Below are 120906 nucleotides of genomic sequence, written 5' to 3'. Positions count from 1 at the left end.
GTCGAGTTTTGTTCTATGAAAACTCATTTGCTCACTGGTTAAAGTGAGATGAGAATGAAAACAAAAATATGATCATGATTAGCCGGATAGCTTAGCCGGGTAATATAGGAGCGCCTTGAGCACCTAACAAGGTGGATATGTGCATGCGCAATATAAATACCCTATATTATTATTATTATATTATTATTATCGGGAATGAGGGTGCCATATAAAATGATCATAGGCCATCACAAGCCACAATATAATCTTAAAAAAGTGGTAATATCACAATGACATTGTATATGAAAAAAGGAAAGATTTTGAATAATCTTTAAGATTATATGGAGATGATGCAACATTCGATATTTTGAGCAAAGATTAGTGTTTCGTTAACGGCATTGATGTACGGTGACTCATCGTACACTTAACTTGAAGAATACGGTAGGCCAAATACAACACCCCCGCTTCCACAAAGATACCAGATGACCCACCCCCCCCCCCCCACAGGGGCCGCGGAACGGTTTTCAAAGTGGGGGGGGGGGCTGAGCTAAAAGTGGGGGCTGACCATGCAAAAAATCACAATCATAAAAATTGTAATTTTTACGTTTTTGTACACGATTTTGGAAGAAAGTGGGGGGCTGAAGCCCCCCCCCCCCCGCTTCCGCGGCCCCTGCCCCATATTCACGAGAGTGTATATTTAAAATATATTTTGAATCGTTATGATAAGTTATAATCATATTCAAAGGTAATTGGAATCACATATTCATTAATGGACTTAATATTACAACTAAACTCCCATGATTCATGCGACCGCGCGAGAAATTTTGCAATTTTTTTAAGTAGGCCAATCTAAGCACTTTAAAGATGAATCCACACGTTAACAGAAGTATTAACCATTTGATGATTAAAAAAAATATTTTTTCCATCTTGAAAAGTGGGGGATGATTGTACATGCCACCCCCCCCCCCCTCCGAAAAGTGGGGGATGTATCCCCATCCCCCTGGGATTTACGCCCTTGCTGTTTACTAAATATAGTTAAATCCTAATTTCATTAATATCAAATGATCTTTGATTAAAAACTTATTGTATTATCCGATAATCATCTCATACAATATGACAAAACATTTTTTTTCAATTAATCGGAACAAATCATGAATCATTATCAAATTTAAATTGCATATCTGAAATGACCTTTGACTTTCTCCTATAGTAACCTGGAATTACACTAATAATAATTTCTTATACATGTTGCATTACATTGTCAAGGAGTTTGTAGCTGTTGGTAAAATGAGGCCTATTGTGACAATAACATGAATAATCCGTTTATGCAGTTCTGGGTGTATAATTTAGGCCTAGGCCTATACATCGACCATTAAAACATGACCGATTATTAGGCCCTATAATCATGATAATTTGATTCGCATGTTTCTTCCATATCTATATCATTTTGTACTAAACAAGCTTAGCCTATCTAATGTCATTGACAAGTTTATATTGAGAGGTATACTTTGTAACTTTCATCGCTAGCGCGTATTTATAGTCGTCGTGTACACAGTAAAAACGCTGTTAAAGATTTTATACAACGTTGTTTACTATATGAACCTTACAGTATTTGTTTAACCGTTTAAACAATCATGTTTAATTTATTGAAAATTAGATATTGAAAATTAAACTTTGTTGCTTAAGATTTAAACACTTGTTTATACTGTTTAAACAATTGCTGCAAGGTTCATATAGTAAACAACGTTGTATGATTTTTTTTACCGTGTATAGGCCTATATACTGTAAAAAAACGCTGTTTAAAATTTCAAGCATGTTGTTTAAGCCCGTCACTCTAACAACTATTGTTTAAACTTTATAAACAACTGTACTCAATTCCTCTTCCAGGCTAGTGGGTTATTTGAAATATCTATATACTTATACCTCCACAATATCGTTCAGGAATAGGTTCCTTTATGATGTGGTATCTGTTCTAATATTCTGTACTCAGTTCCACCTTCTCAAAATGTGCACATCCCCATGCCCGACCTCCCTTGAGTATAAAGCCCTACAACCTAATTTGCAGACTTGGCGGGAAAGCAAAACCAGGTCCAAGACCCCCGCAAGACCTGCTGTAGTATGAATCAAATACTTATGAGCTCTGGGAATAAGGGCCAGAAATACGTATAATATAGGGAAAAACTAAGTTCACATCCGTGACTCATTATAGATCCAGGGGCGTAATGGTAGCCCCCCCCCAAAAAAAAAAAAAAAAAAAAAAAAAATCTTGCAAAATGTTTAGAGGAGAATTGCATCCTAATTTTAAGAGGTTTCTTCTCTATTTGCCGAATTTATATGTTGTACTATACCTGAAAACATAAAGATAATTCAATCGCTAATGGATATCTGCCTAGCTGGAATAAATAATACATAAATTGAAATATAAGGAAAGTTAATTAATGAGCAGATGAAATAAAAAAAAATCTTTGGATCATCCATTGAAGCTTGATTTGAATTCGTTTCAAAAGCTTGCGAATTATACCGTGGTTTATGGATCATCGAACGAAAATACATGCAGGCAAGGGCGTGGCGGCGGTGATGATGATGATTATGATGTAATGACGTTGATGATGCGGAGTGGTCAGAATTATATTTCGTGTCGATCATAAAAAAAGTCATGCACATGCTGTAATTGGTCATTTGGGATCATGTGACCATCTGTGCTAATTATGCGCGATCAAAATGAAAAGAATGGCTTCCCATCAGCCAATGATTTGCTTTCGTTATTATCCTCTTTTGTATGGGATTTACCTGCGTTGAGCCTGACCACCCTTTCCCCCTTTTTTCATTGATTTTTTTTTCAATTTCTCTACATGTATAAACTTAATCTAGTCTTCATATTGATTCAGTATATACGCAAAATCTTGGTGATCTATGACCAGCTTCTTCGTTCTCAACTGTTTATATGAAATAAAAAAATTCTCGAACACCTTCATCTGGATACAAAGTAAGCTTAGAAGCCCATACCTATATGGCCATCGTGGATACATTAGCGTGGGTAATTCCACTTTTCATGTCAGTTTTGGGCGTGATTTTGAACCTCCTTTCAATGGGTGCCATATTGAGCTTCAAAACTTTACGCAAAATCAAAAATATTTTCATCTTTCATCTGTCCTTCTGTGATTTCGTCGCATCTATTTGTATTGTGATTACTTATATCAAATATCTTACTCAATTGGTAAGTACACGTACGCACCGCTAATAAGAAAGGAAATATGCATTGTTGAGAGATTGAACGCAGTTTAGTAACTGTTTCATAATTTGAACTGTTGTAATATTCATTTCATATAATATTACAAAATGTATGTCATACATAAATAAATATATTTTATGATACATACACATATATTAAAAAAATGTATATATCAAGGAAAACATCAAACATTGAAGCATATTGGCGTATCCAGGTTTCGGTAAATGGGGGAGGGGTGCGTTTTAGCGTATTGACGGCGCCTTTAAACAAAAAATCGCATAAAAAAGTAAACGTAATTTTTTTATCATGTCGGAAAATCAGAAAACGACAGGCCCTGTGTCAAATTTTATTCAAGCAATGCAATAATTATTTGGTTTAACGGAGGCGAAACGTATGAGGCGCCGAATGTACCAATATTATATAGAACAATTATTTGTTATATAATCATTATTTATTAAATAATAACTATTATTTATATATAATTTACATTTTATTTGTAAATAACTACTATTATATAAAATATCATTTCTAATTATTTATATATAATTCCAAGTAATACTTCATTATTTGTAAATAATAATAGTTCGACATTCCATTATTTATAAATAATGATTATTTGTTTTTCATTATCTATAAATAATGATCATTTGTTTTTCATTATTTATAAATAATGATTATTTGTTTTTCATTATTTATAAATAATGATTATTTGTTTTTCATTATTTATAAATAATGATTATTTGTTTTTCATTATTTACAAATAATGATTATTTGTTTTTCATTATTTATAAATAATGATTATTTGTTTTTCATTATTTATAAATAATTTGTTGAGTTTTCCATTATTTATAAATAATGATTATTTGTTAAATAATGAAAACGTCTACTTCATTATTTATAAATAATTTTTTCGAGTGCACCATTATTCTCATTATTTATAAATAATCATTATTTAATGTTCGAGTTTTCCATTATTTATAAATAAAGATTATTTGTTAAATAATGAAATATCTACTTCATTATTTATAAATAATAATTTTGTTTCAATATCCCATTATTTATAAATAATCATTATTTATAAACAATTTTTACAGTTTGCCATTATATACAAATAATCATTATATATATACAAATAACCATTATTTATTAAATAATGCCATTATTTATTAAATAATGCCATTATTTATTAAATAATGGAAAACTCGCTATAACATGCAAATGTGGGACCGCCCATGATATGAATATTCATGATGCGATTTCCTTTTTCGTGATTTTTCTTCACAAATTTTTGTCCATTTCCTCTTCATAATGACATTTCTTGAAGCAATTTTCTAGGGATATGGTCTGATTGTAATATTCTTCATTTTCTATATAACTTCGTCTTCGTACAAATATCAAAAAGTGTAATTTTATACGATTTTTCCTACAGTTCAAAATCCCCATAGGCGCGCGTGTACGGTAGGGACAACCGGTGAATCGACGGAGTGCTCTTCATCGAAATACTACGTTGGTTGGTCCCCGGAAGTGGCGGGCGGAATTTAGCCCGAATCCTCGATGGAAGTCGATCAAGTGCATATGAGCTGAGAGAGTGAAATATCAGTGTACTTGTACAGGCCCTTCTACTTTTTATAAATATTTCTTGTTGCTTTTTTTGTTAAGTTAATTTTTCCTGGTGTAGAGATAAGTTTCAGTTCTAATAATGCACTTCAAATACATTTTGGAGTGTCTGTTTGAGGCGTTTGGGGCGATTTCACCCTGGCCCCAAAATGCTCGCAACGACAATAAGGGGGCATGATCAATGACCCCTAATTTTTTAAAAACTTATTTTTCTATTGAAAATTATCACAAAATTCACCAAAAGTGTGCACGAAAGCCTTCGTATTTCACTTTTAAAACTCCAAAAAGTGCCCAAATGACAAGCTTGGTCGCTTCGCTGTGTCGCTTTCAACTTGAGAAAGTTTACGCGTCTGCTTCCCCCCCCCCCCCCTCCTCCGAAAGAAATTCTGTATACGGCCATGCTCTAAAGAGCCTGGCACATTGATTTATGTATACTTCATTTTCATTATTTTTATCTCATTATCATGGCCTTACGCAGAATTTTTTCCGGGGGGGGGGGGGGGTGGGGAGAGCAGGACGCGCGTAAACTTTCTCATAAAAATCTTGAGAAAGCGAAGCGACCAAGCTTGTCATTTGAGCTTGGTCGCGTCGCTGTCTCGCTTTCAAGATTTTTTTGAGAAACTTTACGCGCGTCCTAGCTGCTCCCCCCCCCCCCCCCCGGTAAAAATTCTGTGTAAGGCCATGATGATAATGTGATAAAAATAATGAAAATGAAAAGTACATATAAATCAATGTGCCATATGCTCTTTTGAGCATGGCCGTTCACAGAATTTCTTTCGGGGGGTGGGGGCAGACGCGTGTAAACGTTCTCAAGTTGAAAGCGAGACAGCGAAGCGACAAAGCTTGTCATTTGGGCTTGGTCCCGTGGCTGTCTCGCTTTCAAGATTTTTTTGAGAAAGTTTACGCGCGTCATGCTCCGGCCCCGGCCCCCCTGGAAAAAATTATGCGTAAGGCCATGTTGATAATGAGATAAAAATAATGAAAATGAAAGTATACATAAATCAATGTGCCAGGCTCTTTAGAGCATGGCCGTATACAGAATTTCTTTCGGAAGAGGGGGGGGGGGCCGGGAGCAGACGCGTAAACGTTCTCAAGTTGAAAGCGACACAGCGAAGCGACCAAGCTTGTCATTTGGGCACTTTTTGGAGTTTTAAAAGTGAAATACGAAGGCTTTCGTGCACACTTTTGGTGAATTTTGTGATAATTTTCAATAGAAAAATAAGTTTTTTAAAATTTAGGGGTCATCATGCCCCCGTATTGTCGTTGCGAGCATTTTGGGGCCAGGGTGAAATCGCCCCAAACGCCTCAAACAGACACTCCAAAATGTATTTGAAGTGCATTATTAGAACTGAAACTTATCTCTACACCAGGAAAAATTAACTTAACAAAAAAAGCAACAAGAAATATTTATAAAAAGTAGAAGGGCCTGTACAAGTACACTGATATTTCACTCTCTCAGCTCATATGCACTTGATCGACTTCCATCGAGGATTCGGGCTAAATTCCGCCCGCCACTTCCGGGGACCAACCAACGTAGTATTTCGATGAAGAGCACTCCGTCGATTCACCGGTTGTCCCTACCGTACACGCGCGCCTATGGGGATTGTGAACTGTAGGAAAAAATCGTATAAAATTACACTTTTTGATATTTGTACGAAGACGAAGTTATATAGAAAATGAAGAATATTACAATCAGACCATATCCCTAGAAAATTGCTTCAAGAAATGTCATTATGAAGAGGAAATGGACAAAAATTTGTGAAGAAAAATCACGAAAAAGGAAATCGCATCATGAATATTCATATCATGGGCGGTCCCACATTTGCATGTTATAGCGAGTTTTCCATTATTTAATAAATAATGGCATTATTTAATAAATAATGGCATTATTTAATAAATAATGGTTATTTGTATATATATAATGATTATTTGTATATAATGGCAAACTGTAAAAATTGTTTATAAATAATGGGATATTGAAACAAAATTATTATTTATAAATAATGAAGTAGATATTTCATTATTTAACAAATAATCTTTATTTATAAATAATGGAAAACTCGAACATTAAATAATGATTATTTATAAATAATGAGAATAATGGTGCACTCGAAAAAATTATTTATAAATAATGAAGTAGACGTTTTCATTATTTAACAAATAATCATTATTTATAAATAATGGAAAACTCAACAAATTATTTATAAATAATGAAAAACAAATAATCATTATTTATAAATAATGAAAAACAAATAATCATTATTTGTAAATAATGAAAAACAAATAATCATTATTTATAAATAATGAAAAACAAATAATCATTATTTATAAATAATGAAAAACAAATAATCATTATTTATAAATAATGAAAAACAAATGATCATTATTTATAAATAATGAAAAACAAATAATCATTATTTATAAATACCCAGGTAACAAGCCAACGTTGGCTCCACGTTGGAAACTTGAAAGTCGTTGGACGTTGGGAAAACTTGATGGATTAACGTTGAATCGACGTTGGAAACTAGTTTGATGGAAAGATGATGGACAATCAACAATGACACGACGTTGGCAACGTTGGAAACTTGTTAGTCGGAGAGTTGTTGGACAGTCGACAATGTCACAACGTTGGAAACACGTTTGATTGGATAGTTGTTGAACAGCCAGCAAAGGCACAACGTTGGCAACGTTGGAAACTAGTTCGCTGGAAAGTTGTTGAACAACCGACAATGGCACAACGTTGACAAAGTTGGAAACTAGTTTGTTGGAGATTTGTTGGACGGTCGACAATGGCACAACGTTGGAGACTAGTAAGTTGGAGAGTTGTTGGACAGTCGACAATGTCACAACGTTGGAGACACGTTTGATTGGATAGTTGTTGACAGCCAGCAAAGACACAACGTTGGCAACGTTGGAAACTAGTTCGCTGGAAAGTTGTTGAACAATCAACAATGACACGACGTTGGCAACGTTGGAAACTTGTTAGTTGGAGAGTTGTTGGACAGTCGACAATGGCACAACGATGGAAATTAGTAGGTTGGAGATTAGTTGGATAGTCAACGATGACACAAGGTTGGCAACGTTGGAAACTAGTTCGATGGAAAGTTGTTGAACAACCAACTATGGCACAACGTTAATTGTCAAAGCTAGAAACTAGTTCGATGGAGATTTGTTGGATAGTCGACGATGGCACAACGTTGGAAACTGGTAGATTGGAGATTAGTTAGATAGTATACAATGACACAACGTTGATAAAGCTGGAAACTAGTTAGATGGAAAGTTGTTGAACAACTGACACTGGCACAACGTTGGAAACTGGTAGATTGGAGATCAGTAGGATAGTCGACGATGACACAACGTTGGCAACGTTGGAAAGTTGTTGAACAACAGACAATGGCACAACATTGGAAACTAGTGTGTTGGAGATTTGTTGGACAGCCAACAACGTCACAACGTTGGAAACGCGTGTTTGATTGGATAGGTGTTGAACAGCCAACAAAGGCACAGCGTTGACTACGTCGGAAACTAGTTCGATGGAGAGTTGCTGAACAACCGACAAAGGAACAACGTTGGAAACTATTTTCTTGGAGATTTGTTGGACAATCGACAATGGCACAACGTTGACAAAGTTGGAAACTAGTTTGATGGAGAGTTGTTGAACAACGGACAATGGCACAACGTGGACAGCGTAATTGGAATAGTTTATTGGACAGTTAACATTGACACAATGTTGGAAACTATAGTTTGTTGGATATTTGTTTGACAGTCAACATAATATCCCGGCATAATATACACAGTGTTGAGAACGTTAGAAACTGGTTCATTGGAGAATTGATAATATTGATAAAGTTGGCGGAGTACAGCAAGTCTGCATATGCCGACTTAACCCAAGACAAGACAAGACTACTGGCATAATTTCCAATGGGGCCAAGGGGGGGGGGGTCGATCAAGTAAGTTTGCTTGTCTATCCATGTCACCCTTGGTATCCCCCAGCAATAAGGGGAAAAGAAATCGAGAGAGAAGGAAAATAATGGGAAGGGAAAGAGGAACTAAAACTAAGTCTAAGGGGAAAACAAAAATAAAGATGGGGTAGAATAGAGAGGCATGCACCTGGGGATGCAAATGTGTCGATTAATATAGAAAATAAAGAAGAAAAACAAGAAAAAAAATGTAGTTCAAGACCAGAATTTCCAGAAACGCCCTCGTCGATCCTTTGCAGCTGGCAAGGCCTTTCACAGTAAGTACGAGATATGTCATAGGCCTACCGTCACATAACTAGAAGAAATTGAAGAAGGAAATACAAGCATCAAATGTGCCTATTTAAAAATACCATACTATTCTGATGCGCAGAATTAGTCGCGACGTCGGACTCCTTCTGTCATGTCTGTGTAGTCTGCTTCCTTCAATTTTGAACTTGAAGAATCTGGCAGAATTTGGACTGGATAGTGGATATAGATAAGTAAATTCCAGAATATCTAGTGATCTGGAACAGTACTTATAAGCTGTATATTTAGGACCTACAATCTACAGTTGAATTTTCTTTGCACTTGCAGATAATCGGTAACTGCAACCATTGATCCCCTCCGAAAGATCACGGAGTCAGCTTCTGTGTGCGTACAGCGCCAGTAAATAAAGGGAAAACTACAGACGATTTAAGTAGGTGTTGAGACATTTATTGGCCGTGGCAGAGTCATCGCATACATGTATGGTAAGCCACTTGTGGTGGCACAATTAAACAGTAAATCATACTGGCGTGATTATGTTTCTTTCATTTCTCTCTTTTTCTTTAACAGATCCAAAACCAAGCATATTCAATTTGACTGTATGAAATAATATTCAAAACGCAAGAACACCAACAAAAATATTTAAGTAACAGGGTAACATACGTAAGGTAACAACTAAACAATTGGTACACCAAAACTGGCCATAATTATTTCAATCTAAATATGAATGTGCAAATGATAAGGATCAAATCCACACCTCCAATAATAGGCAATATATAAGTAAAGCATGTATGAAGGACATAAAGCATTCCACTATACAAGTCATTAATAACAGACCTCAAATAATAGCCATATACGTATAGCGTGGATGAAGAACATGTAACAATTCCACTATACGAGTCGTTGATAGCAAACCTCAAAATATATTACAACAATGCACTAATCCCAATTACCCTTGCTTACTTTACAAGTAAAATGCAACATGCTTAGAACGATAAAATAAAATTCACTGTCCGTTAAAATTATGTACATAATGTACAACAGCATGCCTACATGCCACTTATATCCAACAAAGCAAAGGTATAAATAATACCACAAGAGCACTCTTTAATCACTACCATATAAACAATTTTTTTAAAAATGTGAACAAATGAGATAAGTCATGTGTAGTTACTACTGAACATAAAAAACTCAGAAAATAAGGCATGTTTCCAAATTTGGTCAGTACACTACTAACAATCTGAAACGGCCGAAATGTATGCACACATGACATCAAAAATATTACTCAAAAACTATAGCATGCATTAATACAAAACGTAACCAATGTTCCGCACCCAATCTGTGTAGTAACACATTTATATTTGTGTTCTGGTAAAACCATAAAAATTTAAATCCAACTGCAACCCAATACTTGTATAAATTTGTAGATAAAAAAGGGGCGTATATTAAGGAAGTACAAAAATAGCCAAATCATACCTGTATCACAAAGCAAAACATGAGTAACAATATAGGAAATGAATAATAAAAAAACATGATACAACAACAGTGGTAAAATGTACACACTCTTTAAACCTAAATGTCACTACTGCAGATATGACCATGGGGGGGGGGGGGGGGGCCACCGTGAATGCCGAAGCGCGCAGAAACTTTAAGCACACAGGGCAGTTATCAGAAAGCAGCAGAAACTGTTGTAGCATGTGATGACATCACTGTATGAGCCTGAAAGAGTCCAGAAGGCCAAGGTCGCATGACAACCACACTGGGACCAGAAAAGTGAGTTCCATCAGGGGGGTAGGGAATCATGCGAGGTCCATCATGGAAATTGAGGATCATGCGAGTTCGATCAGAAAAGGGCGATGGTGGGCGAGGTCCACAAGTCCAGAGAAGCCAATCCTGGTGTTCAATGGTCTCGACGCATCTAGGCCAAGATCCAACGGGGGGTTGGATCCTCAAGGGCTGATCAACAACAGCAGGGGTACGGACTGGGTCGGCCACCGGAAAGACGGCGCGTGACGAACTTCCATGAACATGGAGTAAGGGTGTGCTACTGTGGGCCGCTTTTCTGTCCTCAAAGAGCCGTGAGGGGGGAAGACTAGTCATGACATAATATGCAGAGGACTGGTTACCAGAACTGATGTAGCCACACAGGTAAGATAGCAGCAAAATCACATCAGAATCAGTAGCATGATGGACAACAGGCAATATCAATCGATCAGGAGGATTCCGAAGGAGGGTAGACATCATGGGACTAAGGTAGGGTGCCAAATCCTTGTCTTTTGCACTATAAGCTATACAGACCATGTAGGGTGACCAGATGGTAATAGCTACGGAAGGCATGTGAGCTGTGCATACATAGAATACCTCACAAGGTAAGATACTTGTAAAGAAATGGTAACTGTCGGTGAGAGAGAAACACAGCACAATATCAAGGTAAGCGTCATGCCTGGGCATATCACGTGTACAACAAACAAAGCCGAAATGACGAAAACGATCTGTTTCGCGGACACCACAAACATGCCTGGGCATATCACGTGTACAACGAACGAAGCCGAAATGCCGAAAACGATCTGTGTTGCGGACACTACAAACATGCCTGGGCATATCATGATCACGTGTATAACGAACAAAGCCGAAATGCCGAAAACGATCTGTGTTGCGGACATCACGTACATGCCTGGGCATATCATGATCACGTGTACAAAGAAAGAAACCGAAATGACAACGATCTGTACTACGGGTACTCTCATCGATATCATGATCACGTGTACAAAGAACGAAACCGAAATAACAACGATCTGTACTACGGGTACTCTCATCGATGTACTCTACGTCCGACAGGTAGTCAGCGGTTCGGTTTTCAAGAAGATCGTGGATTTCGCGAATACCGTTCTCCACTGTAGCGAAAGGAGAATAAAGGTCATGTGAAAGCGATCGAATGCCGGCGCAATGCTCTATTGAAGTGAAGTCAGCATTGTGTACATAACCTGCAACAGCAAGGCTAGGTTCAGCTTCCGAAATATGAGTAGCAATGAAAGGAGAGCATACTACCACTAGAGCTATGTTCATTACAAGACACAAGAGAGCTAACGTAAGGCTCATTACCAAGACACTATGGGAAGGCTTAGTATTAGAGCTAGGCTCAGTATCAGGAATGCCAAAGCTAGGCTCATTACCGGGAATGCCAGAGCTATGCTCAGTACCGGGAACACCAGAGCTAGGCTCAGTATCAAGAACACCAGAGCTAGGCTCAGTGTCGGGAACAACAGAGCTAAGCTCAGTATCAGGAATGTCAGAGCTAGGCTCAGTATCAGGAACACCAGAGCTAGGCTCAGTATCAGGAACAGAGCTAAGCTCAGTATCAGGAATGCCAGAGCTAGGCTCAGTACCAGGAACACCAGATGCAGAGCCAGGCTCAGTATCAGGAACACCAGAGCTAGGCTCAGTATCAGGAACAACAGAGCTAGGCTCAGTATCAGGAACACCAGAGCTAGGCTCAGTATCAGGAACAACAGAGCTAAGCTCAGTATCAGGAACACCAGAGCTAGGCTCAGTATCAGAAACACCAGAGCTAGGCTCAGTGTTGGGAACAACAGAGCTAAGCTCAGTATCAGGAACACTATCAAATTGTGTATATTCGTACTTTACCTGATTGTTGTTATGTAGCCTAATTTCACCTACAACCTTTACACACGATAGGTCACTGTCGCAACTAATTTCATGTTCATGTTTTACTTGACAATTGTAATGTGTCCCAACTTCACCTACTGTGCTTATGCATGGCTTAGCACGGTCACAGCTATTATCAGTACTCACAGCAGGCTTACAGCTTTCGGATTGTGTGACTTTCTCAACACTTTCACTCAAGGTCTCATGAATCTCACCATCCATCTTCAACCCACGTAGTGGCAACGCAAATCCCAAGTCTGTGTTACCAACATTATACTCAGTCATAATACGTGTGCTTTCAGTCTCCACACTGGTCATCAATCCGATCTCACTGTGCATGTTATTATTGTCAATGGACTTGTGAATGTGTGGATGGTCAGCTTCAGTCTCATTCACCTCTACACTACACTCAATATCAATGACCTCACTGTGTATGTTATTAATGTCATTGGACTTGTGAATGTGTGGATGCTCAGCTTCAGTCTCATTCAACCAAACATTACACCCAACATCCATGATCTCTCTGTATACTTGAGAACATTCATTTAGTGGGAGTGTGTGTTTACACTCACTGTCAAATCCAGGATTAGTGCGTTTGCACTCATTCTCAGATCCTTGCATTATCATACCCACTGCACAATCCAGCTCATTCATACTAGTGGGACTAGATTGGGGGAATTGATCAGATGGTGACATGTAAGAAAAAGTATGGTAGTCCCCAAACATGATTTGGTGTTTAGAAGGTCGAATGGAAACATCATTCTTCTCCATAAAGGGAGCCCCAGCCATCACGTCAAAGTTCACCACACCATCTTCAACCACGAAACCATCATAATACAACTCACATCCATCATGGAAAAGAGAAAAAGATGTAATGCCAACAATGCCAGATGGTAAGGCAAACGACACTTCGGGGTCAACATAGTCACTGTAACCAAACGAATCGATTACAACTTCAAGGCCAAAGAAATCAGCAGTAGACTCACTTATCAAATTCAAAGGAGAACCACTATGCAATTCCACTGTCAACTGTTCGGAGGTTCCCCGAACACTGGCAGGGAAAAATGGGGTGTCATTCTTAGATTTATTACGAGTCACGATAGACTCATGCTCTACAGCAGGAGGACACCTACGCTGAGGTGCCTCAGCGACGGCTACACATCTCTGTATAGATGCGAGCCCGACGCGGGTGGGCCCCGCCACGACCGTGCATCGCTTCGTCGATGCGGCGCGCATTGCAGTACAGTACATACTATATATGGGACTACGTACGCTTTATAAATACTCAACTCTGTATGCCTACCCAAACTATCACACCAAATTTAGTCCTGGTGAGCGCCTGTCCCCAAGTTTTCGAGCAAGATTCCCCGCAATCCGGATTCTTTGATCCTGGTAGCGAAAGTTAGCCGCGGAATTCTGATCCCACCGCTGCCACCACGCCAGTAAATAAAGGGAAAACTACAGACGATTTAAGTAGGTGTTGAGACATTTATTGGCCGTGGCAGAGTCATCGCATACATGTATGGTAAGCCACTTGTGGTGGCACAATTAAACAGTAAATCATACTGGCGCAGTCCGACGCTAGTATATTCGTGTACCGTAAGTAGTAGTAAAGTAGTACTTAAAGGGGAAGTTCACCCTGAAAAAAACTTTGTTGTAAAAATAGCAGAAAAAATAGTAAAAAATATTGGTGAAGGTTTGAGGAAAATCCGTTAAAGAATAAGAAAGTTATTAGAGTTCAAAGTTTTGGATTTGTGACGTCATAAACGAGCAGCTGCCCCATGTGTTATGTAATATAAAATGCATGAATTTCAAATTTTATATGGTTCATGATGACTTAATTTTGTTTTCTATTCATGATCGGGTGTGAAATGATTTGTCTATTGATATACAAAAGATACAGTAAAAACCATTTCCAATTTTCTGAGAAAATGACATTTCATTGATTTTTTACCATTCGCTATGTAGGAATGCTGCTCGCATATGACGTCACAAATCAAATAATTGAAATTCTAATAACTTTTTAATTATTTGATGAATTTTTCTCAAACCTTCGGCAATATTTTTTATTATTTCTTCTGCTATTTTTACAATAAACTTTTTGTCAGGGTGAACTTCCCCTTTAACACCAGTCACTGCACAGTATAACATACTAACTAACCTCGTAATTAGCTTGTGTGAGTGACTAATACTAACCTCGCAATACGTGTGAGTGGGAACGAGTATGCGATACCAATGGCAAGGCAACAGTCATTGGATGATTTTCAAAATTCAAGTACAGTGTTGAAATCTGGTGTTGGTGTAACCCAGAGAGCTCAGTGTGCAATCGGGCATTCAGACGAGAGTTCCGTGAAGTTTGGTCTAAATCATTTTCATAATAAATAATTAAAACAGAAATTAAGCACTTACCACGATTGTATGGATGATAGTCTAACGAGTGGCAGTTTCCTGACATCGAGGCACAGACTGGAACCTCAAAAAACGATAAGTTCTGTCGCGGTGGCTCTCCTTCTTTCAGAATTCATAGCAAAATGGCCGTTCGAGAGGGTGTAGGGCGCATGCGCGAATTTGACAAAGTATATGCGCTAGTGCTATACTAGCCTCGGTCTCGATCGGCCATTTTGTGTTGAATTCTGAAAGAGGAGAGCTACCGCGACAGAACTTATCGTTTTTTGAGGTTCCAGTCTGTGCCTCGATGTCAGGAAACTGCCACTCGTTAGACTATCATCCATACAATCGTGGTAAGTGCTTAATTTCTGTTTTAATTATTTATTATGAAAATGATTTAGACCAAACTTCACGGAACTCTCGTCTGAATGCCCGATTGCACACTGAGCGTCTGGGCTCCGGCCCGCTACGCGGGCCGGAGCTCTCTGGGTAAGTGTTGGTGTAACCCAGGCACCCAAGGGTTCATTACATGCCGCCGCGCACAGAAAAATCAAGCCATAGAAGTCGTGTGTTGTGGACCCAAGAAGTGAGATCCCAGCACGTGCGACCCACTAGTAAGAAATCCACTGCCAAACGCGGTTCGTGGTGCGAGGTTAGTATACTAATACTAACCTGGCAATACGTGTGAGTGTAACCCAGGGAGCTCCGGCCCGCTGCGCGGGCCGGAGCCCAGGGGCTTACCGTGTAATTCACCATACCCACGGTAGTAGCGTGAAGTATGGTCTAAATAATTATCCGAATAAATAGTTAAAACAGAAATTAAGCACTTACCACGATTATATGGATGAAGGTCTAACGAGTGGCAGCTTCCCGACATCGAGGCACAGACTGGAACCTAAAAAAACGAAAAGTTCTGTCGCGGTAGCTCTCCTCTTTCAGAATTCAAAACAAAATGGCCGATTGAGACCGAGACTAATAGCACTAGTGCATTAGTATACATCTCTATGATATAGACTTTGTCAAATTCGCGCATGCGCCCTACACCCTCGGTACCGGTCTCGAACGGCCATTTTGCTGAGCGGGCCGGAGCTCCCTGGGTTAGTGTTGGTGTTGTGACAACACCGTACTTGAATCAGGCTGGTGTTAAGATTGACCTCGGAAAATATGGTGTATTTCCGGCAGTTTGTGTTGAAGGCTGGTGTTGATTGTCATCTGCTGAACCCAACACTGCACTGTGGCTGCATGGTGTTGATGATCTACAAGCAATTTCCCCATTCAGCAACACCGACGTACCCCAGGGATTGGGAGAATCGTGATTTAAAGTTCAGTGTTGGTGTTGATGAACTGTAGCTTAATTACGAACAGGGGGCGAACACGACGAACCATCTCCGTAAAATTATCTTTTACATTTAAGATGAGAGCAAATCATTAGAGTTTTAATACATTTCAATGAAAAATAATATTACGCTTGGTGTTGGAGCTCAGTTCAGCAGCCCTTTCACGCTCTCAACACCGTACACCGTACTTGAAATCACCCAAATGACTTGCTACCTGGCATTCCTGCCTTATTTATTATACGCTGCCTTGAATTGACTTGGTCGGTCCTGCCTGGCCTAGCCTGGACCGAGTGTTTTCCAACTGCAGTCAAACCTGTAGTTGCTATGTGAGGCATGCTACACTTGACGCTGAAATATCATTTAATAGTTATGGCACGAGCGAGACTAGGCCATGGCCATGCATATTGAGATATCAGTTGACTTCTATCTTAATCAAAAAGAGGCACTCTTTAGTTACAGTAGGCAGTAGCTACGTTACTCTGAGTGAGGCCAAGTTACGCGACCTCCTTTTTTGATTTTGTAAATACTGAGAGACTGCAATTACACATGTGAGTTTTTGTGATGATTACTGACGTTGCAATTGGCATTGCATACCGAGTCATTAAACAATTGTAGACAGAAACAGAGATTGCAACTCGCAAGAAAATGTAATACATCTTAATTTTTATTACATATGCATATGTTTTTTTGGTATTAGTCTTGTTTGAGAAAAAGAGGATGTCAAAAAAGTTTGAATGCTACAAAGGCCTCAATAAATATCACACGTAATTATCTTGATTTCTCTTAATTATGTGAAGAGACTTGTAACAGAAAGAATGAAAAGAAATGAATAGCTGTAATAATAGTTGTAATGTTTTTTGATAGAATCATGAACAGATTACAGATGATGATGGCACAGTGTTGAAAACTGTTTGATGGAGATGGCGCATCGTTGGATTTGTTTAGAATTAGACCAACAAAGAATCAACGTTACAACAACATTTAACCGATATTAGACAAACATTGAATCAACGTTTACGCCAACGTTGGACTAACATTGGACTAAAGTTGAATCAACTTTCCATCAACATTGGACCAACATTATACCAACGTTGGATCAACGTCACCCAACGTTGGACCAACATTGGACCAACGCTGCCATACCTGCCTCATCTGGACAATGATTATGCACTCATGAATATTCATTACATCAGTAAATGACCAAAATTTTAGGTAATATTGCTATAATAATTAGAGTATTTATGTTTATTCAATATTTCCACCATGAAAAGTTTCAGAAAAGTATGTGGCTCCATTACCATATCATATATAATCAAAACATATTATTCTAAGTGAAATATTCAAGGTTAAGTGTGGAAAATGATATTAACTGTATTCTGCCAAGTATAGCAAAGTTGCTCTATATATAGGAGTCAATGACAGGATACAGTGGATAGGTGTAGGATGATAGGAATAGGATATAGGATTAGGATGTAGGATTTTAGGATAGGATAAGACATATGATGATAAAGATTCGAGTGTAGAGTTGTAATGGTGGACTTCACCTTGAAACCAATTAATGTTTTGTTAATTACTGCCATACGTTGGAATAACGTTGGAGCAATGTTGGAGCAACGTTGTGACAACGTTGTAACAATGTTGGAGCAATGTTGCCAGACAACGTTGGAGCATTGTTGCTGGACAGCGTTGAACCAACGTTGTAAACATAGTTGGACTGACGATGTATGCAAGTGCACGTCCATCGCTGCTTCAACGTTGCCCATCAACGTTGCAGCAACGCTGTTATTGATGACTCAGCCGACATTATACCAACGTTGGAGCATTGATGGTGGACAACGTTGAACTGACGTTGGAAATGTTGTTGGTCTGACGATGTATGGACGTGCACTTCTATCGATGATACAACGTTGCTTACCAACGTTGTAGCAATGTTGTATTTGACTATTTAGCCAACATTGGATCAACGTTGCCAGACAACGTTGAAACATTGTTGCTGGACAACGTTGAACTAACGTTGGAAATGTTGTTGGTCTGACGATGTATGCGCGTGCACTTCTATCGATGATGCAACGTTGGCCTGCCAACGTTGAGGCAACGTTGGGAAAAAATTTCCCAACGTTGATCCAACGTTGGTCCAACGCTGTATTGTTACCTGGGTAATGGAATGTCGAACTATTATTATTTACAAATAATGAAGTATTACTTGGAATTATATATAAATAATTAGAAATGATATTTTATATAATAGTAGTTATTTACAAATAAAATGTAAATTATATATAAATAATAGTTATTATTTAATAAATAATGATTATATAACAAATAATTGTTCTATATAATATTGGTACATTCGGCGCCTCATAAAAACGGGCACAAAAAACACAATGGTGCAGAAAGATAATTGCGGAGCGCGAGTCTATTTTGTAAAATTTCCATTCTGACCTGTCGTGAGAATAGAATATAAGTTAAATATTATTATCTGGTATCATGGTGGTCAGTCCATTGCTCGGTTGGAAAATGACCGATGTCGAATATCACTCACCGCGGGGAAAGGGTTTAGAGATTCAAACCTGAAATAAAAACTATATATTTCTCAGCCGTTATAATGCAAAGTAACATTACCTGAAAGGGAGTAATCGGGGACTTTTAACCACTCCGTTTTTCATTTTGCGAGGGAGCGAAGCGAGTGAGCCAAAAATTCAGCTTCACCTACTATGGTTCTTAAAATCAATATAGGCGCCGATCAGTTTTCACTGGATAAGGATGATTCTATTTTGTTTAGTGCTGAATGTGCAGTAGAGGAAAATAGAGGGGGTGCGCCCCAAGCAATTCTCCTAAAAATTTTGAAGGTGCACAATGAAATTATTTTTCCTTGGATTTGGGAGATCTGTATAAAACATATTTTCTGCTTACAAAACAACAGTTACCATAGGAATCGTGCTCATCAGCCAATGGCAGGGGCGTCGATCCATTTTTCAGATTGGGGAGGCAAAATCATGAATCAACTTTCCAAAGGCGCTCGATCACACAAAACAAACAAACTCACCCACACACACACACCCTTATATGCCTATATATATCTATACACACACACACACACACACACACACACACACACACACACACATATATATATATATATATATATATATATATATATATATATATATATATATAAATAAATATGTATATGACTCATGAGATAGAGACACATATCTCACCAACAAATTAATGCGAGCGCGAAGCGCGAGCTGAATTTTTTTTTGTATACTGATCTGATAATAGGAAAAAGGTGTCTGTTTAGGACTGTTTGTCATGAGGATACATATCTCACTACACAGAAAATGCGAGTGCCGAGAGCCGGAGGTGAAATTTCTTTATATTCTGACCTGTAAGCTTGATATTCTATGCATTTTTTGGTACCAATGATTAAGATGGGTATCTAAAAAACAATAGATGCGAGCGCGAAGCGCGAGCTGAAAATTTTGATATTTTGATCAGAAAAAAAATTGAGTTTAATGGACGTTTTTAATTAAGAACAAGATATATAGGCCTATCCAACAAAAGATTATTGCAAATCGAACCGCGAGTTAAAACTGAAAACGGGACATTCTATTCACCTCTTAATCATGAAAAGTATGGGTTTTTGCTACAGAAATGATGCGAGCGCGAAGCGCGAGCTGAAAAATTTTATATTCCAATCTGAATAGCGGACATTTTGAGCATGATTTTAAATAAAGAACGAGTTGTGTATTTCGATCTCGCTTGCTGATTTCTGTGTAACATTACAATCTTATTTTATTTTTTACACATGCGGAATTATTGGGGGGGCAAAACGATATGTTTGCCCCCCACTATTTTAATTGGTGGGGCGATCGCCCCCCTGCCCCTCAGGATCGACGCCTCTGGCCAATGGTAATCCAAGAAAGTTATTTGCATGTCAGATCTTACAGCTTTTTGGACAACACAATCATGGGCGTCAATCCAAACTTGAGCATGGGGGGACACAATAGCAACATGCAAGCATGTCACTTTTATAGGTTTACTTTCCAGATCCATTACACTTTCGTCATACTCCACCGCTACATGTACCGTATGTCACAGGGGCGGATCCAGCCTTTGCCAATAGGGGGGGGGGGCGGAATTTTTTTTCACCCACATTTTCCCCGATCGGCCGCTCGAAGTTAATTTTTGTGTGTTTCTTTGAAGGGGTAATATATTTAAATATATAATATCATAAGCCTTATTTAAAAAGTGTGAGCTTTTTGTTTATTTTATGTATTTTGTTTTAAAATTCAAATATTTTGGGCAATGTTTATGATCCTAAACGAGATGTGTATCTAACTAAATAATTGCTGCGAGCGCGAAGCGCGAGCAGAAATTTTTAATATACGTTTTCATCTGATAAAAAAGGATCTGTTACCGGCAGCTTGTTAGCCATGAAGACGTTACATATTTAAACTATCAAATAATGCGAAGCGCGAGCTGAAAATTTTGACATTTTTACCTGAAGAATGAAAAAGGTTAAGTATATAACTAAATAATTAATGTGAGCGCGAAGCGCGAGCTGAAAAATTCGAGATTCAAACCTAAAAATTGGACACTCTATTCATATTTTGTAAATCATGAAAATGATGAGTAATTGGAAATCGGCTTCCTACATTAATAATGCGAGCGCAAAGCGCGAGCTCAAATTGTTTTATTTATTTTTGATATACGCTTTGATCTGATCTGTTAACGGCTGCGTGTTAGCCATGATGACGTTACATATTTCAACTATCAAATAATGCGAAGCGCGAGCTGAAAGTTTTGACATTTTTACCTGAAGAATGAAAAAGGTTAAGTATTTAACTAAATAATTAATGCGAGCACGAAGCTGCGAGCGCGAAGCGCGAGCTGAAAAATTCGAGATTCAAACCTAAAAATTGGACACTCTATATGATATTTTGTAAATCATGAAAATGATGAGTAATTGGAAATCGGCTTCCTACATTAATAATGTAAGCGCGAGCACAAATTGTTTTATTTATTTTTGATATACGCTTTGATCTGATCTGTTAATGGCTGCGTGTTAGCCATGATGACGTTACATACTACCAAATAATGCGAGCGCGAAGCGCGAGCTGGAAATTTTGACATTTCTACCTCAAAAATGGAAATTCTAAGCACTTTTTGTAATCGTGAAAAGGATAAGTATATAACTAAACAATTGATGCGAGCGCGAAGCGCGAGCGGAAAAATTCTGGACACTCTATTCATGATTTGTAAATCATGAAAATTAGTAATAGGAAATTTTCCTACATTAATAATGCGAGCGCAAAGCGCGAGCAGACAATTTTTTATATTGTTATCTGAAACTGGATAATGATTTAAAATAGAGAACAAGCTGCGTATCTAAATAAACGCGTGTTTCAGATTTCGACCTAGAACATGTAGAATTAGGGTAATTTAAATTCATTTCTTATCATGAAAATCAATAAAGCGAGCGCAAAGCGCGAGCTAAAAATATGTGATATTCCGCTCTGAAATGGGTCAATTTAAGCTCTGTTTTTCAAGCACTTTGTGGGAGAATTGTGAGGTGGATATGGATCACAGTTAAAAAGAGCTGATAAGTTTCATTATTATTACTTAGAGTTTTGACATAGGACCGGGATATTATGTCATCATATGAAAATGATGACTATCTTCCTATTTCTCTTGCTAAGCATGAGAGCGCGAAATCTCTTAATATTATGGCCTGAAAACTGGACATTTAAAGCATTTTTGTAATTATGAATAAGATGCATGAGTTGATATATTTCAACAATCAATGCGAGCCGAAATCGCGAGCCGAAATTTCTAAAAAAACTGAAAGTGATCAAATGGGGATTTTAAGTAGTTTGTTTTAGAATTAATATTGAGATAAACATAACTCACCAATCAAAATGCGAGCATGCAGCGCTAGCTGATACGTTTTCACAATCTGACCTGAATAGGGATATTTTGATAACTTTATGGAATACAGGAAAATAATAGGTACCTTACAAATCAAATTTTGCGAGCGCGCAGCGCAAGCAGAAAATGTTAATATTCAGACCATAAAACAAAATTTTTTACAGAACACTTTAAAAAAAATCAAATTTTCAAATCAAACAAAATAATGAAAGTTAAATTTTCGAGCTGAAATATGTTTTGTATATTGACTTCAAGATTTGATATTTAAGCTCCTTATTGAGCAAGATATGTAAATCACCTAAGAGGCGATGCGAGCGCGAAGCGCGAGCAAAAATTTTATATCCCGGCATGAAAGATTTTTTATTATTACTTTCCAAGTCTTCCCCTTATCTTATTCACTCGTCTTCCTCCTTTTATGTTTCCCTTTCTTTTTTTCTCCTCTCTTTTCACTTCTTCTTCTCTTTTTTTCTTTCTTTCCCCTTTTTTTCTTTTTTTTTGCTCCGCCAATAGGGGGGGGGGGGGCCGGGCCCCCCTGGATCCGCCTATGCTGTCATGCCGTGCTTACCCACATGAAAAAAAACCCACCACGCACGTGCGGGTCTCCATGTGGGTGCTCGCGTGTACCCCGGCGTCGTACGTACAGGAACGGCTCATAGACGGCTAGCTGCGCTGCTTTTGAATGCGAATTTACCCACCGTTAATTGCATCGAAAAGTTACATGACAGTTGTTTTTTTTTTCTTTATATTTTTTAAGGGGAATCAACTCTCATTTCATTGAGAAGATATGCACATATTCCCCCCCCCCTCCCCTGATGGTCACACTTCTTTTGTGAAAAAAACATGGGGGGACATTTGATATTGTGTCCCCCCCTGAAAAAAATCATGGGGGGGGACACGTCCCCCCGTCCCCCACCGATTGACGCCCATGAACACAATGAAACCCTCCCCTGGACACTATATAGGATTATCATGAGTACTAAACTTGATATTTTGTCGTTATTTCATTCCAGGACTTTTCTACGTCATTTATACAACAGACGTTCGGAGTGGCCTTGGTGATGTCACTTCTCAGCACCCTTGCCATCGCCGTAGAACGATTCATCATCTTCTATCTTGATCCTTTTGGAAATCGCAAGATCATCACCCCATGTCGAACGACCCTAGCATTTTTGGTAAGCTGGGCCTGTGTATATGTGATGTTTTATCTGATGGGCTACCTCTTCAGAGAAAGTCTGTACCTGATTTCCAAGGTGATTTTATCATCTTCAATCTGGATTGCCATAACTGGAACTGCAGCCTTTTATAAGATCATCTATCAGAAAATCATTTCGGCGTCGAAAGGAATTGTAGCGTCGGACACCTTTCTCCAGCGGAGGTTCAAGGTACACCAGAAGATCATAGTGACATTCAGTCTTGTCGTTGGAACTACTGGATTGTGTTGGCTCCCGCTAACAGTGACAGAGTTCTTGAAGGCGTTTCCGCAAGTTCATGACAAAGCTTTGTTCATCGCCCTCGACCGAATTTTCTTCAGTATTCTGTGCTTGAACCAGGTCTTTAATCCGATCATCGTCTGGTCCAGAATGACGGAGTTTAGGGATAAGCTGAAGTTCTGTAGGCGAGGAGATCGAGAGGGTGATGGGGGTGAGAATAATGAGCAGACCAACCTAACATCCGTATCAGCCAACGTGCCAGTAAACATTGACTCTAGAGACAATCCCAATTTCACAATGTCACCATGAGCTATTCCAATAATCCTTGTGACGCCGTCAAATTCCAAAACAGGGGTGGCGGGACGGGGGGGGGGTGTGGCAGGCCACTTGCCCCATCATATATTCTCCATAGGAAAAGGGTACCTTTTTCAAAATATAATATTTATTTTATAAATGAAATTTGCTCTTTTCAAAATGAAATACCTTTATGAAGTAAAACATAATACATTTTAGGTTAGAAAATTAAAAAACTTTGCTCGCGCTTCGCGCTCATCGCATCAATGATTGTTTATTAAGGTACTCAACCTGTTCATGGTTACAAAAATTCTTTGAATATCCAGTTTTGCAGGTCGGAATATCACAAATTCTTGGCTCGTGTTTCGCGCTCGCATCGATTATTGTTTAGTGAGGTACTCATTTTGTTCCTGGTTATACAAAAAATGCTGAGAATGTCCAGTTTTCAGGTTGGAATATCACAAAAATTTTCAGCTCAGGCTTCGCGCTCGCATTAGTCGATTGGTGGGATATGTATTCAATTCATGAGTCACTATCCTTTTCTGTTCAGTATATTAAAAATTACAGCTCGCGCTCGCGTTAATTTTTTTTAGTATGTATCTTTTTCATGATGACAAAAACTGCTCGGAATGGTGAAAATATCCGTTTGCACCAAAATGCACATTTTTTTACATATAAATGCCCTTTTTGGCTTTGCCCCTCAAACGAAAATACTTTCCGCCGCCCCTGTTCCAAAATAATTTGTCTACATAACTTTAGAATCTGACCATATATATCAATGAGTCTTGATAACACAACGCACATCGTTGAAAACTGAGGTGGCCGAGCACTGACGCAAGCTAGTTATGTACGCAAAAAAACCCTTTTAAATGGTTGTTTAGTGAGTTTTCATCCCGGGGGGGGGGGGGGGGGGCACTCAGTATATAATGTATAGTGGGTATGTGCCGCGGAGGGGACCCCCATTTTTACACTCAAATTTCCGTTCCAAAGCATAGCATTTTCTTCTTATCGAGAAAAAAGAAGAAAGAAATCCGCTCCAAAGCTTCGCATATTTTCCGTTACGACGTTCCAGCCGTATTGATCTGCTACAATGAGCCGCAATTTTGGTGAAAAGCGGCCGCAGAGCGCTGTCCGACCATCGCATCTGCGCTAGTGCACCCTGCGCCCGTTCCATAGGGATGAATACGCAATCACACGCTGGCGACCCGTTCCAAGGATCGGACCCCCGTTTTCACAAACATTTGTCGTTTCGAAGCCCGTTCCGAGGACCCTCCTTTTTACAATAAGCCCGCTCCAAGGCCCCCGTTTTTTGTCTCGCCCGCGGCACATACCCACTACTTTTTTTGGTCGAGTGCCCCCCCCCCCCGGGGTTTTCATGTTAAGAATAGAGGCAAACATCAATGGACAAAGAGTATAGGAGTTTATTCATCCCATTCGCCACAAATTCTTTGATTTTCTTTAACGCCAAAGTGAACAATATTCAATGAAGGGGAGGGGCAGGCGCGTAGCCGGGGGGGGGGGCGGTGGGGGCGGTCGCCCCCCCCCAAAACGTCCCCAAAAAGAAAAAAAAGAAGGGAAAAAAGAGAGGAGAAAAGGAAAAGGGAAGGGAGGAAAGGGAAGAAAGGTAGCTTTTTTTTTTTTTTTCTTTTTATTCTTTTTTTTTTCTCAAAAGAGAAACTCCTTCACGCTTGCTCTAAATTTATGATTATGAATTTTGCTTCCGCGCTGCGCGCGGTTAAATGAAAATATTGAAGATCTCCATTGTTTCCCCCACCCTTTCTCTAACCCTGTTTTTCTACCTCAGCTATATGTGTTTATTGCCAGTTAAAGTTCAAATGTATACATTAGGGCATGGAATTAGAGTAAGGTTAGGCCGAAGTATATGAAGTTATCTTTTTTTTTTAATGATCGCGCAACTTCTGGTCGGGTCGGCTCCGGGCGGGTAAAATCTTTATATCAATTTCTGCCGTCACCTCCATAAAGTCAACTTCTCCCGCTTTTCAGCTCATTACTAAACAACCATAATTTTTGGGGCAAACAGGTTCCTAATCCAAAAAGAGGAAGGTATAAAATTCGTATCGTATAAGGGTATTAAATAAAAAAGTACAAAATTTTTTATCAAATTCTATTCAACTTCATGTCATTTCCCTGTACATTCATCTCCTGTCCTGTTTTTCGCCCTCAGTTTGAAATTTTGAATGACTCTTAAGTTTCTTTATAATTCAAAATGAAGCGCTTCAGGATAAGTCAAAGAAATTAGGCATCCTTTTTATATAATTTCAATAAATCACAGAAGTTTCAACTTTTTGCGCACTATTTTCCTTTTAATGAAGTTCAATAATTTTAGAAAATTAATTGAATTAGAGCCGATGGGGTATTGGAGATATCTGCATTATTTTGATGAAACATCCGCCCTTTGAAATTTCAGAGTTTCGTTGCTCTGCGCGGGGAGAAATATCTTCCTCCTGGCATATACACTTCTTCTCCTCTGTTTTGCGAGTTAAAGATATGCACTGTCGCTAAATTGTTTGTAATCAAATCTGATCTTTCCAAGGAAGTATTCAATATATGTTTGAGAATATCCTTTTCTCGGGACCCTTTTCATGGCAAAAAATTGATAAAACGCTTTAGCTTCCGCACTTCGCGCGGGGTTATTATCATTTTAATTTCCTCCATTGTATACCTTTTTTGTGCGTTCACAATCTTTTTTGAAAACAAGGTTCATGAAAACCAGGTTCAAAATCACAATATAGTCAACTGAATTGGAGCTGATATAGATACTAAGGACAAGAGAGACGACTCCTTTTCATTTCAATTTATGAAACACCAAAAGCTTCGCGCTTCGCGAAACTCCCCCTCCCTGCACCCACCCCCTAGGGAGCGCGCTTCGCGCGCTCTGTAAGCGTTGGCACGCTTCGCGTGCATTTACCGCCCCCTCCAAAATGAAATCCTGGCTACGCGGTTGGGGAGGGGGTGCATTTTGAATTGAACTTGAAAGAAATACATTAGGGTGGTATGAAAATAAAAGTGTCAGAGCGCGAGTGCACATCGATTTAGGTATTTTGATATATTCCAGTAAAGTTTTTATTGATTTTCTTATATCTTATATTATATATACACTCTTTAAATTGGCAACGCCATTTTACCCACTACACATTAGTTTAACAATTTAATTTGATTATGCATGACTGTAATCACATAATAACACAAGTGAAAGTGATTTTCGTACATGTATTTAGGGATCATTATTAGTTAGTAGCTGCAATCAAACATTTTTGTTTCATTCGGAAATGTTACGGCATATTATATTTGAAATTATATCACGCCTTATTTATCTTCACGTATATATAATTATGTCTGTGTATTGATTAAGAACAGTATATATAGGCATGCACCAGCCAATGAGAAGAACCTCTAGCTCGAATTCTTTTAGGTGATCCCCAGGCCGGGAATTAACTGGTGCCCAAAGTCAAACTGTTATCCACGAAATGTTTCCACGGTGTTTTGTCTTGTTTGTTATCATCCTACCTGAAAATGAAATTAATTGAATTAATAAATAAAATACCGGTTCAATCAACGTACAGATGAGTGACCACGGAGAGTCTTCTTTTTAATTCATGTCCGTTTTGAAAACTTTAAACCTTTTACTTTCTTCTGCCTTCTTCTTCTTGGATGGGTGCGCCGTGGTTTAGTGGTTCTGACTCTCGCCTTTCAAACAGAGGGTCGTGGGTTCGAATCCTAGCCATGGCATGTTTTCCTTCAGCTAGAACTTTATCCACACTATGTTGCACTCGACCCTGGGGGCTGTTTCATAAAGCTGTTCGTAAGTTAAGAGTGACTTTAAGAACGACTGGTAATGCTTTCTTACGCGCTAAATAATCACCAATGAACATTTAATGGTGAATATCATTTACCAGAAGAAAGGATCACCAGTCGTTCTTAAAGTCGCTCTTAACTTACGAACAGCTTTATGAAACACCTACCCTGGTGAGGTAAATGGGTACCGGCAGGAAGTAATTCCTCAAAAAGCTGTGCGCACCAGAATCGGTATATATAGACTAGCTTAGCCGGTGTAATATTTACCGTGTTTACACATATACCGTGTATACACTTAATCGGCATTTGAATCGGCTCGCGGTTCTGAACCGCGAGCCGATTCAGCATCGGCTTTTTCATAGCGTGTAAACGCGAGCAACTTGAATCGGCTCGCGGTTCAGAACCGGCAATTTGCACCACCAAAGTAGTAGGTTCTGAACCGCGAGCCGATGCAGAATCGGCTTTTTTACTACGTGTAAACAGAAAGCCGATTCTGCACCGGCAATTTGTGCGCATTTCAATTATTTTACCATTGTGACGTAATTGTAAGCGCACTGATCCAGCGTTGTCTTTATTATGACGTATATTGTAGGTATGCGTATCATTTCAGGGTTTTGCATCGGCTCGCGGTTCTGAACCACGAGCTGTGCGAACGTGTAAACGCAATCCAAATGCCGATTCTGCATCGGCATTTGGTTCAGAACCAATTGCCGATTAAGTGTAAACACGGTATTAATCGGCATTTGAATCGGCTTTTTCATAGCGTGTAAACGCGAGCAACTTGAATCGGCTCGCGGTTTAGAACCGGCAATTTGCACTACCAAAGTAGTAGGTTCAGAACCGCGCGAGCCGATGCAGAATCGGCTTTTTTACTACGTGTAAACAGAAAGCCGATTCTGCACCGGCAATTTGTGCGCATTTCAATTACTTTACCATTGTGACGTAATTGTAAGCGCACTGATCCAGCGTTGTCTTTATTATGACGTATATTAGGTATGCGTATCATTTCAGGTTTTTGCATCGGCTCGCGGTTCTGAACCGCGAGCTGTAACAACGTGTAAACGCAATCCAAATGCCGATTCTGCATCGGCATTTGGTTCAGAACAAATTGCCGATTAAGTGTAAACACGGTAATAGGGGCGCCTTGAGCGCCTAGCAAGGTGGATACGTGCGCTATGATATACAAGGGCGGAAATCTGTCTCCAAAGGTAGGGGGACCAGGGGCCGGAAAATTTGACAAGCAAAAAAAAAAGAAAAAAAGGTTATTAACCAATAACAATAAGTAAGGTTCATCTCGTCCAAAATACATGTTTTATTTCAATTTCTTTCTTTCCATCATAAAAACCGAAAATAGAAGGGGGACATTTGATGTTGTGTCCCCCTACTATTTTGGTATTTTGGGTAGGGGGGACACGTCCCCCTGTCCCCCTGGGATTTCCGCCCATGGCTATATACAAATCCTATGTTATTATTATTCCTCTTTTCTCTTCTTCTTTTTCTTCTTCTTCTTCCTCCTCTTCTTCTTCTTCTTCTCCTATATCCTAACCAGTGCTGGCTGTAACAATCATACAGTGCGTCCCAGAAAAAGGAAACCGGAAATCAGTGTAATTATAAATCTGCTTCATGAGATGTACATCAATGAAAAGATACACTTCCCCTCTGTCATCTGAAGCCCATCTTAATATTAATAATGCACGCACGACTGAGTTAAAACAATTGAAAGTGGTGCTAGCAAATTTCTATTTGCACGAGCGATTGCGAATTTGAGTGAGTTTTTCTGGCTTTTATTGCTATGTATTCGGAATACAAAGTGCATAACTTTAATATTAATTTGTTCATCTTTCATATGAGATTAACGCATTGTTGAGATAAAGTTGCACGAAAACATGTTTGATTTCCACCTATTGGACGGATCATTGAAAAACGAGTATTTCCAACAAACCGGCAGACTATATATGGGCTACCGGTGAATGCGCGGTGGGAGCGCGGTGAGTTTGATATGATTGGCTTGAATTTTATGTTCGAATTCTTTTTGTAAAACTTGCAAAAAAAGGCTTAAAATTACGAGGCAGGGGCGGTGAAATGTTGAATGTGTGTGTATGGGGGGGGGGGGGGCGACCCATTTAAAGAAAAATAAGAAAATGATGGCTTTCTCCCTTCAATTGTTAAAAGTGATGTACCCCTTTTCTGCTGCCCCCGCCCCTTCAAACATATTCTGCCGCCCCTGTGAAACGTAGCGACGGATGAAAGGACTGAGAGAAGTCTGAGATTTGATATCAAAATTATTACCGTATTGTAACATTGCATTCTCATATCCATAGACTCCAGTCCTCAACAATGAAAGGCTTTCCTTCACCGGCCCGAACAGCATTCACCGTTAGCCTATTGTCTGCTGCTGCGTTTTGGGAAAACGAATGGTTGCTTTTCAACAATCCGTCGAATAGGTAGAAATCAAAAATGTTTTCATGCAACTTAGTCTCGAAAGAGGAAAAAATAAATGCAAGGTTTTTTTTAATAGATAGTAGTAAAATCCAGCAAAACTCACTTAACATTATATAATTTGCTCGTGCAAATGAAAATTTAGTACCTCCACTTTTTGGCTCGGTGTAAAAATGGCAAAGGTAAAAATGGCAAAGGTAAAAATGGCAGAGGTAATAATGGCAGAGGTAAAAATGGCAAAGGTAAAAATGGCAAAGGTAAAAATGGCAGAGGTAATAATGGCAGAGGTAAAAATGGCAGAGGTAAAAATGACGGAGGTATAAATGGCTAGTCTTAAACCCCCATGCCCAAAAATCCAAAAGCCCCTCCATGGTACAGTAGATTAAATAAGAAAGGTTCTGAGAAGAAAATTGGAATTATAATGTTGGACTAATGGAAAGGGTATTATTTCTAAATCATAATGTAGATCTTCTGCACCAAATTGATAACACTTGAGTAGGTATTACTTGTTTTTTTCCTTGACTTTAATCATGCACGGCCTTCTCATACCAAATCGCTCTTCTAATATTCACATATAGTCCGGGGGCTGGGGGAGTTTATTCAACTGATCGGGTACAAAAGGTTTGATGGTCCCAACATGTTGGCATGATATCAGTGGTCAAGAAAATGTGTTGCTGCCGGGTCATATCCTGTACGAAAGGCCCAGAGGACCCAATTTTTGTCGGCCATCTTGGATTTTTCATGAAAATCAATTATTTTCACATTTTTGCACAAACAATTGAAAAATATTAGATGAAAACGCATTTCACAATAATTTAGACAGTAGAAATCGATTGCAATAGTTTTTTGGACAGTCCGGTTGATATTTTTTGAAAAATTTAAGAATTTATGCCAAAATTTCCATGTTTTTAGGCAAAAATTTGCATGTGCATTGATATCTTTCTGTTTTGTCATTAATATCAACAATTAATGAAAAATATCAGCATTCAACACGAAAGAGAATATATTATCGAGAATATTGATATGCTTCATGGCAGTATTAATGTCTTAACTTGGTTAGATATAGGGAAAATACTTCCAAACGTATTCCCCGATATTGCGATTAAATGACACCAAAAAGCAATCTTCGTCATGCACTAGTCACACTAGTGATACCGACTTCAATGCGCTCGCTAGCTTGCCTTTCAAAAGAGTACAATAGACTCAATCGGTCTTTGTCTCGCCTTTGTTGGTGTGACTAGCATGTCATGAGCGTCGCGATAGAAAAGTGTATATTACATAATTATATGGGTATGAGGGAAAAAGGCGTTTTTACATATTTAAGCAACTTATATGTTAATGAAACCTCTTGGAAAAGTTAGAGGAGGGATTTCTCTGCAAGTCGCAAGCAATTACATTCGGACACCTTAAAACAAGTTAACCAAGTTAAGACAAGAGCCTGTCGAAGGTATCCCACCCTTATCCGAAGCTTGACTAATAAAATATCTTGCCTTTATGGAGCCCTCAATGTGGCAAAATGATGCTTCGGTTAGGTATACAAACAACTTTTATTTTCTTGAAATCACTTGCAGACGAAAGAGTATGTGTTTCTCTATCAGCTACATTTAAATAAGTGAGGGCACAACAAAGCCTACCCTCTCAAGGGGCTGCCCTAAGTCACCCACCCCCCTTTTTCGTATTTTGCCCATTTCTTGGAAAATTCGTCATTTTGGAGCCACATTGATGAAAAAAGTGTTTCTACTATGTAGTGAAACCACTTTTATCGTTTTAAACCACTTGGAGACAAAAGAGTAGACGTTCTTCTATCTGCTACATATAAAGAATTACTGGAAAATTGAAGCCACCCCCGTCAGTGGGATGCCGAAAACACCATCCCCTTTTTCCGTATTTTGCAAATTTATGGAAAAATCTGCAAATTTGGAGCCCCCACTGAGGCTAAAGGGTGTTTCTGCTAAAAAGCAATCCATTTTCATTGTCTTAAAACCATATGGAGACGAAAGAGTTGCCTTTCCTCTATCAGTTACATATAAAGAGGTGCTGGTACAGCAAAGCCTACCCCAGTCAGGGGCTCCTGAAATTACCCACCCCTGTTCTGTATTTTACCTTTTTATTAGAAAATCTGCGAATTGGGAGCCCACACTGAGGCAAAAAGATGTTTTTTCTATATAGCAAATCACTTTCATTGTCTTAAAACCACTTGGATAAAAAAAAAAGAATATTTTTTCTATCTGCTACAAAAAACGAAATGCTGCCACATTGAAGCTTACCCCCTCAGGTGGCGGCTGAAGTCACCCAACCCCTATTTCGCATTTTAACAATTTATAGGAAAATCCGTCAATTTGGAGCCCCCACTGAGGCTAAAGGGTGTTTCTGCTAAAAAGCAATCCTTTTTCATTGCCTTAATCCACTTGGAGACAAGATAGTATCATTTTATTCTATCAGTTACATATAAAGAGGTGTGGGTACAGCAAAGCCCAGCACCCCCGTCAAGGGCTCCCGAAATTACCAAACCCCTTTCCGTATTTTACCTTTTTATTAGAAAATCTGCGAATTTGGATCCCACATTGGGGCACAAAGATGTTTCTCCTAAATAGCCAAACACTTTCCTTGTCTTGAAATCACTTGGATGCAAAAAAAGTAGTATTTTTTCTATCTGCTACATAAACGAAGTGCTGCCACATCGAAGCCTACCCCCTCAGGGGGCAGCTGAAGTCACCCAACCCCTATTTTATATTTTGCCCATTTCTAGGAAAATTCACCAGTTTGGAGCCCCAATGAGACAAACGACGTTTCTGCTTTGCAGAAAAGTAACTTGTATTGTTTTATAACTCCTAGGAGACAAAAAGGTATGATTTTCTCCATCAGTTTCATTTAAAGACGCGCTCGCACATTGAAGCCTACCCCCGTCATGGGCTCCCGAAATCACCCACCCCTTTTCCGTATTTTACATTTTCATTAGAAAATCTGCAAATTTGGAGCCCACATTGAGGTACAAAGATGTTTCTCCTAAATAGCCAAACACTTTCCTTGTCTTAAAATCACTTGGATGCAAAAAAGTAGTATTTTTTCTATCTGCTACATAAACGAAGTGCTGCCACATCGAAGCCTACCCCCAACAGAGGCTGCCGAATCCCCCACCCTTTTGCCTATTTCCCCACTTTATTGAATAATTCGCAGTTTTTGACCCCCTCGTTCAGGCAAATTAGCATTCCTGCTATATAATGATGCCAATGCATTTTTTTTAAGCAACTTAAAGATGAAAGAATAGGCTTTCTTCTATCAGCTACATGCAAAAAATGTGCTGGCGCATCGAAGCTACTCAATTCAGGGGCTGCTGAAGTCACCCCACCTTTTTGCCTATTTTCCCTCTTTATTGGAAAATTCGCAGTGTTTAGATGATGCCAAAAGGTATTTCTGCTATGAAGTAAAACCACTTTTATTTCTTTTAACTCCCCTTGGCTTGGGGATGGAAGAGTAGGCTTTTTATATAAAAAAGCGCTGGCACATCGACGCCTACCCTCTTCAGGGGCTGCCGAATATTAAGTCACCCCATCCTGTTTGTCCATTTTGTATAATTATTAGAAAATTCGTCATTTTGGTGTCACCGTTGAGGCAAAGGGCGTTTCTGATAGTAAAGTAAAGTCACTTTTATTTTTTTAAAACCACCCGGAAATTAAAAAGAAGGGTTTTTTAATATCAGCTACATATAAAAAGATGCCGGCACATCGACGCCTACCCTCTTCAGATTCTCGAAAGTGGCAGATTTTCCCATAAATTGGCAGAATACGGGAAGGGGCCGGGTGACTTCAGGAGCCCCTGACGGGGGTAGGCTTTGCTATACCAGCACTTCTTTATATGCAACTGATAAAATAAATGCTATTCTTGTGTCTCCAAGGGGTTTAAGACAATTAAAGTGGTTTGCTATATAGGAGAAACATCTTTTTGCCTCAATGTGGGCTCCAAATTCGCAGGTTTTCTATTAAAAAAGTAAAATACAGAACAGGGGTGGGTAATTTCAGGAGCCCCTGACGGTGGTAGGCTTTGCTGTACCAGCACCTCTTTATATGTAACTGATAGAGGAAAGGCAACTCTTTCGTCTCCAAGTGGTTTTAAGACAATGAAAATGGATTGCTTTTTAGCAGAAACACCCTTTAGCCTCAGTGGGGGCTCCAACTTTGCAGATTTTTCCATAAATTTGCAAAATATGGAAAAAGGGAAAGGTGTTTTCGGCATCCCACTGACAGGGTTGGCTTCAAATTTCCAGTAATTTTTTATATGTAGCAGATAGAAGAACGTCTACTCTTTTGTCTTCAAGTGGTTTAAAACGATAAAAATGGTTTCACTACATAGTAGAAACACTTTTTTCATTAATGTGGCTCCAAAATGACGAATTTTCCAAGAAATGGGCAAAATACGAAAGAGGGGTGGGTGACTTGGGGCAGCCTCCTGAGAGGGTAGGCTTTGCTGTGCCCCCACTTATTTAAATGTAGCTGATAGAGAAAAGCCTACTCTTTCGTCTGCAAGTAATTTCAAGAAAATAAAAGTTGTTTTTATACCTAACCGAAGCATCATTTTGCCACCTGACATTGAGGGCTCCATAAAGGCAAGATATTTTATTAGTCAAGCTTCGGATAAGGGTGGGATACCTTCGACAGGCTCTTGCGGGACTATGTTTTAAGGTGTCCGAATGTTATTGCTTGCGACCTGCAGAGCAATCCCTCCTCTAACTATTCCAAGAGGTTTCATTAACATAAAAGTTGCTTAAATATGTAAAAACGCCTTTTTCCCTCATACCCATATAATTATGTAATATACACTTTTCTATCGCGACGCTCATGACATGCTAGTCACACCAACATAGGCGAGACAAGACCGATTGAGTCTATTGTACTCTTTTGAAAGGCAAGCTAGCGAGCGCATTGCAGTCGGTATCACTATGTGACTAGTGCATGACGAAGATTGCTTTTTGGTGTCATTTAATCGCAATATCGGGGAATACGTTTGGAAGTATTTTCCCTATATCTAACCAAGTTAAGACATTAATACTGTCATGAAGCATATCAATATTCTCGATAATATATTCTCTTTCGTGTTGAATGCTGATATTTTTCATTAATTGTTGATTAAAATTGTTGATTAAAATATAAAATTTTCGCTCGCGCTTCGCGCTCGCATTACCTGTTAGGTGATTTACATATCTTGTTCAATATGGAGCTCAAATATCAAGTTTGGAAGTCGATATACAAAACATATTTCACCTCGGAAATCGAACTTTCATTATTTTGTGTGATTTACAAACTAATTTTAAAAAGTGCTCAGTAAAAATGTCACTTTTATGGTCTGAATAATTTTATCAACATTTGCTGCTTGCTCGCAAATTTTGATTTATCAGGTACCTATTATTTTCGTGTATTCCATAAAGTTTTCAAAACATCCCTTTTTAGGTCTGATTGTCAAGACGTATCAGATAGCGCTGCACGCTGGCGTTTTGATTGGCGAGTTATGTATGTTTCAATATTGATTATACAACAAACTACTTAAAATCCCCTTTTCATGACAGTTTATCAAAAAATTTAGCTCGCGATTTGCGCTCGCATCAATTGTCTACTTATATACCTATTCTGCTTGAGTTACAAAAAGTGCTTAGAATTTCCATTCTTTAGGTGAAAATGTCACCAAAAAAAATCAGCTCGCGCATCGCGCTCGCATTATTTGATTGTTAAATGCTAAATGCACGCAGTCTTTAACAGGTATCTTTTCCATCAGTTCATTTCTGCTCGCGCTTTGCGTTTGTAGTAATTATTAAGTTGCATACACATCTTTTCAGGATAACAAACATTGCCCAGAATGTTCGAATTTTAGGAAAAAATACATAACATTTCCAAAAAAATAGCTCGCGTTTCGCGCTCGCATCATATTAATAAGGATTATGATATTATATATGAATTTATAAAAATAAAGCTAAGAAGTGACTAATGAGGACTACCCCTTCAAAGAAACAAACACAAATCATCTTCGAGCTGCCGATCGGGGAAAATATGGCTGAAACAAATTTCCGCCCCCCCCCCCCCTATTGGCGAAGGCTGGATCCGCCCCTGTGTCCCCCCTACCTTTTGGGAGAGATTTCCGCCCCTGATACTGGATAATCTGTGTCTCCATATTCAACCGAGTATCTAGCCAAACACCAAGGTTTCTTACTGTACTAATTGGTTTTACTTCAGATTCTCCAATTCTTATGTGATTAATATCCAGTTTTGCAACTTGTGTGGATGTTCCGACAATGAGAAATTCAACTTTCTTTTCATTAAGCACGAGCTTGTGATCACGATGAAGCATCCAGGTACGGATATAGCTTGAAAAGTCTTCCAAGATTGAAACATTACTCTCTAGTCTTGTCTTGGGTTAAGTCGGCATATGCGGACTTGCTGTACTCCGCCAACTTTATTGATGAGTGTGAGATCACCGAGTAAGCAGGTCACTTATTTTCTAGGTTTTCGAGTGATTTTGGGTTTGAAAGAGTCCAATGAGTTTATCATGTTTAACTCGTTCCAGTCTTTAGCAGTTCGAAGGTAGAACCTGTATGAGCATCCCTTTTGACTAGGAGACGCCGGAGCTTGATACTATTTAGTTGATTCTTATCAGGGATAAAAGAAATGTAGAGCTGTGTATCATCAGCGTATAGCAATGACAACCGTACATTTGGATTTTGTCTATGCACAAGATTGATCAGGTTGCTTGTATACGTGGTGAAGAGGAACGGACCGAGTCGTGACCCTTGCGGTACCCCATTTGGAACGTGAAAATTGATACTACACCATCAAGTAAATCTTTTGCTGTCCATACGTAGCATTAAGCAGATGCGTAATCAGGAAGTAGTCAGGGCCCTAGTGACGATTTTCGATTTTTTTTTTGGGGGGGAGGGGGGCTTATACAACGCTGTTTACTATATGAACCTTACAGTAATTGTTTAAACAGTTTAAACAAGTGTTTAAATCTTAAGCAACAAAATTTAATTCTTAATATCTAATCTTCAATAAATTAAACATGATTGTTTAAACGGTTAAACAAATACTGTAAGGTTCATATAGTAAACAGTGTTGTATAAGATCTCAAACAGCGTTTTTACTGTGTGGGGTGCTGAAGAAAATTTGACAAGCCAAAAAAAAAGTTTCACTCCAAAATGAAGGTCGTTTTGGTCCCAAGAAATTTGACAAGCAAACAAAAAGTAAATTTCCTTACATTTCTCAAATTTTCTACATCTTTCAGAATACCAGGGGGTGCTGCCTATGGAAAATAATACACACAGCACCCCCTGGAAAAATCTTGGTGATGCTTCATCCCCACATCGGGACATGCATGTTGGTTGGGTAAAAAGATACCAAATATTTAGTAGATTTTACGCAATGTTGCGTTGGAGTATCAAAATATGGGGTAAAAACACACAACAAACATGCACGTTCTCTTTGTACCCAATATTGGATAAAATTATATTCAGTGTTTTTAGAGTTCAGCACCCCCGCTTGCCAGAACAATGGAAGTAGTGAATGTCTTAAACTGATATCCTAACAATGTAATTATCATCTCATCAGACAGGTAATGCAAGCGCGAGCAAAATTTCGACAAAATGAGCTAAATGTTTGATTTTTACCGAGCCTCCACATCCCCTTATTTTACTCGCTCAAATATTCTTTCTTTCTCCTCCTCCTCTACTCCTCTTCTTCTTCTTTCTTCTTCTTCTATTTTTCCTTCTTTTTTTCTTCTTCTTTTTGGTCGATCATGCACTCTAAAAAAGGTTTGCACAATATTGGGTAAAATGGGAACATGCATGTTGGTTGGGTAAAAAGATATTTTGTACATTTTAAGCAATGTTGCGTTGAAATAGCCCAATATGGGGTAACAAAAATACTCAGTATACATGCATGTTCCCTTTCTACCCAATATTTGGGTAAAATTTTACTCAGTGTTTTAGATGCCCTCAGCTGCATGGGCTATCTCCAGCATTCTGTTTTGGCAAAGCGAAAACGAAAAAAAGAAAAAGGAAATCAGAAGGGGTGTTTAATTCTCTCTTTTGTCAAAGCAAATAGGCCATATAGGCCTACTAAAATTCAATCGCATAGAAGAGTTTATTTTTCTCAATTGTAACAAAAAAGGGCAAAAACGAAAGAAGTCTAAAAGGTTGTCAAATTTCCATAATGGAGAGAAAAAATACTTTTGAGAAAACGGTAAAACAAAAAACTTTTTTTTCAAATTATTTCATCTTACATATTTAATTGCTGATACAAATTATTGATGAACGATCATTTTTCTGTTCAAAATCACAAATTAGAAATCGGTTTTTTGCACAATATTCTGTTTTGTTGTTTCCGTCTCTTAATCAGAAAAATATAACTTCTTATTTCATATAAGGATGTTAATGCTTCACAGGCTTCACACGCCTTGGATAAAACCAGTAAAACGTGCAGAAAGAAAAGCATCTGAAATCGTCCACTGCCAACTCGTCCACTCACCACTTTATACTTTAAACCTTAATTTAGTCTAATCATCTAATGCCATTCCATCCATCAGCATTTCGTCTAACAACCTTTTGGTCCAATAACCATTTGGTCCAATCATCACTTTGTCTAATCACCATTTCATCTATTACCATTTCGTCTAATAACCAGTTGGTCTAATACCCAATTTCTTTTCGTTCATTTTGCACAATTAACACTTTAGTGTAATAAGACCAAATGGTATATGGAATAAATGGCTATTGGACCAAACTGGTTATTAGACGGAATGGCATTAGACTAATTGAAAGTAGACCAGTACGTGGTGAGTAGACGAACTGATGATAGACCAATAGGTAGTACACGAGTTGCCAATTGGACGAATTGGCATTAGACGAATTGGAAATAATCCATTGGAAGGCTTAAACTTTAAAGCGGAATACTAGAATTAAAATAGACAGGCAACTAATATTGACGAAAAAACCCATCTTTCAGGTCATAAGATCTTCGACGAAACCAAGTCAATGCACTTACAAATCAATGGATCATGATAACGGACCTATGCACAATAATCTGTGAAGTCAGAAAAGTATCTGTGAAAGTGCAAATGAGGCAGTGAATGGTGAACTGAGAAGCATGTATGTGCTCAGTGTAATTTTGAATCCGTTGTGATTTCTCTTCACGAGTCGTCAGACGCTGAAATGTTGGAAAGAGATATATTATAAAAAAATTCATTTAAATGGCAGAATAACTTCTATTCATCTCTCATAGAATTGGCAGTTTTAAAAAGAGTAATCTCATCACAAAAGTCTCAGTCGAAAATGATATTCAATAGATGTACGTGACCTATACATTTTGATAGAAAAGAGAAGAACATCTCTCGAAGAAACGTCAAATATATCTGGTGATATAACAAAGCAGTTTAATACTATTGAAAGAAAAACAATGAAAATGGAAAGCATCAGGGGGCAGGTCGGGAATACCCCTGTAATTTTTTTTTAAGAAAGAAGGGTGAAAAATATGAAAGAAAAAGGAGAAACGAGAGTGCAACAAAAGAGATGATTTTATTTTGTTTCTCTATATCAATATTATCAGTTAATTGAGAAAATGTCATCACTAATATGTTGCCATGTCCCCACCTTGTCATATAAAATAATACTTTGTTTCCGACCATCTCCATCTAAAGTATTCAGTAACTGGAAAATAGACGGTGATGAAACGTTTACCGTCTCTACCACTTATTCAGTAGCTATAGAAATATCAATCTCTTTAGCAGTTTGTATACTTTTTAACAATAACCATTTAATTCATTTTAAGCGCGTAGGAGGCAAATGGGGAAAAACTGGATGGTGATGATGATAATAATGATGATGATGATGATGATAATAATAATAATAATAATAACAATAATAATAATAATAATAAGAAGAAGAATAATGATAATATTAATGATAATGATAATAATAACAATATTGATGATAATAATGATAATAATAGTAATAATGATAATAATGATAAACATGTATTTATTGGCACCACTCTCCTCAAATTCATTGAAATACATCTCTCATAATAAAAAAAAAATACTTTTTGGAAGATGATTTAATCAATCGTAAAATTGGGGTCTAATGTCGTTTTACTTTTTCAAAAACAACATAATTTTAATAAGACTCATTGTTCAATAAAATTGGAGATCGACAACTTATTTACATTTAGAAAGCTTCTGTTAATTGGAATGACAGTAAAATTCATCAGGCTCCCCCCCCCCCAAAAAAAAAAATCCTTCACACACGCAAGAATAAAAACAACAGTTATATTATTATATTATTTTGCATTATAGTAATAGCAACAATTTTTTGACGAAATCACCTCCATGGCAAATTTACGTGGATTTAAAAACACTTATACTATAACAATTTTCTGGCGCTCATAACATCTGTGCTTTTCATGAATTGATAGTGAGCAAAAGCTAGTGATTGTTTGTTATAAGCTACTGAAATCCTTCCATCTGATTGGCTAGTATAGTATAAATTATTTGTCCGTGAATGTCCAGTGTTTCATTAATCACTGCCTGAAGGAAAGGATTATAAGGCATTTCGGAGAATTTGCCGCCAAAGCTAAAAAAAAAAATCGATTTTGCACTGAACCACCACTTATCACCATCATCATCCTTTCCCTGATTCGTAACTCAGTTGCCCAAAACTGAATGATATCAGAGGCATCATTATGGAACTGCCGGAATTAATAAGTTCGATTCAGCAGCAGTAAGGCAGTGGAAAATTAGGAGAAATTGAATTTTGAAGGTGACGTCTACTTCAACCAAATTTCTCTTTGAATACATATAGAGAAATAATACAGAAGCAAATCACTGAAAGTTTATATGAAACTGAAAGTTATGACATTTTAAAGTTTCCTCTTTTTCACAAAAAGTATACATGGGGATATAGACTTTCACATTTAATATAAAAAAAGGGAAAAATCAGGGGAAAGGTGATATTTCATATCATAAAATGCAATATATATATTTTTTACTTTGGCAACTGACTGTCTGCATAAAACTGTTTGGTGAATACGAGCAAAATGTTTAAAGGGATGCTCCGGGTTGAGAATATTTATATCTTAATAAATAAGTAAAATTAACAACGCAAAATGCTGAAAATTTCATCAAAATCGGATAACAAAATAACAAAGTAATTGAATTTTTAAAATTTAGCAATATTTTGTGAAAACAGTTATATGCACACCGTCATGAATATTTATTAAGTGGGCTGATGATATCACATCCCCACATTCATTTTTATTATGTTATTACATGAAATCATATTTATTTCATTTTTTTTGTGGCCGAAATTTTTGCAACTGACTGTCTGCATAAAACTGTTTGGTGAATACAAGCAAAGTTTAAAGGGATGCTCCGGGTTGAGAATATTTATATCTTAATAAATAAGTAAAATTTACAAAGCAAAATGCTGAAAATTTCATCAAAATCGGATAACAAAATAACAAAGTAATTGAATTTTTAAAATTTAGCAATATTTTGTGAAAACAGTTATATGCACATCGCCATGAATATTTATTAGGTGGGCTGATGATGTCACATCCCCACATTCATTTTTATTATGTTATTACATGAAATCATATTTATTTCATTTTTTCATACATGTGTAAATGATGTGTCTCCCTTATGATGAAATAAGTTGCAGCAAAAAATAACTAATGCACTTAATCAGTTGTCAATCCAATTGTTTAAATTCTTGGTAGAAATGGTTTGAATAAACCTAATTTCATACAATAAAATGCAAAAGAACAAATATGATATCATCAGCCCACCTCATGAATATTCACGAAGACATGCCTTGAACTGTTTCACCGGAATAATGCAAATCTTTAAAATTCAATAACTTCGGTATTATTTTGTTTTCCGATTTTGATCAAATTTTTAGCATTTTGCTTTGGGAATTTTACTCTATTTATTGAAATATAAATATCTTCTGGCAAAAAGCCGGGAAAACATTGTTATGTATAAAACAGGACAGTAATGACATATAACTTTCGCTACGCTCCCTCGTAGAAAACTGTAAATGTTTTTTTTAAGACGGAGGGGGTGGGGTAGCTGTTTGGTCAGAAGAACAATATCCCATGTACACTAATTTGTTACCCACGATATGCCATTATCATAATTAAACCCCCATTCCACAGAGAGCAAGACCTCTGAAAGACCGCTGTAAGAGCATGAACATTGCTTGATCTTTCAAAGGTCTTTCAACAAACTTTCAAAGATCTCTGAGGTCTTTCACGATTCCTGATGGATCTTTCAGTGGTCTTCATGGTCTCCATGAGCACCAAAACTTTTTGAAACGGTTCAAAACAGTCTTCCAGCAGTCTTCCAGCGCGGTATAAAAATGCCCGTTTTTTTTTTGGGGGGGGGGGGGGTGATGTGTCAAGTAAAATCGGCTCTAACATAAAAACGGGCAGCTAAATTTGGTATCCACTTAAAGCTTAGACATTGGGGAAAATGATGCTGATAGAATTTAGACGGAAATCCAAATGTTTCTAATGTAAATGCAAAAAACAAACATGGATTATCAGCCTATTTCGAGGAATAATTATCCTATAATAGACCTCCTAAAATGTGTCGATCTTTTATCTACTGAACCCTTTCACACGAAAAAAAGAATTCTCAGGATTAGGCCTATGTGGGAGCCATTTCAGATTCCTGCATAAAAAACCTCATGTGACATTGCCTTCATTTTTTCAATGTGTTGTCATATAAACGGCATTTCGCAAACGGTAACATTTTACGATATGAGGTATAGCAACCTAATAAGCACATTTCCGCCGGAATGAAATATTTTGCTGAAGTATTCTTCAAAGTGTTGTTTTTCAGCTGGGCATGACAAAAATTAAAAATCTGAAATTGCCCAAAATGACTTTTGGCGCACTTTTGTTTCGCCCCGGCCCACTGTGCGGTAGTACTATAGGGGGTTTAAACCCCCGGTTAACCCCCTCCCCCCTCGGACTGCCAGGTAAAAAAAAAGAAAGGAGAGAAGAAAAAGAAATAAAAGGAGGGAAAAGGAGAGGAGAAAAGAGAAGAGAGTAAAAAGAAAGAGGAGGAAAATGAGGGAATGAAAAGGATAAGGGCAAGGGCGTATAGATGGGGGGGGGGGGCTCTTGCCCCTGAATTTTTCACGACCAAGAAATAAAAAGAGAAAAGGAAATGGGAAATATATTATTTTCCGAATATTGTGTGAAAAATCTATCACAAGCTTTGATTTTTGTTTTAAAAAAAAAAGGCCGAAATTTTTGCACGCTCGCTTCGCTCGCTCGTAACTTATTATTAAATTTTACGTGATACGCCATATCGAGACCACTAATTTTTTTTCTCATTACGCCACTGGGTAAGGGGAAGACTTGGAAAAAAAAATCATGTCACTATATATTTTTTTCGCGCTCGCCTTGCCTGTTCGATGAGATACAGATCTTGCTCAGTATAGGATGAATTCAAAAGGCCTATAAAAAAGTTATTTCTGATCGGGCATCGAGCTTTCGTTATTTTGTTTGATTTACAAATTGATTTTAAAAAAGTGCTCTGAAAAGTGTTTCGTTTTGTGATCTGAATATCTAAATTTTGCATTTCGTGTATTCCATAAAGTTTTCAAAATATCCTTTTTCAGGTGTGGTTGTCATAACTTATCAGCTCGCCTTTTCATTAGTGAGATAAGTATACTTCTATTTGAATTCTAAAAATTTTCATGACTCGAACAATTTATCAAAAAGTTCGGCTCGCTCTTTGCGCTATTAATAATAAATCCATGCATCCTATTTATGATTACAAAAGTGTTCAACATGTTTAAAATGTCCAGTTTTCAGGCCTTAATATAAAAAATGCGCTCTCATTATAGGCCTATTAGATTATGAGATAATATTATTTTCATGAATTCATAATCCTTAAATTTCCCCTTTTCAGATCGGAATTAATATCAGCAATTTTCAGCCCTCGTCTTAGGAAGAGGAATAGAAAGATAGTCTTTTTAAAGTCCCGTTCCTAGCCTAGGTCATAATTTAAAAAAATTAGCTCGCGCTCGCATCAGCGGTCCTTTTCACATTTTGCCCTATACATAGTGCTTGAAATAGTCTTTAAATTGCCCTTTTTCAAATCGGAATATCGAAAATGCTCAGCCCGGGTGCCACAGCTCGCGCTTCGCACTTTCATTGTTGATTAATGAAGATATCCTTAATTTTCATAATGAAAAATGTGTTTAGCATGCCCAGATTCTAAGTCTAAATCTTAAAAAAGGAGAGAAAAGAAAAAGAGATCGCGCTTCACTTCTCGCACTCATGTTTATTGAGACACGCAGCTTGTTCTTTATTAAAAAACATCCTTAAATTATCCAGTTTCAGATCAGAACATTACAAAAAGTGTACTTGCACTCACGCTTCGCGCTCACATTATTAGGAAGATACCCATCCTTTTCATAATTACAGAATATGAATAGAGTGTCAAATTTTTTGTTCTAAATCTCACCTTTTTCCGATCGCGCTTCACGCTCGCTTTCTTTCTCATAATTAGAATGTCCAGTTTTTAGGTCGGAATATCAAAAATTTTCAGCGTGCGCTTCGTTTTCCTTGATCATCATCATCATCACGGGTACACAAGCAACAGAACGAAAGTTCCATGACGCTGTGGTCGGGTGCAGATTTAGAGCAGCCTTGAATTTATTAATTCATGTAGTGGCTAAGGGCAGGTCGTTCCAGTCCCGTATAATATGGTCCTGGGCAGGAATGAGTACATGTGCCTATAAGTTCTGGATTCGATGAATTTGTAGGCATCTGGTGTGAAGCGTCGACTTGGTAACTGCAAACAGTACTTAAGGGGTCTTTTTTCGATCAGGCAAGTAAATAAAAACATTCAGCTTGCACTTCGCACTCACATTTTTTTACATACGCATCTTAATAGTAGAGCGGATTAGCTCCAAAAATCACAACAATTGTGCAAATTTTGACTAAAGCATGAAACTTTCACAAGTATTAGTATATGCCGTAAGATTTATTTTAAAGATGGGAGGTAAATTTTCAAATGCCATTTTCGGCCGTTGCCATGGCAACGGATTAATTTCTCCAAAACAACATACATTCCCATGTAAATGGTAAATAAACATGATATAGATGACCAAAATGATAATTTTCAGGCTCCCGATTGAATACATATGAAATTTAGAAATATTCAAGATCATCAAGATAGTTCCAATTGGTCCGTTGCCATGGCAACGGCTTGTTTTTCCCCAGAAAAATAGAAATATTTGTTTGAAAAACCTTGTAGAATATGATTTATCTTTAATTTCCCCTAATTTTACAGTGCTTAACAAAGATATTTTGGTTGCTAAATGTGTAAATTACATCTCAAGCCATTGCCATGGCAACCAAATATAATCTAGTTTACAAAAATAACATGATTGACAAGACAATGGACAGGTTGAAAATACAATTGGAATTGACTTTAATCTGGATGCTTAAGTTTTGACCCCCTCATTTGAACAAAATATACAAAAAGTATTCTGCAGGAGTTCTTTATAAAGATAAAAAATTATGTTCCCTTGGTTATGCTTGAATTAAATTTAAAAAGGAACAATTTTACAAAGGGGCTGTTGCCATGGCAACAGCTTATTTCTCTCTAGAAAGGTAAAAATATTGATAAAAATGTAGAATACATGTACGGTATGATCATCATTCCATTTTCCCAAATTTAAAGGTACTAATCGAGATATGTTTGTGACTTAATTTATAAATATAACATCTTAAGCCATTGCCATGGCAACCAAATAACATCTAATTTTTTTTTAAAGTGGATGATAAGGTTAACAACAGATGAAAAATACAATGAATATTAACTTAATGTACATGCGTAAGGTTTGACCTACTCAACTAATTTAGGGGAAAATAATACAGTCAGTGTTCTGCATGAACTAATTAAAATGATAAACATTGATGTTGCCTTGGTAATACTTGAATTCAACGATAAATATCAATGTTCTAAATGGCCTGTTGCCATAGAAACGGATCATTTACCCAAGAACAGTACCAGTTTTGATTTAAAAAAGGACTGTATAATCTGATTTTTCTTTCATTTTCCTTAATTTTAGGATTAGAATAGATATGTTTGCTGTTAACATGCAAATAATATCTAAATCCATTGAATTTAATGATAAATATCAATGTTGCATATGGGCCGTTGCCATGGCAACAACTCTTTTTTTTTGAATATAAAATGAACTATTCCACTTTTAAGTATCAACAGCCATTTTATAATTATTTTCGGACATACCTGTCTGTCGTTGTAACTTGTCCTAATATTATTAGACTCTTGAAACCAATGATTTAGAGTCAAAATCACTTCCCCAAGGCCAATATGAAATAAGCTACGTCCACTTAAGGTATCAGCAACCATTTTAGATTCAATTTTTTGAAGCCATCTTATGTTTTTGGACATTCCAGACCACTGGCTGTCCCTGTAACTTGGCCCTATGTACTATTTGATCCTTAATAACCAATGAATAAAAAACAAATTAAAGCCATTTTATGAAGTAATGGATGAGTTGTGGATTTTAGCATACGGCAGCCAGTGAGGGCACCATCTTGGATTTCCTGTTACCCTGGAGTACTTAATTTTTCTTTTCAACCTTTCAACCAGTATAAAGGGTATTTAATTTTTTTAAATATTTTAATAAGTCTACTTGTCATGTAAAATTAGCAGTGAATAGATTATACTTCATGTTGATTCCATTCATAATCATGTTAATCTAAAAATTATCACAGCATTTCAAAATCTTCTTCGTCAAAATCAGTAGCGTAATTTGGAGGGGTCCAGATATGATGTATCGAGTGAAATATATTTTTAAAAGTTGTCAGCTAGCCCAGCGAAAGAGTAAAACCTTCGAAATTGTTCATTTTTTTTACAAAAATAAAATTTTGGGTATAGTATTCGGAAAATAATCATATTTAATCCATCCCTCTTTCACTTTCTCTTTATTTTTTTCTTGGTAATGATTTTTTTGGGGTGGAGTAGGATTGCAGAATTCCCGGGAATTTTCTTGATGGAATCTTTTCATGGGTATAAACGGGAATTTTGTGGGAATTTTTTGGAATTTTCGGCAATTTTCAAGAAATGATGGGAATTTACAAAAAGTAACAATTTTCTATGCAGAAATTAAAATGCATACCCTAGCAGATGATACTTGATAATTCTTTGCCTTCAAATTTCAAGCCAAGTATTATGCTAAAACAGTCAGACAAAGCAAAATTTTAATGATTTCCATGTAAAAGTTGATTTACTGTATTTACTTTGATTAGGAGCTCAAGACCATGTCAACTCCTCAAATAGACTTAAAATTTTGATTTATCAACGCCTATAATCCCCTAATATATTGATATGATGAACGGCCTTAAAGCACAAATCACACCAAGACGCTTTCTTCAAAATGGCAGCCTGCGAATACTTTGAACGAAATTGACCAGCGTCGAAATTAGAGTTTCGGGAATTTATTTGAGCCAAAAAAAGTCTGATATGATTTTTGTAGGTCTTATTTCGATGCCATGTATAATGAAATAAATTGGTGCTTATCATTTAGCATATTTATGTTCAGCACCCTCAAATAAGGGAAAAGGAAAAAAAAATAAACATATTATTTTCATAAAAATTTGTACTTTTAAGGGACCATTGGCAACATTGATATTTATCATTATGTTCAAGCATTACCAAATCAACATATCGTAATGAAATCATGCATAACACTTAATGTGATTTTAAAATTAAAAGAGTAGGTCAAACCTTACACATATTAAGTTAATTTTATCGTATTTTCCACCTGTCCATTATCTTGTCAGCCATGTTATTTTTTTGGAAAATTAAATGTTATTTTATTGCCATGGTAATGCCTTAAGATGTTATTTATACTTTTAACAACAGAGATGTACGTGTATGTTTGGCACCCTAAACTTAGTAGAATTGAATGAAAAATAAGATTCTACAAGGCATTTTTTAATCAAAGATGGTATTTTAGGGGGAATAAAATGACCCGTTGTCATGGGAACAGAACACACATTTGCAAACATTAATATTAAATTCAAGCATTACCAAGGCAACTGTCAGTTTTTATCATGCTAATGAACTCATGCGGAACACTGTATTTTTTGTTCAAAACTTAATGACTGGTCAAACCTTATGTAGATTAAGTAAATCTTTACTTTACATTCCTGTCCATTATCATTTCAACTGTGTTAGTTTGTTTTAAAAATTATATCTTAAGTGGTTGTCATGGCAATGGCTGAAGATGTTATTTATTTATTAACAACAAGCATATATATGCTTAGCTCCCTAAAATTGGGGCAAATGAAATAAAAATCAGATTTTAAAATTTTGTGTTTTTCAAAGATGATACTTTTCTGGGGGGAATTGAGCTGTTGCCATGGCAACGGTACATTTGAAACACTAATATTTATCATTAAATTCAAGTATTACCAAGGCAACATCTTTTTATTATTCTAATGAACTCATACAGAACTCTTACTGAAATTTTTGTTCAAAAATTAAATGACTGGCCAAACCTTTCGCATATTGAGTTATTTGTAATTGTATTTTACACCTGTCCATAATCTTGTCATCCCAATTATTTTTTTTTTGTATTAGATATTATCTGGTTGCCATGGCAATAGCTTCAGATGTTATTTATACATTTTGCATCAAACATATCGATGTTTAGCACACTAAGATTAGGGGAAATGCAAGAAAAATCAAATTCTACAGTCCCTTTTTTAATCAAAACTGGTACTAAATGATCCGTTGCTATGGCAACAGGCCATTTGGAACATTGATATTTATTGTTGAATTCAAGTATTACCAAGGCAACATCAATGTTTATCATTTTAATTAGTTCATGAAGAACACTGACTGTATTATTTTCCCCTAAATTATTTGAGTAGGTCATACGTTACGCGTATGTACACGTTAATGTTTATTATATTGTTCACCTGTTCATAAGCTTATCATCTATGTTGTTGGTTTTTATCAAATTAGATATTATCTGGTTGCCATGACAATGGCTTAAGATGTTATATTTATAAATTTAGTCACAAACATATCTCGATTAGTACCTTAAAATTAGGGAAAATGGAATGATGATCATACCGTACATGTATTCTACATTTTTATTAATATTTTTACCTTTCTAGAGGGAAATAGGTTGTTGCCATGGCAACGGGCCCTTTGCAAAATTGTTTCTTTTTCAATTTAATTCAAGCTTTACCAAGGCAACATTAATTTTTATCTGTTATAAAGAACTCATGCAGAACACTTTCTGTATTTTTTGTTTAAATGAGGGGGTCAAATCTTAAGCATACAGATTAAGTCAATTCCAATTGTATTTTCCACCTCTCAATTGTCTTGTCAACCATGTTATTTTTGTAAATTAGATGTTATTTGGTTGCCATGGCAATGGCTTAAGATGTTATATTTATAAATTTAGTCACAAACATATCTCGATTAGTACCTTTAAATTTGGGAAAATGGAATGATGATCATATCGTACATGTATTCTACATTTTTATCAATATTTTTACCTTTCAAGAGGGAAATAAGCTGTTGCCATGGCAACGGGCCCTTTGCAAAATTGTTTCTTTTTAAATTTAATTCAAGCTTTACCAAGGCAACATGATTTTTTATCTGTTATAAAGAACTCCTGCAGAACACTTTCTGTATTTTTTGTTCAAATGAGAGGGGTCAGAACTTAAGCATACATATTAAGTTAATTCCACTTGTATTTTCTACCTGTCCATTGTCTTGTCAACCATGTTATTTTTGTAAATTAGATGTTATTTGGTTGCCATGGCAATGGCTTAAGATGTAGTTTACACATTTAGCAACCAAAATATCTCCGATAAGCACTGTAAAGTTAGGGGAAATTAAAGATAAATCATATTCTACAACGTTTTTTTATCAATTGTTTTACTTTGCTGGGGAAAAACAAGCCGTTGCCATGGCAACATACCAATTGGAACTATCTTGATGATCTTGAATATTTCTAAATATCATATGTATTCAATTGGGAGCCTGAAATTATTATTTTGGTCATCTATACCATGTTTATTTACCATTTAGATGGGAATGCATGTTATTTTGGAGAAATTAATCCGTTGCCATGGCAACGGCCGAAAATGGCATTTATAAATTTACCTCCCATCTTTAAAATAAATCTTACGGCATATACTAATACTTGTGAAAGTTTCATGCTTTAGTCATAATTTGCACAATTGTCCGGCTAATCCGCTCTACTATAATTGTTCATCATCACAAATATATATTGCTCAGAATGTTCAAATTTCAGGACAAAATACATGAACATTTCTAAAAATGTTAGCTCGCACTTCGATAATTAAGATAAGATTAGTATACACCTCTTCCAAGAAACAAACAAAAATAAGTTTAGAGATGCCGGCCGGGGAAAAACGTGGATGAAAATATTTTTTCGGAGCCCCCCCCCCTTATTGGCGAAAGCTGGATCCGTCCCTGAAAATAGCAACCCAAAAAAATGGCTCGATGCTTCGCGGCTCGGGGGTGATGGTCCTAGTCACCCCCCTCTCGGCGAAAAAAGCTACATCCGCCCCTGACCCCATGCGCTTGAATGCGGGGAGGGGTAAATTTTATGAAGCTAAAAAAAAAATGATCAAGTTGCTCAATTTTATCCTGGATTTCATTTCTATTTCAAACCTTATCTGAGAGGAATGGTTTAATTCATTAACAATAAACCTACAGAAATCCCAAGAACAAAATAGGCCTACGACAATCAATTACCATCATGATCATTATCATAAAGCACTCCCTCCTTATCATCATGATCATCATCATAAACATTAAGATGTTCGAATATAAATATTGACGGATGATAACATAGGCCTCTCCCCCCCCCCCCCGATCACCCTGCCTGAAATATGGGGGGGGGGGGGGTCAGTATCCTCTCCATCTCCCGTGATCGACACCCATGGCCCCACCCAAAAACGTTTGGTCGGGGGGGGGGGGGTGAGGATCACTGGCGCGAAGTATGCACTATCTAGTTATCTTGTAAGATCGTCTATCATTTGTCATGAACAAAGAGATAAAATACATTATTAGCATATATCGATAAGTGAACTGATCGATCGAGCCTTCTTGTGTAGGCCCAAACTTTTTAGAATATTTTAAAATGGCACTGCACATACGCCACACCAGACCTGCCAAATATAGTACGACAATACACCAGTCAGCGGCGTAACAGGGGTCGGTGGCCGGGGGGGGGGGGCAAGAGCCAAAAATTTCCCGGTCATATCATGGTATATGAACAGGCGTAATGGTGTAATGAGGCGACTATTTTGGGAAGGCCAGATATTGCGTATGGGGCAAAATTTATCTTTAAAAAAAGTTGCGAGCGAGCGAAGCGAGCGAGCAAAAATTTTGACCTTTTTAATACAAAAATCAAATTTTGTGATAGATTTTGACATGATATCTAAAGAATAATATATTTCACTCTTCTCTCTATATAGATTCCTTTTTTATATGGTCTTTACGCCACTGTGAACAGGATTCTTTGCGGCAGTAGCGTGACGAGTAAAAAAAAAACGAGGGGCGCAGTATAGCACAGGTGCTAAAAAGCTGCTTTATATAAGTCCCGAGCGAGCGAAGCGAGCAAAAAAAAATCACCTTTCATGAGAATCTTACTTTGAGCTATAATTATTTTGACATTATATTCAGTAAATAAAATCATATCCTACACTTTTCCTTTTCTTTTCTTTCCTCCTTTTGTTTTGTTCTTGTCTGTAGAACTTTTTGGGGCTATGGCCCAACCCTTCCATACGCAGTGCTGTGCGGTTGGGGTCCGGGGCGGAGCCCCCGGAACTTCTTGATATCAAAGCCATTTAAACCTCGCAGATTGCCGCTATTTTAATCAAATCGCGGGCATATACAGAATATAGATTTTACACAACACATTTATTCAACCCAGTTGCATAATGAACCAAATATTTTGAGGGGGCAAAACATATAGTAATGTGGGAAAAATTTGTAAAAAGTCGCCAGCGCGCAAAGCGAGCTGGAAAAAAAGCCTATATAGAAATTAAATTCTAATCATGTGATAGATTTTTCCATTATATTCAGCAGATAACAAATTTCATTGTTTCCATTCATTTCATTATACGTTGTCTCCTAATTTCTTTTATTTCCTCTTGGGTGTGGAACCCCCTCCGCGCCTGTATGCCAGTAATTTAACATTATTGAACGGGGGGGGGGGGGCGTTAAAGATCCATTTGAAGGTTATAAATGAAGAGCCCCTACTGGGTGGGGTCCGGGGCAAGGCCCCGGTAGCTCATTTGCATAAAATTTAGCAAGCTTATAGCACAATATTGTATGCAGTCCATCTTTCTCCCCGCTCTTTAATTTCAATCATCGGCAGCCCGGTCGTGTTATCATTTTTTTCTTGTCCCTTTTCTTTGTTTTCCAATTTAGCTTTTGACTAATTACATTCTACCTTCGTTTGCCATTTTGTCATCTTTTAATTCATTTCCCACCGTGCTATTGCATTACATAGGCCTATTTCGGAATGATTTGTTCCCTCTCAAATGTTCTTCTTTCGTACATTTTCCCGCTTTCCTTCCTTTTTCATAAAAAAAAGTTTTTTCTTCATTTTCTTTTCACTTTCCCCTTTCTCTTTCCCTTTCCTTTTTCCCTTTCCTTCCCCTTTCCCTTTCTTTCTCCCTCCTTTTTTTTTGCTTTTTCCCGTTTTTCTATTATTTTCCCGGTGAAATCCGCCAAGGGGGGGGGGGGGGGCAATTTGCCCCCCCCCCCCGCCTTTACGCCACTGACACCAATCGGTGGACTGTACTTTATCAGAAGAAGAAGGGGGAAACCGTTCTTTACTAAATTTCTTAGTCGTCAATCGTCTGTTCATACAATAAATATTAGTCATTCATTCCATTCCCAGTATAATTACACCATTTAATGAGAAAGACTGGTGCATCATCCGGGGCATCATTACCAGCACCCCACTGCAGCCCCCTTCTACTTCTAGCCTTTTTCTTCTTGCCCGGGGGCTTCCAAAATCGGAGCACTTCGAACAAAGCAGGCGCTTTTTTATATAGCGAACGGTTTTTACCGAACACACGAGTGTACCCGACTAGCCTGGCCCGAACAGCCGAACACTTCCGCCATATTTTATATAGCGGATATTTCTTGAGAGAAATTGTCTCTCAATTGACATTTTATCCATCAAAATCGACAACATCATCTGCTTATAAGGGTGACGTAGGTCATCATTCTTTTCTCCATTTATTTTCCTGCAGAGCGAGCAAGGGTACGTTAATGTTCATTTTGTATTTACGTGAAATATTGGTCATGAAATCGAAGGGTTCCGTTAGTATTGACATTGTTTTGTTGCTGAACTGTGTATATTACCGCTACATCCGCTGTTGTTTCGTAGATCTCTGGGATCGAATGAACGGTCGACTCTACGCCGCGCCTTGGCTCAGCTTCGTCACGTCAGTAGAGACTATGACTAGGCCTGTGTGCGACTTCGACTGCGCTTGGTTACATTATGAATCTTCCGTTCGAGTGTAGGCCCTAGATGTGGTCGTGCTCTTTGCCTATTTGCAGTGGGAATTTGGGTGATTTCAAAGAAATTCAAGTCTGGTGACTGGTGTTGCCTGTTCAATTGTTAAATGTTACTGTACTGTTAGTTGGCCTTGGTGGTGTTGTTGCCGGTGTTGAATTGAAATTTGGATTGGATTGCTTCCCCTGGCCCTAGCCTAGGCTAGCTCCATAATTAATTGTAATCTTCCAGATCACATTGACATGATTGATTGACATCCGACTCAACAACTAAAGTTGCCTTTTTTTTAATGTTTGGTGTTACATTCGTGTAAAAAGTGACCTAACACCAACACCAAAAAACAAGGTCAACACTGAACTTGAAATCACTAGGCCTATCATTGAATCAAATAAAAATCATGTTTATTTCCGTAGTATAGTCGCGTATTGTATTACCGGACACTATTAATGATTCCGGACGCGCATATTAGTACTGCGTTTGAAAACAATTTTGTACCTTAAATACCCTTTTTACACAGGATTTTCTTAACCCCGGACTATCGCTAACCCCGTACTATCCTTAACCCCGTACTATTTTTTTTCCTTTTTACACATGCCAAATTGTTATTGCTAACCCCGGATAAGGAATGCTTGCTTTTTACACACGAAACTCGCTAACCCCGGACTAGTGGTTTTTGTCGATCATTCGTAGTACAAGTACTTCACTCGTACCATTTTACACACGCTACAATTTCCTTAACCCCGTACTATAGGTGGGGCCAAATTGCCATTTAGCCCCACCTATAGTACGGGGTTAAGCTTAGCCCACTTTCGTTTTACACTAGCGATCTTAACCCCGTACTATCGCTCTTAGCACCGCAATTGCTGGGATAACCCTGCTTTTTTGCAGGGCCAAATAATCCCGTACTAAAGGTGGGGTTAGCCCACTTTGCAAAAATGCTGTGTAAAAAGAAAGTGGGCTAAGCTTAACCCCGTACTATAGGTGGGGCTAAATGGCAATTTAGCCCCACCTATAGTACGGGGTTAAGGAAATTTTAGCGTGTGTAAAAAGGGTAAAAGACTTCCGCAATTCAATTTCACAGAGCAATACGTAGAACAAGATTGCAAAAACAAGGCGAAAAAATCCAACTTTTACCTTATTTATCTCTAAAATTACAGAAAATGCTTAAAATATCATATAGTTTTTCATTAACAATTGATATATTTTCTAATGGAAATATGGGCCTGATTTTCTGAATTTCAATCTCGTCCACTCCTTGGATCGAATGATGAGGTGTGGTGTATTGTGGGTGATCGTCGACGGCTAGGGGCTAGTTCTCAAGGTTCCCGTGCGCGAGGTTTACCGTGCCGGAAGCCGTCGATCGGCAGCGCATCGATAGAACTTAAAGAGCGTCACGATACAAACGTGAGCATATTATTATTGGAAAGTGCCATGGAACATGCAGCTAACAAGAAAAAATAAAATAAGTTATCAAACACGAATTTATTACCAACATCTGCTCAGATTCGATATACAAAAGCAAATAAAAACTTAGAATTTACTCATGATATGATATAAGAAGAAAAAATCACACAAATTTGTTCTTACATTGATAATCAAGGATATCTTAACCCGTCCGGCGCGCATCCGGAATCATGATATAAATTGTCGCGCACGAAAATAATTGTTTTTCGTGGAGGGGTATGCGGCAAGTGCGATGCAAAGAAAATGGTTGGTAAATATAAAATAATTTTATCATATTCATAATTTTCATAATATTTGGAATAGAAAGTGTGAATTTTTCTTGATTGTATTTCCTCTAGTTGTCATTTTTAAAGCACTGGAATAAAGGTGTCCGGCAATAGGATACACTGCCATACAAATGTTGAATAATTGTGTCATAAAAAATAGAATCGAAAAAATATGGTAATCGGAAATTATTTTCTTACTACCAGAAGCTCGTTTTTTGCCAAAACTCGGACACAGTCATGACAGTTTCCAAATATTGTACGCGTAAAGTTGTGCGCCGCGATCAATTTTGATGATGTAGATCGCGTTCTAGACCTCAAAGTAATTGCGTAATTGTTGATAAAATAATTTATTTTAGCTGCGCATATTCCGATTTTAATTATTACTATCAATAATTTTGATATAGAAATCAGTAAATAATGATATTACTTACCAAATGGACCTCTTTCGGGTCTGAACATCGGATGTCTTCGCTCAGCTGCGTGCAACTTCATTCTGAAAACGAGCGCGTTAACAGCACGCATTTCCAATTCAATCGGCCGATATGTAAAAAAGATATGAAAGAAAAAACAAAAGGAAAAGAAAAAAAAAGAAAGAAAAATTTCGAGAAAAAGAAAGAAACTAAAGAACATGAAAAAAAAATGAATTATCAAACAAAATTAATATAAAAATGGGGAAAAGGGGAAAAAATAAGAAGCCATTACAAATATTTTTTAACAGCTGTGTGAACAGTCTATTCTGACTGGAATATAATTAAAAAGCCAAGCAAATAATTTTCGCTTAACTATTGGGAATGGCGCATTTCTATTTTTATATCCTTTAGTTGTGTATATTACCATTTTTTTCAGTAGTTTCAGGCATATTCAATGGGAAGGGGCATAAATAGATTAACCACTGTCAAAAAAAATGTAAGAAAAAAAATAAGAAAACAGCAAAAGTTATATTTGGAAAAAAAGTGTGAGAAAAGTCCTTCACTATATTTGCCAAAATGTTGGAAAAATTCACATTTCATATCAATGTAATGCCTTCCCAAAGTATTTACTTTCTCAAGAGTGGTTTAAGAAGTCATTTATAAACAAGAAAGAAAGAAACTGTTTATTTTTGGCTAGAAAAGACACAGCTTCGAAAGAAACCAACTATCAACACATGCACACGTGGGACTGTCATGTCACCTATGTGTTTTTATGTGTATTAATTCATTTGGAAATCGGTCTTTTTGAGTCAAAATAGAGATCAGAATTCCCCTTTTAATGCTCGCAAATAATCAGGGTACACCAGATTTCTGCAATATGGACTGTAGAAGGGAATTTCATTGGTGTTAAATGTGACTTCGACTTAGATTTACAAAGTTCTGTGGAAGATTTCTTAGCAGCGACATTTTGTATCGCAGCTGCCTGAGTCTGAATTGGCTGCTAGCGCACAGCTGCAATGGCTTCAAGCAAAGCTCATGCCAGCTGGCCGGCGCTGTCGGCTGGATAATAGCTACTGTACATGTATGCTATTGCGGTATGTACTGTCATGACTACGGTATGCAAACTTTGTGTGTGTGTATTTGTGTATAGATCAAGGAAACGAGCACATGACAAACTGGCTGGCAATGTGAACTGTAGAAAGTTGATAAATGCGTGCAAATTCAGGAGAAAAGTTGCGCAACTTTAAAAATTATTGGTTCCTCAAATCGGGCCACCAAAACTTAGCATTTTTTCAATAATGGTTGCCCGAGGTGAATTTCTTGTGGCCCTGGGCCACCAGGCAACCGCTAATGTCGAGCCTTGCTTTTTGGTCAGAAAGGCAACATGTCATGTAAAAAAAAAGACATTAGATCTAAGCGTAACAAGTTAGACCTCTACTCTACAGTGCCTAAACTTAGTATTGGACACAGACTCACTCCTTGCCCTCTTGAACGTCTTGTAAAACATACATTCATGTGTATATTTGGGTTTTAAAGGGTCTCCATGTACGTTCAGATGTGAATATTTACCCCTTCAATTTGTTTACCTCTTTCTTTTAGTGGCTTCTTGCACGTTCTGTGGTACCGTGAATAAGAGCTCCATGACAGCAGGAAATGCAGTATGTCTGACCGCTCAGCAGTGACAAACAAAGGGAAAGATGGAAAATCAAAATACTCTTCCCTCAACTTATACGATACTTATAAAGGAAAAAGCGTAGAACCTCAAAAACAAGCTGGTAAGTGCCTGAGAAATGGTACACAAATGAAGTGATTGATACACTTGTAACTTGTAATGGAGTACTAGTTTATTGAGAATTTGTGAGTGCATGTGATTCAAGAAAAATTATTAATCGCAATCATGTAGACTAACCCTTTGACGGTGTTTATTTGAGTCTAAAATGCATTTACTTTTCTATTGCTGTCACCAATGTATTTATAATTCAACTACAATATAAACAATACCACTAGGTGTTGGTTTCTGTTTTGGTAATGTTACCAAACAACAATAATCATAGGTGGTTGAGAACATGGCCTAGGATGTTGGCCTTGGTGTTCATCTCATTGGGTGTAGATCCTTTTGTGCTCTATTTATTGTCTCGCAAAATGAGATCATAGGTGCTCTTTATTGGCAGAGGTGACGGTGGCAGCATCATCTTAACCAAGGTTTCGAAAGGCCATTTTAAAAAAAGTAAATGGATCTGTTTCATGAAACCTGGAAGAAAGGGTAATCAAGTATCATTGATCATCTGAAATGAATTGCAGTCACACGATTAAGCTCAAAGGTCATTTAGGGTCAATGAACTTTCATTATGTTTTGGGTATCAAAATTGAAGTTCTTAAGAAGGTTATTTTTTTGAAATGTTATTTATACCTTTGGAATTGAATTAACCTAATGCATGAAACTTGGACATGAAGGTAATAAATAATCACTGAGTGATCGTCATGGATGAGTTTCAGGTCACATGAAGGTCATTTGAGGTCAACAAAATTACATGTATTTTATTATCAAATGAATGGTGTTTTGTGAAAAAATATTTTTCTTAGTTTTCAAAGTCAGCACTGCTGTTATATTTTTAATATACTGTAGGTGATAATGGCAGGGGCATTCCACTTTTATAATTTTCCACATTTGTGCTGGATAAAAAGTAGCCTTGTCCTAAGAACATCAGAATTCAAGGCCTGAGGGGTATTAGCTCTTACTAGAGCACTTTATGATTGTAAATCATTTGTTAATTTAATTTGGAGAGCTTCAGTTGAAGGTGGGGGTGGGGTGGGGAGGGGCAACATATAAAATTGGTGCACATTATTACTGTTACGAATAAAGAAATTGTTGATTTTGCTGTATTTTTGTATGTGTGCAGTGAGCCATGGCCGTGGATTACAAAGTCTTGGCAAAGTGGGCAATGCCCGTCGTGTGCCTCCTCCAACCAACCTCCCAAGCTTAAGAAGTGAACACAAAGGAAACGACCCAAATATTAATCTTGTACCTGGAACTGGATCGGGATGGGGATCCGAAGAAAAGAATCCAGAAATGTAAGTTTTTACTACATGTGACATGTGACCTTTCACCAATATGACCCTTTGATTATTTCTTTGTCTGCAAGTGACTCAATCAAATGTGCATGTTATCTCATGTATTATGAATATTTTTAAGAAGAATCATATGACAGGAAGTTTAACTAGGATGAACTTAGAATGAAGATGTGTTTACAACTAATGTCTGAAGTTGTGTTTATCTTTTGAAAGTCAATTGTGACACAAATCTATTATTTCACATGTTCAATTTATCAGATCATTTGACACTAGTCCACAACTATCTGAGAATATTCACAAAAATACTTATGTTCCCCTCGAAAAGCATGGTGATACAAGGTTAAAATACGAAACATACAATGTAAACAAAATTTTGATATCTTTGGCTTCCTGTGATGTTGCTTTTAGCACCGACTTAAACCTTGGCTTAAATTACATTGGACTTGAGAATATGGTCCGGTGCCTTCAAATACTGTAACTTTTTCTTTGTAGTGCTCAAGAAAGTCAAGCTGCAAAGAGTCAGCCGCAAGCACCTCAGGGACCACCGGTCCAAGAGGACTCACAGTCAGGGAAATCCTGGCATCCTCCTGCTCCAAATGCATTGCCCAAAGGTAAGCTGTGGTCAAGGCAAACCAGTCTCGTTTGGATTCAGAGCTAGCTTACAATGCATTCATGGAATTTCTCTTGCCTTGTGTGCCCAACTTTTGTGTTTCAGTTAGGGTAAAGGTTTTTGATAATTTTTCATAGTATTGGGTGCAAAGTTTAAATAACAATTATTTTTACCAAAAGTTCATTTGAATTGGGCTATGTTACCTAGATACCGTTCTGACTACCTTCCTAAAACTAGTTTACTGGAAACTAGCATAGTGGAAACTAGTGTAATGTATAATGAAAACAGTCGAAGCGATCTTCCAAACCGGTTTATAAAACCACCCGTGATGTAGTTTTCAAGATTGCTTTGCCTTGTTAAACTGGTTTTAGCGTAAGTGAGGACACAACCGTTCTTCAGGAGGCGATCTTCGCACATTTTGACCGCGCTACTCCACACGACAGGTGTAGAATGCCTACGCTGCGGTTTCGAATTTCGCGCGAAATGTGTTACCCCACAGAGAGCATTTCCATAGCAACAAGATCGCTTTAGGTGAAGTGATTTTGAAAACCACTTTTGTGTGATCAAGTGGGAACGCTAACAAAACGAGCTTGCAAACTGGTTTCCTGAACCGGTTTCCAGATAACTAGTTTTTATCTGGAAACCGAAGTCTTAATCTTGATGATCAAATTCAAGTTCAATTAATTTCTACTTTAAAAACAAATGCTAGTCAATATACCAGATTTCTACATGTAAATGCCAATGATATTAGTGGAGGGATCGCAATAGAAAAAAACAAAACATAACAAAGTGGCTTCTTCAGTACCAATTTATTATTGGAAGGGACGAATTTCAATCACCACTTACATTTTTCAAATGCTGATCGTATCTCTTCTCCCTATTCCTTTCATAAAGAATTATCAGATGTCTGTTTACTTTCATTTTATCAGGAGCACCCAATCAAGTTGGAGCACCACCGATGAGAGTTGCTCCTCCCCCTTCGCATCTGGATCAAGAATTTCCATCACTAGGTGTGTCCGGAGATCAGCCAGCTGCTGCCTCAACCAGCAAAGACTCCTCCGAGAAGGACAAAGACGATCCCAAAGAGGTCCAATATGGACCAGGACCAAGTCTGAGACCGCAAAGTAAGAATGTTCATTTAAGACCATACCCCAATGATTGTTCCAATGATGACAGTTTCTAAATAGGTTATTGTTCAAAACGTTGTGTTTAGCATAAATGGGGAAATTAAATTGGGAGGGGCATTGATGCCAGTCATTAGGGCATCTTCTGCTATAGCCTTGGTGGAATTGAATTAATGCAAGCCCCACTCAGGTATTACTTCAGAGTGTTGTTGATTCCTCTTGGAGGACACTAAGAAGGGGGAAAAATGGAAACTATGATGCCGGCTCACTGATAGCATGACAAACAACTGTTTAATTTCAGATAAATGATGTAACATGTTGTACAGTGTAAGCAGGAGTTGAGTACTCATGTGGGACTTTTCGTTTTTATTCCAGATGTAAAGAGCTGGCGAGAAGGCGGCAGCTCGCTGAACAAGTCAGGTGGAACTGGGACGGGGGAGGGTGAGGGACCTGCCTCGTCGGGTGCAGCCCTAGATAAAGAACGTCCCATGATGCCCCCTCATGGTATGCCCCCTCAAGGGATACTGAATGGGGCTCAGGGGAACGCACCCCCTCCAGGCCCTATGCAACAGCAGTTCAGAGGAATGATGCCTCCATATGTGAGTACTTTCCCATCTTTGTTGATTTGATGTGAAGACCTTCTCTCTTTTAACACAACCAAGTCATGTTTGTGTTGTACAATTTTTCATGACATGATTGTAGGACAAATGGGATCTGCTACATGATGTAAAGAGATGGCAGAGTGGTTTTCTATAATGAAGACATCTATCCATCACCCAATGACTGATAGCAGTGCACAAGTTTTGATTAATGAAATAGGAATGGTGTAGTTACTGCTCTATATTCCAAGCTTTTTTCATTCAATATACATGAATTATAGTTATGATAATAGCAGTCATGTTCTTTATTTATTATGCATTACTATACTATTTAAAAGAAAACAAATATCAGTGACATATTTTGTCTTTTTTCGACAATGGTTGTTATTTACTGCAAAATGACATTGATTTATGTACTTCTATGACAGATGCAGTTTGGGCCCCGTGGTATACCCACAGGACCAGGGGGTCCAAGAGGCCCACCCCCACCGATGAACCCATACGCTATGGGTTACCCAGGGCCCGGCATGCAGGGACCTCCCCCTAGACATGGCTTTCCACCACAACATCAAAATGCAATGTGAGTATGAGATAAGGATTTGCTTAGCTTTTTGGAAGTATTTCTGTTGCCTAAAAGTATTGGAATACTGCATGATGCAACCTGATGGCAGATCAGTTCTCTGTAATGAAGACATCTATCCATCACCCTATGTCTGAGCAGTATTATTGTTGAAAGTGACAGCTCCCCCTGTCCTACCTTTCTTGTACCGATAGGTTCATTTAGACAGAAAATATGGATGTGACAATGGTAGATGAATGTCTTTGACAAAGGGTATATAACCTTTAGTCTTTGAGACCTACACTGAATCCCCATGTAAAAAATGTTACAATTATTGATCTCACCAAGCAATCGATTATAAAAGTATTATCAATATGGAAGCTTTATTTTTTAAGATTCTAGTAATTCATGAGTGTAAGACTTAGCAATTATACACTAACCTTTAACCTGGATTTGTGTATATTTCTGCAGGATGCCGCCGCCGCAGCAGTCTGGACCAAACAGAGGTCCTCCAAGGCATCAGGGTAGATCTGACAAGCCTCCAGGGAACAAGGAAAATGTTTCCCGACAAGCAATTGTTGACATGAAGCATCTCAAGGACATGGATGAATTAGCTGCCAGCAAGACGGAGGAAGGGTGGGCTGTGGTCAGCGGTGAGGTGGATTACTCCGAGAAGCTGGTCTTCAGCGATGAAGAGGATGATTCGCCCAAGAAGCGCGGTGATAAAGGGTGAGAACAAATCTACCAACTCTTGGGTCAATTGAAAGAAAGATTTGAAATTGAACACATTTATCATCCTAGGGGAAAGGCGCTATTGGTTGGGTGTGTTGCTTTTGAGTCATTCTTTCCTGTAATTGGCTAGAGGTGAAAGCTCTTTTATAAAAAAAATTGATGGGACACAAATGATATCTTGATGTTATTCTTTAATACTGGAAAGTTGGGGAGAGCATGTTGGACTCTTTGTCTTTATTTTTTCATGGTTTGATGATGTGACTCTAAAGCTCTTATAAGTTTTTCAGTTATTTAATTTTCATTTGAAACAATTCATAAAAATCAGCTGGTTGATTATGAATTGGTGCTTAGAAGTTGTAGCAAGTATACTAAATCTCTTATCACATTCCATTCTTCAGACAAGCACCAAGCAGTCAAGATGCTTCAAAAGATAGACAGGATGGAAGACCAGATGAAGACTTTAACCAAAGACCTCAGGTAATTTGGGATCATTATTGCTTCCCCTTTTATTTTTTTCATTTTATTTTTTTTTTAATTTAATTTTGTTATATTTTAATTTTTCTTTTATTTATTAGGTGAACTGTCTGTTGACAGATCACCTCTTATGTTTCCACAATTTTTTTATTTTATTTCTTCATTATTATTCCCCCCCCCCCTTTTCTTGTTCCACCAAAATCATCAAAAGTCCTCCGTCAATTCTCATCAGAATATTATCAGTTATGTGCACTTATCATGCGATGTGTACGAAATAAGTTCAACGTCAAATGGTCATCGTGACGTCATCTACGCGCCATTTTGTGAAATCACATTATCAATCATATCTTCATCATCAATTATCAAAAATTAACAATATTAACATTAACAATATTTTTGTGTAATATGATTAAGTTTTATTTACATTGAATGATGATACTTTCTTACATAATACCCAACCTCGATAATGCAGCATAATTACTGTAGTTTGGCAATGTGCTGTGTTTCAAAGTAAATCAATTTTAAATGTGTCATGTTTTGCTAACCCCTCCTCCTTTCTTGACAGGGAAGAGATGGAGGTCCTCATGGCCCACCCAGAGCAGCCTGGGAGCCTAATGATAGAGAAGGTGGTGGCCCACCACCTAGGGGACCCCATCACGGCAGGATGCCAGCCAACATGGACCAAACGGTGAGTACAATACCATGTTGCATGAAACTTATTTGCAATCAAATTGCAAGTTTCAATTGCAAATTTGACTTTGAGTCATCAATTTCAACCACAGCATTTCGATTTGTATTTGTTGCTAAAAAGGGGCCCGCATTTTTTTGCAAATTTGCGATTAATTTCAAGATTTTGAGATGAGAATTGGAGTTGTAATTGATTGCAAAGTTCATACAATGCCTCTCTAGATGTAGATAATATGTATTGAGCATGTTAATGAGATAGGAATGGGAAATGGATTGCCATTCTAACTCTAACATGAATGGATTGATGTTTGGTTTGATCTAAAAATGTGCCTGACCAGGTTATCTTAAAATCATTACCTTCTAATCATTAAAAAATTAGGACAGTTTTCAGTTGTCACCACTGTCAAATTGTATTCCACCAAGTGTTATCATAGTAACAGTCAGAGATCGTCACTAATGTCACATTTTAATTTATTTCTTGAATGAGGTTGAAGTTTTTGTCACAAGATGGTTTTTAAACTGCTCAAGTGATTGTTAAATATTGCAGTGATGCATTCTGCATAACTTACATTCCAATTGTGCCCACCATTTATTTTTTGTATGTTCTTTAGGGAGGTACAAAAATGGGCTATAATTAAATTGTAATGGCACTGCAAATTGTATCATTATGCTTATTGTATTTGTATTTTTGTAATTATTGCATAATCACTGGAAATCACAGTCTGTTAACCCTAATTCTCCCGGGGGGGGGGGGGCCATAATGGCCCCCCCCTCGACAATTTTCGCGATATATCCGCTGCGCAAATTTTTTTGACCTCGCCGCTCACTGACTTTTTACTTTCAAGTCTCGCGCAAATTTTGAGACCAAATTTGTGACGACCGGATACGCGGTTACGACATTACGCAACATTATGTAAGTGCATGTCAGACCCAAAATTGCTCACAAACGTGATTTCACGTACAAATCCAATGCAAATTGTGTATTTAGCCAAAATTCATAAATGTATCATTATTTCTACTTTTACTGATTGAATTTAATTAATTTTGCCTTGCTTATGATCAGAATTAAGTCTGGAACGATTTCCATTGAAAAAACAATAAAAAAACAAAAAGTAAAAAAAACAAGGAAATACATAAGAAATTCATAAAACAATAAAATACATAAGAAATTGATTTCCAAACTGAAGTTTTTTTAAATTGCGATTGTTAAGAATGCTATAAAGAATATTTTAACCAAAAATTAGCATTCTAGGAGCTTTATTTAGTGAATTAGAGCAAAAAGTATGATTTATGCATAAATTAGCATAATTAATTCATATAAAATAAAATCTCATTATTTTGGAAAATTTTACCATACAGCCTTGTAGATTACATCGCACACAACCAGCGTGCAAATTTTTGCGTCGCTCGAGCGATCAGCGGCCGAGATCTTAAGGGGGGGCCATAATGCCCCCCCCCCCCCCCCCCCCCCCAGGAATGACAAGAATCAAAATACCCCGGGAGATTGAGGGTTAAACCACATTAGTTATCTCTGGGGGAAAGTGAGCTGTAACAGATATATGGAAATACATAGTGTGGATAGTCCCAGTGGTAAAGCTTTGTGTGTTTCTCTTCTTGGCCGACTGGTACCCTTATTTGTTGAACAGGAGTGGAATCGAGCCCCATATGAGCAGAGAGGGCACCACCATTCCCAGTCTCATGGACAATATGGTCGCCGGCCGCCCCATTTCCAAAGGCCACCTCCCAACCACCCTCACGGGAGCAAGGTATAAATTTGTTGCTCTGCCCAGCCAGCCAGTCAGTCAATCAGCCTGTCCTTTCCTAGTATCCGCCTCCATTCAATTTTTTCCTTCCTTCATGACAATGCATGCACCCCATCAAACACCTTGCTATTGATATCAGTTTGTGTTAAAAACGTTTGGTGCACTGTTCTTGAGTTTCGGATGGTTGCACAATTCTAACACATATTGTTTATCTTTGTGTGTGTAGTTAAGAATAAGGCTCCATGTGTTGGTTGTGTTAAAGCTCATGGACCTAATGACCTTGCTCCTAGAAATTGCTGTGCCTTGAAAATCCTTGTTTTATTCTGTTTCATTCATGTACTCATATGATCAGTAGAGACAGTGATTTTCCTTTTAAAAAAAATGTCTTCTATTTCTGAAGATTTGTGATTCTGTTTCAAACTTCATCTGAAATGGAAATTATGTTTTGTCATAAAAAATGTACAATGCAAAAACATGAATTATGTTAACAACGGTAAATTAATGAAAAGTAAAGATTTTGGATTTGCTGGTAAATGGAAAATCAGTGTCCCTAGATCAGAGGTTCTTTGATAAAGTTGTTGCGATTGGAATGTTAAGTGCCAAAATGTAAACAAAATGGTTTATCCGTTTAACTAACAATATGAGGGCTTTGCAAGAAACAAACAATCGCAAATCTAATTGGGTTCCTAATTTTCAATTGATTGCTGATCTTCTTGCAATAGGAAGTGCATATTGGTATGCTAAAGCTAAAATTGATCTGTCAGAAAATTGCATTAGAAATTAGCATTTGATTGCCAATACATTCTTGATAGACCTTCAATGACTAAACTTCAAATTAATGTTATTTGATTTGTAGTAAATCATGTATTACACATGAAGAAATGGTAATGAATATGAATTAACATATGATTGAACATGTTTAAAGGGGAATCCAGTCTTGGCCATAAAATGTTGTTTGGAAGGAGAAAAATGAATTAAACAGAAAGGCGAAAGTTTGAAAGAAATCGGACTAGCAATAAGAAAGTTATAGCTGCTTTAAAATTGAGATCACTAATAGTATGTAGATTTCAAATTGGCAACTGGGTAAGTAAATTATGACAAGGGGCAAGGACAACTTTCCCATAGGCCATGTACTTTATTATCAGGGATTTGTGGTTTTCTCCTAAGTACCCATTCCCCTGGGGCAGTAATCTAAATTTAATCCAGGTAGTATATTTTTTTTATGTCCTCATGAAAGAAAAATATAATTTGAAATAAAACTTTTGGGAAAAATGACATTTTATCCATAATATGTATTGGAGTACATGGAAGAGTAGTCCTTGCCTTACATCACTATGACATCCCATATGCGGCCTATTTGAAGTCTCCATGGGTATAGTGATTACCAATATTTACAACTTTTAAAAATTCATAACTTTCTTGTTGTTTAATAATAATAATAATATTCCGCATTTATATAGCGCTTAATACATCGGAACGACGTCTCTAAGCGCTTTACAGACATATTATTACCCCGGTCATCGGATCCTTGCATGCCCGCATACAATGTATGCACCTTCTCCACTCCCTGGGGAGCATTCCAACAAGACTTCCAAGACTAAATTGCTAGGCATACTATACACATAGGCTTTCACATCCTACCGGGTACCCATTTAACACCTGGGTGGAGAGTGGCAAAGTGTGGATTAACGTCTTGCCAAAGGACGCTAGGCCATGGTGGGATTCGAACACACGACCCTCTGATTACAAGGCGAGAGTCAGAACCGCTACACCACGACGCTTCCACGCTTCCCGTGTTTGTCCAATATTGTTCAAACTTTTACCAATCAACTTGTCTGATTTTTCTTTTTCTTATAAAAACAAGTTTTTATTTGGGTTGGATTCCCCTTTAACATCTTTTTAACAACTTAAATTGCCTTTGCACATTCCAGTGACTCGTAAATTTGACATTGCATTTATCAAACACCCCTCCTTGAGCATTCCCAGTATAGTTATGTCTGTTTGGTTTTTTTTCTCCTGCTCGAATAGTTGTACGTTTAGTCATTTACTGAATTTCGACAAAACAAAAATCATCAGTAATTTATTCAAACTGATGTCCAGTCTAACTTGGCCTTTTAATTGTGTTATGATATAGTTCTGCAACATCTAAATGTTTGATGAAACTTTGCAATGCAATGTAACACAATATTTGTGATATCCTTTTATTTTGTATTGCATTCTGAGATATGTGCATGAAGGCAAGCATTGCCATAGATTTTCTCTGCATGATTGTTAGTTTGAAACTGATTATCTCTCAAACAATGTATTTATACACCTGAAAAAAAATAAAAATTAAAATACATAAAAAACACAAAACATGATCATTCTTTTTTTGCTGGTGATTAATATCTTTCCAGTGTAAATGGTCCCACATGTTCCAAAATATTGATGAATCTTTACATATTTTAATGAGTACCGTACAAGAAGAAAAGTCCAAATCCTCCTTAAATATGAAGTTAGAAGATCATTGACAGGGGCCTGTTTGATAAAGAGATATTTTAAATATTTGAAATCAGTTTTAATTCAAGAACATGACTTGCCAGCAATTCTGCAGTGGAGTTACTAATAATTCAAAAAAGAAACAAAAAATGAAAAGGCGTGGCTGTGCCTACGCCCTGGGAACATTATGGACTGATAAATTTAAGCAAGATGATTGAGAAATCATGCTCGGTTGAGTCGCTTTTTCCTTGGCTCTTCCTGGTTGGTTAAAGTTTTGAAATATAGTATCATGTGAAAATGTTTGTTAAATAGATCTATATTAAGAAATATAGGCCTATAGGCTTTGGTGACTCTGAATTTATGGGCAGTCATTGGAACCCCCCCCCCCCCTTTCATTATGATTTGGCCCTAGTTTTAACTGAGTATTATTTAAAATATTGATTTCCCAGGTTTATGATTTATTGTTTGAGAATTAAGTTACTTAATCAGTGCTGATGTACTTACAGTTTACAAGTTCCTAATTTGGTCTATATTGGCTTGCTGCAGTGTTTTAATCCCTGTTGAAGTATGCTATGTTATTCAGTACCTTAAAAATTTATATATTATACTTCAGTAGGAATTCTTCCAACGGTAATTGCATTTTTCACGCAGGCTCCTGCAAGCATTTTTTTGTGATTATGAACAACAATCTGACTGTCAATAAACTATGTTGCAAAGTTGATCTTATGTAATTTTTTACACAGGGCCATTCAAGGCAAGCAGTCGATGACGATGATGACAGGTGGAAGCACCAGAAACAGATCAAATCAAGCGAGATGTCATCGAACATCGAACGGGCTCGTCAACGCCGAGAGGAGGAGCAAAAGAAAGAGGAAGAACTGCGGAAAGCTGCCGCCGAAGAGAAACTCAGACAGCTGAACGAAAGAATCGCCCGTGACCAGAAGCTGAAAGAAGGAGAGGTTCAAGCTCCTGCTGCGGAGCCACCTCAAAGGGAAATCCCCAAAGCTGACTCCACCACCACTGACCTGCCAAAGGAGAAGCCTGAGAGGGAGATGGATAGCCGGGATAGGGAGTGGGATCGCGATCGCGAGAGGCATTGGGAGAGAGACCATGATCGGGGTGAAGTGCCTTACTCCAGAGAGGGTATGGTCATCAAGAGACAACGAACAGAGAGTGGAAGTAGTGATGGATCCAGGCAAGGAAGGGACAGAAGAGATGGTATGTTGATGTGTTTTTGTTACATTTTCACCCTACACTCACACACATGCACACACACTTGTTCCACATAAGAAAGGTACTTATATAACAATCCTAAAAGGTTTTGCATTAATAAAAATAAAATCATCCCTTGTATCTTCTCATTCATTGGCTTCACTTCAAAGAAATCTGCCTTTAAAACTATTTTAAAGGAAGATTATGTAATCCGCAAATATCCCTATCATTGCAAGAGAATGGCAGTAGCTTTGGCCTTAGGAATGAAAAATTCTGCGTTGAGGTTTTAATTTCATGTCTCGGGGCAAAATGCAAGATCTAGTTTTGGCGTTAAGAAACGTTCAGATCATTTGCACTTGGCAGTGATTGTTTCTGGTGGATGGCATGTAGACCAAAAGGTTTTTTCATTGTCAGTCCCCCACCCCCCCCCTCCCCCATAGCCACAAATTCAACTGAAGTACATTTTAAATTACAAGTTTATTGAATAGGTAAGTTGTATTTGCAGCAAATCAATATATATTTTCTGTCACAAGAAGCCGACTAACTGGCGCAAGACCCTGGTCTTACAGAGAGATGTGATAGATGTGAATGTCAAATTTTGTACTTTCAGATGGAAATCTTGATTAAAGCTTTATAAAAATGGGCCCCAGCAATCTCTATGCAAATGTACAATCAATTGATAGACATAGCTCATTTTAGGTTGTATAATAGAGTTACCATGTGTTGCCTACTTCCCTATACAGGGAATAAGAGAAGACAAAAATAGAGTAGACAAAATGAATGACATTGCAACCTAATACGAGATGATCAATGACCCAGAGTAGAATTCCATGATATTCTTGTACAGTGTACTTTAATTTATTTGTACGTCTGGTATCCTTTCTTTCAGGTGGAAATTACAATCGTCCTACAGCGCGGAACTTGCCTCCTAGATTCCTGAAACAGCAGAAGCAACAACAGGAGCATGGTCATCAACCACATAGACAATCCTCCTTCCCACAGGTATGTCAGCAGTGTCATTGCGTCAAGGGGTTTATGTTCTCTTGCTCTACAAGCTGTTGGTCTTCTCAGAAAATATGATTCCACTTGGTCTAAACTAATTGGGTGGTATTCTGATAGCCACGGTTTAGTTAAACAATGGTTAACTGAGACCACCCTTCCTTGGCGTGCCAGTTGTCAACTTATTCACCAAATAGAAATTATTCTTGTCCTGCTGCAAAACGTTGTCGGAAAATTAATTGATTTGTGAAATGAAAAGAATAGGAAAATTGAATTCTAATGAATTGATAAAGGTACATAATAATTGCAATGGATATGGATTACAATTGCCACGGGTATGGAAAGAAGTATAATGAAGCCAGCAATTCAGAGAAGTGTGGTTTAAAATTCTAGTTTAGACTAGGGTTAAACCAAGGTTTAGTTACCATCCATTAGGTCTGCTGTCAGTCGGTCTATATTATACTATATACTATATCTATGATTATACTTTTAACACTTCATTTAACCATATAGACTAAGTGGAGTTAAACCAAGTGGATATTATATGAAATGGTATATAGACGAACTAGAAATAATACAAGTGGTAAATAGACTAAATGGCAATTAGACCAAATGGAAATGAGGTGTAGACCAGTCAGTAATTTTCTGTTTCAAGGTGGTGTGGTTGTAATGTAACAAGTCATAGAGATAGTAAATTGTCTTCCCATGTATCAGTCAAATTTGTTATAACTCATCCTAGAGACTTTTACTAGAGTCAAATTAATTTTTTGCTTTGCACAGCGACAGTTGTGTATTTAACAGGAAAGTTCTGTGGGCTTGTGAGCCCCATTTTACAGAAAAATAAGAAAAAGCTCGGACTGAAATACGCAACCGGATACTGCAGATGGCTTTACTTTGTAAAACATATGCACGTAAGAAATTATGAACACTAATTTTGTATGATATGTGACCTGTTTTGTAAATACTGTATTGTGTTGCAACCTCTTTTTGTTTCAGGAGCAGCAGTGGCATGGTAGAGATGGTGGAAGAGGAAGCTGGGGTGGCAGCGGTCCTACCACACCTACTACTCCTCCTTTTGGTCAAGAACAAAGGCAGTTTCCTCCTGCAAGTGAGTGACACAGCTTTTCATTATTAGCCATTATCGCAAGGGAAAAATTTATTAGACCGTATGGTATAGGAGCTTAGTAGGAAACTGTTGTAATTTCTCAAACTGTATTATAAACATGCCTGTCATTCAGTCAGACCGCAGGTCCCTATGCTAATGAGCAAAAAGGCCAGATTCATCCAAATCATCTCGTGGCTGAATCCTCCTCCTTGCAAAATCTCGTGATTCGTGAGATTTTCTTTCTCTAAGAATTTACCTGTTTTAACCTCAAGTTAAATGAAATATTATTGCACCATCAGGTAGAGTAAAAGTTACTCTTTCATATTGGTCATTTATTTTGTATACAATATTTTGTTAAATAAGTAAATTTCTGGCCCGAATATGTGCCTCAAAACTGAATTTTCTTCCTCTGTTTTCTTTTGTAAATTGTGCAAAACTTTTTATTTTGAGCCTCAATGATATCTATATCAACATAAAGCTGAACTTCTGTACTTTCTCACAATGCCACTCTTGATATGCGGCACCTTTTAATCGGGTCAAGATCACACTTTTCCCACCAAGGTACAAGACGAGATTTCTGAAATTTTGTACTTGCAAGAAATCCAGAGTTCTGATTGGCTGGATAAGGTTCACAGAACAACAGGCGCGGGGTATTTGAGGAGATTACCACATGGGAAGTGTGACCTTCCCACGAACCCAGGCACTGGTACCGTTGGAATTTGCCATTGTGTGGTCTCTTTGACCAATCAGAGTGCAGTATTCTTGTTTTCAAACTGTTCTATGTACTTGGCAAATGAAAAGTGTGATCTTGACCCGATTAAACCAATTCTTATTTTGAAACCTATATCATTTCAAAGCATACATATTCAGCTTTATCATGATATAAAAATCATTTGGGCTCAAACATAAATAAAGTGTGAAAATAGCAGATTTTGTCAGGTGAAAATATTTATTTTGTAGCATATTTTAGATCAAAATTTTAACCTATATTACAAAATCTTTGAATAAATTCAAACACATGACCTGAAAGAATGATTCTTCTTCTTTACAATGGTACCAAATTCATGAAATTTGATGCTCAATTAGAGCAGCAATGACCGAATGAAAAGAGGTGTTTTGGTCCGCATCATGCTCATTAAATATGCAAAACATCTCAAGTCTTTCTTGGGACCTGCAGTCTGACTGCATTAGGCCCTGTTGACCTGTTTCCAGAATTGACATTGACTTAAAATTAACCCTTTGGAGATTAAATGGTTTTGCTGTATCATCAGCCCACAGATGTGCAGGCTCACTCACCAAAGGGTTACCACATCGGTCTTTTTACTGTCCCGGGATGTTTCATGGAGATTTGAGTCTGTTGAAAATCACGCTTAAATCCCCATTGTTATGATCTGTAACACATCATCATATTTGCCAGATCATGCTCAGGGAGTGAATTGGAATAGTGTACCAAGTGGATATGTTTCGTTACGGCAATTTTTCTTTATCTATAGTCAGGGATTCTTTTCACTTTTTACTAACAATAGTTCTGAAAACACCCTACTAGAAACCTGAGAATGGTTACTTTTAAGCATTTTCTCATTTGTTTTCACTTTTCTCAGGTTAAGTGCTATACTATGTCTACATTGTAGAATTTAATGAAATATTGTTGTTGATATGGTATGTGATAAATACAGAAATACCCTAAGAAATTGAAAGGAAGTTCAAAGAGCTCTTGTTAAGTTAGTTTCTTTTGTGATCTTGGTTTGATTTGGTATTTGCCGAGAGGATACAAATCAAATGTATTTGTATTAGGTTATCATGATATAGGGCAATATTGTATGTTTGAATATTGAAATTTTCATGCAAACTTTTAACACTTGTGATGTTTTCTTTTAATATATAGATTCCCAATTCTGAATAAATGCAATTGTTCTTGTTTTTATTTCTGATGTAGGAATTCATATACAGAGAAGACGCGAGAACTCTGAAACAAGTAATGATGGCCAAGAGAAAGGCAACTATTCACCAGATGTGAGAGAAGGCGATGCGGCCATAGGGCAAGCAGTGATACCAGGAGGTGACAGGGGGTTCCGCAATCAAAGAATACCTTCCGATGCAGCGCCTAAAGAATTCCCAAGGCGTCAAGAGTCTCAAACAGACATCCATAGAGGTCAAGAGCCACGGCATGGTGCGAGACCAGAACAGAAGCATGATGGGATGCATGATCAACAAGATCAAAGACCAGGTCCAATGCAAGACCATAGGATTGATCAGAAGCAGGACCAAAGACAAGAACAGAGGCCAGAGCCACACCATGATCTACATCAAGAAAAAAGACCAGAGCCACGGCAAGAACAGAGGCAGGATCATCGGCAAGATCATCGGCAGGATCAGCGATATGATCATCGGAATGATCAAAGACCTGATCCAAGGCACGATCATAGATCAGAACCACGCCAAGAGAAAAGGCCAGATCTGAGGCAAGACCAGAGGCCTGATCATCGGCAGGAGCAAAGATCAGAACATCGGCAGGACCATAGACCTGATTTGAGGCATGATGCAAGACCAGAGCCGAGGCAAGGGCAACAAGATCATAGGCCTGCTGGAAGACAAGATCAGCGACAAGGATCTAGGCAAGAACCAAAACAAGATCAGAAAATAGAGCGAAGGCCCAGTAGAGAAAAGATTTCAGGCCAAGCCCCAGAGGTTGCACAAATAACAAGGCAGTCTAGCCAAGAAGTATCTACTGCTCCTTCCAGAGTGGAGCAAAAACCAGAGGTGGAAACCCAGGGCCACGAAAAGAATGTCGGTAAAGAAGCTAAACCGCTACAAAATGAAAAGGACAAGCAGATAAACCCAGTAACGGATCATAAAGAAAAAGCACCTGAGCCATCAAAAACTGTCAAAACCGGTTCAGGTGCCGATAGGGATAGGAGACCACAGCGAGATTCAAAGCCACTCCCTAGCAGTTTGGTTGATATGAAAAGCATTAGTAGAGATAAGAATGAGAAGTCTGATCGCTACGAAAAAGGAAGGAGGAGGGATAGTGATCGGGATCGAGATCGTGAATTACATGGAAGAGAAGAGAGGCAAAATAGAAGAGGAAATCATGAGCCATTAGGAGGACGGGGTCCTAGGAATGACTCGAGGGACACAAAGAGAGTAGAATCTCAACCTCCAGAACCAAGAGGAGCATGGAAAGGACAGGATTCAAGTCAAAAGTTAAAACTGAAAGAACCACCAAAGCCAAGCGAAGGCATCCAACAAGAGAAGAGTACAGAAAAAGTGGAAGAGAAACCAGCAGCTCATGTTGATCAGAAGAGCAAAGCTGTTGCTGATGAACGGAAATCTGAGGAAGCTCCATTAGGTAGAGATACCAAAGACTCTCAAAATGAAAAGGTTGAAAAGAAAGATGGTTCTGAGGTGAAAGGAAGTGGGGCAAAACCCAAAGATCTTGTTGAGAAACCGAAAGCTGATGATAGACATGAGAGGCCACCTCGTGATCGAAGAGAGGAGCGAGACATGCGGGATAGAGGAGGAAGATCAGGCGGACGTGGTAGAGGTTCAGCCGACTCAAACAGGAGGAGAGATGATAGAGGACCTCCTTACAGAAGAGACGACAAGGGTCCTTCTTCCAACAGGAGAGAAAGGGGGCGATATGAGGGCAGTAATCGGGGGAGAAGCTTCAAGCCATACAGTACAGGCATCAGAGGAAGAGGCAGAGGAAGGGGAGAAAGATATGACAGTCGGCAAGGTTATAGGAAACCAATGAGGAGAGAAGAGGAGGAGGAATGGGATGTAAGCTCAGGTGATGAGAGTGTTGAAAGGGTTCCAGAACGTAAGGAACTGTCCAAGCAGACTGAACTGCCCAAACCAAAACCACTGTTAGAAGGCATGGACAGCACTCCTGTGAGTGCAGAGAAACCTGCCAGTGAAGAAGTGAAACCCAAAGAGCCTGAAGCAAAAGAAGAATCCTCAGAATCACCCAATGTGCAGGGGGATGCTGATGAGGAAACGGATGGAGCAGAAAGAAGTAATTTGCCCAGAGGTGAGCCATCAAGAAGAGGAAGAGGTGGAGGTGCTGTGAGGAGAGGGAGAGGTGGAAGTGTAGGAAGGGGTACTGCCCCAAGAGGTCGCGGTAGAGAATTCTACAGCAGAGATGGCAGAGATGGCCGAGATGAGAGAAGAGCACATTCTTCTCGAGATGGCTCGCAGAGATATGAAAGGGGTTCCAGGAATGATGGTGATCAGAGAGATAGCTACAGAGAGCCAAGAGGTAGAGGAAGGGACGATGAAGATCGAATGAGGCAAAGTTCAAGAGATGGACCTCCAGGAAGAGGTCAGTACAGGAGGTCAAGACCCGAGAGGCCTCCTAGATTCCAAAAGAATTCTCATGGGAGGGGCAGGGTAAGGCCTCAGCGAGGTGAGCGAGGGCCAGACACAGCTAGCAGCAGGACCAAAGACAATAGCGATAGAAGTCTAGTCAATAGTGGCAACAATAGTGATGGAGCACCAAAGGGTGCATCTAGACCTCCCCTTCCAAGGCAGAACTCCTCTGATCTGAACAATGATGAGTGGGAGACTGCATCTGAGAGCAGTAACTTCAATGACCACAAGGCAAGAGAGAAGGAAGTTGCATCAGAAGGTCCGAAGACCAATGCTGACAAGGCAGTAAAGGATAGCAGTGGTAATGCTCGTAGTAATGGTGATCCTGAAGGCAGACCTAGAAATGATAGGAGAGATGTTGGGAGGAAGGGACCACCTAATCAGAGGCAGGGAGGAGATAGACCCAGCAACAGGGACAGCTACCGATCAGACCATGGTACACACTATTTTCTATATCTATTTGATAATCTTTTTTTCAACCAAAATGAGGTGTAGGGTGAATCCATGTTTTACATTGGTGATTCCTATGAGTAAAGTCCAAGACACCTGTCAATATGTTTTTTTTACAAGTATCTAAGCTTTTCAGATAACACAAAACCTGTATGATAAATATTTTATGTTTCAAACTTGGCTTCAAATTAATGTTGGCCAGAAAATATGACGTCTAGTGACTCTACCAAATTCATAAATAATCCGAAAGCAGATAAATTCTGTATTTTGTAAAATGTTAGCTAGTTTAGTACTACCATGGGATTCAAGATGATTATTGTAACAGCATCATTGTGATAATCTTTATACTTTATTTTTAGATCGGAGAGATAAGGGGTACAGGAACGGGCGTGATAACCGCGGTCCAAGCTCGAGAGGGGGACGTGGACGAGGCGGCGACAGGAAGTCGGATAATGGCCCTTACGTGAAGCGCAGTGCTGGACAGAGAGGGAACTCAGAACAGAACCATTCTGATGTCTTCAGGCTGGATACGATAGTCCTCAATGATCAGAGATCTGTTAATGTTAGTATTACATTCACTTCTGCAGAAATCTTCAATGTCATTTAGTTTTCAGCTCATGTCCTTTCTATAATGGTTATGTAAGTAACAAATGTGACCAGCCACCCCTACACCAACAAGCTGCCAGGGAAGGTTCTCTGTACATAGTCAAAATAGTACTTTGATCTAAATTAGAAAATTAGCTTATCTGTAAGAGGAATTTTTCTTCTATAACTGTCCAAATTTCAAGTTGTGAAGTCGAATAGAAAACATGATACAAGATTTTCTTTGACACAAGTTTTGGGACTGCTTGGAGTGTCACTGAGATTGCACATGGGGCACATCTCATGCTTGAGGGAACCCGCACTCAAACATTGTATTCTCCTTATTTTTTTAAGTTCTCGCCAAGTTCCTTTGCATTTAACTAAGTACTTATGTCGGTTATTGTTGATTTATTTTGACAAATTATATATCGTGTTGATGTGCGTTTTCAAACTCAATAAAGAAAAATCTTTAAATTCATTTTGGCCGACTCATAGTTGGTTTTAGGGTGGGTGGTCACAAGTGAACATCCCTGATAAAGTAGCAAGGTGTCTAGAAGTAGTAGGTACCCGGTGGGTATGTCATAAAGCTTTTGGTAAGTTACAAATGATTTTACAAGTGACTGGTGATCCTTGTGGCAAATGATACACTCCAGATTGTCATTGATGTTGATTTAGTAGTTGATAAGAAAGGATCACGAGTTGGTAAAGTCGCTTGTAACTTATGAAGTTTATGAAATACTCACCTGGATAATGATACGTCATGATGCAATCTGATGGCAGATCAGTTCTCTGTAATGAAGACATCTATCCATCACCCTATGTCTGAACAGTATCATTGAAAATTGTGAAGCTTTTATTTTGATCCTCATGCAATCTGATTTTTGTGGAAATGAGTTGAAAATGAATTAAATCAGTAAAGTAGAAAATGAATTAATGGGTAATTGTCAATTCTTAATTTCACATTCCTAGATAAGATTTTAATCACACTGAGGTCTTTGCAAAACGTCACCCTAATCATCAATGCTATGAACCTTTGTCTTTCTTTCAGAATGCTCTCAATGCCTGCATGCACCCAAAGAAAGCTACAATAACAATGGGTAAACCTCTGGATACTACTACCCCAGTCAGTTTGCCCATAGCTTCAAAGGAAAAGGCTAAACCAGTTCTGGAGAAGAGAAAAGATGTTCTTGCTACATATGATATTAACACCAATTATGGTAGGTGTATAAGCTATCTGTGGATGAAATGTGGATGCTTGATATATGTGATATCCATATAAATTTATATCCTGATTATGGTCATTTGATTGACGATTTCTTTTTTAAACAAAAAGTTTGGTACTTTGGTTACTTTTGTGTCCACCTGGAAATGCGAACAGCTTATATTAGAAAGCTTAGACAGTGAAGTCACATTAAGGAAAAATAAATTATTGATTTTATGCCTCTGCCTACCGAGGTGGTTTCGGAGGCATTTCTTTTTCAACCATGAAGGTTACAATTGGGTTGTAGATCATGAGTCATCATTGTCATCGAATCTCATGGTAACTTTAAAGCCTAAAACTGCATCTTTGATAAAGGATGAACCCTGTAACCTTCAGTCTGGTTACCTGGGCCCCATCTTACAAAGAGTTGTGATTGATCTGATCATTCACAACTCTGGAAAGCTAGCAACGCCAACATCTAAAATGCATGTGTGTTCAATATGTTTATTAGATAATAATGTGTATTAATTAAATCATTGTTTTCTTGTCAATTTGGTGTGTTCGCCTTTGTTTACAAGGGACATTTTGCAAATTTCCTGTAGAAAAAATGATGACACTGATGGATTTTCATAGAGTTGCGATTGATTGGATCAATCGCAACTCTTTGTAAGACTGGGCCCTGTTGTCTACAATACCAAACTCTTCGTAATATTCCTTATAATTCCAGGTGTTGTAGTGGTAGATGATGTCCCCGAAGTGATAGTGGAGAATCCCGATGAGCTTCTGACCCCTGATGCAGGATTTCAACCAGTGCTGTCCAGGAAACAGAAAGCAGCAGAATCAGAGAGGAAAAAGTTGGAGACGCTCACGTCCGAGGTAAATCGCATTTCTTTGTTAGTAGTGTGTGATTGGTTATCCATCATCCAGTCATGGAATCTTTATTTCTCAGGGCTTGTGTGAAAGATAAACTCTGGTACTGGTAACAACAGAAAATAAACTGTCCACAGAATCTAACAAAATTTACGCAAAATCATAAAAAAACTATAAATAAATAATATCTGCCAAATGACTTTGCAGAGTAATGAGCAAATGAAGATCAGAAAAATTACTGAAAAAAACCCATCCATTTATAGTGTGGTCCCACATGTTTTCTGTGTTAGCTTACACTAGGAAAAGCATGTAGTAATGAAATGAATATAATTTCAAGCAAGCCTGAATTAATATTTGGTTGTTCTAAAGTAGCATTCTGGCAAATGAGGAACACTTTATAGAGAATTGCTTCCAACCATTTCCTACCTAAGTTTTTCTATACCAGTCTTGAACTTCACTTCAAAATTTCCATGCTTTCACATCTGAATAAATTAAGTGCCAAAGAGTTCCATGAGTAGTGACATGATAGGGTAATAGCTATGTTGAGCTTTGCATTCTTGTCTTAAAAAAGTTACTTGAGCACATCTAGACTGAGGGTAGGGTCTTGTCTTGTAGATAGGTCATATCCTAGTCAGAAAGAATCAATCAAATTTGAACAGGATTATCTGACTCCCCTTACACTTTCACTTCCCAATCATATATATCATAACAGATTGGAAAGAAAGCCAAGCTAAGTACTCCCATGAAGACCCGGCATTTGAACACCAAGCTACCACCTAGACTGCGAGGGCAGGTTGCTTCTAAGGAGAACATGAAGGAACCAGCCTCGGTGACGCCCATCGGCACTGGACCCAGGACGGGTACGCTGAACAAAGCACCCGGGACCAAACCATTGAGCACTGAAGGCATCCCACCATTGATGGGTAGCCCTGTATCTGCTGTCAGCTTGCAAATGGCGCCCCCACCTGCTCTGAGGAAAGGTAAGGAGCAAGAAAGCAATCACACTGGCAAAACCTACTCCAAAACAACCAAGAGTTGTGACCTACCAGGGTCACTTTGGAGATGGTTTAGTAATTGTGAATGTAGCATTAGAAACTCATTGGGCAAAAGTTCAGGCATTTGTGTGAACAGGATCAAAATACCCCCAAAATAATCAATCTGTCTGCTCCCCTACCTTGGATGTTGGAATTTATGAAAAATAAATGGTATAGATATAACTCTTTTTAGTTGCCATCCTCCTTTCTACCTTGCTGGCATTTCTGAGAAGAGTTTGATGGAGCACTTGTTTGTACAATCTGAATTCAAATTATATTGCAGCAGATGAGGTTATCAAGTGGTCAAACATAAAGAAGCGAGCATTATGTTGCTTTTTCTGTTTTTCAAGACATAGAAACGTGAACAGGCTTGACTAGGCTGTTTGAATGCAGGAGTAATATCCCTGAGAATACAGTTTTGGTTGTGTTGCTATTAAATTTACTTACTACAAAGTGATGACCTCTCTTTTTGAAGCGACTTTCAGTGTATGAACTAATAGTAAACCCCTGTTATGGTTGTGTTGCAGTTGCTATTGGTGCAGCACCGGCACCCCCTCCACCGCCCAGCAATGCTTGGGAGAAACCTCCACTGCTCTCTGGTCCTCAACCACCCATGGCTGCAGGAGCACCGGGTACCCAACCTCCCATGCCTGCTGCATCAAAGGCCGGTGTGGCTGCTACCACTGTTGCTGTCCAGCAAGGCAAGCCGGAGTCCTCCAACGATCAGCATGATAGTGGTGTCGAACTCAATAGTGATCATCACACATCAAATCCACCCTCACAGAGGAGCTCACCTAATGGTAAGTTGTTCGAATAAGCTTGAATCAAACTGAGGAACTGTATAGCTTGCCTCACTATCAGTTTTGGTAGGGCTCCATTTTATTAGGATTTTCAATTTTTTTTGTCTCGCCTGCATTGCTGAGCGAGACCAAAGGTTCCGCTTTTCCGACGGCAGCGATGTAAGGTTGTTTTCCTTAATTTTTTGTGCATGTTGGTATCTGAACTGCTACATGATGTTAAGAGATGGCAGAATAGTTTTCTATTATGAAGACATCTATCCATCACCCAATGACTGAAAGCAGTGAGGCTGTATTGATTTCTGTTAACCCTACAAGGACTGGGGGGGGGGGGGGCCATGATGGCCCTCGACGCTTCGTGTGATTTTTCCGAAAAGCAAAAAGATAGTGCAGCAAAATTTTATGATTTTTTTCTTTGAAGTCTCCCGCAACTTTTGAGACCAAATTCGCGACATACGGGTATAGCATCGCGATGTCACGTGACTTTTACGCGACAATGTCATGCCGAAAATGGCTCATTTTTATACTTGTGTACAAGTCTATGGGAGATGAAATTCATAAAGGGGTGATTATTTTTCATTCTAATTGGTCTGCTTAATTAATTTAGGGTTTGATTTAGTTGTTAAATGGTCTGTAATTAATTTCCATTGAAAAAAAAACAATGAAAAACAAAAGACGAATAAATGTGATAGCAAGTTTGAGCATGCTGTGATTTGTAATTGTCTGTTGTGATGTAGGTGAAGCTAAGGCAGAAGCCCGCTTGGTGTCTGAGCTCAATGCTTACGGTCAGCAGTCTAAACATTCTCCCTTGACCTCCCAACCAGACTGGTCAACAGACATGGCACCCCCCTCCTCGCGCCTCCCTGCGGTGGGCTTGCAGAGTGTGGCTGAAGGATCAACCCATGGTCAGACGTATTCCTCCAGTGGTGGAATCGGCAAGACTGCTCCAACCCAAGGCGATGATGTGACGATGAGGAAACTTACAGTGGATATGGCTCAGGCATCTGGGGTAGGTTCATATGTCATTGGTTTAAGAACTTTGGGGGTAGCGATAAATCTGTATGTTTGTATGTTATATGTCATAATTTATTGGATTTACTCTGCATGAAATTTAGATTATCATTTAACTTGTTTGTAAGGTCCTTTTTCATCATGTTTTGCATTTTCTGGTGGAACATGAAAAAGTCAGTCAAATATCAATCAAATCCATGATCTTGAGTGGGAAATGAAATTGAGTGGATAGATGCCCAAAAATATAAATTTATAATCCCAATACTGGATACATGACTCTGAAGACTATGTATAGTTGTTGTTAGAGAATTCTAGTATTCTTATTTCTTGACTGTATGCTCTGATTAGTTTCTTTGATGAAGGCCAGGTGATGAGTATTGTATTCAATTGTGTGCACGGTTCTCATTGCTTGTTTTTGCAGGTGATTGGTCCAAATGGTCTAATGAGTCAGAGTGGTCAAGCTCACAGCAGCCCTGGTGGACGTTCTGGACAGTCCAGCATGATGCAATCATCACAAGATCAGAACAGAAGCAACGTCCAGTCTCCTACATCCACTGCTGCTACAGATGAACTCAACATGAAGATAGAGAGTGCAAGGAACCTGTGGGATGCAGATGACAGTGCACCACCTGCTCCTCAACCAACCCTTAGTGAAGCGAATCTCTCATCGCAGGGCTTGGTGTCCATGTCCACAGCATCAGGCAGTGATCAGCAGCAGCAACAGCATATCCAGAGAGGTGAAGGCCCCCGGGATATGAATACCATGAGTGATATCAGTGCTGGTCCGTTGAGCCATTCTGCAACGAGTATCTTACCTGCAAGTGGAGCTTCTGGAATCACCTTCGGAAGCTTTCCATCTAGCGATGTCGATCTGATGGAAAATGATGTCCCAACGTCGGCTTCCTTCTCCTCGAATCTGAATGCTAATATGAATGCAAACATGAATGCGGATGATATGGAGATGACTGTCCCAAGCAGCAGAACATTTGCCCAGTTTTCTAGTGCAAGCATGGAGGTAGAATCTCCTCAAGAGATTTTCACTTCTGCAGGGTATGTAAACAAAGGACTGTCTCTTTACACCAGCATGAGTGGTAATTCTTTCCCTGCTGCCACCTTTCCTTCGTCCATTTTGGATCATCCTGCGTACAATCCAAAGCACATTGGCGGGGAACAGCAAGCAAGAATTCAGCAGCAACATCAACAACAGCAGCAGCAACAACAACAGCAACAACATCAGCAACAGCAGCAGCAACAACAGCAGCAGCAACAACAACAGCATCAGCAGCAGCAGCAGGCCTATTCATCCTCAGTGCTCATGGCTCAGCCTTTCAACATGGGCAATTCCCTGACAAGTGGTCTAGCTGGAAGTGCTGTGGGAATACCCGGTGGTGGAATCAGTGGCACCAACTCTCAGTCGATTCTCTCTCAAGGCACATCGGGCCAGTACTCATTCCAGGGCCCGGACACGTCGCGTCTTCTGGCGGGCACTCCAGCATTCCTCACTCAAGCTTCATTCCAAGGTACCCTCATCCAGCCCCAGTCTGGCGGCTTGCCGTTTGGCTTGAACCAAAATGCTGCCATGGCTCCATCCTCCCCTGCCCCTGGTGCTCCATCCCAGCAGTCGTACCCGCAGGCTGCTGCGGGGTTCCTGCCCACCCAAGCTCCTCAACCAGCACCACCTACTGGTCTTCACTCCAACTTTGGTCCTGTCCTGTCGGTGAGCATGCCCCAGAATCAGGTTCCTAGTCATTCCTTTATGAACCTCACCTCGCCATCGTACTCGAGACCAAGCCATGACCTGGGCCTGTCGGCAAGCCATACCAGCTCTGTTATCATGAAACCACAGACAAGTATTGGAAGCCTCACCAAGACTGTGTCTAGTGTTCCTTTTGGAGCTGTGTCTGTAGGGCAGCAGTCACATTTGTATACGCAGGTACGTCAGTAGAACCATTATCACTTCTCTTTCCCTGTATTTACTTCATAGAAGCGACCCCTGTTTGATTAAATTGTCCAGTTTACTTGCATATTAAAAATAGACCGGTGTGTGCTTGAGTTCTAATGATTAATACCCTTGAATGTGTCCACAACATGAGTAGCCATCAATGTGCTGTTTCATTACTTTCCTTTTCCAAGATCCTCTGAAAGATTTTTACACTACTACTTTAATTGAAATTGTCTGAGACACTTCGCTGATCATATCATGAAATTAATTGATTTCAATCAATAAAAGTAAAATTATTAATGCATTTTTTAGTGTGGCCTAGAAAAGGAATTTCATTGCAGTTTTACATTAATTGAGCAATTTTGGATCTGAAATGCACTTACCAAATGTGTAACTTTTGGAACTTCTTCCTCATCCAAGCTACATCTGGTTAAAGGGGCCAGAGAAATCTTTGGGAAATTGTACATATTTTGAGAAGGTTTGTTTATTTATCATCATAATGTGCCTGTCCTTCAAGTCCGCCTACCAGTGCAATTAAAGGTAAATTCCAGTTCTGGTAACGATCTCAAAATGACTTGTTACAGAATCTAATATAATGACCACCCAAGTGTCTGTTTGCATGAATAAAAAATATGTGCCAAAGGATTCTGGAAGAAATTGTGTAATTGCTGAGAAATAAGCAAAATAAGCGCAGATTCGGTCACTTCCGTCGGGTCTTTATTCCAGCAATAATAATACACTGTCCCACGTGTGCCTATCTGTGTTGGTGATCTTCAGTGTGATCGTATTTCAGCTTAGATTTTATGATTTCACAAAGTTCAGTTTATGTAACTGTACCAGATCTAGATCCACGATAATAAAGTCATACTTAACCTTGGTTTTACAGACTTTCTCACGAAATTAGTGTCTTACTGCAACTACTGTAATTTAGCTTTAAAATTCAGACTGCACAAATTTTAACCTAATATATATGCAAATCTATTTTCATCATGCAATTTTTAGACTTAAATATGCTTGTTCTGTTGTCAAAATGCAAGCTGTTCATAGTTAAGTTGCTGTGATTAAAAATTAAAACCTGGCTAAACACTAAGGGGGTTAACACCAAACTTGAAATCATGACACTTTTCAATCGTAGAAAGGGAGGGAATACTCTTTTCCAAGAAATAAAAAAGAAAATACCATAATGTTTATCACGTTGACATCATTGGTGATGAGCATGCCTTCAAGCTTAACCCTTATTAAAAGGGTCAATTTGACCCTCCCCCCTCGACAAATTTCGTCACTACGCCGTTGCACGAAATTTTTTGACCGCGCCGCTTACTGACTTTTTACTTTCAAGTCTTGCGCATCTTTTGAGACCAAATTTGTGACGTCCGGGTACGCGGTTCCGAAATTACGCAACATTTTGTAAGTGCATGTCAGACACGAAATTGCTCAAAAAACGTGATTCCATGTACAAAGTCGATGCAAATTGTGTTTTTCAACCAAATATCATAAATGTATGATTATTTTTACTTTTGTTGGTTTAAATGGATTAATTTTTTCTATTTATAATCGCAAAAGGGTCCCCGACAAAGTTCATCGGAAAAAAACAAAGATTTGATAAAAAACAAAGAAATACATAAGAATTAAAAAAAACAATAAGATACATAAGAAATTAGTTATATTTTTGCAATTTTTTTGTAGATATTTGTTAGAAATGTAATATTGATACTCCTACCAAAAATTAGCATTCTACTAGCTATATAAATTGAGTTAAAGGCAATAAACCAAATTTAGGGGCAAATTTAATACGCTTATTTGCATAATTAATTTTAATTTAATAACAAATTTCTTGAAAATTTTACTATACAGTCTTGTAGTTTACATCCGGCTCTACGCGCGTGCAAAGTAATTAATTATGCAAATTAGCGTATGAAATTTGCCCTAAGTTTGTTTTTTTGTGTTTGTTTTTGCCTTTAACTCAATTTATATAGCTAGTAGAATGCTAATTTTTGATGAACATACAGATTTTTACATTTCTAACAACAAAATAATTAAAAAATTGTAGAAAAAATAATTAATTTCCTATGTATCTTATTGTTTTTTCAATTCGTATGTATTTCTTTGTTTTTTCAAACCTTTGTTTTTTATTGTTTTTTTCGATGAACTTTGTCAGGGACACTTTTGCGATCATAAATAACATAAAATAAATCCATCTTAACCAACAAAAGTAAAAATAATCATACATTTATGATTTTTGGTTGAAAAACACAATTTGCATTGACTTTGTACACGTAATCACGTTTTTGAGCAATTTTGGGACCGACATGCGGTCAGCGCGGTCAAAAAATTTTGCAAGGCGTCATAGCGGCAAAATTTGTCGGGGGGGTCCCACAGTTTAATAAAGGGTTAATCCATGGGGCGATGCAAGAAACTTAAATTAAATTGCAAATCGAGCATACTTCCCAAAATCAAGCATGATGGGGAATTGCAAGAAAGCAATGGAACACAAATCATCCCCCAATTTTAATCAAAGAACTTGTGCTTCATTTTATAGGGACTAACCCTTGATCTGAAAATTGAAGACAAGTTTCTTGCAATGCCCCACAAATTATGTAAATAATCATTGTAATAATAATAATAATGTGCTTTTATTTTATATACAGCAGAGAGCAAATACTCAGTTGAGTGCCCAGCAGGCTAGTTTGATTACCAACAACACACTGATCGCTGCTGCAGCCATGCAACCAAACCCAACCGCTGCCAATGCACCGGCCCACCATCCAACGCACGGCCAGCATGCATCCTTCTTCAGCGGAGGTGCTCAGGTAGCTGCTGCAAACTCGCAAGTTGGAAGCACCAACTTCTTCAACACCCTCCAAGGCACCCGTTCTACCAACCTGCAGGGATCTGTACAGGCTATACCCATCCAACAGATTCCACAGACTACCATATCTACCCAGTACCCAATCGCCCCTCAACAGGCTCATCAAGCATCCCAGCCCATTGTTCACCCCATTGGTGCTCCAGTGGGAGGCTTCCCGAGTGCCTATGGGGATATTGGTACACAACCCAAGCACCATGGTAGGAGCATCCCGTCCGGACTAAGCATGGAAAGACAGTCCACGCCCTCGGTGCACATGGATCTATCTGCGGATCTGCTCAATCGGAGCGATTCATCGGGAAGTAGGAGCAGCAATCTGTCCCAGCATGTCGATGCAAAACCCTTCAGTCCTAATAGGCAGATGGGAAGCGGGATGGCCAATGCAAGTAGCAAGCACCAGGAGGAAAGGTACAGTAATCCTGGCTTTAGCAACAAAGTGAGTAGCTATAATCCAGTTGATCAGGGCATTGGTAGTAAGCCCCAGAGCTTTGGTGCGACACATGTTTCCATTGGGCATTATAGTGCTGAAGATCGGAAACCATACAGTCAGACAAGGGGCTCAGACACTCAGCGAATGCTGGTGTCTGATGCTGAAGCACCGGTGCCTAGTTCACATCCTGCTTCGCTCACATCCTCACTGCCCTACTCGATGACAACCACCACTACTGTGGCCGGCATTAGTCAAAAGCCTATTTTCTCCCAGGCAACCAAAGTGAGCCAGCCACCACCTCAGGCATCAACGTCACTGCAATCAACACCTCCCAAAGCCACTTCCACAAGCTCCACACCCCCAGCCCAACCACCCCTGCCTCATCGAGGATTCAACCTCCGAACTGGCTCCAACAATCCTAGGATGCCTCCGCAGCTCTTTGGCCAAGCCAATCCTCAGATGATGACCATGATGGGAATGCGATTTCCAATGCCTTTCCCTCAAGGTCCCCCACCCCCTCGTGGAGCCCAGTTCATGCCACCTCAGCGTATGCCTTCCAGCACTGCTAATGTGAATCTACCATCTGGACCTTCACCAAACCCTCAGCCAGTGGTACCATCGGCTGCCAAGACGAGCCAGTCGGCACCCAAGATGCCACAATTGTCAACCTCCATCTCGCAGTCTACTGCATCGTCGCAGGCCAAGCCGGCAGCAAACTCCAAGCAAAATCAATCAAAGCATCAGGCGGCCAACAAGAACAAGTCCTTGGCTGGTTTACCTGGACCAAGTGCCAAGCTATCCAAGCCTCCCAGCCACTTCAGTAGGAGGCCACCAGTTGACCTCAAGATGACTCCGGAAGAAATCAAGGCAGAGCAGAACAAGGAACGAGAAAAGCTTCTAGCTTCTACCAAAGCATACTTTAGCAATCCAGAAGGCGGAGATTCAAAGGAAAAGTCAGACAAAGCAGAAAAGTAGAATGAATTGGTGAACTTGAACACTAATGCTGACAGCTCTGTTTTATTGGAGGAATTAACATTCTTTCTCAGTGGAAGATAATTGCGATGGGTTAAAAGCAGGACATTTGATGACTTAAACGAAAGTTAATTTCCATGGAGTAGACACTAAGTTGGAGTAGAAATGATGAACAGAAGAACGTTTGCAGCCATGGCTCATTGTTTAAAAGGAGGCTACAATAGAAATGCAAGTGTTTGTTATGGGCAGCAATCCAAGGAATGTTGGACATTCAAATAGTGTTATCTGATGATTATTTCATATAATCAAAGACTCACTTGCATTCATAATAGTTTGTTCCTCACAGGTTTGTTAGTTTTTCAATGATGAATGTGAATGGTTGTTAGAAAATGCTAATTATTTTACAACAGGTATGAATGTTTTGAAGAAACAAATACATGTATATTTATAAATGATAATTTTGAAACTTGTGCTAGATTATTTGAGGATAATATTTGAAAAGCATTATAAGAGGCATGTTGTGATGTATATTATTGAGAGGTAATTTAGGATCAACAAATCCGAGCTGAAATTTTATATTCTTGATTTAGCTTTTTGTTACCAAACATATTTAAAATATGTAGCTTGAATGGAGAATATAATGCTGAATGTTGGTTGTCAAATATTTAAAGGTCTTGTATTTTTCCTAACCAGTAAGAGGTTACATTTGAATTGATGTCCCTGCATTCTAGCTTCCACTTCATAAGATCTTGACTTAGAAAGATATATATTGAAATAGAGATCTACCTTTCAAGTAGTTGAATTGTTGTATAATTATGTTGACGATGGTCCATGTTTGTTGCTATGAGATTGCATTATCTGAAGATTTAAAACATGGTTTTATGTAATGAATAAAGTGTCACATGATTAATTCCTGAGTGTTTGTAGTTTGACTATATGATGAGTGTTTTGTGAGATAATACGATGGAAGGTGACTTGACATAATATATTCTCTGTGATGAAGTTTTCCCTCTTTAAAAATCACTTGGTATTCTGTAACATTTATGAAATGGACATTGTGTAGATTATCTTATGAGGGTTGGAAGGGCAATGAATTCTTATATAACACTCTTCTGGCTTGTAGCTAAAAGTGAATATTCATGCTGTTTAGATAACATTGGCTGTTTATTGATGTACAGATACAGCCCTAATAAATCATTGCATTTTTGTTTTTTTGATTATCAGTTTAACATTTCTTTTCTTACAAAAAATTGTTTTCTATTTTGTAAATACATGCATCAGGCTCAGATTCATAATCTAGAATGTGTACATATGTCTAAATGTTTTTTCTTACCAGTAACTTATTGCACCTCGTTTGCAATCAGAAAGAGAACATTTTCATTTTCCACTTCATATTTGAAATGAATGCTTCTGTCAAATGGATATAAATTTGTCCTCTATGTAATCTATAAGATGTAATCTTTAAGATTAATGTAGAATAAAGTAACAGTGATGATGAAATGTCCAGATCTTACTGAGCTATTTACAAGCTTATATACAGCAGGCCTGGTTTGAAGCTCATTTACATGTATGTACATACGGCAAATCTTCAAATTTAATTATTCATACACGACTTCATGTATTACTATTTTTATATTTCATTTACTTACAACACATTTTTTGTTTTGTGTGAATGGGATATGCATACACAATATATTGTACATTTGTCTTTTTTGTATCAAGTTTGATTTGTTAAATCCTTCATGCGCTTTGCCTGTGGCATTATAAAAATGTTCAAATTATTTACGAAGACAACACAAAAGTTCTAATAATTCATGATTGTCTATGTATCATTGAGAGTAGTGTGAACAGCAGTGACTTAGTACTGCTCCATTGTTCATGTTTGTAAGTACATTTATGTTGTGGATGGTTTAAGGAGTCTAAATCCAAGTATTTATGTTATATTTGCAGTTGTGTAAGAGTTACAAAGGTACTAACACATATTGGAGTGTAAGTAGCAATGCTGTGTGTACCAGATTGAATCCCTGTTATGCATATATTCAGGTTTACGTTTGTTTTCTAGTTCGAGAAATGGATTTTAGCATGTCTCGTTTGTTTAATTCTTTTCGCTCATTCATTCATTCATTCATACATAATCTGTCCTCGCAATTTGCTTTGAAATGAGCACCAAGTAGTGTGTGCATTGTTGAAAAAAAACTGCTAGTATTAATAAAGTGAATTTTTGATAACTTGTATATTACCGTACATTAGCAAAGAGACTGCATGTGTATAGTTCAATTCTAACATGAGTAGTAAATAATAATCCCTCTTTGTTTTTTTGTTCATTTTCATCTTGTCTCTGTATCTATGCCTATGACTGCATAGAATCTCTCTTTCACAAGGTTTTACTATGGAATGATCGCCCAATATGCGCTCTACATTATTATGACTTCCAGTTGGAGTCGGATGTTTGGAGCATGTGGGATAAAGAACTGTACATATCTTGTGTGTACGTACCAAAACCTTGTGTGCCTCGCACGAGCTTGAGAGACGTGACAAAACTTATTGAATAAAAAATGCAATTCCTGATTCGTCCAGTATTGGCGTCAAAACAAAATGCGGTTTCCAGTTTGCTTTATTCTGTCTCGATCTAAATTGAATATAATCATAGGCCTTCTTACACAAAACTAAATAATTTATTGCACAATTGACGAGTATAATTAGAATGTGATAACGCCTCGTGATCAATTACGTTTGTGTACGAGGGCCCAGGCGGGTGTTTCATAAAGATGTACGCGAGTTATGAACGACTTTACGCACGACTGGTGATACCTTTAACAACATGTACGGTAAATGAATGAAAAACGGGTTATAGCACCCAAGAAGATATCGCCATTGTGAAGTCATTTGTAACTTACAGCTTTATGAAATACCCCACAGATAAAATAATAACCTACGTATATATTTTCAAAATGTCAGTGAAGGGATTTTATATGTATCAGTTAAAGTTTTGGTTAAGCAAAAACTTAAAATTAAAAGTCAATCTTTGAAGTTGTAGGAAACAAATGTACAAAAGGGCAACACTGGAGCATATTAACCAATCAAATGGTCCCTTGTGTTATTTTGAAGTTGTTGCTTTCAAAACTTGTGGGGAGGGGGTTAAGCTTAACTTGATGAATAAGTCCAGAATTGCCCTAGACAACTGAAAATGTGGATGAAAGATTGACCCCTAAATATATTGGTTCTATAAAGAAAAACAAGTTCAATAAAAAAATTAAACAAAAACACTACTGATGCATGCTTAGTGACCAAGGTGAAAAGCTGGCACAAGTTGTTGCAAGCAACAATTTTCGTACGACTAGTGACCTTTTCTCGTGCTAAATGGGATACCCCAAATTTTCATCATTTTAACAAAATGGGAGTGAATTTTCTATAATTCAAATCAAATCTTGACAAACTGCATTCAAATGCTTCTTAATGAATTTTAACCTTTAAAGATTGGATTTCAACTTTAGTTAATAGGAATACAAATTACCGTCTGAATTGGTACGCAAGAAAAGGTCACCAGTCATCCGTAAAGTCATTTGTATAGTTTTTTGTAATCTACATACAGCTTTATGAAATGTACACTGGTCTATCAGAGCTTACAAGGAGGTGAGAAAATGTCGATATTTCGATTTTGGAAGCTGACCTTTTGATTCCATTTGGTGATCTCAAACTACCCAATACAGGATAATGAATTTCATGATTTACATATAGGTCAATTCCACCCCAGAAAAAAGTTGATTTGAATAAATAGAGAAAAATCAAACAAGCAAATCGCTGAAAATTTCATCAAAATCGGATGTAAAATCAGAAAGTTATGACATTTTAAAGTTTTGCCTATTTTTCACAAAACAGTGATATGCACAACTCAAATGAGACAATCGATGTCCGTCACTATTTCTTTTGTTTTTTATTGTTTGAATCCCACAATATTTCATTTTTTATAGATTTGACAATAAGAACCAAATTGACTGAATCATATAGTATTAAACAATGCTCATTCCACATGTTCAGCGAGGAATTAATCCTTGTTTCACTTGACAATGAGGAGAAAAATAGAATATTCCCTATTTCATATAATACAATACAAAAGAAATAGTGGATGACGTCATCAGTCTCCTCATTTGCATACCCACCAGGATGTGCATGTAACTGTTTTGTGAAATTAAGCAAAACTTTAAAATGACATAACTTTTTTATTTTACATCCGATTTTGATGAAATTTTCAGTGTTATGCTTGTTAGATTTTTCTTTTTTTTAGTTGGGGTGGACTTGTCCTTTAAGTTCTGGTACCTCTAATGGAAAATTATTGATTTATCTCTTCCCATTTTATCTACGTTCAGTTGGGTATCGTCCTCCAATGTCTTGACCTAGTCTATCTTCAATCAGTTCGTGTACTCGTCTGATACCCGCTTGGCCCAACATGACCTTAATAGTCCATATGGTTAGATGAACTAAGTATGAATTAGATTTTCATCTGACCAAGTGCAAAATGTTAGAAGACGAATTGAAAATTACCGGAGACCATATGGGCAATAGACTCGAAGGGTAGTGTAGACTAATCAGGAATTAGACCGTATAAATTTTAGACCCAGCATGCGACACTGGTACTGGTCCAACAGTCCCAGACCAGTAAAAATTGTTGTACGGCCAGTTACTTTTCAGAAATAGCCAGATTTAATGGTCCGACATGAACAGTGAAAAATATAATATATAAAACTGATACAAATGATATATTCCCCCTCTTTTGTAAAGTATAAAATGGCTCTGGCACCTTCAAAAAATGGCTCTCTAAAATTGAGAAATGGTTCTCATGAATTATGTTGTGTGTGTGTGTACAGGTTGTTTGTATTTTTTTTGTGGGGGAGCAATAAAAGACAGCAAAATAAACTCGGTGTTTTTTATAAAAAAAAATTCTTCACTTTTTTTTTACCAGTAATCTTTAGGTTCAGACCATTAAAAAATGGAAATCTGGGTATGTACTGGTCCGATATGATCAGGTCGGACCAGTAGAAAAAATGGGTTAGTCATAGTATGGAGCCCTGATCCCATATGGCTTTTGCCCATGTCGTATTAGACAAACTGCCTGTAGACCAGTTGAATATGAACCCTTCTGACAAAAACTTGTGTTATTTTGGAATCTTTCTCTTTTAGACCTTGTACCTTGGATTTAAATAATGCCATTTTTCCAGGGAAAAAAATAATAAGTAAAGCACTATGTTAGAGTGAACAATCTGAAAGTTAATCATTCCTGCTATTAGATCTGTTCTTTAGTGGACACCTTCAACTTTTCAAGAGCAAATGCCGAAAATGCTTATTTTTACACATTTTGTATAAATTAAAGGGCAACTTAGATTTTGTAATAAAATCTGTGAGGTAAAATATTTATTTTGATAGGTCTGCATAATTCATTTTTTATTGGTAAAGCTATCCAGAATTCACATTTTTTAAAGTTGAAATACAATTTTTTTTACATAAACCATTTTTTACTACATCAGGTTGACTTCTGAAGAAAATCCAAATTGAAAATGGGCATGATATATTCAAATATGTTGGGGCACAATTTTGCATTAATTCATATTAATTACATAATTTATTTAGAAAGTAATAAGTTGTGTGGAATTGTTCTTAATTTTGTAAAAAAAATTATGCTGAAGTTCAAATAGGTTGAATGTTCTATAGCTACCGGTATAGCTAATATCACAAGAGGGGGGATAGACAACCACCTACTCCCACCCCCGGTCTTTCAAACTTCAAAATATAAAGCCTGGACTTCCTCTCAGGGTTGGTTTAAACCAAAGATACTACAAGGGGAAGATCGGATAGTACATAGAACGCGTAATAAAACGCTCGGGGAAGAGCGCCCCACAGCGTTGAGTAACAACCTTTTTTGACCTGGTTGTGGTTGTGTACAAAACATGAGGGAAATGGTGAAGGAATAGACGATTTTTACATTTTATAATTTTTTTTTCTTGAATCAAAGATGAATATATTTCAGAGGTTTCTGGGTAATAAAAGGTGGAATTATTCCCTTGCACCACCCTTGAGCCCTCTCCAAACTCCCCTCTCATTTCCCCCATATGTTTATACACAGCTGCGTGCCGATGTGCCATGGTTTACTTTATACTCAACGCTATTGGGCGTCCTTCCCCATGAGCATTTATCGAGCGTTAGGGAGTCGTTTAAAAAAAAATCGCCAAAGTGTCCAAACTTCCCCTCGTAATATCTTTGTTTAAACTCTGATGGAATGATTAATCATCATTTTTTTCATAAAACTGGTAATTATCAATATTATTTTTACAAATAACCTCAACAGACAAGATCTTTCAGTATTTTAATGAAAATATTGCACTTTATTTTGTACAAACAATTTACAAACATCCATTTACAAAGAATAAAACAAAAAAAGAACAAATATAAACTTTCAAACTTCAAGGCAATTCATAATCTTTGTCTTTCTCCAAACATGAAGAACGTTGATGTGAAATTCTCATATGGCTAAAAATGTATGAGTTGTTATAATATTAAGGAAGAAAGTACCCCCCCCCCCCCGAACAATTTCTTTGTTGGTTAAGAACATTTTATGTTACTCCCCAATAACTTTCAGAATCCAGCTAAATCAATTTCCTTGAATTCAAGACTCAGTTTATCACAAAATAAAATGACAAACTCATATTAAAGCCAAGATAGAATATAGAATCCATATATAATATGGACACACTACATCACCTGGTGTCAGCTCTAGCAAATGACTGTTGCAATTGTTTGTTTTCAACAACTACACTTTACTCATGAAAATCATCTCTTCTCCATTAAAAAAAATCGTGATATTTACTTCTGGTCTTTAAATTCAATCCTGTTTCTTCATAAAGAATCGTAAACCAGTTATTTCTGGCAGGAAAATTATTTATCATTCTATTCTACAATTTTAAAGTAACTCAAATAAATGTATTGTTGAGACTGACCAGTTCACAGAGAAGTTCCTTTAACCTAAAGCTGAATGTTTGATATGTTTGGCAGATCTACAGTATGAGCTGATCTGATTAAAATAAAGATAACATTTCAAAGGAATGTATCTTCTTGTCCTTCAAGCTCTTATGCATCATATGATACTGAGCCTATGAAATGAATGTCATCTCTTCAACAGCTACTGTGAAGTCTTTCAGTTATCATCTTTCCATTTTCAATTCTCAATAATGTCAAATGAACACAATTAACTCAGAAACTACATCTCAATCATTAACTGATGGTGAAAAAATCCACAATATACAGTGTACATACTTTTCTTCTAAATTTTCTTCTCATATTTTCCTTGTTGTATCGTTGACAAAATGAACAATGTCTTTTATACCTTCCATGAGTTTCTCATATTGTTACAGCAGAGTACTGATTCACAAAGCAATTGTTATAAGCTACTGAAATCCTTGCATTTGATTGGCTGAGGACAAATTTGTCAGTGGCTTCATGAAACAGACATCAGGATCAAGCATAGTTGGAACACCACATTGTAGACAATGTTTTTTCTTAATCTTCTTTGAAGATTACCTTTTCTCCAAATACTACTTTTACTTCCCAATTATGGTAAACTGCTCAAAGGGCACTGTCTTCTCTTCAATAGCTTCTGAAGGTTCTTAACCCAGTTGCCGCTGGTTGGGCAGAGATTACCAACATTATCCCACCCTCTCCCTTATCTTGCGATGAAGATATGGAGTTACGGTCAGGAAATGTGCTGCAACACAAGATACGAATACCAATATCTTGTGATGAAGATTTCCCTTTCTCAATCGCTTTCAGTACTTCTTCATACTAACATGCCCTGATGGAGGGAGGATCATGTTTCTCGCGATGCTTTACATAGTAAGAACACCAAGATCTTGCTATGAAGATTGTCCTTTTTTCAATCGCTTCCAGTACTTCTTCACACTGTCATGCCCTGATGGAGTGACGATCATGATGCGCCTTGCGACACTCTCCCATATAAGAACACCGAGATCCTGTACCAACAAAGAATATCATTGAAATTATTAATGATAATAATAATAAACAAAGAAATTATCATCCCTGTATGCCTAACAAAGATATTCTGTGACACGGAAAACTGGGAATCCAAATAAGATTTCTGTAAAAATAATTATAAAATATTTTTACATTAGGGAAAACAATCTTTAATTCGCACAAAAAAAAAAAACAGTATCCCTCATGGGCAGGTATGTATGTAGAGCATGCTAATATAAGGGAATGTCTTCATGAAAGAGAGGATTAAGAAACAGCAACCAAATCTCATAAAATTACTATTGAATCATAAGTTTAGGGATGGAATCATCATAAATTTCATAATTCATTTCTAATTTTTTTATTTTCCCCCTTAAATAAGGGTGTCTTCAACTTTTTGTTTCTGTATAAAAGTCATACAGGTATAGGACTAAGCTTATTATCTTACAGCTTGGATCTACGAAAGAAGCAATGAAGGTAATGCATACCTTTGCATAGTCCCGCAGCACCTCAAAGTCATGAAGAGATAAGAACTCATTGTATATGATTCCTAGAAGAAAATCAAAATAGAAAATATTCTCAAAAATTTGATCTTGATCAACGGTTGGCCAACACTGAATCATGAGACATAACGAAACATTAACCATCATCTATGTAATGATAAGAAATGTGTGATTTATTATTGATGGCAAGTGTGGCAACTGTGTGATAAGCATAATAATAATAATAATACCAACATGCTTATATAGCGCATATCACTGCCAAATGTGCCCTATGTGCTTAATTAGATATTATTACCCTGGCTTTAGCCCCGCAGCCTTTTACAGCGTGGTGGCATTTCAAGGAGTAAATTCCTGCCAGGTACCCATTTACCTCACCTGGGTCGAGTGCAGCACAATGTGGATAAATTTCTTGCCGAAGGAAATTACGCCATGGCTGGGATTCGAACCCACGACCCGCTGTTTCAAAGTCCGAAGACTAATCCACTGGGCCACAACGCTCCACAGAAACAGATCACAAAGTGGATCCAAATCAAACGACTGTTTGCACGCTCACGCATTACAGGTGATGAGCAGAGTACGACCAGGGCCCCATAACACAAAGGTCAGCAATTAATCGCTAATTTGAAAGAACAATTCTGATTGGTTCCTAGCCAGTATACTGAGCAAAATGCGCATGCACCGATGACCTTGATAGGCCATTTCATTCAGCGATTTAATCGATCACCTTTGTGTTACTGGGCCCAGTTATGGTTTTGAGATAAGGCTGGTTTATCAAAAAACAAGGATCTACATCGCTGTCTTACCAAACAAATGATGCACATCATTTTACTTGTGCATATCAACACTTTTTTACCTCTGAAAGAATCTAAATGCCCTTGGCTATGTCTTGGGCATGTCAGAACTATGCTGTAAGTTCCACATGCTTGTGTGTAATTCTTTTTTATAGTTAATGTTTTTATTAGATATCATCAAGAACGACAATAGACTGACATGATCACAATATCAGAACCAAAAACATAACTAGAATAAATGTTAGAACTAAAAATTCTTACCAATGCCCTAGCTGATGTTTATTTTCTGTATACTATCATATTCTGTTATCACATTAGGTGGTAACCAATAGCAATGAACTGTTCACATCAGAAGAGAATAAACAGGCTCTTAGTCCCTCATATGCTTACCCTGTGTAAAGCTGAGTCTATCTCTCTCCAGCTCCCATAACCTGACCTGATCACTAATAGTAGGAGGTATAATGGGCATCTAGATGAAAATGGACAATAAATTGCGATAAAGTTTGAATGAAGAGAATGATATGATAAATTATAGTGATCTTTTCATAGTATTTTCTTGAAATTCAAGAAGAATGTTATGGAAAGTGGTAACTGCAAAGGATTGCTTTCAAATATCCCAATATTAAAAAATATGACCCCCCCCCCAAAAAAAAAAGAAAGCTGAATCATTTTTTTTATACTGTAGAATCCTTTAAGTCCCTTTTGAAGACATTCCTTTTTGTAAAATAAGATATACATGTACCTATTAATTGATATTATATATTTGCTCCTCTTTGAACAGGCTTTTCTTTCTTCTCCATTCTTTCTATTCTTCTTTCTAAAGCGCATAGAGACATGATTTTATCGTCGTTATATGCGCTATATAAGCAATGTTTTATTATTATCATTATTATTTTTTTTGCCATACATGTCTATATTCAATGCATGCCACTCCCTGCAAAGTAGAGTATGAGGTCCAAATATTTTACAGTAAAACACTAATTCTTCGCTGCGTTAATAAGTAACCTTCTGAGATTTAAGGCTTTTATTCTCAGTCCAGCACTTATGCAATAGAGCATAACGCTCCATTGCTCTGGGTACTGGAAGGAAGAAATTCCTTAAAAAGCTGTAAGCACCAGAATCGATAGCCTTGGTTAGCCAGGGTGGTATAGGAGCGCCTTGAGTACCTAACAATGTGGATAGGTGTGCCATACAAGTATCATGTCATCTTTATCATTATCTTCAAATTGTAATACTTTCAGTATTTGGAAACAAAGTGTGTAACTCTTACCCCCCCCCCCCAATCATTCAAGAATATTCAGGATTATAATGTGTAACAGCACTCACAAGGCCTGTCACACTGTTCTATGCAAGCCTTGCGGGTGATTGCTCGCAACTCACCCGCAACAAAGTTTTGAGCATGTTCGAAACTTTTATGCATGCAAATCAGGCTTGTGTGCGCTTCAGCGTATGAGCTGCATGCGAGATACTGTCAATGCGGCCGACCTGCGGGCGACCTGTGGGTAGCAAAAAAGTTACCCGCGAGGCTTGCACGGAACGATGTGACAGGGCCTGTTACCTTTTGTCGCATGTTGGGGTGTGCATGCGTCCTCAAGAAACGTAGTATCTGTTCAGCTGTGATTCCATTGGATATGGCTAGCTGAACGCTTTCCCTTGTCAAAGCAGCCACAGAGAGGTTTGGAAACCTGAAAATACAATATGAATATAACTGCCATGAATGAGAAATGATATTGAAACAAATCTATGGTAATTACAGACTGTACGCTTATACACCGCAACACAAAAATGACAAGAAATTCTGAGCAATCAAAGCCTAACGTCAACTTTGAAATGAAAGACAAACATTTCAGAAAAATGAAACAACAATAACAAGGCAAAAGCGATTTTGTGTCTCGCCCACTTATGAAAATAACCAGAAATATCGTGATTTGCGAGGGCACGCAACAGAATTGTATCAAAACTTCATTGTGAAATGATTGGGATGGAATAACACTTGTCATAAGAGCCTTGCACGTAAACTTTAATGTTGACCTGAAAATGACCTTTGACCTTACCATGTGACCTCCAACTGCAGCATAACATGCACGTCCCCCAAGTCCATCTACCATCCAAGTTTGGTTGAAAAGTGACTCACGGTTGCGGAGTTAGGTGTCATAAGAAAGTCTTGCATGTAAACTTTAACGTTGACCTGAAAATGACCTTTGACCTTACCATGTGACCTCCAACTGCAGCATAACATGCACATCCCCCAAGTCCATCTACCATCCAAGTTTGGTTGAAAAGTGACTTACGGTTGCGGAGTTAGGTGTCATAAGAAAGTCTTGCATGTAAACTTTAACGTTGACCTGAAAATGACCTTTGACCTTACCATGTGACCTCCGACTGCAGCATAACATGCAGGTCCCCCAAGTCCATCTACATTCCAAGTTTGGTTGTAAAGCGACTTACGGTTGTGGAGTTATATGTCATAAGGTTTGTGACGGACGGACGACATTTGGATCCCTTAGTCTCGCCTTCACCTCTGGTGGGCGAGACAAAAACGCATTCCTTTTGATAGTTAGATTTTTGTTACAGGGACACAATGGTGATAACTGTTGTCTCCTTTTCATTAAATAGTTTCAGTTTGTAATCAATAGCACTGTACTAACACCACCTAAAATATAATGGGGAAATGGAGGGGAGAGGAAAGGGAAGGGGGAGAAAGGGGAGTAGGAGAGAGTGGGGGGAGAAGGAAGAGAGGGAGGGGGAGGGAAGAGGAAGGGGAAAGGGGAGTATGAGATTGAAGGGGGGGGGATAAGAGAGGAGAGGATAACATGACATGGTAAAAAGAAAGAGAAAAAACAAGAAAACTAGATCTCACCTGTATAGCATAGAGCAAAACAGTCCTAATATTTCAACCTGTAGATCTGATTCTGTGTAGGCATAAACACGGTAGTTTGTTTCTACGACGATGAAGCCATCCTTGTGATCATCTTTGACCATACTTGATACACCTGGGGAAACATTACAAAATCCATCTTAAAAAACATGAGTCTTGAACCAAATGTGTGGAATCTTCATTCAAATCTTGATCATTATCAGAATTATAGTTATTATTGTACAACGCCTACTTAGCTTGTTGTACGCGAGCAAATGGGAGGCTGAATGTCAAACATTCGTACCGTTGCACGCAAGACGTACCATCCAAAATGTACCGCTGCACGGCTTTAGGAGGTGACGTCACAATACGATTTAATTCATTGCGCTCAGTAAAAAGGAAGATGCAATACGCGTATAAGCCTGCTGGCTAAATGCGCAATGCTGCCCAAGGCGTCATGTGCGCTTGTGGGATTTTGCTTTTCGCTTTCAATTTTTTTTTTTCATAGATTACTGCAGGGAAAAACTCTTTATTTTGTTCACATTTTCGCTAAATTCTGAGGCATTGTACAACACAAATAGCGAATATTCTTATTCGTGCCATGGTGCGAGATTTCGCATTCGGTGAAAGAAAGAGACGCTCTATTCAACTTGGCTAACGCCTCGTTGAAAAGAGCATCTTTCTTTCACCCCATGCAAAATCTCGCACCATCGCACTCATGCCTATTCGCTATTTGTATATTATTTTGATTATCAGTATTAATTTTGCATTTTCCTACAGTGGGGGCTTGTCTAGCCTTCATAGGTTCACATTCTTGCATTCTAAGCACAATCTTATTTACTTAGGTTCGAAAGAATTTGACAAGCATTGGAGTGTGAATATAATTGAGATTTGACAATAACTTCATCTACATCTTACTTGATCTCCCACACAAGCCTATGATAATTGAGATACTTCTTTACTAGACCATATGTTCACTGTGTACAAGGCTTACAGTTTTGCCACACATTAAGGTGACAGTTAATCAAAACTTACTGAAGAGCGAAATTTAAACCCATCTCCCTATAAAATTTTGATATCTATAACTTTAAATTTTCCATTTTAGCTAGGCCTATTCACTAACCTGAAGCCAAGTTGATGGCAAGCCTTGTTGGATAGTAGCGCATCGACTTCCTCTGTATTGGAAAAATTAAAATTCATAATAAAATTGATTTACTTCCAGAAGAGAAAAGAACAGATTTAATGCATGACTACAACTTGATTATCAGTTTTTACCATTTTTACATTTTACAGCTCAAAACATACCTTTTCAATCAATGAATCCCAGTTGTGGGTCGGTCATTGGAGGTGCACACCAGTTTTAATCTGTTAGTATTTATTTTTTTTTTCTCTCTTAATGATTTTTGTCACACCTTGTGTTATTATGCCCATTGAATTTTTTTCCCATGTAAAGTTAAATTCAGAACACAGCGCGCTTAGAAACGCCCGTATTAAGCACCCTATAAATATTTTGTATTATTATTATTATTATTATTATTACTATAAAAAAAAACACATAAATATGAACATTTATCCCTTTCTTTGAAAAAGGCAAAATGTACAATGTCTCATTTAGCACAAGAAAGGGTTATCAGTTGTGCAAAAATTTGCGAGTAACTTACAGTTTCATGAAATACCAACAAGATATTGGAGGATTAGAGGTGAAAAGATGAGTGAGATAAAAGCTATGGCTAAACATGGCTCAGATATGAAATAATTTTTTTTATTATACTCTATCTATATAAATGCCCTTAGAAAGAAATTTAAGCATTGATTATTATCCATAAAAGTTGATTAATCATTATTATCACTAAATGTGAATCAACGAATCATATTTCATTGTGTTATACTTCAGAGGGGTTTTCACAAAGATTAAAGTATGACTTAGAGTCAACTGATCAATACGCAGTAGTGCGCATCCTCTTGGCATGATCTGACCAATGCGGTCATGCCTTTTATAACACATGCAACTAGGCATTTAAGTGCGACTCGTAAGTCATACTTAACAAATCTTTGTGAAACACCCCCACTTCACGTAAGTAGAGCATATGCCTCATGAACTCAGTTGCCAAACAAGGGCTTAGCAACATCCCTCTTGTTACCGTTGCAATAATCATCTTACCTTTCTTTGGAATACTAAGCCTAGCTCTCGGAGATGCTGTAAGAAATGAAGCTGTTGCTCAGTCATGCCCTCCGATGAATAATCCTTTTATTAATGGATGTAAGAGAATGGAGAATATTTGATAATTTTCTTTTTAAACACAATTCTGTAACATCATTACTGTCTTATTTTTGTTACTGTCATCATCATCAACATCATCATCATCATCATCAACATCATTATCATCATCATTCTCATTATTCTTATCATCATTATCACCATTATCATCATGCTCATCATCAGCAACATCATCATCATCATCATCCCCATCATCATCATTCTCTTCCCCACTGCTCTACATCTTTTACCAACCTACAAGCATCTTTTCATCACTAATCTCCACATTTCATCATTGACAGGAAATTGGGGGCTGCAGGAGAGTCTCATAAGACCATATAGCGGGATGACTGTAAACATTCTTTGCCTCGTCTTTCTTGCATTCCCACTGTTTTGATTACGATGATAACCGAGGACTGGTGATAAAAAGACGATTGAGGGGATTCCAGCGGGAAAGACGTGGCTCTGGGACTTGGTAAGATGCCTATTGGAATACTTAAGTTACACAAGATATGATTTCTGACTGACCTTTCCTAATGTTGAGAAGCTGAGCTGGAAGAGGAAAGAGAGAGCGTCAACAATGTCTAGACCTCTAGCCTGAGCGGTCTCTAGATACTGTAGCATGAAGAACCAAACCTGCGACGGGGTGTCCAGAAGCAGAAACTGAAATCCCGAGGGGGTGATCACTGGCTTTCCTCCGGACTCACCCCTGAGAGAAAAACAAGGGGTAGAACATTCATGGTAATGGCAGGAAATCCTACTAAAAGTATACACCAACAGATAAAGTAGGATAAAATATTACTCTGCATGCATAAGAAGAAATGTGTGAAACTCATATGAATTCTGCAGAATCTAGGGTTGTTGTTGATTATTTCATGGAATTGCCCAAATACAAAATAATTATTGAGTGTATGATAAGTGACATTGGTTCCTCTATTTGCATACTACTTGGGTGGGCATATAACTGTTTTCTGGAATTAAGCATAATATTATATCACGTTTTTAACACAAGTTTTTGATCAAGGTTAAACGATAATTTGGGAACGGTATGACAGAGCTTTGGGTTTATCTAATTTCATATTATAATGTGAATTTGGATGAAGTTTTTTGTTATATTTTTCAAACTATTCTCTTTTCTTTAAAATCAAACTTTAGTTGGGATGAACTTAATGAAGCACTCACATCTTCATGAGACCAGAATGTGTCAACACTGTTGCAATATCTCTGCTCAATGTATCAACAGCCTTAGATGAACCCACCAAGAAATGAAGCACACACTGAAAAAAAGGGGGATAAAGATAAGTGTAAGAATCATACAACAGTGACAAGAGAAATGGAGCAACTAAACACAATTTTATCCCCACTGGTGACAAGCAGAAGGTTCTTACACCCCACACGAAAATAAATTGATATTTCCACAGTTCTGTTCATTAGAATGCATCCTGATCAGTGCATGTTTTACTTTACGTTATGTTGACGTTTTCATAGTGACTGAGAGCTGAGTGATCAGATGGATGTATAGATGACTTGCTGTCGTAACTGCCAATCTGGTAAATTAGAATATGAAGCTGATCATCCGCAGATATTAGGGAATGGACCCCTTTTAAATATTTAGTATACTTTTCTCTTTAATTCTAGAAAACAAAAGATCCATGATTTGAGTTTGAATATATGCAAGTAATTCTGCTTTCTTTTGTATTTAGATTCCCATACCTTAGTACAAAGTCAGTGATTCAATGGTCTGGGTTCATATCTGACCATGACACTCATGTTCTTTGGCAAGGAGTTTATACCCGGTAGGTACCCAGTAGGAACAAATTCCTTGAATGCTCGAGCACCTGATTAGGGAAGCCATGCTAAAGCCGGGGTAATAGTATGCAGTGCTTAGAAACATTGTACTAAGCGCTATATAAATGTTGATCACGAGAACCATGATTTAATTTAACCCCCCCCCCTCCTCCCCGGAATTATTTGCTCAATCAAGCGAACATCTTGACATACCTCCCATCTTTCTGAAGCGTACTTGTCAAGAGCCGCAGTGTCTTTGACCTTCTTGTCCTTTCCACCTCTTCCACTGATAGCCCAAGGCTTTCCTCTGGGTTTTGAAAAGCAAAAGATATGAAGCGGTAAAATAAAAGAGACATAGTGAAAATGACATATGACATGAAATACTGGGACTTTAATCAGAAATACAAAAAATTATAAGATATAAAGGGAAGATTGATAAATAAAGATAATAAATACCAGATAAAACAAAGCCGATTATTGTTGGCTGTGTTTATAGACCTCCAAATACTGATATTACTTGTTTCCATGATAAAATGAATGAAATTTTGGTACAATTGGAAAGTGACCGGAGAGATGTTTATATCATGGGAGACTTCAACATTGACTTACTGAATTATGATACACATTCCAAAACAACTGATTTTCTAGATTTAATGTTTTCTTTTAATATGTATCCCTTGATTTCTAAACCCACACGTATTTCGTCTTCCAAAGCTTCTTTAATAGACAACATTTTTACTAATTCAATTCAAAAAAGTAAATACCAAGGGCTCATTTATTCAGATCTCTCCGATCATTTCCCTATATTCTGTGTATGTAAAGATATAGAAAATTTTGTCTTACCGATTAATAATAAGAATCATAAAAATAGATTAGTAAATGACAGAGGAATAGCAATGTTTAAAGATAAACTTAGTACAGTTGATTGGCAGACAGTTTATAGTAACGATGATGTGAATATATGTTATGACTTTTTTATTTCCAAATTTTGTATGTTATATGATGAATGTTTTCCTGTCTGTACTGCAAAACCACGCAGTAGTAAAACACATTTTAAGAAACCTTGAATTACAAATAGTATATTGAGGTCAATGAAACATAAACAAAGAATGTATAAAGGTACGATAAATACATTGAATACAAGGAAAAAAAGGAAATATTATGATTATAAGAATAGATTAACTTCCATAATTAGAGCGTCAAAGGCTAAATATTACTCTATGATATTTTTATCAGTCAAGGGGGACATGGTTAAAACGTGGCGAGAAATTAATAATTTACTTGGAAAAAATAAACAAAATTCGCTACCACAAAAAATGTTTTATGGAAATTCATCTTTCCATTCATCTAAAGATAAAGCACAAGCTTTCAACTCTCTTTTTATCAATATGGCTAAAAATATTTCAGCATCAATTCCTAATTCAACTAAGTCATTTAAAGACTTTTTGACTACACCCTCCATGTCCTCTTTGTTTCTGAATCCAACCTCTCCATATGAAATTATTAATCTTTGCCATGAACTTAAATCATCTAAAGCAACAGGCCCAGATGATGTATTAACTTCTGTTTTGAAAAAATGTATACACTTTTTTGTTGAACCTTTGTGTTGTATTTATAATAAATCTCTTGTATCAGGAGTATTCCCCAAAAAACTTTAAATTGCCAAAGTTATTCCTTTATATAAGAAAGGTCCAGTTGATTGTATAGAAAATTATAGGCCCATTGCACTTTTATCTACTTTTTCAAAATTACTCGAAAAAATTATGTATAAAAGAATTTATAAATTTTTATCAAAAAATAATCTTCTAGTTTCAGAGCAATTTGGCTTTCGGAAAAAACATTCTACTTCTTTAAGCATATTAAATATTACAGATTATATATCACGTAAATTTGATGAAGGTAAATTTTGCTGTGGGGTTTTTATGGATCTTTCCAAAGCATTTGACACCATCGACCATCACATACTGCTTGAAAAATTGTATTATTATGGTATAAGAGGTGTATCTCTTGAATGGTTTAGTAGTTATTTATTTGAAAGGAAACAGTATGTGATGGTCGATGGTGTAGCATCCAATTTTTCATATATAAATACTGGTGTTCCACAAGGTTCTGTGCTTGGGCCACTGTTATTTTTGTTATATATAAATGACATTATACATACTTCAAATATTCTCAAATTTTCATTATTTGCTGATGATACTGCTGTCATTTCATCTCACAAAGATATAAATATTCTGATTTGTAATATTAATGTTGAATTAGAGAAACTAAGTGAATGGTATATTTGTAACAAACTCTTTTTAAATGCTGATAAAACACATTACATAATATTTCATTCCAAACAGAAAAAAGTTTCTTGTCAAGTTACCCCTGTGTATATTAAAAATGATATTCTTAAGAAATCTGATATTGTGGAATTTTTAGGCATCAAACTTCATGAATCACTAAATTGGTCTCACCACATTTCTCATGTTTGTTCTAAAATCTCAAGGGGGTTGGTATTATAACACACTTTAGAAACACACTGCCAAAACATATTTTATTAACTATTTACAACAGTATTATATTACCACATATCAATTATTGTAATATGATATGGGGCAACTCTTACAAGACATACCTTTACAAAATTCATATTCTTCAAAAACGTGCTGTCCGTATAATTACTCATTCTAACTACATGACACCAAGTACTCCTCTATTTTGTGACCTGAAATGTTTGCCAGTTTTTTATCTTGTTACAGTAAACAATTTAATATTTATGTTCAATTTTCAAAAAAAAGAGCTCCCATCAATATTCAATGATATGTTTAAAACAAATTCCTTTTATCATTCTTATGAGACCAGAAACAAATCAAAATTTCTTATTCCTTTTGCACGTACCTCATTAAACCAACATACAATACGATTTCAGGGTGTTCATGATTGGAATTTGTTACCTTATGTTGTGAAAAATTCTTCAACTTTAACGAGATTCAAATGCTTATGTAAACAATTATTGTTTAAACGTTTGATGTGCACTGAGTAGAGGGCATTCTTTCTCCCTCTCGATCTCTATCTTCCCTCTTTCTTTCTTCCCTATCTCTCCTTTACTTTTTCTCTCCCGCTATCGCTTCCTTTCTTTCTTACTCTTTGACTTTGTTAACTTCTCAATGTTCTGCATATGGGTGTGTGTTGGTATGCTGGTGTGATTGTGTGTGTGTATGAGGCTTGTTTTCTTTTTATCTTTACACTTTAACAACGTGAGATCTGTTTTGTTTTGTAAATTATTGTACAGGGCCCCATCCTCGCAAGCTATGCTTTTCTTGGGGTCCTTCCGATTTTTATTTATGAATTTTGTATGTATTTATTTTGATTGAGTTTTTAATGGAAAATAAATGAATTGAATTGAATTGAACAGTAGTAATTCCAAGAAACTATTCAAATCCTACAACGTTAAACAAAAATATTGAGCATCAACTTTGGGGCTTAAAAGCAGTCACTTAGCTACAACAGGTAGAGAGACATTCCCCAATCCAGAAAACTGGCTGGCTTAAATTCTGTTTCAATGTCTTAGAACACACTCCCTCCGACTTTACAAAACATTACCTCACTTTAACTGTTCAAAAAAAGCATCTGAAAACCCACCTGTACAATAAATTTTGATTTAATTTATGCCTTAGACATTTACACTACATAAATCCAATTAGAATCATCATCATCCTCATCACCATCACCATCACCACCATCACCATCACCATCACCATCACCATCATCATCATCACCATCATCACCATCACCATCATCATCATCACCATCATCATCATCATCACCATCACCATCATCACAATCACTATCATCATCATCATTATCACCACCACCACCACCATCATCATCATCATCATCATCACCATCATCAGAGAGTGGATCTTCATCTTACCCTCCAATAAGAGCAGTCTTGAGATTAGTCCTGAAGGTGACATTGAGAACCCATCCAGGAAGACCACCCGGAAGTGACTGATCCTTGAACAAACGAAGATCAGTCAGGGTTTTCAATGCTACGTGCAGCTGTCTATAACAAAGAAAATAAATCATCTACATTTAGATATTGATATCAGTATTATGGAACTGGAACAGCCACAGTTTTTTCAAAAGAATATTTTTTAATAGCTTCTTTCACATTCTAAGAGGTTTTTTCCCTTGAATATTATTATTATTTTTTTTTTCTGAAATTCTTTTTCTTTCCCTTTCTCTTTTTTTCCCTTTCATTTTCCTTTCTCTTCCTTTTTCTTTTCTTTTCCCCCTTTTTAAGTTTTTTTTTCACAAATAAAACCAATTTTTGTGTCAAGGCCTAATTGTTTATAAGTCTCAGTCGGGGTCTGTGATTGTAGACTAACTGGCATTTACATTCATATTTTTTTTCCTCACTGGTTTTAAATTTCTATTTGACTTACTCCTGTTGGTTGCTTTGTATCCATGATGTAACTGCTGCTTGTGGAATAGGAGTATCAATGAACAAAACCCTCATGATACAATGCTTGCCTAGCACAGGAAGCTCACTGTATGGAAAAAGACAATTTTAATAAATCATGAATTCATTTTAATTACAAGTATTACCAGTATAGTATAAGCATTGGTGTTTTATACAAGATTTGTGAAAAACATTAACACACAAAGAGTCAAACTGGTAAACATGATGATAAAAAATAACAGCACTAGGTAATTAAATACGGGGTCGGGACAACTCGGACCTCGGAACATCTCGGACCGCGGGCCGAGTTTTCCCACCCATCTCGTGATTTTTTTTTTTACAAATTTGCGTCTATTTTTCCGTCATTTCGAAATTTCTTGTAACGATTTTCTAGAGATATGGTCTGATGGTAATGTTCTTCACTATTACTTTTTTTCGCTGAAAAAAGGTGTAATTTTAGGCGTTTTTCCTACAGCTCTTGATTCCCATAGGCGCGCATGTATTAGCTGTGTTGGTGCTCGGCCGCCAAAACTGGCGGGATGGGATTCAGCCCGAATCCCCTATGGAAGTGGGCGTGCACAGTCAAAGAGCTGAGCTTGTCTGAGTGAGAGAGTGAGCTAGAGCGTGAAGCTTGTACGTACATATAGGCTCTGCTTTTTTTTATATATATTTTGATTTTTTTATATTGATTTTCCCTGGTGTAGAGCTTAGTTTTAAGTTTGTAATAATTAATAAGCTTCAATTTAGTGGCATACGCAGGGGGTGATTACAGGGTTTTTTTTGTATACCCAACCCCCCTCCCCTATTTTTTTTTTTTTTTGTTAGCTTGTCAATTTTTTGGGGGAGGAAAGACCTAAAATTGGTGGTACAGACCTTTTTTTTCTTTTGTTGATCAATATTTCATTCAGCATGAACCCCCTCCCCCCCTTTTAAAAAATCCTGCATATGCTACTGCTTCAACTTCTTTGACTTTGTGGTGTGGATGTTTGAGTCACAGAAAAAATACTTATTCGTGGATTGGGGCTCGAGGCAATTTCACTCCTGCCTTCTATTTACTAGATAATTTGAACAACTGGACCAAATTGTGGCAATATTATCATGATTAATGAGTTATAAGTAACAATTTACTCCAGGCTGAAAATGATATGATTTGAACAAACAAAGCAATAAAAATTAGATCCTTGTTATAGTTAATTTGTATTTTGTAAATATAAAAAAATAATAAAAGCCACATTACTGAAAGATATTATTTCAAAAGATGTATTTATAGTATACAGTACTGTTGAATTCTTTCACTCTTGTGTATAAATTCATTTTCCTGAGTCTGAGAGGAATGGAGATGATGAGAGGACTGGAGATGAAGAGAGGGATGGAGATCGATAAAGAGAGGTATGAGTAGTGCTGTAGCCGAACCGCCGAACCGAACGGTAGTTCGCCGAACATGGCACTTCCGAACCGAACAGAACCGAACCGAACACTAAGACTTGGTTCGGAAGTTCGGCAAAAAAAAAAAAAAACGGCTTTCAGCTAATAAATTTATAAGTTTACACCCTTTCTAATCATTATATTTGCGCATTCTCTATTGAATCTTCTTTGCAATTTTATGTTGGAAGTATGCGCATATTTTGCGGTTACTAGATTTTGTTTTCATTTTCATGTTGACATTGTGGATTTTACGGCCCTGATTAAGAAAGGAGATCCGATGAATGATGTTGCGCGAGCTTGCGCTATAATCATTTTACTGGCTTTCACCATCTCTCGCTCTGTGTCCGAATCGCCGAAGCATGGTAAAGAAAACCAAAACTGTATGAGTGTTCATTGGTTAAATCTAATTATCTAAAATATTGTTGTTTTTAGGTGGCGAACAAGATTCTTGTTTGAAAATCTTCAAAGTATTTTGAATGAACGAGCTCAATAAACTGAAAGTGAAAGATGAAGTACCATTAATATTACGAATTACGATCGTAACTCGTGCATTGTTGCGGCGGAGAATTAAGATCTGATTGGGGTGATTGACATTATTATTGAGGTCTAGTTTTCATGATTTTAGAGAGAAGTAAAGAGTTTTGAAAACGAGAGATCAAGTGAAAGTGGGAAATAAAGTGAGTGACTGTTAGAGATGGAAAGGAGAGACGCAAAACAAATAATATAGAAATGAGATGAGGTGAAGTTATCTTTTTTATTATTAACAATCAGATGAAAATAAAAATCAAACACTCATGAATGATTACGGTATAGCATATAGCAAGATCCCCTTCCCCTCGTTGACAAGTTGAATGAAGATAAAGCCATGCGGAAACATTCATCTCTTGGGGGAAAATGACCCCCAATCTTTACTTTTGTTTTCCTTTCTTATCAACTTCTCAAATTACCCATAAACAATTCGATGATCACTCTACTCCCCCTGTCCCATTACAGTCGTAAAACTTTGCATCCCACTTGGTCTGTATGTTCATGGTCGAATGAAATCTGACCAATGAAATCATAGAAATCTCGGGAATTGCTCTTCAATCAGTGAGCTGAGTTTCGCGAGCAGACAAAGCACGTGGCTGTATGTACCGATGCGACAATCAGCGACATGCGATTGGTGGTTTAGTTCACCCATCGAGCCAATTAGCGAAAGGCGCATTACATAAGCACGCTTTCTTCGACACGCCCCTGGCCCTACTATGCCTACAGATCAGTGCACTGGCGCTGGCCGCCTCGTATGTGATGCAATGGCCAATCACGTTTGGCCGGATTGTATATATAAATATTTATGAGCCCAGAGTCCCGCTCCAAGGGGACTGCATGCGCTGGCCTAGCTGGTAGTCCTGGTACAAGTGCGAGCGTAGTTAATTTGGCAAGTATCCAAAGTGTGGTCCAGGTATGGACGACTAGGAAGAGTCGCCATTTTAGAACTGTGAGTTACCCAATTAATCTGTCATCAGATAATTAAATTCGAGATAACAGTTGATTCGTTGAGCGCTATAACTTTCATAGTTTCATGTCAACAAGATAGAGATAAAATGGTTTGATGTGACAGAGGTACACGCGAGCACATGCAGTCAATCAAGTACAAATTGTCTACCGGTACGCTACGACAGGCTACGTATACCTGAATGAACTATAGCTTTATCAGTCTATCATTACCGAACCCCGAACCGAACCAATGTTCGGCAAATTTCTGCCGAACCTTGCCGAACCGAACCGAACCCGAACATGGCGCCTGACTTGCAGCACTAGGTATGAGGATGATGGGAGGGACGGGGATGATGAGAGGGATGGAGATGAGGGGATTGACATGATGAGAGGAGGGATGAAGATGATGGGAGAAGGGGTGGAGATAATGAGATGGTGGGAGGAATGGAGATGAGAGGGGTGGAGATGAGAAGGATGGAGATGATGAGGAGATGGTGGGAGGAATGGAGATGATAAGGAGATGGTGGGAGGAAGAGATAGATGAGAGGGATGGAGATGAAGAGAGGGGTGGAGATGATGAGAGGGATGGAGATAATAAAGGGAATGGAGATGATGGGAAGAGGGATGGAAGTAATGAGGCAGATGGGAGGAGCATCCCTATAAAGAAAATAAATCAGGGAAAAACAAGGAATGGAAATGGGCACGATGAATTACATCATTTTATTTTAAATCCTGAAAAAAATAAAAATAATTAATTTAATTAATCAAGTCAGTTGTTGAGCGGGGCCGAGCCGAGCACCAATGCAACACTGCTAAAAGTAATGGCTGCACGCGCGCCTATGGGAATCAAGAGCTGTAGGAAAAACGCCTAAAATTACACCTTTTTTCAGCGAAAAAAAGTAATAGTGAAGAAAATTACCATCAGACCATATCTCTAGAAAATCGTTACAAGAAATTTTGAAATGATGGAAAAATAGACGCAACTATGTGAAAAAAAACCGTGAAACGGTCCGAGTTGTCCGTAATCGGTAATGAACGATTATTAACAGTAGAGGCGCACAGCCAATATGGGAGACTCTCTCCAATAGGGGAGACAATCTCCCACATTGGAGACTTGCTTTGCAAAAGGACAAAAGAAACAACACCAACAAAAGCATGATTTTTTCCACCCAAAATTTTGTCTCACTGAGGTCAGAAGCCCATTTGTTTTGTGTGTGATTGACAACAAAAATCCTTATCAAAACAAAAGTAGACGGTGAATATTTAAAGTAGACGGTGAAAAGGGGTAATTTTTCATGAGGAGTCTGCTTATCACATTTTTATTTGCCGCCAAGGTAATCCTTTTGAAGCAAATGTAAACAAAGGAAATTGGACTCCAAAACTGGAGACTGTCTCTGAAATTGGATACCCAAATTCTTTACAAAAGTCTCTGATATTGGACTCTTTTGGAGATACTCTCCCACATTGGAGACAGTCTCCAATATTGGCCGTGCGCACTCTAGGCGACACCCCAATACTTACCCGTGCTAATAAAGTGGGACTCCGCTCACGCGCGTTTGGGCCTCCCTAGCTTAGAACTAAGCAATATTATCTAGAAATTTTTACATTGTAGTAATTAAATATGTTCTATTAAATAAATTGATAATGTTTAATCGGTACTCACCGGTTCTTTTGTTGCATTTTCAGACCATTTCTCACAATTCTTCGTAAATATTTGCGGCAAATTTTGTCGCCATAGACAGCTTAGCGTCCATCTTTATTGATAAATGGAGCGCCCTTTACGATAGTTGTTAATGCCGCGGATAAATCGTTAGGCATTTTGGCCTGTGTTCAAGGCGTTCTTTCTGTTTTATTTTTTATATTGAAGATTGTGCATTTGTTGAATAGCGCCGTCTACGTCAGGTATGAGATCGAGTGTATAAATACACTCTTCCAAAATAATTATGATTCCGACCTGGCGCTGTTTAACTTCAATCTCTTTCACCTAAATTAGCGATGAATGATAGCATTATAAAATATATATTATTAACGTCTGACGGAAAGAATAACCAACCGATCAGCTGACGAGAACGTGAATCACGTGATCTTCATATCAGCTTCGATCGCGAGTCAGAAGAGAAGAGCAGCTGCCCAGAAAATCAGGAAAAAGCCGTGAAAATGTAAGTTCCCCTTCATTTCTTTCATTTTTTGTTGTTGCTAACGATGCATTTACACTATAAAATTATAATTTAAATAAGAGAAAGGAATAGAGCTTGTACTTGTGATATAATTGCCTAAATATCCTGTTCTCAGAGATTTCTAACCAAAAATACTACTGATGTCGCCTATGAGGTCCATACATGTAATGTTGGACCTCATTGGTACTAGGAGTGGCCGTGCGCCTCTACTGATTAATCAATTTCTCCTTTCCCGCAACTTTTTTCTTCCTTTCTCCCTCTTTTTCTCCTTTTCCCGTTTTTTGGGGGGGCAGCCGATGAAGGGAGGGGGCACGTGCCCCCCCCCCCCCCGTAGTTACGCCACTGGTGAGGACGATTTTAAATTTAATCACTTGTCAAAAAAAAATCCAAAGTTGACGTAGCAAAACTTTCAATATGTGGGACTACACTATCAAAATGGGGCAATAAATCAATCAAAACCAAGCTTCTTTCTCATTAATTACTCACCGAAATACAGCTAGACATGTTGCAGGATGATTGTAGAGTCTATCTAAAACAGATCCTTGAAGAGTCCGAAGATAACCATGGAGATCTTTGCAGTCAAGTTTCCTAGAGTTGTCAATTGCATGGCCCATGGAAGACGCCATCTTGTGTCGTCACAAAAATATTAGTGGATGGATACCGGTATCGGAGACGAAGACGAGTGCCCGAACGAAGCCCGATCAAAAAGGTAAGACGAAGAATATGACTAGAGAAGTTTAACGTGAATGGTAAATTTGTAGGTCTTCATATTGGGCATGCCTCATATTGTGTGGTTTGACTTTAATTTTTTATTGTTTACGTTAGAAATAAATCTTAAACTGTTAGTATAATCTCAATCGAAATCTCTGTTGTTTTTTTCCACAGGAGAACATGTCATTACCGGCTAATGCGATAAGTATGCATACATAATGAAAGGAGATAACACGGTTCTGTGAATATAATATTGGGATTGCACAGGGCTTCAATCGCCAGGTTACTTTAGTGCAATTCCATAAATATGTCAAACAGATTGCCAAAATTTCAGATTGTACAAATCAAACTAAATGACACATCAAATGAAAGCTTAATGTACATTGTATGAATTTCAAGAGTCTATAGAAAGAAAAGAGTTATTGCCTAGGGCTAGGTCAAGGTCACTCACACTAGTATGAGGTTAGTATATAGTACTTAGTAGAGTTACCAAAAGGTCGGCCGATCCACTGAGCAAAATTGCTATGGCCGTATGGGCAAATGAAAAGCCAATTGCAAGTACGTAAACAGTGTGCATTGCCACCATCGTCTGTTCTCGACGGCAAAAATGAGCATTGAAATGCTTTTCCTCAGCAAATTAGTTCATCTTAGTGAAAAAAATTAGGCCCTGTGTTTTCTACATTTAAATTAACTTATGTGGGATGAAGTGTCTTACCTTCATGTGGTATCGAAAGTGACGTTTGGAGGTTAAATCCACGAGAAATCCACAGAGTTTCGTCGCGTGTATTCGCTATGGAGAAAAATGCGTGCGATCGCATGCGTTATTGCAAGCTCGAGACGGCGCTGTTGAACTTGGTCTGGAAATTCATAAAAATAAACAAAAATCCTTTGAGTAGGCTCACAATAAAATCATAAAAAATATGCTTTATGGCTTAAACGGCAGATCTCGTGCCCACACATATCATACTGACTGTTGCGTAAGAAACCCTTTTTTCATGATAAAAATATAGCAATAAATGTTTTAAAAATAATGTTTTCCACATGGAATATGTTTGAAACATCTATATTAGAAGAAAAATGTGTTTTTGGAATGAATTCACACTAAAATGATGTTTATATATGCCTGTACTTTTTCATACTACTCAAAAAACTAAATGGGCCGTCAATCAACGTTGGGTACCTCGGCAAGTAGGCGTGGTCTATCGTGAAGTTCGTTGGTGACTTGTCTCTCTCGCTAGACTTTACTCAGCCGCCGAATTTAATTCATTCTCCGCGCACGTGCAACTGCAACTTGTGCACTTATCATCACTTCTGGTGTTTGCCGCATTGAGGACAGATGAAACAATTCTGATATAGTCGCGCGTGTCCAATGAGTGGAAAAGCGCGATCGTTTCATGATCGAATGAAACAGTGTGCCTGTCGAGATAAAATTCATCTGCCATGTTTTTTCTATCATGTTTTATGCAACTGCAAGTTGATTTTTTATTTTATTTTCTTTGATATTTTTCTGTATGAATTTTATTTGAAGTGAATGAATTATGCTGGTGTCCTTGCCATTGAGGACAGATGAAGATGAAACAATACTGATAGAGTGAAACAGCGCGATTGTTTTATGATCGAATGAACAGTGTGCCTATCGACATAAAATTTATCTGTCATGTTATTTTCTATGATGTTTTATACAACTGCACTGTTAATTTGTTACATTATTTTCTGTGATATTTTCCTGTTTATGTATGAATTTTATTTGAAGTGAATTAATAATATTATAAAGATTAATCCAAAACAAAGCAAATAATTGTCGGCTTCATTGTATTCGTGATGAACAAGTTAAGGTATCAAAAAATGATGCTTATTTTTTTATTTGAATGACTGAGTAAATTTGGAATTGAAAAGAACATTTAGTGTTTCCTGTTCAGTGCATTTTTTTTTTCATTTCACATTCTCGGGATGCGAACCTCCACTATATAATTAATGAATACCATTATAAACAAAAATATTAAACAAATAAAGACTCGCAAAATTTTTAGTACTAGTGCAACGGTGATTTGTTGATTTTGTTGTTTCATTTACTGGGAGGCATAGGCGGCGGAAGTGGGGGGGACAGGTCCCCCTGCGGTGGGGGGGGACGGCCCCCCCCTAAAATTGAGGTTGATAACCTTTTTTTTTTTTTTTTGCTTGTCAAATTATTTTTTACCTGTGTCCATCACAAAATTTCAGGTAGACCCCCCCCCCCTTGGCTTCCGCCGCCAATGCTGGGAGGTACGACAGACAAATACCCGGTGTAGATCAATTTTTTTCCAATGGGGGGGGGGGGACAACAATTTTTTTCCCCGATCGGCGCCGTTAAAAGCCGATTTTTTTTTCTTTAACTCAGTCACATTTGCTCTACGGCGGCCGTACGGAGAGTCGAAAACAGCCGTTTTATTCATTTTTATTCAAACCACCTATATTAAGCTGGTACAAAAAAAATGTTAAAACGACTGTTTTCGACTCGCCGTACGGCCGCCGTAGAAAAAATGTGACTGAGGTATAACGAATCAATAAAAAAGTGCTTTGTAAAATATTTGTTTTATGATCCGAGTATCAACATTTTTAGCTCACGCTGTGCCCTATAGCATTATTTGATTTGTGGAGTACCTCCTCTTCGTGTAGGCCCTATTCCATAAATTTCTCAAAATATAACTTTTAAGGTCTGATTGTCATATCTTATCAGCTATATTGCGCGCACGTGCTAGAATTGGTGAGTCATGTATACCTAATATATATAAATCAAAGTACTCACATTCCCCTTTTCATTACAGTTTTTTTTAGTTAATAATAAGTTTATTAAATTAAAAATTTGCTCGCAATTGCCGTTCGCATTAATTTCGTTAAGTACGTTAATTAATGCATCCTATTCATAATGACAAAAGTGCTTATAATCTCCGAGGTTAACACTTTAAAATCAACAAATTTAGCGCTCTCATTAGGCTTATTAGATTAGTAAATAAGATATTGATAACATTTCATTAATTCCTAATACCGTAATTAACTTGTCACTTTTTTCAGAATGGAAGATCGACATGTTTCTTTTTGCGCTTGGGAAGAGGAATCGGAAGACAGTCATTCATAATGATGAAAAAATGTCCTTAGAATGTCCCGGTCCTACGGTCCAGAATAACTTCAGCTCGACATGCTTTGCATTCGCCTCATTTTTAAGAGCAATCCATGTCCACTTCACGGTTATTTTCCTACACAGTGCAGTGCTTAATTTGACCTTTTCACATCGGAATATCCAATATTTTCAGTTCGCGCTTCGCGCTCGCATTATTGATTTCCGTGATAAAAAGTGTATTAAGAATGCGCAAATTCTAGAACATGCATGTTTATTGAGACGGGCTGCTTATCCTGTATTGAAAACAGCATGCTTAAATTATCTCGCTTCAGATTAGAATATCAAACATTTTCTTCTCGCGCTTGCATTATACAAGTAAAGGTGTAACCAAGTACCCATCCTTTTCACGATTTAGAAAACATGAATATAAAATAGTGTTCCTTTTTTAGGTCTATATATCTCAATTTTTATCCGCTCACGCTTCGTGCTCCCACTTTGTACCTAAAATATTACTTAGGCCCTATTCTGTTCTGTTCATACACAAAGTGCTTGGAATGTCCATTTTTATGGTCAGAATTTCAAACATTTTTAGCTCGCTTTGCGCTCGCATTATTTTGATTGAACTGTAAACCGCCATTAGCAAGTCCCTTTTCGATCAGACCAGAATGTATATTTCTCTCTTTTCTTTCTTTTTTTGCTCCTCCTTCGCGCTCGCAGAAATTTTATTAAAATACGCATATTGTTCAAGTTCACAAACATTGCCCAGAATGTTCAATTTTGAGGATAAAAAACATGAAATTTCAAAGATATTTTAGCTCGCGCTTCTCACTCGCACTATAGGGGCTATGAGATTATTATATATTGTGTTTTGTGTATGCTGTTTAATGAGAATAAAGAAGTGACTGTTAGGACTACCCTTATTAACTTTTAGCAGAGCAAATATTTTTCGGCCCCTTCCCCGGTTTATTTCTAATTTGTTTAATTGCCAACTCGTCTACTATCGTTTGGTCCATCAGTTCGTCAACTCACCACATAGTCTTTTTTTTTCATTTAGTATAATGCCATTTCGTCTAATGACCAGTGGACCCAAAAGCCATTTGGTCCATATACCATTTCATCTAATTGGACTATAAATGTTATGAAAATAAAATGGCTATTAGACCAACCGGTTATGTGACTAAATGGTCATAGACGAGATGGTTATTAGAAGAAGTGATGATTGGACCAAATGGTTAATGGACCAATGGCTGTTAGACGAAATGTTGATGGACAGATTGGCATTAGACTTAATGAAAATAGACCATGTAGTGAGTGGACGAGTTTGCCGTAGACGAATTGGCACCCCCCCCCCCCCCCTATTGGCGATACCGCCCATGCACTACTACTTCTTTCTTATCTCATCCTTTTCATGATATATAAAACATGAATAGAGTGTCCCATTTTTAGGTCTAACTAAATCTCGATTTTTTTTTCCGCTCGCTCTTCGCGCTCGCATTAATTGTTTTATAGCGACGATCCTGTTCATGGTTACAATTGATTTAAATTTTCCATTCTTTATGTAGAAGTGTCCCCCCAAAAAAAATCGGCTCGCGCTTGCATGATTTTATTGTTGAAATATGTAACGTCTCCCCATGGCTAAGTGAAATAAGCAGTCCTTAACAGGTACCTTTTTGATCAGTTGAAAACGTAAACAAAAATCTTATGCTCGCGCTTTAACAAAGATCGGAAATTTGATATCCTTTCCATGCATGATTTAAAATACATGAATAGACATGTCTTGTTTTTAGGTCTTCCAATTTTGTGCTCGCGCTTCGCATCAATTGCTAAGTTATATACCTATCCTGTTTAAGTTACAAAAAGTGCCTATTATTTCAATTCTGCTCGCGCTTCGCGTTCTTAGTAATTATTTAGTTGCATACACATCTTTTTCATGATAAACATTGCCCAGAAATTTCAAACTTTGGGGAAAAACACATATTTTTTAATGATAAATTAGCTCGCGCTTTGCGCTCGCATTATATAAAAAAGAGTTATGATATTATATATTTATGTTGATTTATAAGACAAAAGCTAAGAAGTGACATTTTATTCAAAGAAACAAACATAAATCATCTTCGCGCGGCCGATTGGGGAAAAATATGGGTGAAAGAACCCCCCCCCCCCTTGGCGAAAGCTGGATCCACCCTTCATCCTATTTATTTCTCTCTTTCCATCCATCTCTCCATTCTTCCAGGAACCGAGGAATAGTTTTGAAAGTGGGGATAAACATGAAAAATTGATTTTTTTTTTTTTTTTGTTGTTGTTGGTATTTTTACCAATAAAATCATTAATGAAAATAATTCGGTACAAAAATGTATGTAATTCTTCTTCCTGTTTTAAACTACTTGAAAAAAAAACTGGGAGGGGGGGGTTGGCCATACCGCCACTGCTAGTAATATGATTATACCATCCGTCACTATAAAGATGCTTTGAAGAAAAAATGTTCAAATTTTTGAGATAATCATGAGGATTGCCCGAAAAGAAATCTTTTAAAGAGGGGTTGCTGGCTTTGAAAAAAAAAGCCAAAAGAAAGAGATTATCTCTCTAAAGATAAGTTGATTTTGGTCGAATATCATACTAAACTGATTTCCAGGGGGGTGCTGCCTCTGGTGCAGGGGCGGCGATCCAGGGGATAGGCGGGGGCTCAATGCCCCACTTCTAAAAGCACTAAAAAGTGCCCCTTTTCTATTCCCCCAACTTCGCTCCACTCCCCCTGCCGTACGTGTACAAAAAACGCACCACCAGCAAAAAAAAAATAAATCTTGGGGGTAACAACCCGAGCACCCCACTTCTCAGGGCCATATACAAGGATTCTAATTTATTAATTTTAAAGAAAGCATGAGACATCATATGTTGAAAACAAATTTAAGAGACCTATTAATGACTGCATGTGGTCCCACCGTTACGCTAGATCTGCGCACAAAATTGCTTTTATATGACACGCAAAAGGGATAGATCTTAGTGGAAAAGTGGGATAAAGCAAACAAGTTTTAGAAACTGCCTTTATTGGCGTTCAATAATATGGGTGATATGATACAAATTCTGCTAGTTTATTCGTACTATTATTTCTGGCCATTGTCTTAGATCTATATTTTATTGTGGAAACATTTAAAAAAAAATTTATGATACAAATCGAGCGAGGCAAGTACAATGATATGGGGCAGAGTTCCAAGTCTTCATGCCCCAGACTGAATATATTTTGACATCAACTTTCTCTAAAAACAAGTGTTATGTTTTATTTTGTATTATTCATTTTTAAGTATAAGGTTAAAT

The 120906-nt window shown here is 37.7% G+C and overlaps 3 protein-coding genes and 1 non-coding gene across 13 annotated transcripts; 3 read left to right on the top strand and 1 right to left on the bottom strand.

Annotated features, from left to right (window-relative positions):
* Window positions 1-23434: 23434 nt before the first annotated feature.
* LOC129277443 (uncharacterized) lies at window positions 23435-24115 on the top strand. The gene has a single exon (XM_054913618.2). The coding sequence runs from the start codon at window positions 23435-23437 to the stop codon at window positions 24113-24115; it is 681 nt and encodes a 226-aa protein (XP_054769593.2).
* A 29328-nt stretch (window positions 24116-53443) lies between these two features.
* Window positions 53444-90642, top strand: LOC129277909 (protein PRRC2C-like). Of its 10 annotated transcripts, none has more exons than XM_064110236.1 (23): window positions 53536-53714; window positions 57709-57884; window positions 59010-59181; window positions 59674-59792; window positions 60721-60915; window positions 61291-61514; window positions 61943-62094; window positions 62545-62802; window positions 63204-63282; window positions 63845-63967; window positions 65613-65732; window positions 68951-69425; window positions 70309-70421; window positions 71415-71526; window positions 73460-76327; window positions 76701-76903; window positions 77972-78140; window positions 78852-79000; window positions 79707-79974; window positions 80556-80828; window positions 81650-81834; window positions 82258-83769; window positions 86430-90642. In XM_064110236.1, the coding sequence occupies exons 2-23, from the start codon at window positions 57770-57772 to the stop codon at window positions 88047-88049; spliced, it is 9504 nt and encodes a 3167-aa protein (XP_063966306.1). In that variant the 5' UTR covers window positions 53536-53714; window positions 57709-57769; the 3' UTR covers window positions 88050-90642. The 10 variants fall into 10 exon arrangements, with proteins under 10 accessions (XP_054770070.2, XP_054770071.2, XP_063966306.1 ...); XM_054914094.2 differs by having other exon boundaries at window positions 86427-90642; XM_054914093.2 differs by having other exon boundaries at window positions 81563-81834.
* On the top strand, window positions 61632-61707 carry LOC129278434 (small nucleolar RNA SNORD83). The gene has a single exon (XR_008586266.1). It is a non-coding gene; the product is annotated as a small nucleolar RNA SNORD83 (small nucleolar RNA).
* Window positions 90643-94400: 3758 nt separating the features above from the next.
* LOC129277908 (general transcription factor IIH subunit 4-like) lies at window positions 94401-114441 on the bottom strand. The gene is made up of 13 exons (XM_064110358.1): window positions 114273-114441; window positions 108692-108796; window positions 108178-108309; window positions 104472-104565; window positions 103653-103747; window positions 102999-103179; window positions 102375-102458; window positions 101337-101388; window positions 100217-100349; window positions 98915-99041; window positions 97747-97825; window positions 96551-96612; window positions 94401-96064 (listed from the first exon to the last, which is right to left on the bottom strand). Exons 1-13 carry the CDS (start codon window positions 114410-114412, stop codon window positions 95948-95950), a joined length of 1401 nt encoding a protein of 466 aa, XP_063966428.1. The 5' UTR covers window positions 114413-114441; the 3' UTR covers window positions 94401-95947.
* Window positions 114442-120906: the final 6465 nt, after the last annotated feature.

Source organism: Lytechinus pictus, chromosome 15, assembly GCF_037042905.1.
Source record: "Lytechinus pictus isolate F3 Inbred chromosome 15, Lp3.0, whole genome shotgun sequence".
Lineage (NCBI taxonomy): Eukaryota > Metazoa > Echinodermata > Echinoidea > Temnopleuroida > Toxopneustidae > Lytechinus > Lytechinus pictus.
This window is presented reverse-complemented; position numbering and strand designations above follow the sequence as displayed.

Bases quoted from the DNA above. Each gene is read 5' to 3' on its own strand.
- LOC129277443 (XM_054913618.2), top strand. From the start codon at position 23,435: ATGTCACTTCTCAGCACCCTTGCCATCGCCGTAGAACGATTCATCATC.
- LOC129277909 (XM_054914092.2), top strand. From the start codon at position 57,770: ATGTCTGACCGCTCAGCAGTGACAAACAAAGGGAAAGATGGAAAATCA. The intron at 65,733-68,950 runs GTATAAATTTGT...TTTTTTACACAG, and splicing joins ACCACCCTCACGGGAGCAAG to GGCCATTCAAGGCAAGCAGT. The intron at 83,770-86,426 runs GTACGTCAGTAG...TTTTATATACAG, and splicing joins AGTCACATTTGTATACGCAG to CAGAGAGCAAATACTCAGTT.
- LOC129277908 (XM_064110358.1), bottom strand. From the start codon at position 114,412: ATGGCGTCTTCCATGGGCCATGCAATTGACAACTCTAGGAAACTTGAC. The intron at 103,748-104,471 runs GTATGTCAAGAT...CCTTTTTTTCAG, and splicing joins ACGCTTCAGAAAGATGGGAG to TGTGTGCTTCATTTCTTGGT. The intron at 97,826-98,914 runs GTAACAGGCCCT...ATTTTCATCTAG, and splicing joins ACCCCAACATGCGACAAAAG to ATGCCCATTATACCTCCTAC.